The following is a 127522-nucleotide window of genomic DNA, read 5'->3' as shown; positions in this document are numbered from 1 at the left end:
CAGCTGACGCTAGGGGTAAGGCTAAGGGAGGTGTTCCACACTGCCAAGCACCACACACATTGCTGGGTGTGTGGTTCTATGGCACCTGAGAGACAGCGCCTTACAGTCTGCAGCCCACTGTGCTCTCTGTCCATGCAGAGGGAAGTGACTTCACTGTCAGTGAACAGAGGAGACAGAGGAGGAGACCGCCACTGCAGCACCCTTGGAAAGCTGGCCTCGGGTAGACACCAATAAGTATCTGGGGGATCCACAGAAAAAGCATACTTGCGATTAGAAAACTATTTGTTTTGAGATTGAAGACTGTGGGGGGGGGGGGCTTACTCAGGTAACCCAACACTGGGAAGAAGAGGCAGGCGGGTTTCTGCGAGTTCAAGGTCAGACTTGGATACATAGAGAGTTCCATGACAAGTTCCCAGGCTGCATACACAGACCCTGTCTTACATAAAATGAAAACTTAAAAGGCTGTCATGGTGACTCATATCTGTAATCCCAGCTGGAATTTGAGGCCAGCCTGAGCTGCATGAGATTCTCTTTCAAAGAAATTTTAAATAAATTAAGTAATTTAAAAAATACTTTTTTCAGATCATAATTATGTCAGGACATCACACAAAATTTTGTCTCTCGTCTGTGTTTTGGGGGTCAGTTCTGGAGAGAGGTATGCATGTTTCCATGGGAACAGGGCAGTCGGGGTTAAGTCCACTAATAAAATCACAAGTGTTAAATATTAAGACTTCCAGATTAAGAAAGAACTAGTTCCTCTCAGATCCACAACGTTCCTTCTCTCAAAAATCCACAAGGTTCTCACCAGATATCTAGACACAGTGAAGCTTCTGCTCAAACCCAGTTTTTCCCTGAAAACACATACTCATCACAGGGAAATCCCCATCCTTCACAAACAGTACAAATGTAGCAGAGATTGTGAGTTACTGGGACCCAGGTCCCTAAGGATGGCTGCGTTGCTGGGCTAAAGGGCAGCAGTGATCTGTATTAGAAATGATAGCCTTTGTTTATCACTGAGTGTGAAAAGCACCAGAAGCCATTGCCTTTAATCACAAGGAGTAGGGAAGACCAGCTAAACTGTCCTGCAGGCCTTGTTGAGATGGGCTTCCGGGCTTCGTTTCTTTACTGTGATGTGGGAATAACCAAGTGGTAAGGATTCAAGAGAACTATGCTATCGTACATCATTGCTTAAAAACGTATTCCCTTACATCACTCCTGCTCCAGGTCTTATGAATTGAGGTAATAGTCTCCTACATCCCAAGACTGAAAAAATGCCTGAAACTGTGGGTGAAATACACTGAACCCTGCAAAAGCAAACAAAAGACCGGGTTTAACTGATAAAAGATATGTGTGAGATTGACATTGGGACATTAGACTTGTTCCTAAAGGTCACTTGGAAACAAGCTCTATGGTACCATGATAGTAGGTCAGACAAACCAAGGCACTGAATGAGTGTTGGGAAGGTAGTATATACAACATGGATGCTCGACAAGAAGAGATGATCCCCAAACATGCAGAAGATAGTTCACCATAGTGTTCAGAGTGTGGTTTGTAATTGTGGTTTATGACTTCCTTTTTTATTGTTGTTTTGCTTTTCAAGACAAAGTTTTTTCTATGTAGCCCTGGCTGTCCTAGAACTTGCTTTGTAGATCTGGCTGGCCTTGAACTCACAGAGAGCGACTTCTTTATTTCTAAGATTTTTTCACTTACTATTTTTAGACCACAGCTGGCAAGGAGTGACTACAGACTTGGGAAGTAAAACCACACACAAGGAAACACACACTAGTCCCTGCCGCCATACGTACTGCTACCACTGTTATACTTGAAGGTACAAACTGTCACTGTCACAGTCCACATGGAACTGAAAGTGCCTTACCTCATTAACCCAAGGCATTAGGGTGTAGCAGTGATATAACTGGAAGCTGGCTCTGTGACTTCCATGGCTCTTCTCGTTCCCAACGTGCCATTGAGGATGGTAATGCTGCACGTATGAGAAACCTGAGCACAGGGTCAAGGCATGCTGACCAGGCCTTTAATATCAGCCCTTGGAAGGCAGGACAAGATCTCTGAGTGCAAGGCCAGCCTGGTCTACATATGGAATTCCAGCCCAACCAGAGTCACATAGTGAGATCCTGTCTCAAAGCAAGGAAGGGAGAAAGAAGGAAGAGAAGGGGGAGGGAATAAATGAATTCAAGCACTTCTCAAGAACTCCAAGCATATTGCTTTAGTAATTCTTCTGCATTCTTAGGACATTATAAAATTTCTAGTAGCCAGTGTGATGAAGCCCTTGATGACTGCTAGAGGAGGATCATGAATTGGGAGACAGACTGAGCTATACAGCAAGCTAGATGGGGAGGGAGGAGAAGAGTAGGAAAGCTGATAGATAATCTTAACTGCTGATGTGGAAAATGACAGAGTGCTGCTGGTAGGGACCCCGCTTCAGATTGGGGGTGTTGAACAGCTGGCCTCTGCTTTGGGAAGAGTTGACCAGGCATGTGTATGGAGAAGACCATTTCAGCCTGCCTGTTAAGTATTGGCCTGTTTTGTAATTTCAAGTGGCTTCACCATCTGCTGATTTCCTGGAAGGAGGAGCAACCTTCTTCCTATCTCCTGAATAGTGTGCATGTTCTAAGGGTGGAGCTAGGAGACACAATGACAGTTCCCTGGGACATTCCTCACTGTTGCTGATGACGTGACCTTTACTTCAGTGTCTTTGTTTACTTAACTCTTGTGACTGACTTATCCAGCTGATAATGAAGCAAGAAAAATGATACATAACTTTAGCTTATTTTGAAAAGGCTCCACACTGTCCTCACATAATTTTTTTTTTGAGACAGGGTTTCTCTGTGTAGCTTTGGAACCTATCCTGGCACTCGTTCTGTAGACCAGGCTGGCCTCGAACTCACAGAGATCTGCCTGCCTCTGCCTCCAGAGTGCTGGGATTAAAGGCATGTGCCACTAATGCCCGGCCTATTTGTTATAACTATATAGTATCTACTGGGTTAGTTAGGGTTTCTGTTGCTATGATAAAGCACCATTTGACAAATGCAACTTGAAGAGGAAAGAGTTTCACCTTACAGTGTGGAGGTCCATCACTGGGACAACCCAGGGCAGGAACTCACAGCAGGAACCTGGAGGCAGGAACTGAAGAGGTACTGCTTCTTGGCTTGCTCTCTATTGCTTACTTATCCTGCTTTCTAATAGCACCAGAAACATCTCCTCAGGAGGTGGTACTGCCCACACGGAGCTGGGCCCTTGATCAATCAAGACAATACTCCACAGACTTGTCTACCGGCCAAATGGATGCATTTTCTCAATTGAGGTTCCCTCTTTCCAGATATGTTTAGAATTGTATCAAGGTAACAAAAATACAACCAGCACATCTACAAAACAAAAACAGAAAAGCAAATACTGTGGGAGCAGAGAGCAGAACAAACAGGCAAGAAAAAATTAAGTGTAAGATCCATCCAGCAGATCTGGAATCTTAATTCAGAAAGACAAAAGCGAAGGAAAACCAGGAATTACACATCGAAACTGAAGAACACTTATCATTGAAGGGCGTTTGTTTCCAGAACTGAACAGACCTACTGACCACCTAATACAGCAGATGAAAATTAACTTAAGCCAAGATATTTATTATAAAACTTTAAAATAACGAAAACAACAGAAAGATGCTAACAGTTTTGCCAGTTTAAATGCTAAAAGAGCCCCTTGACATAAAGTTTACCTGCCCACTCGGCAAACAGCAAAGGCTAGAGTTCCACTTTTTCAAGGAAAGCACACTAAAACTAAACTCTATACCTATTCGCACTGTGGATACAGTGAAAGAAAAATACAAGGATGCTTTAATACAATATAAAAGCTTAGTCTGGATATTTCATGTACTCTGTCTTAGTTAGGAATGTTTTACCAGAATTAAGGATCAAACCTAGTTAGAAGACATGGCAACAAAGGAACCAAGAATCCTTGGCAGGAGAAGAAATCCTAAGAGCATCCCAGACCACAGTTGTGTCTAGAGAAATGTCAGTCCACCCAGAACACCAGGAAGGAATGAAAGAAATGGTGGAATTAAGGAATAATCTTAAGTTGTAAAATTGGGCAAAGACATGTCCTATTCCAACCAAGCTCACACCCACTTTCTGCCTAGCTCCTTGCCCTGGACAGTCACCCTGTACTACATGTTCAGTGGCTCCCTTGAGTTCTGCTTCTAACCAGGTTTCTGGAAGGAGACCACAGGGCAGAGCTTAGCTAGGTGTTACCTCACACTACACCCTCCTTACAGAATACAGAATATAGTTCCTCTCAAGACCCTGACCTAGGGGGCTCTGCCTTCCCAGGTTGATTTCTCCAAACACCTGCTCTCTTAATTAGCTTAGCCTTCAGTAGCCAAGTTCCATTCAGTGGGTGTCTGGTAAACAAAGAAACTATCTGCTCATGGCTCTGGGGGCCTGGAATCTGAAATTAAGGTGTCAACAAAGTACAAGTGGTGTGAGCCTCCTCCAGCTGCAGACTGCTGTCTTGTCATTGCGTCCTCACACAGTAGAAGGAAGATAAGATGGCTCTCTGAGGTCCTTTTTATAGGGATATTAATCTTGTTCATGAGGCTTTCACCCTTATAACCTCTCAAAGGCCATACTTCTTGTCACCATCCATTGGGATTAGGGTTATCTGTCATTGAGCCCACTGTGCCTACTCACAAAAAGCAAGCAAACAAAACAGGTAAACAGTCATTTTCTTATTTCATTGTCTTTAATCAGCCTCTCTGTGTTCCTCTGTTTCCTTGTAAAACCTATATCCATGCTCATCCATAGCCTTATTGGTTTCAGTGATAGGCAATGGATAAGTTACAGAATTTTACTTTACAGTTTGGTGACTATAGTTAGCATGCTAAGTGATCTTACTACATATGCATAACACAAGGATACCCCACAAGATGGTGAATATGTTAGCTTGACTATGATAACCATTTCACAGTGTATATGTCTGTCAAGATACCCCACACACTGTAAGTAGACTCGATTATTTATTTGTTTGTTTGTTTGTTTGTGTTTGTAGGGCAAGGTCTCATGTAGCCCAGGCTAGCTTCAAATGTAAACAAGGATATCCTCCAACTCCTTCTCCTCCTGTCTTCACTCCCCCTTAACACACACACACACACACACACACACACACACACACACACACACACACACACACAGAGAGAGCCTGCTAGGATTATAAGTGTGTACCATCCATCCTAGCTTACATTCCTTTTTTTTTTTCCCCAATTATACAACTACACAGTCAAGTAGGGGGAAGCCAAACCTGGTGGCACAGGCCTGTAATGCTAGCCACTTAGCTACTTGGAAGGCTAAGGCAGAAGGTGGCAAGTTCAAGGCATACCTGGGCAACACAGTGAGTGAAAGCCAGTCATTGTATCTAAAACAAAACTAATGCAAAATAGGGCTGAGGCTCTAGCTCAGCTGTAGAGAATTTGCCTGGTGTGCAGAAGCCTTAGGGCCAGTTCCAAACATCACAGAGAATGTATCAAAGAGCAGAGATAGCATGCTTTAGACTAAGCAACTTGCCCCAAGTCTCACACCCCGAAGCCAAATGCAGCTGTGCCTCTAGCAAGCTACTTCACAGTTTCTCAGGGTCCAGATCTGGCAGTGAGTGTTGTCCACACTGCCCCTCACTGTACATGCGTGACTCAGTCATCACACATTTCTATAAGCTTGTCCTCTTGGGACCAGTGAAAGATTAGGAAGTCACTGTGGAATCAGGTGAGTAAATCTGCTGCAAGTGTCACTACTAACATGCTAATGTACTGTTTGTTACACATAAAATGACTCGCAGTAAGAGCTGGAGAGCACAGGGGTGGCTGAAACAGCTCAGATTTTAATAAATGTGTGGTTTCAAAGACTCAGATGAGAGAGAGCACACCCTAAAAGTTTTCCCATTCCATTGTAAGCATCATATCTCAGTTAAACTATGAGGGCATGACTTCACTTGCTCTGTTTTCAGATCAAACTGTTGTCCTGCTGAGCACTGAAGCCTGGGATTCCTCTGGATGCTCAGATCCTCCTGTGTAAATTTAACTCTCTGTTTCAGGATCTTAACATCAAGGTCTGGCTTGGGATTTAATTTCACAGGCTGTGCCTGTCAGCTTGTATGTAGCCCACTTTCATCACAGTTCAAACAGAGTAGTGAAAGACTTGAGATAAGTAGGTCACTGGAGAGCAGTGTTATGCATGAGGAAGCCTGGAATTCCTGCATCCGAAGCTCTCTCATGCTGATCTGAGATGCATGCTCACAACTTAGTGACACTGTTGAGACTATCAGCCCCACTGAGAACCACAGCTCCCGAGGGAATCTGCCTGGGATACACAGGTTCCCTAGGGATCCTGATTAGAGAGAATGAACACCAACATGCAGTCCCTGATGCATTAGAGAGCTTCAGGGAGAAGTTCCTGTCCGGACACTCATATCCTGGTGCACAAAGTTCACGCCACCAGAAGTTTCTGGGACTTAGAGACAGGCATTTCAGAAAGAGATAGCATTTAAGATAAGGATGGGGAAAGCCTACCTGTTTCCCCTGCAGCGTGGTTGCAGCCAAGCACTGTGCTGTTTGTTCATTGAGTGTTTTCCTGCCAATCTTGTCTGTAGTTGTTGTAGTTCATTATTTGCTACATCCAATATTTACAAGAGATCTGCCTGTTCTCAGCAGACCCAGGGTGTGACTTACCCTTGACTGAGATGCCTGCTTTTATATGAAACTACTGAGCAGGAACTTATCAACTCAACCCCCCAGCTTTCTTCAGCCCTCTGACAATAACCACAGAATATTCAATGTCTCTGTGATTTCTCTGTGTGCTTCTCCTTCTCACTCCCAATCTCTCTGTTGTTCTGGCTTGCCCTGCCCTCAATTCAACTGAAATAAGGATCCATCCCCAGTTGAGTGATATCTGTGAGTGCAGTCTGCTGATCACCTGGTCCCAATATGCCCAGGCAGTCTGCATTTTTTTTTTCTCTTGTTCCAAGCATGCCAGTTTGAAGACATTACATCATCATAGGAAAAACCACCATCTAACAGGTAAGCATGGCTCAGAGTGCCACTAAGTCCCTTGTACCATTAAAGCAGATCTGGTTTGGGGATTGCTCACAGGGACATACATAGTTACCACAGACTAACACTTAAGGAAGGCCCAGAATTCTTTGAAATGCATTATCCTTCTAAGACCATCTGAATGGTTACCTGCCAGAAAATAACAGCAAATTGTCCATACATTTTGACTCTTAGTAGTGTGTTGTATGTTTGAAGAACCCACACAGCTGCTTCAGTCCTGAACATCTGAGAAAATGGAAGTGTCTGGTTACCAGCCAATGAGCTGCTTCCTCTTTATACTACACAGAAACAACTGGATGACTGAGTCCAGCAAGCATCAGACAGCAAACCGTGGGTGCAGTACAGGGCAGGTGAGGAGCAGCCATGTGCTCCACAGCTGTTCTGAGAGCCATGCAACAGGACCATGGTGACAGGGCACACCCAGCAAAAGCTGTAACTCCTTTGCCCCCTCTAATTGAGAGCCATCTTAATATATAACCACACTTTTTTCCTCTTTCTTTTTTCCTTTTATTGAAAATAGATCTTTTTCTCATATAATATATCCTGACTACCCTACCCCTCCCAGGTCCTCCCACCTATCCTTCCATCAAGATCAACTCCCTTTCTGTCTCTCATTAGAAAAAAGAAAAAAAACAGGTTTGTACAGGGTAATGATAAAATAAAGCAAACCCTGACACATTGGAATTAGCAAAATAAACTAACAAAAGGAAAAAAGCCCAAGAAAAGGCATAAGAAACAGAGAACCACTCATTCACACAGGAATCCCATAAAAACACTAGACTGGAAGCCATATGTATGTATGTATGTATGTATGTATGTATGTATGTATGTATGTATGCATGTATGTATATGTGTGTGTGTGTGTGTGTGTGTGTGTGTGTGTGTGTGTGTGTGTGTCCATTTTATATATTTCTGTTGGCCATTTACTGCTGGGCATGCAGACTATCTTAAGAATAGTTTGTTTCCCCAGTGAGACTCCCTTGGAAGAAACTAAATCTTCATTTGCAAGTGCTTATCAATTGGAGATTGCTTCTGAGTTAGGGATAAGGTCATGTGTCCACTTCTCCTTTACCTTCTAGGACTCCATCTGGTGCAGACCTGTGCAGGCTGCCTCAGTCTCTATGAGTTCACATGTCTGTTGATCATGTTAATTTGGAGGGGTTTGTTTTCTTGTGTCCTCCATTCCTTCTGGCTCTTAGACTCTTTCTGCCTCCTCTTCCTTGAGGGTTTCCCTAAGTACTGAGGAGAGGGATTTGATGGAGACATCCTGTTTAAGGATGTCTTCAAAGTCTCTCACTCTCTGCATATTGTCTGGCTGTGGGTCTCTGTACCTACTCGCATCTGCCACAGGAGGAAGCTTCTCTGATGATGGATGAGCAAAGCACTGATACATGAATATAGCAGAATGTCATTAGAAGTCATCTTATTGTTACATTTTAGGATTTTGTTTATTTTGTTTGGTAGAACAATAATATTTCTTTTACAGAACCTAGAGGTCACTGGGTTATCTAGTCCAAATTTCTTGGTCACCCAAGCAGTGTTGAGTATGGTATCATGGAGTGCACTTTCTGTCAAATCAGATATTGGTTAGTTACTTCCCCAGACTTTGTGCCACCATGGCACTAGCACATGTTACAGGCAGGTCACCACTGTCAATCCAGGGTTTGTGGCTGGGTTGGTGTTCACGTTTCTCATTTGGTAGCATTCAGACTACCTTCCTGTACCAAAGATGCTAGCGCATCAGGGTGAAGGCTCTCTGTAGGCATCAGCTTAACTTCTCCGTGTTCGATGAATTGTATAGGTATTATATTCAGCAACGGGGCCTTGTTGGCAGTTTGTGCAGAGCTGTTGTCTTATCAACAACTTGAGTTATTTGGGGGTTTCCAGGGCACTCTTTTGGCCAAGAACTCAGTCAGCTGTAACCCATTCCCAGAACTGGAAGCTTCATTTGATGACAGTATAACTATACTTTTAAAGGGCTCTGAGCCAGGCTTTTCTAACTGGGCAAGATGGGCAAGAAAGCAGGGGTGGCAATCTTCACAGACTTTATGGAACTCAAGGATTGTAACTTAATTCAGCACCAATAAGACTTGGATTTTGATTTCTAGATGCTGCTGGTCTTTTACAGGAGGTTGTGGAACCTGTAAGAGGTCATTAGGGCAGGCAACTTTCAGTCTTTCTCCATTTCCTCTCTAACAGACCACATATGTAACATGCAGCAGACTCCAGCTCCAAGTCCAGAGCTCCAGCCACTATGAAGAACTCCAGTGAAGTGAGTCCTTCTTCCTATGACTTGCTCCTCATTGGGTATTTGGATGTAATGATGAAAAGAGGAACTAAGAGACACTGTGTGGCTCCTGGACATGCTTCAGTATCTGACTGTTCTAATTTCAGCTTTATTGTGTGATAAAAACATCCTGACCAAAGCAGGGAAAAACTACTTAGGGGAAAGAGGGTTTATTCAACTTATAATTCCAGGTTACAGTCCATCACAGCAGTAACTTGACAAGGGACAGGAACTGGGAGCACCTAGAAACATCCAGTCAAGAAAAAAAATGCACACATGCTTACTTGTGCTCAGTTTTATTTCTTCACTTCTTTTTATAGTTCAGGATCACCTGCCTAAGGATTGGTGCCACCCACAGTGGTTGACTCTTCCCACATGAATTAAGCTAAGACATGCCCACCCAACATAGACAAACTATCACAGACTGTCTTCCCAGTGACACTTAAAACCAACCCTCACACTTATGAAGGTAGAGTTCATCAAGATTCCCAGGACAGAGCAGAGCAATGAGAAAGCAAAGCAGAGCACAACAAGGTCCTAAAAAGGAGCAGAAAAAAAGAGTGATGGACACAGAGGAAGTAAAGAATAGCTCTTCCTCAGGGGACAGTGAGAACTTCACAGAGATGAGCTATGCTATCACTACCACCATCATCGTGATCACATTAACTGGTACTGATGGAATCTTACTATGGTGACCACTATTATAAATATTTCAGGTGCATTTTTATATGACTTTGTCTCATTTATTGACCCAGACAAAGTCATAATTGAGAAAAATAGAAATAAAAAGAAAGGATATCCAAGGTGACAAGAATAAGATGTGACTTGAAAGAGAAGTTGGTACCTTAAACATCAGAGAAATAAATGTAAAAGCCATTCATCAGCCACTGAGAGCAATGGTTTGTCGAGCTATTCTAGCAGATGTCCCAGTGAAGAACCACTGAGACTTTCCTTTGTAGCACCACCATGGTTAGGGTTGAGTCTCAGAGTGGCCTGATGGCTGCATTGGGAACGGCTAGATGGGGCACAGCCAACATGCAGGGTGCTGGGTTTGTAAAGCCCGGCAAGTGGAATGTGAAGAAATTTCATAAGAACTGTGCGTCACATGCGTGTGTGGCAGGACAGAGTCAGCGGGGCCTGCACATGAAGCAGGTTGGAAGAGAAAACAAAAGACTCTGATTCTCAAAGGTCCCATGGGGGATGGTTCTGTGCTTGATCAGAACTGGAAAGCCAGAAAGTGATCAGACTTGAAGAATGAGATCATGAATCTGGTTTTTAAAAACCTCAGTTTGAGAAGGTACCAGGTGGCCTCAGATGGAGGTGCATAGGAAATGTGTGACAGAAATAAACTGAGTGGGGGTTTGACTGTCTGCTTTGATTCTTCTGAGAGAGGAGAAAGGTTGTCTAGTAAACTCAAACTTTGTCTGTTGAGCTAAACAGAGGGCAACATGGCAATAAAATTCCCAGTAATAAATGTTGGTCACACCCACAATCAGCAGTGGTGGCTGGGGGGGGGGTGGTCATGGTGGGAATGTCAGGCAGTAGACACAGGGTGACAGCCAGAAAGGACATTCCTCAGCACTGCTGCTTTGCATTCTTAAAGAGGCTAGTGTTCTATCTGGGTAGGTGTTTGGGCTGTGGAAGCCAGAAACCAGACTCTGACTAGCTTAAAGTGAAATCTGGCCATGCATGAGGAATCTCTTGGGCAGTTCAGGATCAATGAATAAGCTAACAACAGAGTCCAGGGCAGGAAGCAGGGACTGTGAAAGTCCCAGGCCAGCCTAGAATCCTCAGGCCTTCCTGGTAGCCCAGCTATCTGTAGAACTCAGCAAATTGTTTCTCCCAAGAGGGAAGTTGGATTGGCCCATTGGAAGCTGTGTCTTCCTCTAGCAAAGGTCATGGCGGGGGCAGCACCATCCTGCAAAGCATATTCTACTACATTATGGGAACTCGAGGAAGGGGATCATAAGGCTGGTAAGTGGAAGAGAGAAATGGCACAGCTCAACTCTGCTCCCAGCTCTGTGACTGAAAACAGAGGAGGGGCGTGGCTGGAGGGCAGTTATTTACTGGAGTGTCTTATCCACTGCTGTAGACTGGGAAGAGGTCTTGTGGATTAAGAAATGACTTGGGGTTTAGCACTTAAGAGCACCTGCTGTTTTCTCAGAGGTTCTGAGTTGGATTCTGAACACCCATGATGGCTCACAGCCATCTGTAACTGGATGACTGTGACACAAAGAACTGGATTTCCTGTGTATTTATCTATTGTTGTTCTTGTTTTGTTTTTGAAACAATCTCATGTGACCTAGTCTGGCCTCGAACTCACCATGTAGTTGAGGATGACTTTGAACTCCTGTCCAAGTGCTGGGATTACAGGTGTGCACCACCACACAAGATTTATGAGGTACTAGGAATGGACTTCAGGGCTTCCTGCAAGAACTCTACCAACTGAGCCATATCCCCAGACAAAAAAAAAAAAAAAAAAAAAAAAAAAAAAAAAAAAAAAAACTCTTGAAAGAGAAAAGGAAATGTATACAGGTTTACAAGACTTGTTTGTAACAGAAATGAATGGATGACTTTGGCTGAGGAAACCAAGTTTAGGTAAGAAAGCAATGTGAAGGGCTAGACAGATATGGGGGAGGGGGGGGGAGAAATGGCTACAGAGGTGAAGTTATCAATGTCCAAGGCAGCACTGTCTTAGAGAGGGACTGGCCCAGGGGTGCCTGCTGCCTGAATGAGGAACTTTCCCCAGCTAATGACAGCAATGATCTTTCATCTTAGCCTTGAGCATAGCTGCTTCCTGATTCCAGCTGGGCTTCTCCCACAAACACTATGTGTTTTTACAATTGGATTCTGTGTCTCAGTACCCCAGAGTATTTCCTCTAAAGAATAAATGACTGCCACACACACATACATAAACAAGTAAATGTAATTTAAAAATCAAAATTAAAAACTACAAGTAAAAGACACTCCAGTTACTACATCACCCTTACAAACTTGATTAATGTGTGGGCCTCAGGTACATTATCTCTATGTAAGTGGGAAAAAATGAGTTTCCTTGGCCTGTGTGGGTCTATTTGGGTCCCATTGCTGCTCAAGGAAGTGTGTGAGTGATATTAGTGTTTATTGTGGCTTCTTTTCCTGTCGCTGGGATAAAAACATCCTGGCAAAACAACTCAAGGAGAAAGGGTTTAATCTCAGCTCACAGTTCAAAAGGAAAGCTGAGGAAGCCAGTCAAGGGAGCCAGCAGGGACAGAAAGCAGCTGGCCACATAACGTCCACAAGCAAGATGCAGAGAGGGGTAAATGCCAGTGCTTGCTCTTGTCTTTTTACCTTTTGTAAAAGGTAAAAAGGTTTTGTTTTTATCTTTGAGATCATAATATAATATAATAACATTTCTCCCTTCAAACTCTCCATCGCACCCCTCCCAACTCAACTTCAAATCAATGGATCTTTTCCATTAATTGCTATTTTGTGTGTGTGTGTGTGTGTGTGTGTGTGTGTGTGTGTGTGTGTGTGTGTACATATACATGATGCTCAGTCCGCATGTTACTTGCTTGTATGTTTTCAAGGCTGACCATTTGGATTGGATAACCGACTGTTGTTCTCTTGCCTGGGGTAGACCACCTATTCACTCCCAGCTTTCCTCAGTTGTCTGTAGTTCTTGTGTAAGGCTAATTTCTCAGGGCTTTTCCTAGTCCACTTTGGCAAGTACACTGGTCTCCTCTTGGTTCAGCTCACATTCAGAGAGTCATATTGGTGAGACTTTATGGGTGTAGCTACTGATATTACCAGGAGACACATTCTTAACACTCCAGGATTCCCTGCCTGGGACTAGTCCCACCCCAGGTTACAGGGATCTTCCCATGCCGTCACCATCACAGTGGTCTCCACCCCTGAGGTGTCCCCCCACACCATTGCAAAAATGCCTGTCTTTCTACACTGCCCTCTTGGGTCTAAGAACAAATACAGTTCCTATAATGTCTTTCCCTATCACCTATATCAAGGATGTCAGTTGACTTTCAGACATGCAAAAACTGAAAGAAATAGGCTGTAGTGAACGTTGTCTACTATGTGCCACATATGGAGCTGCACATTTCATAGATGGTCTCATGAATCCACAGCTTGTGTACAGCCTGTGCTCTGAATGCTGCCGATTTTCCAGCTCTGCCTGAGTCCCTGTGTTGTAACCCTTGGCTCCACGCCTCTCATCTCATCTGTCCCAGCAGTCAGTCATCCAGGGATCCAGGCTTAGGTCTAGCCCTGACCTACTGGTCCTTCTCAGCCATTGTCGTCCCCATTCATAATGACCAAGGTGGTCAAAGCCCCAAAGTCTTTGCCCCTTCCAGGAAATCAGAACCCTCCCTTTCACACCTGTTTCTGTGCCTCTAGCACGGGCTGTGGGATTGAGTGTCTCCACTCCTACAGGGGGTGAGAGCCCCAGATTTGCGTTGCTAAATTGTATTAAAGAACCCAGTTTCCCTTTTCCACCTCCTCCCTCATCAGAATAGCCAGTGTCTTAGTGTGCTGATGTACCCAAAGAGCAAATCTGCTAAAGTCACCCCAGTCCTGTTCTTCATCCTAAACAATTCTTTAGAAAGATTAAATCCCTTTTGAATCTAGTTGATACCATTAAGATCACAGTGGCAAGTGTCTGTCCAAGGCAAGTGTGCCTTGTGTGATCTTTGAACGCTCTTGTCACATGGAGCAGAATGCCTGGCCAGATGCTGCCGAAGACCATGTCAGGGTCTGTCGTCCTACTGCAGCTGGAGTCTGTGTTGATGTCCATGGTCCATGTTGCCACCAGGAGCCACTTGAAGCCCTGTGGCTTTGTTGGAGTCTGGGGGCCATGCTGCATCTGGGGCCATACAGATATGAGTGGCCTGTCCTACCACCCCGGGCCATGGTGTAATCAGGACCCAAGCTGCTGTCAAGGGCCATGTCTGGGTCTGTGGCCCTATAGCAACCAGTGTCTGTGTTGATGTCTGTGGCTGCTGTTGCCATGAGGGCCATGTGGATTCCTGGGGGCTGGGCCACTACCTAAGGCCATGTTGGTGTCTGAGGGCCATGCTACTGCCAGAGCCATGCAGGTCTGGGTGGCCTGCACTGGCCCCTGGGGCCATGGTAACATCCAAACCCAGATTGCTGCCAAGGACCAAGTTTGGGTCTGTGGTCCTACCACAGTGGGGTCTCTGTTGAAGTCTGTGACTCATGTTGCCACTGAGGGCTGTGTGAATGCAGTGGGTCAGGTCAGCCACCTTAGTCCATGTTGGTGGCCGAAGGCCATGCTGAGCTGGGGCAGTGCACTGCCACCTGGGGCAATGTTGACATTCAGACCCTGCTGCTGCCAAGGACCCTGCTGCTGTCTGGGTCCATGGTCCTACCAAAGTCGGGGTCTCTGGTAAAGCACAAGGCTCATGTTGCCAACAAAGATTACACAGAAACACAACCTGTGGCCTTGTTGGTGTCCAGGGGCTATGCCACCACCAGAGTCATCCTGATTTGAGTGGCCTGGAGCCAAGATGTCATCTGGGCCAAAGCTGCTGTCTAGGACCACATCTGGATCTGTGGTCCAGCTGCAGCTGGAGCCTATATTGATGTCTGTGGCCTATGTCACCTCAGGGGACCATAGGAACCATTTGTGGTGAAATCAGAGTGCCATGATGAGCCAGCCCTGCCCTACTCTGGCCCTAAGATAGCTGGCCCAGCCCCTCACTGGGCATTGCAGCAAGAGAACTGGCCCCAATCCTCATGAGAGAGCTGCCCTTCCCACCAACTCGGGAGATGTGGTCCCACCCCTCACTATGGTTTGGGGAGAACTGACACTATGGCATATGGAGCTGGCTCCACCACTTGCCTGAGGGAGGCAGCCCCAGTGACCTGGACTGATCAGCTCAACTACTACCCAGGCCCACAGCCAGGCCTTAGGTTGGCCCACCCTAACATCTACCCCATCTAGGACCTGCTAGAGCTCATGATGGGACTGGTCCTGTGGAGATCCCACAGGATCTCCAAGACTTTGGGTGACCTCAGTATACCTGAGAGGAGTTCTGGTGCGGATCCAGTGATGATGGGGTACTAGAAACCAGAGGCCTTGAACCAGACCAATGACTCATTGTAATGAACTTTTGCAAGTAAGGTTGATTGGACAAAAGAGTATACTGTGTGACACACCTTCATTCCCAATGACACCAGGACTAATTAGGAAGTGTTGCAAAGGCAGGAAAGATAGAAGAGTGAAGAACTTTTTATTTTGTTTTATGTTTTTGTTTTTCTTTTTGTTTTGTTTGCTTGCTTTTTTTGTTTTAGTTTCAGTTTTCTAAATTTTCTTTTGGGGGTGCTGCAGGAGTTGGGGGGCATATGGAGGGACTGGGAGGTGGGTGGAATTGTGGTACATGATGTGAAATCCCCAAAGGTTCAATAAAGAAATTATGTTAAATTAAAAAAAGAAGCCTGCATTATGGTGCTTCACTATGGTTCAGGAGGGGCCCGGAGCAGCTTAATTCTCCATTCATGGAGGGTTTGGGTCCTAGGGATCCTCAAGGATGTGGTGCAGGAGGCTTGAACACTCAGCACAGCTCCAGGCACACAGCAAATGCTTCATGAATGTTAGCCCCTAGCACCTGCCATTTCTTTAATGGATGTGTTTCTATAAATTCTAGTAACAGATGTCAAAAATTAAAATCCATTTTTAAAATCTAGAGTTTAGTTTTCTCAGGAGACTAACTGCAGCATCTCAAGGCATGTGTTTACAGTCTCGGGATGATATACACTGTAGAATTGCAGGCTCCACACCTTCACAAGATTCTCCATGCCTTAGACTCTGGGGCTCTTTAGAGGGGTGATTAACAATGCTGTGGACTTTTCTGCCACCTTGTGGTAAATTGTATTATTACAAACTAACTGAGCAAAGGAGTGTTTCCTTAACCAGACGTCTACCGCTAATACCAAGAGTCTCCATCTGTGGGGAAGTACTTTTTAAATACAAAAGGCAGCCAAGTCCCATGTCAACTGCCCAGTTACAAACCAACACATACAGAGAACAGTCCTATCAATGCCCCCCAGGAATCCTGATCACTGAATCCTGATCACTGGGTCTAGCACGGTGAGTCTCTGACAGGTAATTTTAGATAGATGCTGGCTACTATACTTACTGACAAGAAGCAACAAGGACAAATGCCCACTCAACAAAAATATAAATCTGCCTTAGCTGAGATTCACATTTCCCTGTGTTTTTAATCATACTTTCTTATCTTATTTTTAGAAAAACTGTGCAATGGCATACATTTTTTTCATTTTTTTTCATTTGAATTGAAACAAGATTATTTTACATGTCAATCACAGGTCCCTCTCTCTTCTCTCCTCCCCACCCCACCCCCAACTAAAACCCCACCTATCACATATTCTTTCTGCTCCTCAGGGAGGATGAGGCCTTCCATAGGGGGGTCATCAGAGTCTATCGTATCCTTTGGATAGGGCGTAGGCCCACCCCCGTGTGTCTTGGCTCAGGGAGTTATGGGGAATGGGCTCCCAAAATCCACACCTATGCTAGGAATAAGTACTGACCTACTACAGGAGGTCCCATGGATTTCCAAGGTCTCCTCACTGACACCCACGTTCCTGGGGTCTGGATCAGTCCCGTGCTGGTTTCCCAGCTATCAGTCTGGGAAGCAAGAGTTCCCCGTTGTTCAGGTCAGCTGTTTCTGTGGGTTTCACCAGCCTGGTCTGGACCCCTTTGCTCATCACTCGTCCTTCTCTGTAACTGGATTCCAGTGATTAGCTGTGGGTGTCTGCTTCTACTTCCACCAGTTGCTGGATGAAACTATAGGATGACATATAAGTCAGTCATCACTCTCATTATCAGGGGAGGGCATTTAAGGTAGCCTCTCCTCTGTTGCTTAGATTGTTAGCTGGTGTCATCTTTGTAGATCTCCAGACCTTTCCCTAGTGCCTGATTTCTCTGTAAACCTAAAATGTCTCCCTCTATTATGGTATCTCCATTCTTGTTATCTTCTATTCTTCCCCTGACTCAACCTTTCTGCTCCCTCATGCCTCTGCATCCCTCCTCTTCTCCCCTTCTTATTCTCCTAGCTCCCTCTCCCCTCCCCCATGCTCCCAATTTGCTCAGGGGATCTTGTCCCTTTCCCCTTCTCTGGGGGACCATGTATGTCTCTCTTAGAGTCCTCCTTGTTTCCTAACTTCTCTGGCTGTGTGGATTTGCACTATGTCTAAAATCCATATATGAGTGAGTACATACCCTGCTTTTCTTTTTGTGACTGGGTTACCTTTCTCAGAATGGTTTCTTTTAGTTCCATCCATTTGCCTTCGAATTTCAAGATTCCATTGTTTATTTCCACTGAGTAGTACTTCTTTGTGTAAATGTACCACATTTTCTCTATCCATTCTTCAGTTGAGGGGCATCTAGGATGTTTCCAGGTTCTGGCAATTACAAATAATGCTGCTATGAAAATTGTTGGACAGATGTCCTTGTTGAATGGATGTGCTTCTTTTTGGGTATATGCCTAAGAGTGGAATTGCTGGATCTTGTGGTAGACTGATTCCCATTTTCCTGAGGAGTCAGCAATGGCATACATTTTAAAGAAGGAGAAATTCTAACCGGGTGTTGTTGGGGCATGTCTTTAATCCCAGCACTTGGGAGGCAGAGGCAGGCAGATGTCAGTGAGTTTGAGGCCAGCCTGGTCTACTGAGCAAGTTCCAGGACAGCCAGGACTGTTACACAGAGAAACCCTGTCTCAAAATAAACAAAAGCAACCAAACAACAACAACAAAAAGAAATAAGTAAGTAAATAAGTGGGAAATTCCTTCTCGTGAAGAAAGTTGCAGCCTGGGCACTGGGGAGGCCAGTGGCAGGCACTCCACACCCCAGTTCTCTGCCTGGTTCCCTGGATGCTGTGCAGGTCATCAGGAGAGCCCTCAGGAGAGACAGTGTATCAGTTACCTTTTCCATTGCTGTGTAAAATATCCTGGAGAAAGCAAGGAGGGGGTTGTTTTGTCTCACAATTCAAGGGAACAGTCCATCATGTTAGGGCAGGAGCTTGAAGTCACATCGCTTCCACAGCTGGAAGAAGAATGCTGGCAATCAGCTCATTTTTCCTTTTCATTCCATCTGGGAGCCTGGCTGGGGAGTGAAACTGCTCACAGCGGCCCAGTCATCCCACCTGAACCTGATCATGATGAGCCCTCATAGCCAGCCAGAGCTAACCCAATTCAGGTAATCCCTCAGGGGTATGCCTTGAGGCTTGGCTCTGCAGTGATTCTAGACCCTGTCAAGTTGACAATCAGTCAATAGTAACAGCCACTGAAGGTAACAGTTCTGTGTTTTCAAAATGTCTGCTCACCTGAGAATGGAAACTAGTAGATCAAAAACATGTCTCTGCAAAAGTCCAGCTTGGGGAAATGGTGAGTTAATTGTTGTTTCTTACAGGTGCATGGGTAACTCACAGGCGGCCACACCACCTGGAGATCACTGGTCAGCATATAGGCAACCACCTTACCAAAACGACTCACCCCAGTGGTTTACAGTGTCTGTGACCTCTCTGAGAAGAAGGGACCAGTGAGGATATCATTAATGTCCCCTGAGCCCTGTGACCCTTCCACCTCCCTCCACAGGGAACCTTAGCAGGCCCAGTCTCATAAGCGTCTCCTGCAAGTGGCCAATGCTGATCTCCACTCTAGACAAGAAAAATGCAGAGCTAGGCCAGTTATACGTGTCTACATATATTAGTTTCCGTTTCTTTGAAATGATTATTTCAATCTGTCACTTGTCACTCTAGGCTACTATTAAAGTCTTCCTCTTTCATTTATTCTATGTGTATGAGTATTTGCCTGAATATATGTATGCATACAACGTGTGTGTGTGGTACCCTCAGAAGTCTAAAGAAGGCTTTGGATCCGCTGGAGCTGGAGATACAGCTGGTTGTGAGCTGACACATGGGTGCTGAGAACTGAACCCGGGTCCTCTGCAAGACCAAGTCCTTTAACAGTTGAGCCTTCAATCTAGCCCCCAAAAAGTCCTTTCCTAATCCCTCATTCTAGAAAATATACCTCCTTAATTTTCACAACAGGAAGCTCCCTTTCTGGAAATCTAAACTTACTTGATGGATCCTCAAATCCACAAAAAGTACTTTGTAAGTTACTACACCCACGTTACTTCCAACACAGTATTCCTGTGCCTCCCTTTGCTTTTATGCTGGAGTGTGCACCCTTGCAGATACATGGAGTTTAGGGGTAGTGTGTGACATGTATACAGATCTGGCATGCACCACAGGACATGCCTTGATTTCAACAGTCCCAACAGATAGGTCTGGCTATTGATATTTATTTTGTAGATGACAAACAGAAAGTTCAGAGAGGTAAGCCACCATTGGGGTCAAGTATCAGAAGTCAGAATGACTGGATTACAGTCCAAGTTTTCTAGGTGCTGGCTCCCTGGGGGGCCCAGCAGTGGACAGGGCTGACCAAAAGACCTGTGAGGAGGGGCTCAGTGAAAGAGCTCCTCATTTTCTCCTGGGAGTGATAACCAGGATGTACCAGAATGCAAAGTCCCTGAAGGGGAGAGGACACTGAAGAGGGAGTATTAGCCTCCGCTTAAGGCTGCTGAGCCTTCCTGTGATCAGTGGGAGGAATGGGCCAGTGGGAGTCCAAGAGAAGTCAGCCAGGGGAGAAATGCAACGTGACACCTTTGTATGTCCGCTTTTCTAACCTGTAGTGTGTGTGCACATCCACCAGGAGACTCTCTGTCCTTGCCTTGTAATGAGGCTGGGAGAGCCTGAGGAAGGGCCCCTGGGTGGTGGGCGGGCCTTGGTTTTCCACAGAGTCATTTCTGTCTTCAGCAGGAAGCCACGATTCCAAGCAGTTATGGGTCACAAGGGTCCTAATCCTGACAGTAGCCAGACTGTCCTCATGGTGGCAGTGCAGCCTTAACTAACAGGCCTGCAAGCAGCTGAAAGTGGCCCTGCTGAAGTAAATCCCAGGCCAGACTGGGCCTGCTGCTGGTGAACTCTGGTGTTTCTGCAGGACTCTTCTCCCTCTTCAGTCAGTTACTCATCTGTTTCTGTGCCATTTTAAAACCCACGTACAGGGGGATGCGAAGACTTATCTTTGCTTTTAATAATCTACATTCTGCCCCAACACCGGGGATCTAAATGCTGAGTGAGAGATGTGTCACTGTGGTTGGTGCTGGCCACAGCAGTGGTGGGGGTGAGGGACATGTCAGACAGGATGAAGTCCTTCACATCACATCTTAAACATGTTTTCAATCTGAAATGCCAGCTCTGGCCCCAGGCTGTGTGGCCCTGTTCTGGGACTCCTCAGATCCCTGTATTTCTCTGTTGTGTTGTTGTGTTGTTATTCCTTTATTGGCTTTTTTTTTTTTTTTTTTTTTTTTTTTTTTTTTTTTTTTTTGGTTTTGGAGTCTATCCTGGCACTCGCTCTGGAGACCAGGCTGACCTCGAACTCACAGAGATCTGCCTGCCTCTGCCTCCCGAGTGCTGGGATTAAAGGTGCGCGCCACCAACACCCGGACCCTTTATTGGCTTTTTTCTTTCCTGTTGCATGTAACAAGCTACTCAAGCAGCAGGTGCTTCTGTCCAGTCCCTCATCACATCCCCAGCATCCATCGTTAAAGTCTGGCTTACCACAGGAGATTGGTGAATGCTGCAGAATGAGGGAGAATGGGGGTTTGCATGACGTCTCCACACAAACACAAAACAGATTATGTCCGCATTTTTCTAAACCAAAGAAAAACCTCTGTTTCCCAAGATTAGTTGTTATCATCTACCCTCAGCTCTAAATCTCCTTTCATTCTTAGGGGCCATGCCACGACAGTAGGCACATCTGGGCGAGTGGTAAGGAGAGGCCCACAGCCCTTCCCCCTTCCCACTGTCTCCTGTACACCGGGCTGGACTCTGGTCTTTTGACTGCCAGACTATAGCAGCACCTGTCACCAGCATCCCATCTCACACCTGCCCACTTACTGCACTGCTCACAAGGAGCACCTCAGTGCTAAGTGAGGCCAAACACACAAGTACCCTGCCCTCCTACAAGTGGGTCCCTCCTGGCTTAGTAGATCTCAGCACCCAAGCACCTCTGTGGTGCTTGTATGGGAAAGGGGGGGGGATATTTCCTAATGAACACTGATTGATTAGCAGCTTCAGAGAAAAAAGCTTCAATTAAGTCTCACAAGCTCTTCCTCTCACTTAATAAATGGATATGTGTCTTTTCAGAGCAAGTTTTCCAAGGTATCTGATTGTTTCTGTCTTCAGGAAACTAAACTGAAAGTCAATATGAATCTGTTATTTAGAAACCCAGAACTTATTTTGAGTCTCAGAAAATGGTCATATACCACATAATGACATTTTAATCCACAGCAACCAATGGATTGTGTTCCCTAGCCATTATAATGGAGCTGTCCTTGGGATTTTCATTCTACTTTCTATAAGCTGTCTGCTGGAGTGCAGTAGGTGCCACCTCAGAGACCAGGGGTGCAGTGAGCACCATCTCAGAGACCAGGGGTGCAATGGACTTTACCTCAGAGATCAGTGGGCAGTGAACTTCACCTCAGAGACCAGGGGTGCAGTGGACTTTACCTCAGAGGCCAGGGGTACAGTAGACTTTATCTCATTTTATTAGGGGTGCAGCGGACTTTACTTTAGAGACCAGAGGTTCAGTGGACTTTACCTTAGAGACCAGGGGTGCAGTGGACTTTACCTCATTTTACCCCAGGGTGCAGTAAGATCCACATCAAGAACCAGGAAGTGGACTCTACCACAGAGACCAGATGTGTCATGTCAGGGGCTCTCTCATATAAGTGCCCTTCATGATGCTACCACAACTAAAATGTAGACAATTTGCATCTTACAGTGGATCTCAAAGGCTGTGCTCACATCCTGTGAGACTTAATGGAGGGCTTGTCTTTGAGGTCTCCTTGGGAATGGGAGGACTATACAAATGTAGAGGATAGTTATCACCAACTGGTGAATTCTGTATTTCTCGGCCAGAGAGATGACATGACAAATAACTTATGAGGGTTATTTCTATTCTCTCATGATAGCCTTTTAGCTAAAAAAGTCATCTTGTAGCTCTCTGTTAGTCTACAAAGTATTGCTGTCTTTAAGAGGCAACCATGCAGCAGTTACCACATCTTTCTCTTTCATCCTTGCCTCAAATTCAATTCTGAGGTTTTAAAGTGTTTGACCTGAAGCCAGTCATTAAGGCAGTAGACAAAGAGGCATCATCGTCTCTTCATTCTCAAATTCCATGATTTATGATGGAATTTAAGTATGATAAGAGCAAATGTCTGCTTCTGCCTCTTTTTAGTCTCTCATTTGGATACCATTTATTTGGCACCTACTCTATACATGTGTCAGTCTCAATATTTCTTATGTTAATAATTGACCACCAGAAAAATGAAAGTACTGTTGTGGTAACACCTGGTATTTGATACTTTCAACACAGACCTCTCCCACTCTCTCCACAGAACACCCCCAACACCCTAAATTCATTTTTCAGAGACCCAATCACAGGCTGTGGAGATGGCTCAGTAGCCACAGCAAGCACTGGGACTGAGCTGCAGATTCCTAGAATCAATGTAAAACTGGGCTTAGCTGTAGTCCCCGTGCTTGGGGAGTAGAGACAGGTAGACTCTAAGAATGTAAAGAGGCTGTGCCAGACAGTGGTGGCACATGCACCTCCGGCACTCAGGAGGCAGAGGCAGGCAGAGCTCTGTGAGTTTGAGGCCAACCTGGTCTATAAAGTGAGTTCCAGGACAGCCAGAACTACACAGAAAATCCCTGTCTCGAAAAAAGAAACAAGAAGAGTGGGGAGGGGGGAGGGGAGAAACTTGTGGTGTCCAGGAATCCACTGGTCAGCCAGCCCAGGTGAATCAGTGAGCTTTGGGCTCAGAGAAAGACCCTGTCTCAAGAAATAAGATGGGGAGCCATAGAAGAAGACATCCCAATGCCAACCCCTGGTACACACATGTGTACACACACACACACACACACACACACACACACACACACACACACACACAGAGAGAGAGAGAGAGAGAGAGAGAGAGAGAGAGAGAGATTGAGCCCCAATCATTCGCTAATTCCCCCTTTCTTTGTTTCTCTGTTTTCTCTCCGTTTCCTTGAATGCCTTAGGGAGAATGTGTCTCCACCTCTGTGTCAAGTTCTCAGCTCCTCCACGGCCTGTTTGCTTGATAGGCTTAGAGGAAAAGGTTCTGGAAATCTGAGATAAAACAGTGAGAAACAGCACTGAGATAAAGGCAATAGAATGAAATCTCAGCGTGAGACGGAATAGAAATGTTGATCTCATGAACAGCCTGCTCTGCTGTAGCAGGAGAAACAGCCAGGTGTGAATGCGTAAGGTGGATGCAAGCATTGAGGCTTCATCACTGCCACTCAGACTCTGAACATGCCAAGGAACAGTTTCATTTTAATAATGAAACTGTTGGCAACACAGGAGGCTTTTGTTCTGTGCCCAGCATGCTTTGCTTCCTGTGTATTAAGACTTATCTCTTTTACCTGCTGCTTCTCCAGAAATCTGCCTGGATTTGGTTCCCTGTTTTTCTATCCTATTCCCCATCCCCATCCTATGAAAGGTGCCATGGAAGGGGTGACAGGGATAGCTACTCAGGGGACAAACCCTCCCAACCCTTGTGTGACCCCCGGAAATTCTAAAATCTACACTACTTTTATTTCATTTTGAATTTTCCTGTAAATGGGACCACAAGCTGTGGATTTTTCATGTGGATACAACATTTCTAGGTTAATGATTGATATGGGAGGGCCCAGCCAACTGCAGGAGGTCCTATTGGGGGAGGTAGTACTGGGATGTATACAAAGGCAGACTGAGCAAACCAGTAAACAGCATTCCCCCATGGCTACCACTTCAGATCCTGGCTTGAGCTTCTGCCCTTGACTTCCCTCAGTGACCAACTATGATCTAGAGTTATAACATGAAACAAACCCTTTCTTTCCCCTAGTCTCATTTGGTCATTGTGTTTTATCACAACAGAAATCCTAACTAAGACAGCCTAGGAGAATCTTCCATATGGGGTACAGTAGCTGGAGCTTGCCTGCCCCCAGGAGCTAACACCACAACAAGCTGATCCATTCTATGGACTCACATGCCTGTTTCCAGTGTGAGGTCATCATGAATACTGCTACTGGAGACATTGTTGTTCATGTCTCTCGGTAACCAAGTGTATAATTTCTGCTGAGGTATGAAAGGCCAACTTTTGACACAAAGAACAGACTTGAGTAGGGGTGATGCACAGGACATCTTGATGGTTGACTCACAGAGAGAGAGTCCCAGGAATCAAGGAGAATATGCTCCAGCTGTGATTCCAAGATTCAGCACTCTGCTTAACTCAGGCTCATAAAAGCCGTCCTTTTGAAGGGAAAGATCTTTTGCAGACAGCGTGTGTGGAAAGAGCATGTGTGTCAGTGAACAGTCATGCTTGGAGGACACTAAACTCGTTATTGTTTGGGTTTCTACCGTGGTGGAAAGCACAGAGATTAGAAAGGTACATGGTGGAATGGGTGCAGCTGGAGAGCAGTGGCCTGAAATCTCAGCCACCTCAGCCCCAAAGCCGGAGAAGTCTGCAGGCAGCCTGATTCACAGGCAAAGGATTGTCGAACGTGCCCAGGAGTGGACTGGATATACTGCGTTTAGAGTGGGATACAGGAGCATAAACCTAATCTAGGATGGAGATGGGGAATGAAGCCTCTGTAAACAGGTGGTGGCACAGTGTTAGGAGGTCTGGCTATTGCCTCTGCCAGCATTCTACCAGGTGCAAACTCAGTCAACAACATGTCCCTAGCCTCAGTACCCATGACTCTACTTGCTGTCACCCTGCTCTTTGCTTCACCTGCTGTGTCCATGTCAGGCTATCCAGCTTCTTTAGCCTCATTGATTGATTAGTAAGTGAATAGGTGGAGGGGCAGGCTGCTGTGTGACCTGCTCTTCCACTCTTCATGGTGTGTGTCTCCCTTTCTGGCTGTTGTCCCCTGTGCTTCTTAAAACAAAATCCAGAATTCCCTAGATCCATATCCCAGTGGCTTGTGGGAAGGCTAGCTACTGTGCGTTAGAGACCTGAAGACTGTGGAGATACCACAATTCATAGAATTTCTGTGAATTCTCAGCAACTTATACCATCCTCTGCAGAGGCCTAGGCCCAGGGGCAACATTCCTGAGATAAAGAAACTAGAGAGATCCATATATGAGTGAGCACATACCCTGCTTGTCTTTTTGTGACTAGGTTACCTCTCTCAGAATGATTTCTCCTAGTTCCATCTATTTGCCTGCAAATTTCAAGATTCCATTTTTTTATTTCCACTGAGTAGTACTCCATTGTGTAAATGTACTACATTTTCTCTATCCATTCTTGAGTTGAGGGACATCTAGGATGCTTCCAGTTTCTGGCTATTATAAATAGTGCTACTATGAACATAGTTGAACAGATGTCCTTGTTGTATGAATGTGCATCCTTTGGGTATATGCCTAAGAGTAGTATTGCTGGATCTTGAGGTAGACTGATTCCCATTTTCCTGAGAAACTGCAATACTGATTTCCAAAGTGGCTGTACAAGTTTGCACTCCCACCAGCAATGGAGGAGTGTTACCCTTTCTCCACATCCTCTCCAGTATAGACTGTCATTGATGTTTTTGATTTTAACCATTCTGACAGGTGTAAGGTGGCATCTTAGAGTGTTTTGATTTGCATTTCCTGATGGCTAAGCATGTTGAACAATTTCTTAAGTGTCTTTTAGTCATTTTAGATTCCTCTATCGGGAATTTTCTATTTAGTTCTGTACCCCACTTTTTAATTGGATTATTTGGTGTTTGGGTGACTAGCTTCTTGAGTTCAGCCTACAATCCACACCTCCAGAGAAGATAGGAAACAAGGAGGACCCTGAGAGAGACATACATGGTCCCCAGGAGAAAGGGAAAGCGACAAGAGCTCCTGAGAAAATTGGGAACTCAGTGGAGAGAGGGTTGGAAAAAGGGAAAGGGAGAATGGGGAGAGAAGAACATGAGAGATCAGGAAGACTGAGTCTCAGGAAGAATAGAGGAGAGCAAGAAAAGAGATACCGTAATAGAGGGAGCCAGTATAGGCTTAAAGAGAAATCTGGCACTAGGGAAATGTCCAGAGATCCACAAGGATGACCCCAACAAAGAATCTAAGCAATAGTGGAGCTGCTACCTTAAATGCCCTTCCCCTATAATGTGATTGATGACTACCTTATATGCCATCCTAGAGCCTTCATTCAGTAGCTGATGGAAGCAGAAGCAGAGATCAACAGCTAAGCACTGAGCAGAACTCCTGGAATCCAGTTGCAGAGAGGGAGGAGGAATGAGCAAAGGGATCAAGACCATGCTGGAGAAACCCACAGAAACATCTGACCTGACCAAGTGGGAGCACATGAACCCTAGTCATAAAACTGGCGAACTAGCATTGGACCAAACCAGGCCTTCTGAATGTGAATGTGAGGAGGCCTGGGCAGTCTATGGGACCTCTGACAGTGGAACCAGTGTTTATCCCTAGTGCACAAATGGACTTTGGGAGCCCATTCCCCATGGAGGGCTACTCTTTCAGCCTAGGTACACGGAGTGGGGGGGAGCCAGTCCCTCCCCCAAATGATATGACAGACTTTAATGATCCCCATGGAAGGCCTCACTCTCCCTGGGGAGTAGGACGGGGAGGGTCGGTGGGAGGTATGGGAGGATGAGAGGGAAAGGGAACTGGGATTGATACGTAAAATAAGATTGTTTCTAAATTAAATTTTAAAAAATATTTTTAAAAAAGAAAGAAACCAGAGAGAATAATTCTTTAAACTTCAGTGTTTACTTCATGTATTTACATCTTTATTTAGACCATTGTACACTTCAGGCAATTCTGCTAAAAGAAATCTGACTTTGAACTCCCTGCTTGCTCCTTGACCACTGATGAATTAGAGACTGGGGTTCAGCTTTATAAATGTTACTATCTGAGAATGAAGAAACCATTCCTTAAGCCTCAATCTGGGCATATCGTTGAGTAAGAAAATACAATCATCATCAAACAGTTCCCTGACCTCTGGCTTGACACTGTGAAAAGGATGCTGGGAAGCAGAGCTCTGAGCAATCAGCTTGCACCTGAACAATCAGCTCGCTCACACCAGGGCTGCCTATTGTTTTCTTCTCAAGATCCTTCATCACTGCATGTTCATCCCTAGTTCTCCCGCACGGTTGCAGGCTGCTCAGTGGGGTGTTCAGCTCAGGTCTCTGCGACAGGGCTTCTGAGTCTGAGGCAGAGTAACTGGGGGGAGAAACTGCTACAACCCCATTGTAGAAGGTCATGAATTCTTAAAGCTGGCAGGAAAGAAAAGCACAAATTCCTTACCTGCCCCCAGGAATGTTCTGAGCCATTATTGTAAGAAGGGGTTTTTGTTATCAAAGCTATATAGTGTCTAATTCGTCAAAAAGGCCACCACCAGAGCAAGCCCTTTGACCTTTGGAAACTCCAGATTTCAGTACTGCCATCCTGCTGCTCTTTATAAATTACCCAGCCACAAGTGTTCTCTTACAGCCCCACAAAACAATAAGGTACCTCCCATAATGCTCCATCCAGCACATGTATGGTTATTTTCATAGCAACATAGTTCCCAGCAGCAAAACACTAAAATATCTGACTGCCCGTTAAGAGGAAAATGCCTGAATATTGACAGTGTGTGATCTCATCATTTCAGCCACAGAATGGAACAGTTGAAAGGAACGAGCTACTTCGAAAAGCAAAAGATAATGGGTAAAAGCAGCTCTGTGCTGCAGAACCAACCGTGGTGGTTTGAATGAGGAATATCCCGTAGAGACTTGTGTATATGAAAGCTTGGTTCCCAGACAGTGATGCAGCTTCGCTAGATGAAGCACATCACTGGGGTGGTCTTCCACTTCCAGTTGGCTCTCTCTGCTTCCTGTTTGTAGTTGAAGATGTGATCTACTAGCTTCCAGCTCTAGCGGCCTGCTGCCATCTCTCACAGACCCCATCCCACTCCCCACCCCCCACTCCCCACCCCCCACTCCTATATGGACTCTCCTAGGGAAATGTAATCCCAAATAAACTCTGTCTCCCTTTGGTCATGGTTCCTTTTATCACAACTACAGACAAGCAGACAGCAAGGGCATCAGCACCTTGCACCAGTAGCCTCTCAAACACTGCACACAACCAGGCAGCCACTGCACACAACTAGGCAGCCACTGCAGATAACTGGGCAACCTCTACAGATAACTGGGCAGCCACTACTGATAACTGGGCAGCCACTATTCATAACCTGGCAGCCACTGCAGATACCTGGGAAGTTGCTGCAGACAACCAAGCAGCCCCTGCAGATAACAGGGATGCCACTGTGGACAACCAGGTAGTCACTGCTAGGAGTTATTCTTGGAATTTCAGCTAAGAAGACAATTCTCTGACTCCTGCTAATGAAATAAGCCTTAAAATACCCTTAATAAATGCCCTGCTTTTAATTTTCTGAATAGATCCTGTTCTTCACAAGTCAATACTAGCTCATACAATAACCACAAGAGAACGTCTCCTCTTTCTTGACTAGAATAACTGAAAAAGAAAAGCAAATGGCATTGGCTAGTCTTTTTCTTTCTTTTTTCTCATGAGCTTTATTTGATCAAGAAAGACTTGGAGGGTGGGGAAGGCTTATTGGGTTAGGGTGCGTACTCTGCAAGTATGAGGCCTGAGTTTGAATCCCCAGCCTTCACGAAAAAGCCAGGCATAGCTGCATGTGCCTATGACCCCTGCACTAGGGGCAGAGAATGGTGCATCCCAAGAGCACCACTCACTAGCCAGCTAGTCCAGCCAAAATGATGACCCTCTGGTTCAGTGAGAGACCCTATCTCAAGGCAATAAGGCAGAGTGATAAAGCAAGACATCTGATATCCTGCTCCGGCTTCTGTGTTCATGTGGACAAGTTGCTACAATTGCATACACACTCATGTGCATGCACCACACACACAACTCACATACACAAGAAAGAAAGAAAGAAAGAAAGAAAGAAAGAAAGAAAGAAAGAAAGAAAGAAAGAAAGAAAGAAAGAAAAGGAAAGATGGAGTGGTCCCATATTTTAGAGCACTGACCCATATAGACTGAAAGTGTGACAGATAAAATGTTTATACTTCAGGGGTCGTCTTATCGGAGCTAGATGACAGGTGTCTTAGCAATCCACATTGTTATGATCCTATATACATCTTTACAGTAAAACCACAGCGTATTTGAGTATTAAAATTCTATAAATGTCGGAAAACATGTGACAGTGGGATAATTAAATAAACTCCAAATTGCTATTAATGTCACATCTACTGAGAAGATCCTAATCCATACTTATGAACCAGAAAGTCTTTTTACAGTCCCACAGTGGCAGAAATGTGTGTGACATAGGTACTTACTTAGACAGGTCACCATCCAGCTAAAAGGATTCAGTGGGGTGTCTGTTCATCTTCAGGGAATGGCTTAGTCTCCAGGCAGGAGTCCTGCTTGATTATGCCTTGTGACTCTTAACTGAGAGCTCCTCCGCTGGAAGCAGCCTTGGTAAATGGCATTTCCTGGGGAGGAGCCTTCTGATTCCCACATGTTGAATACATGTCAAGATGACAACCAAGGGGAGGAGAAATTATAGAAATGTAATCACAGCAAGGCCATTACTTGCTTCGGGGGCCACTTCTTATGACTGCTTTCTACTGTGAGTAAAATAGATTCACATCAAAACTTAGCTGAGCATAGTAGAACATATGGCTAGGTGAGGCAGGAGGACTGTGAGTTCAAAACCAGCCTAGCCTACATGTTAGCTTTGAGTTACACAGACACCTTGAAAAAGTGTTTCTGGAAAGCATTAACTGTGTTAAGAAGACACATAATGAAGTGAACACCACCATCCTGTGGGCTGGTGGCCCAGACCAAATAAAAAGGGTTGGAGCCAGAGGAACCATCATTCATCTCCCCCTGCTTCCTGATCTCCCCAAATGTGAGCAAGCAGCCTCTCACTCTCGCTGCCATGGCTTCCCTGCCATGACAGTGTGTACCCTCCTTACTGTGAGCCAAACTAAACATTTGCCCACTTAAGTTGCTTCTTCTCTGGCCCTTAGTCATGACAATGGGAAAAAGCAGCAAACACAGACACTGGTCAGCCACTGCAATAAACAGATAATTGTTTCCAAGGCATCACTATGACTCTGATGGGGTGATGGAGAATGTCCTTTTGTATACATGTTTTTCTTATTGGTCAATAAATAAAGTACTGGTTGACTGATTGGCCATACAGGAAGTGATGTAGCTGGGCAGAATCAGGATATAAGCAGGGACAAACAGGAAATTAATCTCTTCTCTGCTGAGACACTTGGGAGTCACAATGTAGTGGAGGAAGGAGTAAGAGGTCCAGACCTTTCTCTGGTAAGATAAGCCATAGCCTCATGGCAATACATAGATTGTTAGAAATGGGTTAATAATTAAGACAGAACTAGCCAATAAGAAGCCCTAGTCATCAGCCAACAGTTTCATGATTAATATAGCTTCTGTGTGTTCATTTGGGGGTGAGGCAGCTGCGGGAGCAGACTGGGGCCAAAGAACCCCACATTACAATGGGCATATATATCTTGGCTTCCCTTGGTCCCTTCCTCCATTAGAAAAATATTAGAAATTATGCTTGGTAGCTGTGTAGATAGGTAAAGACATATTCATGGCCCTGACAGTACTGTGGGTCATATGCACATGGGCACAGTGTTGTACCTAGTGGATAATCACTAGGAATCCCTAACATCTTTGGGATTAGGCAGGAGGAACTTTTGCCAATTGTGCTGGAATTCTATCATTCCCTCTAAGAGCACTTCAGTTTTCCTTAAGATTGGCTTTGTGTTCTTTGAGCTTTGTTAGAAAAACACATGACTGGTCTGTCAGCAAGTGCTTCCTGTTCTAAGCTGTCAGTCATTCCCACCCCAAATTGGTATCTTTTACTTCCCTGCCTTCTTCAAGGAAGTCTGTGACTTTGAATTGGTTCATTGTAAGGATATGAGTAGCTTTCAAAATTGAGATTCTCAATTAGAATCCACAGAGCATCCACAGAGGAGGCTGATCAGTAAAGATATGGAGAACTCATCAGAATAAACTTAAGGAGCTGATGTAAACCTTCTGGAGCAAGTGCAATATATGTGGGCAATTTATTCCAGATTTAACCAACTTCAACAAAGTGGCTTGCTTCCATTTCCAACTATCCTTTGGGAAGCCAGCTTCTTTGTACATTCTACTACAATGCCTGAAATAAAATAAGTAAAGCTCACCTAGTGCTTATTCATGGAATGGATAAATGGTAAATCTAAATACAACTGCTTCTCTGAAATTCTGTATATTAATAATTGTAATGTTTACCTATTTGAGAACATATTTTATTTTTGCAGATTTTTTATTTGAATTAGAAACAAGATTGTTTTACATGACAATCCCACTTCCCTTCTCCCTCCCGTCCTCCCCTACTACCCACCCCCCAACTAAAACCCTACTTATCACATATCCTTTCTGCTCCCCCTGGATGGTGAGGCCTTCCATAGGGTGTCATCAGAGTCTATCGTATCCTTTAGGATAGGGCCTAGGCTCACCCCCGTGTGTCTTGGAGAACATGTTTTAAAACTGACTTCAAATTGTATTCAGTAGTCTAACATCTCTTCTTAGTTGATCTTTGACAGACCAAGTAAATCAAAGGATAGAGTTTCTTAATATTTGGGGGATCAGAAATTGTTTTACTAACCAAGATTTTTTTAAAAAAATCTGTGTGTCTTATCCCTACAAATTAAGCAAAGCTAGGTGAGAATGTCACAGTAATCAATCCATCAGTCAGGAAGATCTCAAGTGGAAACTGTAGCTACACCTCAACAAACTCCAGAAATACAATCAAACCCAAGTTAGTAGGAGAGAAAAATAATAAATATTAGAGCAGAAAGAAAACAGACTAAAAATACACAAGATCAATGAAACACAGTGCTGTGCTCTTTGTAAATATGCACAAAACTGACAAAAAAGAAACCCTCCAATTTGCATTCCTCTATATTTTTGTATATGCATACATTTCTGTATTTACTTTCACCTAGGCACTGAGGGTATGGCAGTGTGAGTCACAAGTAGGAGTCTCACCCTTTGGACTTGCCACCTTCCCCACTGAGAGTGACTGACTGGCAGAGTGACGCCTGTCATTATTCATTGGAAACAACACATCTGTTCAGCTCAAACCTCAGAGAGGAGAGATTTATTATACATTAGCGACTACTTCAAACATTGCAGATTAATGAGGCATGAGAGATTACTTCAGACTGCCATGATCTCGGGAGTTTGGTAAACATAACAAGCTTTTCAGTCAATGTTGAAAGGTCAGAAGGGCTGCAACATGCCTTATTTATGGAAGAACTTGGTTCTACCTCAGTTCTCGGCCTGCTCTTTTACTGTGAGAGAAGATTCGAAAGATGGTTCAGGGTTACTGAGCATGACCCTTATTTCAAGGATATCTGAAAACTCTCCAGCCAGCCACCTTCAGGATTAGTTATCTAAAATGAATTTCTGTGTGGTTATCTGAAAGCATGGAGGCTAAAGGTCACCTCTCTATCCCTCAGTGACTGGTCTTAAGCACTTATTGCACACCAGAGTGCCCTAGTCAGTCACTATTGTGAATATCAGATGAATGCACAAAAGGAGACAAGACAGATGAAGAAATAGAAAAACAGCATTCTTGTATCAGATGCCAAAAATTCAGGCAGATAGACTACAGAAGGAAAGGCCAGGACTCTTGGCACATCCATGAAGTCCCACTAGGGAGGCACAGTGTGAGACCTTTGCAGGTGGACTCTCACTTCTGCTGTGGACACCTCAAATCCAAGCACACAGCATTTTGCTCTGTGCTGCTTCTAGAAGAAGCCTCATGAAATTATTCATGGGCCCCCAACTCTGCCTGAAAAACACCTCTTTCTATTTTCTCTCTGGACAAATCCCTCTTCAAGGCTCACTCCCACTACAGTTTTCTCTTCTGGAGCTTTCCCTAACCTCCTTTGGCACCTGAGTAAAGTCAGTCATAGACTCTTCTGTGGTTCTATAGCCAGTGTGTTCCCAGTGCAGTGGACGGCCACTCTGTATCTTCCTTCAATAACCCATTGTTCATATCTATTCTCCCTGCGCCATGGAGCCTGGCAAGGTACAAACACTCAGTAACACCATTTTAATGAATATATGGATAAATTAACTGGAGAAGATATTCATAATGAGAGATGGTGAGACATCTAGTGAAAATGGATTTAAACTTTGAAAGACCTGTTAAGTAACAAACCCAAAGGAAGTGAGGAAGAAGGAAAATTAGCAACAGAGCTTATGTGGATGAAGCAAAAACATTGGAGCTTAAGAGAAAGAAAGAAAGAAAGAAAGAAAGAAAGAAAGAAAGAAAGAAAGAGAAAGAAGGAAGGATCTAGAAATGAAGTCTTCCTTAACCTACCTTTCTGAGAGATTTGCTGTACCCATATATCTGTGTCTCCAACAGTCTTTCTATGCATGTATCATGTTGGCAAACATTGTTATAAGTTGTATTCTCCCTGACCATACGGAAGAGTGTCCCAGCTCCAAGTAAGCCATACATACCTATTCCAAGCTTGGCAATGGTCATATAACAATAAACAAGATAGGCATTAGTTTTGTCTCCTATGGATTCTATGGAATAGTAAACAAAAGAGAAACTACAACTTAGGTTGTCAGTAAATGATTAAAAATGGATGAAAAGCACATCCATGACATTGCCATGGGTGTTTTCAACGGAGGTATGATGGGATGAATGTGATCTGGGGCAATTAATCTGGCAGCAGAATAGATGGAAAGGGGGAGCTGGAGAAATATAATCAGACCACCGAAAGTTCACTCACATACAAAAGCTAAAACCAACAATCAATTTAAAGTAAAATTTCTCAGTCTGTGGTCTGTGAATCCCTTTGGAGAGTGCAGAGATAAACATCAGGAGTTTTTAAACCTCAAATTCATTCCTTATGAGCTTTTAAGTTTGTGGTTTGTTTGTCTCACAGCAAATTTCACAGTCTTCACCCACCTCCCCGTGGAGCATGGAACATCATGTTTCCAATCATTGTGAAAGGTAATTTTATCTGACAGCTTGGCTGGACTAAGAGATGCTCATATTGCTGCTGGCTATTATTTCTAGATATGCCTGCCTGCGATGGTGATGGCTAACAGGTCAGCACTTGAACCAGTGAATCGAATGAAGAAATACCACTGACCAGTATCATCCAAAGGACTAAAGATCTGGTAGCTGGGGGCTGGAGAGATGGCTCAGAGGTTAAGAGCACTGACTGTTCTCCCAGAGGTCCTGAGTTCAATTCCCAGCAACCACATGGTGGCTCACAACCATCTGTTATGAGATCTGGTGCCCTCTTCTGGTATGTAGATATGCATGAAAGCAGAATGTTGTATACAAAATAAATAAATAAAAACTTTTTTAAAAAGATCTGGTAGCTGTGGTATTAAGATCTACCAACAGCAGATAAATTCTAGATGGGCCAACAAATGCTACTTTTTAAGTCAAGTGTGGTGACATACAGTCATGAAGGCTTGGTGACTGGTCTAATGTCACAGACCAGTGAGTGTGGGAGTTTGAAGCTGGTTTTTCCATCTGTGCAACTCCAGAGCCCATATGCCCTTCACCCCCAACCTGTGTGTGGCTGGCTTCATGGCTTCATTCTGCCCCTATTCTCTGTTCCGTGACGGACTAGTGACTGTCAAATCCTTTCTCTCTCTCTCTCTCTCTCTCTCTCTCTCTCTCTCTCTCTCTCTCTCTCTCTCTCTCTCTCTCTCTCTCCAGAGTGTCTTCACTGTGACAGGTCTACTTCAAGAATACAGGAGAGGCAGAAATACCAAAGTCCATAAAAAGCTTAACTTAGAAACATAGGAAGATTAAGAAATGGGCTGTCACCAGGCCTAAGACAAGGTCATTGGTTCCACTATATGTCCCTGAAAAGCATTCAACTTCCAGCAGCAAGTAGATCACGTGGTAAGGAATAGCATCAAAAACAACACGTGAGCATGTTTTTGGTTCTTTCTCACTAAGCAAATCAAATACAACAATGTATTTGTTTAGGGGCATATATTAGTCAGCTTTACTTACTGTGGACGAGAAGCACCGTAGAGGAGAAGGGGCTTACCATGGCTTACATCTGGAGCAGGTACATGCCGTAGCACAGAAGGCCAGAACATGAGGCAACTGGCTACACTGTGATGCAGTCAGAAGCAGAGAGCAGAAAGGAAATGGACCCATCTATCAAACCTCAAAGCCCACCCCTAAAGATCCACTTCCTCTGCCTAGGGTTCTGGTTCTAAAGCTTCCATAACATTCCAGAGCTGCGCCATCAGCTAGAGCCAGACCAAGTATTCAAACACATGAGGGGGAGGGTGCATTTTATGTTCAAACCTCAGCAGAAGAAACAGAATGCAAAATGAACTTCAGCAACACAGATCCAACCCTGTCAGTATCCTGCGCTCCAGCAGCACCTGCAGTGCTCTGTGACTAATGAAAACGACCACAAGTACCTCAGGAGGATTTAGAGCTAACTCCGCCACGAACAGATACCCGTGAAAGCTACCATGAAGCCATATCCAATAATGAGTCTGAGAGACTCCCTGGTTTCCAAACCTTTGGAACCAACCATCTCCCAGAACCAAACTGGATCATTTCTGGGTGAAGTTCTGGATCTAATGGAGAGCATTTCAGAAGTGTCACTTAGAATGACAAATGCCTTTTATTTCACTGAAAGGAAATGTTCATCACTCCAGGTAATGTCTGCTTCCTTTAATTATAAAAAGGACTTTGATGCCTGAAGAGTTTTTCAGTTTCATCTCAGCTGCCAAGAAACTCCCAGAACCATTGGTGTATCTACAGTTTTTAAATAGTTTTATTATCTTTTAAAATATAAACTAGTTCGTATAGCTATAGTATTACATGTTATTCTAGGATATTTTTGGAATACTGGGTTATACCATCTGAAGTTCTTGTAATTTTTTGAGACAGGATCTCACTTTATAACCCTGGCTGACCTAAAACTCTATGTGTAGACCAGGCTGGCCTCAAACTCAGAGATCCACCTGTTTCTGCCTGCTCAGTGCCAGGATTAAAGGTGTGTGCCGCTACACCTGGCTGTTATAATTATTTTTCATCTGCAAAATAGGCAATGCTAAATAGTTCAGTTTATAAGTCAGAATTAAAGGCAGGATGAATTTATGTACATGAGGAATAGTCCCATAGGGCATAGAGCAGTGTTTTAACTGGCAGACCCTCGGGGCTTTGTCTTTCTTCTCCCTGCTACTGCTACTCTCTAAATGCTCAGTGACCGATGACATGGCTGCTTCCCCCAGCCCCTCCAGAGTATGGGCCTCACTGCACCATGCTTATTACTCTATATCGCACCTCTCTGAATTCTATAGACAAACCACCGGTCTCATTTTTCTTTCTCTCCACTGTCCCCGCATGCAGAGGATTTGGTACGTGCTTGCCTGATGGGATGAACCAATGCATCTGCATCTGACTTCTTTGAATCAGAGCATATAATTCATATACAGCCTTTTCTACTTTGCCTCTGGTGACTGGTTTTTCTAAAAATAATTGAATAGAGTTTCCTAATGACTTCTCATATTTCACTTCTTCACCTCTATTAATACTATGACCTTTGAACGACATATACTCTTCTTATGTTCTGTTCAGGTGGCATTTACATTTCATCTGATTTTATTCTGACCTGGCGGTAGCTTTTTAACATTGCATGACGACAGTCCTAAGGTCATTCTTGGGTGCTTTCCAGATTTCTTAAATTAAGTGAAGGTTATTTTCAAAGGATGTCCTTGACTCCCATCTTCTCTGGCTTGAAACTGTTTCTCTTAATGAACCAACCATCTACCTGATTCTGTGGCAGATAGCCTTGAGGTCAGTTTACCCCGGACTCTCCCTTTGTGCCTTATGGCCAATAGCATTTACATTGCTTTAAGATGGTCTGTTTTGGGTCCTAAAAGCAACTTGTGTTTGGCAGGTAACAGTCCCTCTCTCCCTCATGGAGATAGTAAATGGGGTAAAGTTAGCATCTCTTGAAATCAAATCTGTTTACAAACCATGAGATGTCTTTTGAAAGTGGAAGTCTTGGTTTAGGTGGTCTAAAGTAGTACCTGAGGTTCTCTATGCTACCAAGATATTCCTGATGCTGTTGGTCCTGGCCCACAGTTATAGTAGCAAGGATGTAAGCTCTCTGTAGACCTCTGGATTCTTTTGAAGGAGCCATCTGGGTCTGACGAGGGTTCATCACTAGCAAAGGCAAAAATTCTAGTCTGATGGCCCTGCACCAAGTCTCAAGTCCCAAGTACTGGCCCTTGGTTAGTGACATCTTCCAATGGTTCTCTAACCCTTTCATTATTTCAGATGTGCTCTGCCCTAGAGGTCCTCACCCCAGGGTCTTCACTGTGGCTTTCTCACCAGTGGCAAGTCATGGATTCAACAAATTGAATTTCTCACTTAAATTGTCTGATATAAACTACATCAATAATGTGGCAATGGACAATATGGTTTAGTGTGTTAATTTGTGCTTAGAAGAAAAAAGCCCTTAGTTTGTATTCTTCCTCTACCATTCAACAGCTATTGATCTTGTTAAATCGATTAGTGTCAATGGGAGCTGAATAAATGCCCCCAATGATGTATAAATCCTAATGTCTAAACATGGAAATGTCACCTTTTATAGAGCAATGGACTTGATATCAACTTGGATTTTATATGTGATCCACTATAATCTCGAGGATCCTTACAAGAGGCAACACTGGTGAAGAAAGAAACAGATTGGAATGAAGAAGTCACAAGCCAGATCAATCTCTAGAAGCTACATGAACCAAGAATGGGTTCCCACTTTCAGGATCCAGAGGATAATACATGGGAGGAACTGGAGGAAGGAAAGGGAAAAGGGAAATTATATGTATTAGAGAGAGAGAGAGAGAGAGAGAGAGAGAGAGAGAGAGAGAGAGAGAGAGAGAGGAGAGAGAGAGAGAGAGAGAGAGAGAGAGAGAGAGAGAGAGATTTGCTAAAGTGACTACAGGCTGTGGTCTCAGCTGCTCTTCAGTATATGCCAGAATCCTGAAGAAGTAGACTCTAATGCCAGTGAAGGAATTAACTTGTCAGTGAAAGCAAGAGCAAGAGGGCAAAGAATAAAAGCTTTCTTCTTCCATGTCCTTTATATAGTCTGATAGCAGGTGTGACAACAATTAAAGGTGGATCTTCCCACCTTGAAAGATATGTGTTAAAGATGAGCTTTCCTAGTCCAAAGACTTAATTAAGAAAATCCCTCACAGGTGTATCCAGCCACTTATGTTTTAGTTAATCCAGATGTGGTCAAGTTGACAACCAAGTAGAGCTACCATATTATGTAATTACATTTTAATTTTTTAAATTTAAAGTTAAAAAAGAATTGCAAAACAAGATATATGGTATGGCTGCTCTGCTGTAAACCCTTCAAAATTTCCCCAATATCCTTAGCTCTAACTTTTAAGTAGTTAACCTGGCCCTGGAAGTTCCCATCAGATCTCCTCTATTTCTGAACTTATCTGAGTCCTGCTAGCAGCCCTTGGCCACTGTGCCCTAAACACATTGTTTTTAAAATCTTTCCCATTTCTTTCATATTTGAGTCTCTTACTCAGCTCAAGGTTTTTAAGCTTAGGGTTCCTCCGCCTGAGTTGTGTTTTCTGCCTATTGCTCACTTGTCCAAGCAACAATATTACTTCCTGCTGTAAATGTTACCTTCTCAAGGTACCTCCTGTGAGCACAAAGCCTAAGATAGACCCCTGCTTTTTTTCTCACAATGCATCAGCAAGGTTGCCCTCCTAATAATTACTGTAACCTGAATTATATATTTAGTTGCTTGTTCATGCCTATCTCCTCAACCCGAGATGTTGCTTTCATGGAGACAGGACCATCACCACACCTGCCATGTGCATCATCACTGACACCCACAAAGTACCTTTGGTGACTCTCAGAATTTGTTGAATGAATGAATCAATAAACTAATGGACAATGAAAGTCAAGCTTCATGCAATTCTCAGTAAAATGGTGCTGGGCTGGAGGCACCAGAAAGAAGGAACTCTGGGATCCGGAGGAGCTGAGGAAAGCCGGTCCAGGAAGTACTTGTCTGAAACACCAAGGACAGGTGAGATGTACCAAGGTCCTGATGAAGCCTGTGGAGCAAAGCTTCATGCTCAAGTCTAGGCCAGCAGGACAAGTGTGGAGGGACCAGGAAGTTACACGAGGCTCACACATGGACACCAGTGAGAAGCTGGCTTTGTAGTGCATCACTGAGACCAGGAAGCAGCTAATACCTTACTAACTCTATCTCTTGAATGGGTGTGTCCATGAAATGGAACTTCCATGCCAGACTGAGATCACCTGCAGAGGAAACAGCAGAGTGCCCCATGGGCCCCTTCACTCCACTCCTGCTGAGACTAGACACTGCTCCCCTAAGAGGAGATGGTTTGATACTCACAGCATGTCAGAAGCTTTCTTTAAAAGTCATTCACACCCGGCCTTCTCCCAATCGATGATCATCCTCCTATGGAATATCCTCGGTTTGATTGATTCATGGCACCAGCCCTCTGCTGTCTTTGCCACCTACTCTGCATCTGCACGTAAGCTGCCCTCCAGCTCGTAGCCCATGCCACCATGTCAGCTTCTTTTCACACTCACATTCACTCTCTCCAGCCTAACTCCTGCTTTCCTAAGAGAACACCACGATCTTCAAGTACTTATATGGTGTCTGGGATCCTGACTCGTGTGACCCAGTCTCGGTGTGTGTTCCTCTTAACAATGATAAATTCAAGAATCAATGCATAATATAATAGCAGAGATATCTTTGCTGTCATTCATTGGCTCAAGTGAAGCTATGTCCTCAAGTGGCCCAGTAACATACAAAAACCCAGAGGTTCCTCACTGGCTCACTTGTGTGGTATACTATCCTAGTACCTGCTGGACATCACAGGAAAGATAATCTGGGGCTAGTACCACACTGTGTTTTGGCAGAGCTAGGACTGGGAGCCCTTAACATTGTGTAGCTGGAAGAGACTTCTTGAGGAAATAAACATGGTGGAGACCTTGAGACTTCTTGTAAGGGAAATAAAAAGTCCTTATTTCTTCAGCCAATGGGAGTCAGAACTAGCAGTGGCTTTCTGTATATTCCCTACACCAGTTCACAGAGCAAAGAAAATCATGCAGTGACTCCAAGTGAAGGTCACTTGATGCTTCCCTGGGAGTGGAGGTAGAAGCCAATTTCCAAAAATCAAATGGCTCCCTCATACATTGGAAAAGAGGGAAAAGAAGGGGAATTCCAAAAAGGAAAATTCCTCTGTGAGACAACGGACAGCTGCTCTGAACAATAATCCCGAAGCCCTTTCCTTCTGTGGCTCAGAGTAAGGCTGTGGCTGACAGCACCTGAGTTATTTTGAGCTGCTTGATCCCCACACTGTCAAGCTTCACCATGATCGATTATTTCCTTCCCCAGTTTTTAACCTATATTTTTATTAATTTATGAGGCTTCTGAGTGTTTTTTAAAACCTGAAAATGTATTTTCTAGGAAGATAGCAAACCAGAATATGACCTTCTGAACTTCAGTTTTAATTACATAATGTCTTTATGGGAAACTGCAGTTTCCAGCCAACAAGGCTCTCTGGTTTATTGTTTTGTTTTAGTTCCATCTGTGTGGTGAATTATCTATGTAATCTGAGTATTTCTGAGAAGCTCAGATATCTTTAGCGTCTTAAAGAAATATGCCCATATTGTGGGCAATGCTGTGCTGCTTCTAGCTGCCGATGGCAGCAGTGATACAGAGAAAGGAGTGAGGCAGGGGAGCGCATTATCTGTGTCTCGGCTGGAGAGATGATTCAAGACCTCTGAGTGCCTCTTCACCTTCCCCCTCCACACTTCATCCAGCCTTCCATCATCTTGCTGGATTACTGCAGAGCTGCTCGAGTGGCGGCTTTTAAAATCCTCCGTTTTCCTTCAGCTCTGGCTTCACACCATTGCCACATAAATCTCCAAGATGCACTGCTCCGTTGCACATCTGCCTCATTCAAGAGCCTTCGGAGACCCTCCACTGTCAGCCAAAAATCAATGGCACTGGGACCCTGGTGGTCAAGGGCCTTGTCGTGTGACCAAAAGACACTTTTCAGACTTTTTTCTGACTCTGCTCCTGCACACTCCCCAGGACTCAGTCAACCAGATTTCTATATTCCACACACGGCTGCTCTCCCCGCAACCATCCCAGCCTGACCTGCAACCATCTCTTCTCAGAGCCTGGCTTCCTTTCTTGCTACTCCACTCTACATTCAGCCTGTGTTTCTTTCTTTGTCCTTCAGAGCATATCTCCAGGCAAGGAGCTCATTCCACTCACACCTGTTTGGCATTCACTGTAGACTGGGCACCAGAGGGAAAGACTAGAAAAACCAAACCTGCCTCACTGCCAAGATGTGTCATTCCCAGGAGTTTCCCAACTTTTCTGAGCCGTGAGAGTCAACCAGGAAGAAACAGCAACACTCACCTCACCACACACACACACACACACACACACACACACACACACACACACACACACACACACACACCAGGAACTCACCTCAGTGTCTACAAAAGAGAGACCATTCCTGTCACTTGTGAACACTGGTGAAGAAGACTTATGGCAGAGGGACTACTGCCGCAGGAGACTTTGGTATAGTGTGGAAAGTCTGCTTGTCTCCACATACAAAGAGGACAAGTTGAGAAGAGTGGCCAAGAGAGGGGTGATGAGAAGATACATCAAGGCTGGAGGGATTTTGGCTAGACCAGCTCAAGAAGATCCCTGAAGGCTGAAGACAGAAATGAAAAGACCTTGGGCCCAGCATGTGGAAGTTATTCATTTGATATCAATGGGATTTTAACTAACTCAGCAAGATTCTGTTACACCTAGACTAAATGGACTTAGAACAGAGCCAAAGGTCATGACCTACACAAATCAGGGAATTCAAAGTGTCTGATTTAGGATTGGAGAGATAGCTGTTAAGAGCACATGCTGCTCAATTATGAGGACCAGAGTTCAAATCCCGGCACCTATATCAGGCAATATGCCTGTAACCCCAGCTCAAAGGCATTCCACACCTCTGCAGGCACAGTCATTCCCGCAGACATGAACACATAAAGAAAACAAACAGAGGCTGGTTAAGGGCACACATTGCTTTTGAAAAGGACCTGAGTTCAGTGCCCAAGTCACAACTGCCTTTAACTCCAGCTCCAGCAGACTAAATGCAGTTGGATGTGCCTGTAATCCCAGCACTAAGGAGACAGAGACAGGAGGATCCCTGGGGGATTAGCCAGCCTGATCAAACTGACAAGCTCCAGGTTCAGTGAAAGTCCAAAAATAAGGGGAAAGGTGATTGAAGAGACACCTGACATGGCCATCTGGCTTCCTCATGTGCACGCACACATACACACATACACACACATTCACAAACACATACATGCATGTGCACACACACACATAATTACATTCACAAACATATACATGCGTGTGCACACACACACATACACACATTCACAAATACATACATGTGTGTGCACACATACACATACACGCACATTCACAAACACATACATGCATGTGTACACATACACATACACACATTCACAAACACATGCATGCATGTGCACACACTCATGCATATTGTTAGTGTTTACTCTCTTAGCTCTTTGGCCTTTTTGACGGTCTGCCACTCAGCTCCCAAGTAAATCACATACAGAGGCTTAATCTTAGTTTTGAATGTTCAACCTTAGCTTGGCTTGTTGCTAGCCAGCTTTTCTCATCTTTAACCCACATACCTTTTTACTCTGGGCTTTTATCTTTCTTACTTCTGTATATCTTACTCTTGATTCGTGGACCGCTGTGTAGCTGGATGGCTGGCCCCTGACTTCCTCTCTCCTTGTTTTCTCCTTACTCTTTCCCTTCCTCATCTTTTCCTTCTATTTATACTTGCTGCCTGACAGCCTCACCTATCCTTGATCCTGTCTTGCTATTGGCCATTCAGCTCTTTATTAAAACTACCAGGTGTTTTAGACAGGCACAGCTTCACAGAGTTAAACAAATGCAGCATAAACAAAAGTGACACGCCTTAAAATAATATTCTACCACACACACAAACAGAAATGCACACATTCATGTATGTACATGCATGCAGACACAAAACACACACACCCACACACACACACCCAACACACACACACACACACACACACACACACACACACACACACACACATGAAGCACCTCCTGCGGTTAGATGAGTTACTGGTACACTCTTAATTCATAACAACTTTGGTGAGAAAATGATTACAACTTGCTGAAGTGTCACCGGGGGTAAATACACTGGAAACAGGTGGCAGAAATCTGGACAGCTTGGGCCATTTACATTCTATCAGGAGGCCCTGGCTTTCGCTGAGGATAAATAGACAGCTAAAGTTGTCTAAAACCAAGAATCCAGCTGTCCAGACAGTGCTTCTTCAGTGTTTTAGCCACCTATAAGTTACCCAGGCTCCTGTAAGTCACCCATTCTCCTGAACAACCCCACTTAACTCATTAATCCACAAAGATAGTCTTGGGTAGAATTGTTTTTGTTGGTGGTGACCTTTCTGAAGCCAGTAGGTGGCTTCTTCACAAAACAGTATGATAGAGAAATTCAACCTCCATGCCCTACTGAGTTTTCACTTAGAGAGAAATCATTATACTCTCTTCCCCTTCTCTTCCAGATGAATGCATGGGAACAGTACTAGATCACTCCACACTCACTTCAACCCAAGATGGCCAAGCTGAGATATCATTCAGTGTGGTGGGGAGCAGAGATCCCAGTGCGTGAGCCAAGCTACTGAGGCATGTGAAATGTAAGCGGTGAAAGCCGCTAGGGAAATGCATCATCCTGCCATAGGCTGGTGTTAGTCTTCTCTAGAGGAACAGAACTGACAGAATGAGTGTGTGTGTGTGTGTGTGTGTGTGTGTGTGTGTGTGTGTGTAGTGTAGTGTAGTGTAGTGGATATGTATGTATGAGGTTTATTAGAGTAGTTTACAGGCTGTGGTCCAAGTAGCTCAATAATGGCTATCTCCCAATGGAAAGTCCAAGAAACCAGCAGATCCATTCCACAGGGCTGGATGTCTCAGCTGCTCTTCAGTATATGTCAGGATTCCAAAGAGAAGAAGTAGGCTCTAATCCCAGTGAAGTGAGAGCGAGGCCAGCAGGCCAAGATCAAGCTTCTTTCACCCCTTTAGGCTGCTGGGGTAGGAAGCAGATTTAGTGTGGGTTTTCTCACCTCAACAGACCTGGGTTTAAGGTGGCTTTCCCTACCTCTAGTGATATGGATTAAGATGGTTCTTCCTCCATCCAATGAGCCAGTTAACTAAGACTCTCACAGGTGTGCCCAGCAACTTGGGTTTGTAATTAATTCTGATGTAGTCAAGTTGACAACCATGAATAGTCATCACAGATGGTATACCACTGGACTCATGTAACTACAAAGTCGAAAGCTCCACGATTTATTTTGTTATCGCAATTACATAGTCCTTGTTTTAATAAGGACTTGGACTTACTTTCTCTAGTCCAGATTTGATTGATGCCCCAATTAGTTGTTGCCCTGTGTTCAGAAGCATACACAGAGATTCATTTCACAGAATAAAACCTTAGCAGGCCAGAAACTGTCCAGTCCCTTAGATGTGTCAGACTCATAGCTCACAACATAACATTTTAATTATGACTTGCTGCTCCTTGGAGTGATTCCCAAATTAGCTCTAAGAGTTTCTTTTCAATGTCCAACCCTGTGCACCTATGTTCCTGTTCAACAAATACAGCTTAAGCCCCTGCTCTGCACCAGGTCTGATCCACACCATTGCCATGGCAGTGGGGAGCTCTTCAGAACCTGCTTGTATGAATGGGCTTGGGAGTGAGTTTGTAGCTACAATGCACCCCAAATAGTTGCCCCAAATATTAACATCGAAGAAAGAAAGCAGAAATGAGTTACTCTGGTACCTTTGGGGTTCAGCTTGTTTGCTGTTTGTGATCAGAAAGTGTTGAGGTGGAAACTGGCTGATCTGGCTGAGCAAAGGCCCTTTTTGCTGCTGCTGCTGCTGCTTTTGTTGCTGGTTTTTTTTTTTTTTTCCCCAAGGGAACTGATAGCTATGTGGGTCAATAACTGGTGTGCAACCCAAATTGAAACCCTAATTTACTTCACCAAGGTCTCTGGTCAGCTTCAAGGAGGCCAGTTCATGGGATCTCACAGTCAAGCTTATCAAAAAGTATCCATTTGACCTAGAGGAAGACAAAGTATTTGAACAAAATGTCTCCGTCAGTCTCCAAAAGCCATAAAAGCTGCAGTCTGTCTGGGGTGAGAGACTTGAAGGCTCATTTTGTGCTGTTCCCATGGCTTTTGTTCCTTTCTGTGCTAAAGATGGCAGCATGTTGGTGGACAGACACTCTTCCCTTCCACTCCCCTCTCACTAGTCAAAGCATTCCCTTTCTCTCCCAAATCCCATGCCTACCCCTGACATTCCCAAAGAAGTATAAATGGAATGTTTCAGCAAGGTTATATGAGTATTTAGGGAGATGTGTTCCCATCAGCCACACTACAGCAAAGTCAATCTACGGGTCCTGTTATATTAAACTCTGATCTTTTCACACAAGAAAAAAAAAACAACTTGATAAAGGTTAATGCCTCCTTAATATTTATACACTTGACTTATGTTGGAAATGCATTTTAAAATTCTGAATCTTGAATTAATATGACAATGTGCAAAGATGGTGTGACGCCATTTGTAATTCATTAGCACACACTTTACAACACATTAGTACCAAACGAGGAGTTGATTGTCCTTGTACCAGCAAGCTACTGAGCTTCATCTTTGCCTATTATCTAGAACTTGAAGGTTTTGACATGGGTGTCTGGAGATGCTCCCAAACGTTCCAAGAAGCTCAGAAATAAATCAATTTCTCCATGCACCTGCTAGGTCTAATGCATTACCTAGAGAAGCATGCTAACCCAGCAGGCGCGCAGCATATGTTTGTCTCCGACGGAGCAGACTTTGAACACCAGACTGCCATAGTGTGAATGAATTGTGACATGATCTTAGTAATTTGGGGACAGCATCTGTCACACTGCACCTGGCACCATGTCTTCCTCCCACAGTGAGTCAGCAGGTGATTAACTGTCCCTGCCACTCACATCACTTTGAAACAGTGCCTGGATAACCCCGCATGGACTGTCAACAGATGGAAATCTAACCGTGTCGAGGATTTCTTTAGTTCCTTCTCTGCTGATGCTGAGTCCTCTGGAATAGTGTTTATTTTAATCATCTCTTCTCTTGGGAATCCAAACACCAATCTCTCTAAATGATAGATGCACACTGTCCAAAACAGGAAGTTAATGGCCAAATTTATTTGACTCTTACTTTAAATATTTACAACTTTACTCTTTAAAAAGAATGCCCAAATGTACAGAAGATGTTTGGACATCACAGAATATTCAGAGAGCCCCTGAGCACAGAAACTTTTGTAAGGAACACTGCACAGGAGCCTGTGCTGAAAATATTGACAGGGCTGAGTGTATTTTAGAGAAAAAGGAGGCATGTGCTTCTGAGGACCAACAGGCTTATTTGTTTACTTATTTGTTTATTATTGATCTATGACCCAACTATTTCCACTCACTGTATAGTGTAAGCATCTAAGTGTATGTGAGTGTGCTTAACTCCCTCCAGTCCCTTTCTCGGGACTCAGGTAGTCCTGTGTCGGGGCCTGCATAATATTTTGGAAATATGTTCTACCCAGCCAAGAGTTTAAGAGCTCTGAACTTCTGTTGTCTTTTAGATATCAGCTGATTACCACTGGATGCCTGGCCTCGGTGGGGAATGGCTCCTATTCTGTATAAGAAAAGACTTGGGCCAGGGTGACTCTACATCCACCCTGAGGGCTAGTAGGGTGGGGTGCCTGAGGGCTTGAATATGTGCTACTTAGGAGTGTCTCTAGGATTAAAGGAAATATTTCCTATCAGCCTTTTATACATGATAATAGATGTCGTCTGCCATTACCCCCACTTTGGGATGTTTACTTAAGATGATTCTTCAGTAAACTGTGGCCTTCAGTTTTGATTGAGAGCCCTCCTGATATGACCAGATGTATCTGTCTCATCAAATTCCATTTGGTAGTTAGCCTATCTTCGTCCACACTCCTCCACTCAGGGTCAAACCCAGGGCTGTTTGCCTAGTCCGGATGGCAGCCCCAAAGATACCAGTATGGAATAGTCCAGGCTGGCCTCAAACTCCCTATGTAACCAATAATGACCTTGAACTTCTAATCCTCCTGTCTCCCCCTCCCAGTGCTAAGATTACAAGTACTCCCTAACTCATTTGGCTTCATGCAGGCTAGGCAAGCACTGTGCCAATGGAAGCACATCTCTAGCCCTTGCTGTATTCAGGCAATGACAGTCATGACTGCAACTTCATCCCAGCCTTGTAGCTTCTCCCTCCATTACTGTCTTTGGGAAACTTCGAATTTATTCTGTTATATATTTTATCTCCTTTAAAGCAATAAAACATTGGATTTCAGATAAACACACTGCTATCCACAACAAGTGATCTGTTTTCTGGTCTTTGCAGCTAGATGTGGCCCAGTGACCTCTTTTAGAAAAACAGGAAGAGGTAGACAGACTTCTGTGGATCACATGATGCCTTTCTTTGTCTCCTTTCACCAGTCCACTGCCTGAAACTGAAGCTTGATGGCACAGACTGCAGCAGCTGTTAATTCCACCAAACAAAAGTAAAAACCATTACCCAAACTCTTTGGTCAAATTAAGCAAGTTTTATTTTTTGTCAAACCTCTAAAGCAGGGTTTGAGAAAATGGTGTTAGACCCCCGAAAACTCAAGTATCCGGGGTCTCAGGCCAGGTTCGCGGTCACCCCAATCACCAGGCGGATTCGAGAGCTTGCTGCAAACTGCACGAGGCTTTATTGTAATTTAACGAGCTAACCCCATGTTAGCTCGGGTCTTTCACCCACCCGCCATGGCAGACGGCTAGAAAAAGACGGCTCCTAAGGTCTCCCCAAAGATCTTATAGGGCAGCGTAAGGGGAGTGTCTAGGGGTACGCACAGGCTCAGGATTGGTGTGCTTCCAGGCTTGGAGGGCTTGCCCTGTGTTGATTGGTCAACTGGTTGTTATGGCCCATAGGCCCTCCCAGGGTGGTTGCTATGCTCTCTACGTCATTGCTGTGCGCGCTTGTCCGTAAAGCACACCCAGGGTCGTAAAGCATTGCGCCACCAGCTAACTTCCGATTGGTTCCTTGTCACGAGACAGGCATCTGACCTCTACGTGACCAAGGTAGGTTTATGGCAAGCACGTGTTCGGCTGTTATGGCTGCCAAAAGGGAAGCCGGTTCCTTCAATGGCATTGAACACAGGAGAAGATAGGGTTTATATAGCCCTAAAACTGCAAGGCTAGGGAGTTTCCAAGGGTAGGGGGATTTCCACAGGAATTTTGGTTACCTAGGAACTTGGCTGAACATTTCAAAATTATTTGGCAGAACATCTTAAGATATAGGGTGTGGAACATTTTCCAGAAAATGGATCAAGATCCGGTCAAGTTAAATTTTACAGAAAACAGAAATGAATTTGACCTTGTAATAAGATAGCTTCTAATCTTAAGATGGGGTCAGACTGGTCCATACACAGCCATGTCCTGCAAATGCCAATCAAAGTCCACACAGTCAGCTAGGAGACTTGTGCTCTGAAACTGGGACCTTTTCCAGCCTCAAGCTGCTTGTGTTCAGATTATGTTAGACAAGAGAGAAACAACCCTTTCCTCCTGCTGCCACTGTTGCCTGTGCAGGCAAACAAGAGTCAGAGCTGATGAAAGTGCGCTGGCCATTTCTTCTGCCCTTGCTGCCCACGTCATCTGGCCACTTCCTCACATTTCAGATCTCTGTCTGTCCCTCTGTCCAGATAACTACCAGCTGACATCTTAACATCCAAAGCCAGGATTGTCTGGATAACACGTTCCCAAAGTCCTGACTTAGGAAAACTGTAGGACAGGGAAGTTGAGATGACTCTGGAGCTAAAATGACTAGTGACCTGGGTGTAACCCCTAAAACCTACATAGTGGAAGAAATGAAACTCCTCCTGAAACTTGCCCTCAGACTTCCATAGGCTTCCCATGACACACATGTGCCCTTACACACTAACTTATACATACATACATAAATTATACATTAATGCATACATACATAAATGTTACAACATTTTTAAGCTCTGGGATCATGAATGTTTGGACTGCTAACTGTTAGAATAATTTGCCATCCAGCCAGTCCTAAGCATTACAAGCACATGCTACTCTGCTGTTTTCTCCTCTCTGTGTTATAAAACTGTGAAGAGTGTGATAACAAATTTCTATATATGAACACCATCATGTTCTCATGACTCATTTTTTGGAGAATCCATTTCTAAAGCTAGAATTGTGGTTCTTCTGCAGTTTTAATTTATAGCCATAGAGCAGGAGTTGGATAGTTCAGTGGTTAAGAGCACTTGCTGCTCCTGCAGAGGACCTGTGTTCAATTTCCAGCACCCAAACGATGCCTCACAACCATCTGTAACCAGCTCCAGGGATTTGTTCCCCTCTAGCCTCTTCAAAAACCAGACATCCAAGTCTACACATATACGCATACAGACAGATGAGCAGTCATACTGATAAAAGAAAAACAGGGAGTGCTGTGGAGGCTAGCAGAGGGCATTAGGTCCTCTGGAGGGTCTAGAGTGGCTGTAAGCCTCCCAGCACGGAGCTGGGAACTGAACCCTGGCTCTGTGAAAGAGCAGCAAGTGTTCTTTCTTCTTCTCGAGCCATCTCTCCAGCCCCTGTGCTTTCTAAGACTGGATCTTATTAGGTGTCTCAGGCTGGTCTAAAGCTCAAAACTTCCCACTTCTCCTTTCCAGGTGCTGGCATTCCAAGCATAAGCCATCATACCTGCCCATGTTAACTTTAGGTCTTATATTCTTCTTCTCCATTTTCCCCAACCCAGTGAGAGAAAGCAACCTCCACTCTGGGTTTTATTCTTTAACTCCTGGTGAGGAGAAAGACTGAAAATCTTTTTTGTATATTTATGGAATTACAAAGTATTTTCTTTATTTCAGATTAGTTTCTCTTTGTGTGTTCTTATCTCTTATCCTACACAGTTCATGCTACACAAATTAGCAGTTTAAAATGGATGAGTGATTTAATAAGTGATACCCAGATATGCAGAGTTTCTACTGAACCCTGTGCCACTAACTTTAATTGAGGAAAGCATTTAATTAATTTAATTATCTTTTCCCTTCCCACTTTTCACTATTCAATTATCAAGTGAGTAGTCTCTAAGATCTTTATCTTTAAAAACAGTCCAGATTAATCTGCTTCTAAAAGAAGCCATGCACTAGAATAATCATAATACAAATAACAACCAGGACATCATTAATGATGCTAATATTAAATATTGGGGATCTATAACATAGATAGTGCACTGTGTACATAATTGATCCAATGTAATCTTTGCTGCAGCTCTGTAACTACTGTCCCCAGCATGGAAATGAGAAAAAGTACTGTTTGATAAAGCTGAGTGCATTAACTGTCAGACACCTATTAGGGGTACAGTTCAGATCCAGACTCCTGTCCAAATAAATTTAAAGTTCATATTCTCACCACAATACTCAGCTGACTTTCTTAGGAATAAACCGCTTACTTCATTGTTTCATCATACTGAAAAGTGTGGGCTTTCGGTAAATGAATTCTCCAAATTAAAGAACTCAAATATTTTTTCTTTTAAAAAAAATAAAAAATAGCAGCCTCTTACTCCTTTGCTTATGTTTCAAATAACTTTTAGAGAGAAGAAACAAAGTTGGAGTGAGACAAAGATGATATTTCCTTTATACTTTACAGTCTTAATATTGCCATCAGTGGGTTAATGGCCTGTCTCAGTTCATTTTTGATTACTATAACAAAATGCTGGAGACTGGAAACTTTATAAAGAAAGGGGTTTTCTTGACTAATGGTTTGGGAGACTGAGAAATCCAAGCTTGGGCAGCCACCTGATCCTTGGGGGGCTTACGCTATACCACACCATGGCAGATGGTACCACTTGGTAGGAATGTGAGAGAGCAGTCACCAATATGATTGACAAGGTCAATCTTTAAAACAACCTGTTCCAGTCCTGGACTAGTCCCATGAGACAAACATAAATCCCTCCATGAATGATGCACTGGTTTGAAAGAAAGTAGCCCCCAAAGGGAGTGGCACTATTAGGGGGTGTGTGGCCTTGTTGGAGTAGGTGTGATCTTGTTGGAGGAAGTTGTGTCACTGTGGGGGCGGACTTTGAGGTCTCTTTTGCTCAAGCTTCCTTCAGTGTAACTCTCAGTTGACTTCCTGTTGCCTACAAGATGTAGCAATCTCAGCTCCAGCACCATGTCCATCTGCCTGCATGTGGCCAAACTCCCAGCCGTGATGGACTGAACCTCTGAAGCTGTAAGCAAGCCACCCAATTAAGTGTTTTCTTTGTAAGAGTTGCCACAGCCATGCTGTCTCTTCACAGCAATAGAAACCCTAACTAAGATAGATGGTGCCCTGTGATCCACTGACTTCCTGTGGGCCCACCACCTCTCTCTACAGTCACACTGGGAAAAAGATTTCAGCCTTTACAAAATATACAAATTGCAACTTGACCTATCGTTCAAAATCAGAAAGCACAATTGGAACATTTAACTATAAAAGGAGAAAAAATGCAGAAAATCTCCCTGTGATCAGTCTTTGCTGTTGGAGGATTTATGTCAAGCTGTGAAAATTCTCTCAGTGGAGTCAGAAATAAAGCTGAATAATGAATCCTAACACAACACCACATAGACAAGATGGATGGCTTCTTCCAAAAGCAATTTGCAAACTTTCAGAGATTTGGGTTTCAGGAAGTTGAGGTCACCACGGACTGGAGATGACACCTTACATGTTCCATCAGAATGATGTAAAATGACTTTTTTTTAGAGATAACTCCTCTTACTGTCAAAAATTATTTCAGAAGAGAGCCCTAGCATAATGGAACTCAGACATGGGGAGTAGCTGACACCAGGTGTGAGGGCACCTCAAATTAGATTTCATGCACAAGCATTTCCTTTATTTTTTCAGAGCTCTGTCCATGACTTTTCACAAATTCAGTCCAGAAAAAGGGCAAAAGAAAAATTCTATCTTCTGTTTTCCTGCTGTATGTGGAAAATCTGTGGTCTCTCAATGCTGAACTCCGGTACATCCTAGAATAATGTTTTCTTATTTTTGAAACAGCCTATATGTTGCAGCAGCAGCTGTGCTGAGTGATCAGAAAGCCACATACCAGTACAAGCCTAAGCAATGTGAGTGACAGGCTTCATTTCTCTTCAGCCACATGAGAACTGAAGCTGACTCTAGAATGAACAAAACACTGATATCTCTCTAGAGCAGATGCTGTCCTGTGTCCAGGTGTAGCATGTTTATTCAACCATGCTTGTTTTCAGGACTTGTCAAGTGTCTCCATCTCAGTTCCACTGGTGTAGGCTAGCAAAAACTTTGGGACTCAGAGAGAAGATTTCTCAGTAAAATTAAATAGTAATGTATGAAAATAATAATAAGTGTTTGTTATTGCAAAATCATACATTATGCACTCACGTATTGGTTGCTGTTATTTTTATTTCTGAGATTGGATCACTCAAAAAATGTAGCTCAGGCTAGCCTTTAACTTGTTATGTTGCTGAGGATAAATACCCTTAAATTCCTGATTGTTGCAGAATATTTGTTTACACTGTGTGAAGGTGTATTGTTGTGATTGGTATAATAAAGAGCTGAATGGCCAATAGCTAGGCAAAAGAGAATAAGGAGTACTTTCGGGCAGAGAGAACTCAGGAAGAAAGGTGCATTCATCAGTGAGATACAGGAGAAGCAGGACATGCAGTGTGGAGATGAGGTAACGTGCCATATGGCTAAACATAGGTTTAAAAATATGCTCTAATTTAAGTTATAGGAGCTAGTTGGGGAAAAGCCTAAGCTAAAGGCAAATCTTTCATAATTAATAAGTCTCCATGTCATTATTTGTGAGCTGGAGGTCCCAAAGAAAAGTCTGACTACATTTGGCACCAACTAAGACTTGGAAGTCAGATATGGGGGTGAAAACCTGCTAGATCAGAGAAGCCAAGAAGCAACCAGCTGACCTTGCATCATGACTGGAGACCCAGCAAGAGATGCATCACTTCCCTCATCCCATAACTAAAAGGAAGCTCAAACTCTAGTTCCTGCCCCTTTCCTTCTGGTGCGTCTTCTCTATACAAATTGCTGGCTTCCCTAGAGCTAATTCTGGTCAGCTAGTCACTGGCTCTGCCTCCTGATTCAAGGTAAATGTTATTGGCAGTCTGGAGTGCCACAGTGCACCTGATCTTCTGCCTCCACCATGCCAGTGCTGGGGTTCAGATGTGTTCCCCTACACCCAGATGTGTAAATACATCTTAAAGACACAGCGCTTTTGTATAAACTACAGTACTGTATTCTTTAATCTTTCCCTAATATTATCTGCAACAAATAGTCTTCTTATTTAATCTATTTATGTTTGCCTCCCCAGTCCTAAAAACAAGAACCTCAGAGAACTTAAAAGATATTTATATGTAACACAATTTGGAAAAAATAGTTAGGTTAATGTAGAAAGGAGTTCTATTTCTAGTGGCAGACTTAAGTAGATACTCCTCAACACAGAAAATATTCTCTTTTTTTATTAGTTCAAATTAGGCACAAGCTTGCTTCACATGTCAATCTCTTCTTCTCCCTGTCCCTCCCCTCCCCCAACCCCCACCAGCCCACCACCCCATTCCCCCTTGGCTCCCCAAGGAGGGTAGAGCCCTTTATGGGGGCTCCCCAAAGTCTACCATCATCCTGGGCAGGGACTAGGCCATCCCCCCATGTGTCCAGGCCAAGAGAGCATCCCAAAGTCCCTTCTTACACCAGGGAAAAATACTGATCTATTACTAGGAGCCCCATAGAGTGTCAAGGCCTCCTCATTGACAACCACGTTCAGGGGTCTGGATCAGTTCCATGCTGGCCTCCCAGACAGCAGTCTGGGGTCCATGTGCTCCCCTTTGTTCAAGCCAGATGTTTCTGTGGGTTTCACCAGCCTGGTCCTGACCCCTTTGATCTTCATTCCTCCCTCTCTGCAACTGGGTTCCAGAGTTCAGTTCAGTATATAGCTGTGGGTGTCTGCCTCTGCTTCCATCAGCCACTGGATGAGGGCTCTAGGATGGCATAAAAAGTAGTCATCAGTCTCATTATAAAGGGAAGGGCATTTAGGGTAGCCTTTCCATCATTGCCTACATTGTCAGTTGGTAGATCTCTGTAAATCTCCCTAGTGCCAGATCTCTCCTCAAACCTATAATGGCTCCCTCTGTTATGATATCTCTCATCCTGCTCTCCTCTATTCTTCCCCAGACTCAACCTTCTGCTCCTCCATTTCCTCCTCTCCCCTCCTCTTCTCCTCCTCTCATTCTGGCAGCTCTCTCTCTCCTACTCTCATGCTCCCAATTAGCTAAGGAGTTCCTGCCCCTTCCCCTTCTCCAGGGTCCATGCATTTTTCTCTTAGAGTCCTTCTTGTTTCCTAGTTCCTTTGGTGATGAGGATTGTAGGTTGGTAATCCTTTGCTCTCCATCTAAAATTCATATATGAGTGAGTATATACCATGTTTGTCTTTTTGTGACTGGCTTACCTCACTCAGGACGGTTTCTTCTAGTTCCATCCATTTGCCTGTGAATTTCAAGATTCCATTATTTTTTTCCACTGAGTAGTACTCCATTGTGTAAATGTATCACATTTTCTCTATCCATTCTTCAGCTGAGGGGCATCTAGGTTGCTTCCAGGTTCTGGCTATTACAAAAAATGCTTCTATGTCCTTGTTGTATGAATGTACATTATTTGGGTATATGCCCAAGAGAAGAATTGCTGGATCTTGAGGTAGACTGATTCCCATTTTCCTGAGAAACTGCCATACTGATTTCCAAAATGGTTGCACAAGTTTGCACTCCCACCAGCAATGGAGGAGAGTTCCTTTTTCTCCACATCCTCTCCAGCATAAACTGCCATTGGTGTTTTTTATTTTAGCCATTCTGCCAGGAGTAAGATGGTATCTCAGAGTTGTTTTGAGTTGCATGGCTTAGGATTTTGAGCTCTTTTTTAAGTGTCTTTCAGTCATTTTAGAGTGCTCTGTTGAAAATTCTCTATTTAGTTCTGCACCCCACTTTTTAATTTCATTGATTGGTATTTTGGTGGCTAGCTTCTTGAGTTCATTGTATATTTTGGAGATCAGCCCTCTGTCAGATGCGGGGTTGGTGAAGACCTTTTCCCATTCTGTGGGCTGTCGTTTTGTCTTACTGACTGTGTGTCCTTTTGCTTTACAGAAGCTTCTCAGTTTCAGGAGGTCCCATTTATTAGTTGTAGATTTCAATGTCTGTGCTACTGGTGTTATGTTCAGGAAGCAGTCTCCTGTACCAATTCGTTCAAGGGTATCTCCCACTTTCTCTTCTAGAGGGTTCAGTGTGGCTGGATTTATGGTGAGATCTTTGATCCATTTGGACTTAAGTTTTGTGCATGGTGATAGATATGGATCTATCTGCAATCCTCTGCATGTCCTGATCCAGTTGTGCCAGCACCATTTGTTGAAGATGCTTTCTTTTTTCCATTGTGTAGATTTAGCTTCTTTGTCAAAAATCAGGTGTTCATAGGTGTGTGGGTTAATATCAGGGTTTTTAATTCGATTCCATTTGTCTATCTGTATATTTTTGTGCCAATACCAAGCTTTTTTCAGGACTATGGCTCTATAATAGAGCTTGAAGTCAGGGATGGTGATGCCTCCAGAAGTTCCTTTATTGTACAGGGTTGTTTGGGCTATCCTGGGTTTTTTGTTTTTCCATATAAAGTTGAGTATTGTTCTTTCAGGTCTGTGAAGAACTGTGTTGGGATTTTGATGGGGATTGCGTTGAATCTGTAGATTGCTTTTAGCAAGATTGCCATTTTTACTATGTTGATCCTACCTATCCAAGAGCATGGGAGATCTTTCTATTTTCTGGTATCTTCTTTAATTTCTTTCTTTAGAGAGTCAAAATTCTTATGGTACAGGTCTTTGGTTAACTTTTTTTGGTTAACATTACCCCAAGATATTTTATGTTATTTGTGGATATTGAGAAGGGTGATGTTTCTCTGATTTCTTTCTCATTGCATTTATCATCTGTTTATAGTGGGCTACTGGTTTGTTTGGATTTTTTTGAGTTAATCTTGTATCCTGCTACTTTGCTGAAGGTATTTATCAGCTGTAGGAGTTCCCTGGTAGAATTTTTCGGGTCACTTATGTAGACTATCATATCATCTACAAATAGTGAGAGTTTTACTTCTTCCTTTCCAATTTGTATCCCCTAGGTCTCCTTTTGTTGTCTTATTGCTCTAGCTAGAAATTCAAGTACAATATTGAAGAGCTATGGGGAGAATGGACAGCCTTGTCTTGTTCCTGATAATAACTTTGAGTTTCTCTCTATGTAGTTTGATGTTGGCTGTTGGTTTGTGAAAATATTCTTAAAATATTAGTATATCATGAGTAGGAAGGAAAGAAGGGAATGCAAAGATGTCAAACACTAGGTAAAGGAAAAATGCCAACAAGGGGGCAAATCCTAGAAGTAGCTCATATCTGGAGTTTCCACTCTGTGCTGACTGCAGCAGAAGATTTTCCACAAAGCTAAGGTGGCAAAAGACTGTCTCAGCAAAGGACAAGGTGCAAACTGTGAGCTTAGTGTGTGCAATTTTAAAAGCATCTAGGCAGTTGAAAGAACTGAGGGTAGAATGCATGTGGCAAGGCAAAAGAATCGTATTAGTCACATGTGAAACACCCTACTGAAAGAGGTAGAAGTAAAGGAGCCTGATCTAGTTATCTTTGCCTCATCACCAGAAAGGCTATGCCCCTTTCATTTCTGTTGCTATGAAAATACCCTGACAAGAAGCAACTGAGGGGAGAAAGGACTTAATTTGACTCATGATCCCTGGTTACAGTCCATCACTACATCAAAATCAAAGTGGGAGTCTGAGATGTCACATCATATCCACAATCAAGAGCAGACAATAAGTGCATTCCTGCAGCTCTGTTTCTCTATTCTTACATAATTCAGGAGCTCCTGCCTAGGGAATAGCGCCACCTACACTAATCATGTCTTTCCACATCAATTTTCTTAACGTAGGACAATCTCCCACAGACAGGCATACAGACCAACCCAATGTAGACAACTCATCATTGAGACTCTCAGATGATTCTAGGTTTCAAGTTGACAAAGCTAACCAACACAAAAGCTGAAGGTCAGATTAACTGCTGAGCTCTGATTGATAAAATTGTCTCCCCAGGTGCAAGATAATAATTCCATTATTATTGTATTAAATTAACTTGTTTATCTATACTACTACAGTTGCCTGACTAAATACAACAATGGTCAGAGCTTGTTTTTTCACTGGTGGAGTCAGGATTCACAGAACAACAAAGAGAAGCCAGAATTGCCTATGAGTATGTGTATGTAGTTTGACTAGGAATGGCCTCCATAGGCTCATATATTTGAGTACTTGGTCATTAAGGAGTGGCGATACTTGATGGGATTAGGAGGTGTAGTCTTGTTAGAGTATGTATGGCCTTGTTAGAGGAAGTATGTCATTGAGGGTGGGCTTTGAGGTTTCAAATGCTCAAGCCCAGGCCCAGTTTCTCTCTCTCTCTCTCTCTCTCTCTCTCTCTCTCTCTCTCTCTCTCGCTCTCTCGCTCTCTCGCTCTCTCGCTCTCTCGCTCTCTCGCTCTCTTGCTCTCCTGTGTTTGGATCCCGTTATAGAACTCTCAGCTCTGTCTCCTGTACCATATCTGCCTGCCATCATGGTTCCCACTGTCATGATAATGGAATAAATCTCTGTAACTCTAAGCAATACCCCCACTTAAATGCTTTCCTTTATAAGAGTTGCCATGGTCATGGTGTCTCTTCACAACAATAGAATACTGACTAAGACAGTGTATAACAGAATTGGAGATATTTGTGTAAGCACATGTTTAGCTTAGTAAAAGACATGATAAGATGGCTCAGTGGATAGGGGCACTTACCACTCAACCATCAAGATGAGAGTTCAGACCCCAGCACCCATAAAACAAACTGGCAATCCCATACGTGCTTGTAAACTCAGCACCAAGCAGAGTCAAAAGGGTAGCTAGGGTTTGATGGCTTCCAGCCTAGCCAAGAAAACATGAGCTCCATGTTCAGTGAGAGGAAGATGTCAGATAGCTTCTTCTGGCCCCCACACATAGGCATCATGTGCACCCATGTATACACATACACTCTCACGGACACATACACAAATAAATAAGCCTTTTAAAAAAGGCTTCCAACTTTTATTGATTCTTTGCGGATTTGAAATCATGCATTCCGATCCCACTCATCTCTTCATCCTCTCCCATCCTCCCTCTGCTCTTGCAACCTCCCTCACCCAAAACAAAACAAAAATTAAAAGAAAAAACAAAGGCCAAACATAACAAATAAACAAAACAAAACAAAAAAGGGGGATGGGGAGAATCTCATCATGGAAGCTGTAGTGTGGCATGTAGAGTCCATTCATCTTTACTAGCAAGTGTTCGCTGCTGCAAGTCATTGGTCTATCCCAAGGCTTCTGGTTTCTACTACACCACTGATAATGGGGTACCACTGGGGTTCCTCTTGGATGTCATGCTGTTGTTGTCCTGTGTCATGGAGATCCTGCTGTTTTGGATCTGTAGGTTTGTTGCCTTCACATGCTCCAACAGTTCACAGATTTGGTGGATGTTGGGGTGGGCCAATTCATAGCCCTGGTTCTGGGCCTGAGTGGTAGCTGGGTTGGTCATCCTGCCAGTTTTCCCTCATTGTCACTACCCAGGTGAGCTCTCCAGCACTGCCTCAGCTAGCTCACCCAATGCAGCCGGCAGCAAGCAGCAGGGCTAGTTCTCTTGCTCTCAGGTCCTCAGATCTGGCTCACCCACACTCATGCCACCAGGGACATTTCTACTATTTTGCCCAGGTGAGGTTTAGGGCCCTCTCTCCCAATTGCTGTAGGGGTAGGGGCGGCTCTCCCATGCTGCTCTCACGCCCTCCAGGATGGCCTATCCTCATAGGGTGACCTGTAGTGTGCTGCCCAGACAGGGTGCACACCTGAGGTGAGGGGTGGGGCCAAGTGTGTATGTGATAGGTATGGTGGGGGGAGCTCTCCCCTGAAGGGCAGGTCCAGCTGTCCTGTTGCAGTAACCAGAGAGTAACAGGACCAGCTATACAGGGCCAGTGAAGACCAGGGCTGGCTCAGCACAACATGGCTACATGGGCCATGAACATCATCACAGCCCCAGCTGCATTGGGACCATGGACCCAGACATGGCCCTGGGCAGCAGCTCAGGCCTGGATGTCACCATGGCCCATAAATAAATCTTTCATAAAGATATATGGATGATTATTATGGAGGCAAATACAGAATACATATTTCCTTCCTCTATCAGCCAAGAGGGCATAGAAACAATGAGACCCAACTAGCACTCAGTGCCAAGAGATCAGCTTCTAATTACATTCTTAACTAAAGATACCATGTCCCTAGGGAGACAGCTATCTGTAGAACTGGAGATGATACATAATAGACAAGATGCGCCTGAGATGGCTTTCACTACAGGAAGTACTAAAGTTAACTTAAATGAGCAATGAAGTCCCAAACAAAGACAACATTTGCACAGTGATGAAGGAATGTCTGAATGGCACAGGACCCACGTGAATGTGCTCTCAATGGTGAAAGCTGGCAAAATCATGGAACAAAATATGGTAGCTCCAGCTTTCAGGTCAAAGTTCATGGCAAATATTCATAATTCTAAAACTGATAGAAAAAAAAATGGGAGACACGGTTTCTGTGCAAAAGAATTTCAAATAACCTAGACAGAAGCTCTATCATGGATCGAATGGAGCAAGATTCTGTACACCTCAAGTCTGGGCCTCACATGTGACTGTCATCTAGGAGCACAGTGTGGAAAAAGGGGAGGGTAACATTACAGTGGGGAGACATGACAAAAACTATCTAAGTCAGACAGCCCAGGTCCTGGTGACATGTGCCTTTGTACAATGTGATTCACAGGGCAGGTGATTTCCATGACCTGCCCCAGGAGAATCGGGAAAACAAACTCTACAAAGGGGAATTCTATAAGAACCACAGCTTGCTTCAAAATTGTCAAGACAGTCAAGCTCATAAAAACCAAAAAAATTTTCAAAACTGACCGCCAAAAGGCAGTGAAAGGGGTGAGGTGATAATGCATAGTGTGGCGTCCTGTGTGCACTGCAACAGCAAGTGTAATAGGTACAAGCTGAAAAAAATGAGTAAAGAATAGGATTTAATTGGTTTTTAAAAATTAGTTTGGGTTTGTTAATTAGAGTAAATAGATTTTGTCAGTGTAAGGTGTTAGCACTAGGGGCTACTGGATGTGAGAACACGGTAACTCTCTGTTCACAGATTTTTTTTGTAAATGCAAAACTACTTTGAGGAAGTTAATTTCTTTAAAACAACAGTGTTGTGGCATATTAGTTATTTGTTACATTCTTTTATACTCTGAAATATTTGTTTAATGATGCAAAGATATGTTGCTTTCTTTTATGTTGAATTTGTTTAACTCTTTGAAGCTGTGATACTTTGCCTGCCTAAAACACTTGATTTGTCTAATAAAGAGTTAAAAGGCCAATAGCTAGATGGGAGAAAGTATAGTGAGGCTGGCATGCAGAGAGAATAAATAGGAGGAGAGAGAGAAGGAAGATTGAGAAAAGAGGAAGGAGAGGAGAATCCTGGGACCAGCCACACAGACACACTGCCACACAGCCACACAGCCAACCACAAAGTAAGAAGGAAAGAAAGGTATACTGAGAGAAAGGTAAAAGCCCAGAGGTAAAAGGTAAACAAGATAATTTAAGTTATGAAAAGCTGGCTAGAAACAAGCCAAGCTAAGGCCAAGCATTCATAAGTAAGAATAAGTCTCCATGTATTTATTTGAGAGCTGGGTGGCAGGCCCCAAAGAGCAAAGAGTAAAAGAGTTAAAACAAAAACAAAAACAAAAACAAAACAAAAACCCTACATAGCAGTACACACCTGTAATCTCAGTTGGAGGCAAGAGGATATAAAGTTCAAGAGTGCAGCCCTGATCCCTTTTGATCTTGGTTCAGGGTGAACAGTACATACTGGACTTGCTTTTAGAAAGTATCAGGGGTGGGGACATGATCCAGTGACAACCCCAAATGAGGAGGCCAGATGGCTCATGGAGAATGACTGGATTTTGGAGGACTAGATGACAATGTCCTTAAGCCATGCTATCCCAAACTTATCTTTTTTTGATAACTTCCAATCCCTTCCCTACCACCCCACCACCATTCTTAACTCTCAAATGCACATGTTCTGGGTTTGAAAACTCACTGAATGTACTTAGTGCTGCCTGTATATGGGTGTGGGAACATCTACTGGACCATGAGAAGCCTGTCATGTTTTGCATCCCTGAAGAAAAGGAACTCACTCAGCAAGTCATCAATTACTAATAGCTCTCCAGCTGTGGGGTGGGACCTATCCTGACTCACTTTGTCACTTGATACTCCTCCAGGACGAAGTTCTCCTAGTACCTCTCAGCAGCTTCCCTTAGAACCATATGCCCCCACTCATATTCTCTTTTGAACTTGGAGTTTTCTTAATTGCATATCTTTCAAAACATCACCCGAGATCTAGTAACTGGTATGTTTCAAGGCAAACTTAAGTCTATGCAGGCGTTTCTTATTGAGGAGTGGAGATGGGTCTTAACAACCACTCTGAAAAGAAAGTCTTTGTTCCTATTGTTGAATTGAGCATGGTGGGGGTGGGAGCACTCAGTTCTAGTCTACACATTCATAACTTCCTGAAGTCCATTATTGTATATGTACTCTCAGTCTTTGAAAGTTCTTCCCACATCCATTCTTCTGAAAATAGGAAATCAATAATCACTTCTACAAGACCTAGACTCCTACATATACAAACTCTTGAGTGCTTAAAACCTAACCCTAATTTCTGGGAAGATTTTGAAGAGCACTGAATCTGAAGTCAAGATGGCCTCAGTTCACATCTCACTTGCGGTTGAACTAGACGTATCCTCCCATGAATCCTTTAAGTCTGGGTTTGCTCATGTGTGTCAGAACTCTGAACATTGCTGCTGTGTGTGTCTCACTGTACCCCTGAGGCTTTGTCAACAGGGAAGAGCTGAAGAAGGTACAATCTTGGATATCTCCAATCTTCACTAACTTTCCTTCCTGCTCTTTCTGCTCACTTTCATCTGATGGCTCAGCTGGTAAAGGCAACCACTACAAAAGCCTGAGGATATGAATTTGATACCCAGGAACCAAAAGGTAGAAGGAAAGATCAGAGTCCCACCAGTTGTTCTCTACATCTACATCGAGCCATTCGTGTGTTTCTTCCCCGACACCAACAATAAAAATACATAGCAGAGTGTGGTAGCACATGCCTTTAATCAGCACTCTAGAGGCAGAGACAGGCAGATCTGTGAGTTGGAGACCAGCCTGGTCTACAGAGTGAGTTCCAGGACAACCAGGGCTACACAGTGAGAAACCCTGTCTCAAAACAGTAAAATTAAATAAATTATACAATAATGATTATTGCATTTCTTGTTGGGAAAAATCTCAACACAGGAAAGAATGAAGGCTATCACTAACATTCTCAGAAGAGTGAAATTTCAGGGAAAGATGAAACAGCCATTCTTCACTCTGTCCCTGTCAGAACTAGCATCCTGAATTACTTCACACAACTCCTCTAAGAACCAGACAGACCTGGATGGAGGACTGTGGATTGGATTAAAATTAACAGCCATGTTCAAGTAACAAAGTGACATGAAATGACAAAAGGAGAATGCAAATGAGAGATTTCAGCAATCAATCTACTGGACGTGTTGAGAAACAATTATGTTTCTAAAATAAGTTCGCCAACATTCCCCAATTCAAGTGCTGAGAAAGTGTACTTGCTGTCATACCTATGTGTAGGTGTGTGTGTGTGTGTGTGTGTGTGTGTGTGTGTGTGTGTGTGTGTGCTCTATATCATATATGTATTTATCTCCGGGATATGCCGTCATTTCCTCGGTGAAGTCAACAGGGTCCCACTGAGATTCTGTCATCAATTATTGTTGGAATGTGGCTAAAAAGGGAAAGAATTTGGAATCAGTAACCTTGGGCCCAGGTTGGTTCCCCTGGTTAGAAGCTGCTGCCGTGTCCCCAGTACATTCTAATCCACCTAATGGGCAGTTTTGAAAGGATGCATCGCACTGTGTGAAGAGAGAGGGATTCAAATGCTGCGCATACAGCGGCAGTAGGGTGAGCTTCGCAGATTCCCAGCTGCAAGTCACTAAGGTGAATTGAAAGGGTCTTTGCCTGGAGTTCTTTCTTTCGCGCTCCCGGTCTGGCCCAGGGTTAGACAGACACCCCAGTCTCTGCTGCGTTCCTGGTGGCCCTCGGGCTCTGTGGTCCCTGTCCTCCCGCGCTTCTCTCGCGCCTCTGCCTCTTGGTGCCTGGGATGCCGGGTGCCTCTGGGCAGGGAGCCCGGATAGGCGGGTCTCGGGAGGCGTCGGACTGGGGACCTACCGCCCAGCGCTGGGGAGTTCCCGCTGTAAAGAAACCGATGGGTGAGAGTCAGGTCGCGTCTCCATGGCAACCTGGTGGGACCAGTGACCAAAGGCCTAAGACTGGCGCAGGGAGCGCAGGGAGCGCAGGAGCGCAGGGAGCGCAGGTAACCAGTGGGCTCTGTGGACCCGGGACCAGGACCCTCTCTTCGGTGGCAGCAGCTGGCGCAGGGATGGCAGGGACTACATGCTGGGCAAACTCAGGAGATAAGCTTCCATCAGAACCATGGCCTGTGCCTCAGTTCCCCTCTTTTATTTGTCTGTACTTTCTGATCTAGTTTTGCCTTCTATTACCTACGTCTGCCCCACTTCTGCAATTCCTGTGGTGTGGAAATGATGTGATTGGAGATTCTTTCTCCCTCCTTCCTCTTCTTCCTCCTCCCTTTCCCCTCCCCCTCTTTTTTCTTCCTTTTTCCTTCTCTCTCTTCTCTTTTTCCTCTTCCTCCCTCTTCTTTCTCTCCCTCCATCTCCCTTCTCGGGTATTTAATTGGTTGGGACAGTTCTTAGGAGGGTTTAAATTCATTTTAACACTTTGTTCATTTACCTTATAGGTTAGTCCACAGCTGGGACAATTGTGTGTGTGTGTGTGTGTGTGTGTGTGTGTGTGTGTGTGTGTGTGTGTGTAGGTATATAGGTGCAGGTGCTCTCACAGGGCAGAAGAGGGCATCAGATTGCCCTGGGGCTAGAACTATAGGTGGTTTTGAGCCACCTGACCATCTCTGGGGTCCTCTATGCATTCCAACTGCTGGACCATCTCTCCAGCCCTTTTCTTAGATTTTTCTGCCCTAAATTTCCTGCTTCGTTCACTCTTTTAAAAGGTCAAGAAAAGACAATGAAAGAATACATACACTCAAAGGCAAAGCATAGGAACTCCATTAAGGTGGGACTCTTGAGGGCTTCCAGACAGCACTCCTCTAAGCAGGAATTATGAACTGAGCACTCCACAAGGCAACGGACACCGAGCTGCCACTGAGTTAATGATGAATGCATGCTGGTTTCAGGCACTACCACATATTTCAACCAAGGGCTGAGCCAGTATTTCTATCTAGCTGGAAGTACTTCCTTCCAGCTAATGAAGCCTCATCCACTTCTGTGCTTGTAGAAGCAAGAGCCTCCATACTCAGAAAAGCCATACTAAATAATGACTTACCAACAGCAAGAAAATCATCTTATATTAATATTTGTAAGCATTTTACAAATCTAAATAATTTCCTCTCACAGATTAAAACTCAAGAACAAGCCAGATGTAGACCTTTCTTGGCATGGAGAATCAAGCCCATGCTACAGCAGGGTAAGTGGTACAGAAACTTCTATTTACTGAGTTTATCTTTATGCCCAAAACTGCTTGATGGAGCACAAGTTTTGAAATGAATTGTTACAAGAAGAATGTGCTGACTGTTTTTGGTAAGTGGACTGGGGGAAATTTCAAATAACTTCTGAAGAATGTATTTGGTGAGTCTCCCTATGTATGAGGAGAGTCTGGCTCTACCTGAAAGACAGCTCATTCAGTGACCTGTTGGCATCACAGGAACAGACCCAGGCTGGTCTCCTCAGCTCTTACGTGTCCACAGCACAACACTTCCTGGCCAGCTAGCTCCTTTCTTGCTGTAATGATTGTTTCTCTGCTCCTGTTTTTAAGACCACGTCTTCTCAACATTCAAACATAGCCCTGCAATACACATATTTCCACAGAAAGCAAAAATGGGATATTCTAGGTAAGGAATGGAGATTAGAAAACATTCACTGTGGTAGAAAATGGACCAACATCCTTTCACAAATATCGGTCCCACCTCTTATTGGCATCAGCACCATGAAGATTTCCCTAGCCATCTGGCCAGTGGCTGGTCTCAAATTGAAGACAGCAGTGGTACTTCAGAGCCCAGTCTTGATTGTGACTGCTTTTGACTCTGGTCACAACTGTAGGTGTCGCTCTTCCAGTGATCTGCTTAGGCTATCACCCTGACACCAGGTAAAGGAAAACAAAGAAGTGTAAACAGTGATGACCACATTCTTTGCCCTGCCGCCTTACTTATTCTCAACAAGAAACCAGGATGTATTACAGTATAGCTGAAGTCCCTGAAACAAACAAACACACACACACACACACACACACACACACACACACACACACACACAGGTGCAGAGCCTTAAATAACATGAAAGCTCATCTCTATCTCAGACTGTGTGGTTTCATCTCTAGACCCAAAGTGATTGCTTCCACTTCAGTCCTCGTGACTGTTTGCCTTCATCAAGGCAATAGTCTTAATGAACGGGAAGGAAGGAAGGAGGGACGGAGGGGAGGGAGGGCGGGAGGGGAGGCAGGAAGGGAGGAAGGAAGGAAGGAAGGAAGGAAGGAAGGAAGGAAGGAAGGAAGGAAGGAAGGAAGGACTTTCCTTCTAGGAGAATGCCTAGAGATATCAGGCCTCAACTGTGTTCACTAACATTGGCCAGAGCTCAGTCTCAGCTGTAAGAAGGGCTCAGAAATGTGGTCTTCACCTCAGTAGCATAGGTCCACCTACAGTTTAGAAATCTCACGTGTAGCTGGTGCTGAAGTTAGGATCACTGGGCTTATAACCCTTGCATGCCTGTGTGAAGCTGTAAACAGTTGGTAGGAACCACCCTCAGATTTCTAATCTGCATCTTCTTTTGTAGACTAGTGATCTGTGGACAGTGCTAGTGAGCTCACACTCTCAGTTAGCTGTGCAGTGGTGAGAGCAGACCATCATCACACCACATAACACAGAGTGGCTGATCTGGTGATGCTCACTTTGTAGGCATATTCGGTGCCTTTTCTACTTGTGGCATTTTCAATATATAATGGCCCTGACCAGCATAGCCAACACCACTGTAAGTTGAGAGGTATCTAGAAGGGTTAAGAGTGACCATTGCTGTATCCCCAGCAGACTCTGCCCTCTGAACCTCAGAGAGATGGCCAGAAGAAAGTAAGGATTTACCTCCAGGATAGAACACTGGTCAGCAAAGGAGTCAGGGTTTGAATGGAAATACATCTGCCTCCCAACCCTGAATTCTTTCTATACTGGAAATGGATTGTATTGAGATGTGAGGGGCAGCCTGCTTAGAGTCCACATCACAGTCAAATCACAATGAGCATGTGTGGGGTCCCTAGTGTGACTATGACACTAGAGTACAGTAAGACAGACTAAGGCCTCAAGCAGAGGGTAGCAGATGGTCTCAGTCCTGCAAATCTGAAGGCCTGGCTGGTTCTCTGCATCCGTTCTTTGAAAACAAAGTAAGTTGTGCTGAGTGTTTAGCCCTGAAATGCAGAGGTTATTTAAAAACCGATCTGGTCCTTAAAGAACTTAGACTTTATTGGAAAGAGTTATACTTTTTTGGATACAGATAGTTACAGAGCAGAAGTTAATGAGCACACCACAGTTGTCCTGAAGGACTGTCACTCATCCTGGTAGGCACGTGGCCAGACACTGTGTTCCCTGGTCTCCAGAGCACAGAGGCCACCGACTCTCATGCTGCTAAGGAGCCAGTGACTGTGGATCGTTCTCCAGGGACGTGTTAGCAAGTTCAGAAACTTGTTCCTCTCATGTTTCTTGAAACAGCCGGCTTTCAACAAGTATTTGGCACCTACTGTGAGCTTGTGTCTATCTAAAACTATATAAATATGCAAATATGTATCAAACACTGATAAGAAGAGGAAGGTGTGTGTGCAATACAAAAATCCATTTGGTTCTGTGCATTACCAAAACCAAACCAAAACAAAGTCTAATTGTGTTGGTGCCCACCCAGTTTTCTACTCCAAAAGGCAACCACTTTCAATTCTTTAGCAGGAGCTCTCTCCCAAAGGCCTTTGGTGTCAAACTCAGTATCTTCAGATAATGTGCTTTACTTGATTTTTTTAGTTTTGGGCAATGTCTATTGGCTTTTACACTGGACATCTCTGTGTGTGTGTCTCTCTCTCTGTCTCTCTCTGTGTGTCACTCTCTCTCTCTCTCTCTCTCTCTCTCTCTCTCTCTCTCTCTCTCTCTCTCTCTCACACACACACACACACACACACACACACACACACACACACACTTTTCACTCCTTTATCATCCAATAAGCCATGATTTTGGTAGCATCAATAGTCTCCATATGTCTTCATAATAGTCTTCTTATGACTTTATAAGTCACATCCATCTTGAGGTCTGACTGGGATAAATTTTCCTTCCTGCTTGTCGGAGCCTGCTACAACGAGTTAGCTGGGTTACCTAAGTAGGGGTGTGAGGGTTGACAAAAGGCAGATAAAAGTAACAGAGACAGAAACACAGCATAGATTTAGGAGGACTGCCTGGTCCACACCTTTCAGCACACCGGACAGCCTAAATTTAATTTAATTTAGACCCTGTTTATATACAGACTAGAGGCAAAGCAGAACAAGAGCAGCACAGTCAATTAACCAGCTCCCTGCACTGTCCTTGAATCAAGGAGCAGCCAGGTTCACTATCATGTGAGTCCTGCTAGCAGCAAGCAGCTGCATTCCCTATCTCTGTGTGCCTTTCAAGAGGTATCATAAGCTTGTTAGTTAGATAATATGTTCTTTTCCATGGGCTTAATCAGAACTTTCTCATGGCTCTCAGGGAGACTGAAAGAAGCAAGCTTGAACTCTAATGTCTTATGTCAGAATAGACTCCAGATGGAAACTGAGTCACCTGTGGGCTCCCAGACCTGCTCAGTTTTAACTTCCTGGAGTTAGCAATCCTGACACCACAAATTTGTGAAGTCTTCTTTTTTCTCCACGGTTTCCTTCTTTAAAAGGGGGTAGGAGTGGGATTTCATCTATAGAAGAAAGATGTAAAGTTTGTTTTAAAATAAATCTTTTAAAAATTATCTTTTAAAAAAGTCTCTCTCTTTGGACCTACCCATCTTCTCTGTCCTGTGAACTGCTTTCCTTGAGCCCCTGAGCTCACTTCTTAGCCAATCCAGGAGCCACCCACGGTATGGTGCCATCAGCACTTAGTGGGCCTTCCCTCTAGAAAGCCCCTCACAGACATGCACAGAGGCTTGTCTCCCTGGTGAGTCTAGATCCTGTCAAGTTCAAAATCACTATTAACTACCACAAGTTGATACTTGATTCCCACAATTTTTGCCTTTTGTAGGTTTAACTGTACAGGTTAAGAATATGTGTTTTCTTCTTTTTAGTAGGTCTTGAGAAAGAAGCCAGTTTTGTGGGTTCATCTATCTTTACCCAAAGCCTCATTTTCGTCTGTTGAGTCTCTTACATTCTCTTCATTATTTGACCAACTCCTGAGCAATGGGTCTCTTTCACAGACTCAAAGGGGTTCTAAAGATCAGGATGCCACTGCACATGCCAGTGAACTCTTCTCGTCTTCCAGAGAAGCGAGAAAGGCTGAGTCTTAAAGAGCACCTTCCCATCCGAATTCCAAAAAGTCCTCCCTGACACTGCTTCCTCTACGTATGTCTTCTTAACCCTCAAGGGTCCTTCCCCCAGGAGACACAGAATCATAGCGTCCATTGCTTGTTTCCTGTTGGGTTAAGTACAGTTTTATTTATACTTGGTAAAAAGAAATTCTGATTTTTCTGATCTAAGCCCCTACAGCAGGACCACAATGAATAGTAACAGTACATCCTTTCTGTGCATGGAAAATTCATTTTGATTGACTTCAGTGACTTCTTGTGACTTCTGACTGGCCCAGGCCACACACACCTTCCTGTTTCCCCTGGAGAGGAGGCCAGCACTTTCCAACTGACACCCATTCTCTGCCCCCCTCCCTGTGAGCTTCCCTGCCTTGTGCTCCCCTCCCTGTGTGCTCCCCTGCCTTGTGCTCCCCTCCCTGTGTGCTCCCCTCCTTGTCTGCCCCCCTCTCCATCTGCCCCCTCCCTGTCTGTTCACTGAAAGGTTTCTCACAATGTGAAAAGTTATTACAGAGCATGTCTGTGATGTGTCCATTTTAACATACCATCCTGCTTTCAGAGGGAGAAAAAGGTGATATTTTGTTTTCATGTCAATGGTGAGGCTGGGAAATCATAGAGCTTTTCATCTCTGATAGGGGCTCCCTTTCACCACCAGGGCAAAGGCTTTAGAACAGGCCTTCTTCATGCATTCATGTACCCCTTCATTAGAATGAGGATGTTTGCAACACCTCCACATCCATTACGCTTCTGGCAAATGAAAAGGAGGACTAGATAGGACATGTGCCTCCATCACACGCAGGCAATGAAAATAGGCATTGACTACTGCTAACTCAGCAAACACCCAAGACAATGATAAATATGTGTTTAGATGACAACGAAAGTGCCTGAGGAAAAGTATGTCCATGATTCGGTAATTAGTTTTGAGGAAGGAAACCATGAAGCATGAACCTGTAGGATTGCACAGAACAGCACTTCCATAGTCCAGTAGAACGGGCACCACACTGACCACCATGAGATCATGGCAGTTGGTTAGACAGCTTCTGGTCACCTCCAGGTCCCCTTGGTCTACATCTGTGTCTGCATGTGCTGCAGTGTCTGACATAAGCCACCTATGAAAGGTGGAATTACATGCAGCAGCCTGTTAACTCAGAGGAACAAGTACACAATCTATTTCAGAATGAGTTTTCTTAAGAGAGTTTGACAAAGGTAAGGTCTCCCGAGCTTGCTCACCAGCCTTGAAAACTCATTTTCAGATAGATGATCCCATGTCTCTTAAAGGAAGATGCTCTTTCCCTGTCTCCTTCCTCCCATGTTTACATGATGAGGTTCCTCTCTTTCTCTCTCCCAAGCTCCAGACCCATGTTTGATGGAATACCTCACTACCTCCCAGTACAGCGCTGATGTAATTTTTACGAGTGTGGTTTTCTTCACTTTCAGAGCTGCCTTGCTTTAGATAATGTCACAAGGTCATCACAGTTGGGCTGATGCTATTCAGCTGTCTGTTTAAGAACCAGAACATGAAAACAGACATGGTGGCACAGGCCTGTAATCACAGGATTCTGGAGGCTGAGGCAAAATGGTTGCTATCATTCTGAGGCCACCTGAGCTATATCCTGAGTTCTGGGCCAGCCTGAGCAACAGAGGGAGACACAGTCAAACAAATAACACAAAGGACCCTAAACAGAAACTCCTTGAGGCAAGAATCCACCAACTGCATCACCCTGATCACTTCTGGAAACTTCCACATGTCTTTTATGCCCTCTATTTTTATTTCTTATTTATGTATTCACAAATGACATTTTTGCATATTCAGAGGCTGGGTACAATGTGAGGGTTTGAGTCATGTACACACAAGACAGAATGAGCATGGTTGGGTGCTCAGTTTTGTCACCTTAAATTTCTATTGTTTCCTACTGACAAACACAATGATTAGTCTGTCCTACACATTTTGAGGTGTGTGGTGTTTACCACTGACCATATTCACTGTGCTATGCCACAAAACACCAGAACCTAACTCTCATCAACAGTTTCATATCTGTCTCTCACCTCTCTCCCTCCACCCAGTCTGGTAAGGGTCATCATGCTGTTGGCATCTATGAGAGCAGATGTTCCAAGTCTACACGAATAGATGTCAAGTGTCTGACTGTGAGGATGCACTTTACTTCATAAACATCCTCCATCTCCATCCATGCCGTTACAAATGTCAGGACTGCAAATAGATTTTTATGGCTGAATAGTATTCCACTGCATCTTTGTACCATGCACTCTTTGCCATCTGGTGGTCTGGAAGACATTTGGTTTGAGTTTGTGTCCTGGCTCTTCTAAATAGTAATAAATTTGGGTTGTGGGTACCTTTTCAACAAGCAAATTTAGTTCACTTCAGGTGTAAAACCTGCAGTGGGATTGCTGGATCACATTGTAGCTCTATTCTGATTTTTAGAAACTTCCATGATGGCTACATTAATTGACATTCCCACCAACACCGCACAAAGGTTCTCTTGTTGTACCCTATCACTTGTTCTTTTCCTCTTGATAATAATCATTCTCCCTGTGGTGAGACCCTAAGTAGACAAAGCAATCTTGAGCAGAAAGAGTAGGTCAGGAGTCATTGTACCTCGGAACACACTAAAACATGGCATCAGCATAAAGACAGATACACCCTTGCCCAGCCTTGATATGAGGGTTTGTACCTAGTTTTATTGTAACTTGTTAAGCTGTGTTCAGTTGATATCTCTGGGTAGCCTGCTCTTTTTTTTTTTTTTTTTTTTTTTTGGAAGGGAAATGGAGGAGGAGTAGATCTGAGGAAGAGAGGAGTGGAGGGAGGGGAGGCTGTGCTCAGAATGTTATGTATGAGAGAAGAGTAAAGGAAAAAGAAAAGAAAGACACACAGACCAATGAAGCAGAACAAAGCCCACAAATGACCCCATGAATTTACAGCCAATTGAATTTTTACAAGTTGCTAGAAACATGGGGAAAGAATAATCTTCTCAATAAACTGCTGGGAAAGCTGGATATCCATATAGAAGAAAGAATCTACATTTTCACCAGATACAAATAGCAACTCAAAAAGATTAAAGTCTGAAATATAAGACCCCAAACTAGGATACTACTAGGAAAAGGCATAGAAGAAAAATTGGGGGACCTTGATTTTGCAGTGATTTTTTATAGAACCCTGGAAATACAGAAAACAAAAATTAACAGATGAAATTCCACTAAACCAAAGTTTCTTCCTAGCAAATGAAGCAATCAACAGAACACAGATGACAATTGACAGAATACAGGCAGCCAGTAGGACACAGATAATACTCAACAGAACACACAAAGGTGTTTACAAATTATTTATCTTGACAAGAGGTTAATATCCAGAATACACAAGAAACTCAAACAATGTAATAGAAACCCTCAGACAAGATGGCCAAAAAATTGGCTTAGGCCCACACCTTCAGCCTAAACTTACTTCCTCTTCCACCCCTGCTGCTCTAACCACCATGATATCAGCTGTTCTCTTCTCTCTTCTCCAGATGTCATGTCCTAGTGTTTAATCCCAGACTATTCCAGGCCTTTGCCCTCTCCCTTCTGACCTCCATGTCAAAGACCTAATGCTGAAGGGTCTGGCCTGACCCAAGAGCCTTCTCTAGTGAGTTGTTCTCACAGATAAACTCAAAGATAAAGATTGAGTTTACATTCCTGAAGCAAACACAGCCCACCCAGTCTCCAAATCTGATGACTCTAAGAGTTCTTTTTATTCCCTTTTGACTCCTCAATCAACTTCTAAAATCAAGATATAATACCTACTAAGGGGGGAGGAATGTTGGAAGGACCCAAGAGGGAAAGTAAAGAAAAATCCTTAATATAACATAACATCCTATAATATAAAGAACACTCATGCCAAACTACATGAAGGAGAATAAACCACCACTTTTAATTTTTATTTTAAAGTTCACTAAAGCTGCAGTTTTAAAATCACACTAATTTTCTTACCAAATGCACATTTACCTTCTCTCTCTCTCTCTCTCTCTCTCTCTCTCTCTCTCTCTCTCTCTCTCTCCCTCCCTATGTATCAGCAACAAGCAGTAGCCACACCACAGACTGGATTCTATGCTGTCCTGAGACAAACAAACAAAACAGTCTTTTGCTTTTGAATTCTGCCTCACTCAAGTTCTCAGGACATGAACAGAATAAAGCCCTATTCTTTACAGAATATAGACATGCTATCAATAGAAACCTCTAGAGCCTGACCTCCACTGTCAACATCTCTCTTAGCATTCTATTCTTGCAAACCCTCTAGAATGGCCCATTAAACTCTGCTTTTAGCAATCCCAAACTGTGAAACACATACAAAGGCCTATGAACCACATGATCAGGTGGTCACAGCAATGACCTTACTCCTTAGTAACAATTTTCTGTAAAATTAGCTTTTCTACTTTTTGTGACAAAATGTCTATCAGAATCAGCCTGAGGGTATGTCTTAGTTACTGTTCTATTGCTGTGATAAAGCACCCATGACCAAGGCAACTTACAGAATAAAGTGTTTAATTGAGCTTATGGTTCCAGAGGGTTAGAGTCCATGATGGAAGAACAAAGGCATGGTGGCAGGAACAACTGGGAGTTTACATCTTGAGTTACAAGTAAGAGGCAGAGAGAACTAAGGAGGGATGAGGGGAAGTTTTGAAATCCTCAAAGCTCACCCTCATGACACACCTCCTCCAACCATGAGCCTATGGAATCCATTCTCTTTCAAGCCACCAAAGGAAGAACATTTGGTCTTGTGGGTTGAAGGAATTCAGTGAGTCATGATGGGGAGACAGTGTAGCTGGTGTCTTGCATCTCTCTGTAGCTGGAAACAAAAGGATGAATGCTGGTGCCCTGTGGGCTTCCTGGTTCACCTCCCCTCTTTTACTCAACCTGGTCAACTTCCTTGTGCTTAACATAGGTCTTTCCTCCTCAGTTAAACTTCTCTGATGACACCCTCACCAATCCACCTAGAGCTTGCTTTCTAGGTGTTTCTAAGGTCTTGTCAAGTTGGCAATGAAGCCTGAACATCGCACCTGCATTTGCAGATTCGAGGCAAGGCAGACATGTGGAAAATCTTTGTAGGAGAGTAAAGACTTTGGGTTTACTGTGGTTGAGGGCTCTTGGCACAGAGAGGTTAGAGAGAGGATAACTAGATCTGAGGCATCCTATTTATCTTTCTCTAAGTTGTTTCTGAGCTGGGAAGGGGGACAAAAATCAAGGAAACTCAGTCACCATACTATGACATCTGGTGACACCAGCAGACTTGATGGTTTGGCTTTCTGACCTGGCTGGTGCAGAACATGCAGGTCAAAGTCTGCTGTCATGGGGTCTGGCTTCCAGCCACTTGAATATCCAGACTCTGGTACTGACCATTGAGAAGACAGGGTACAACCAGAACTGTACCCCACACATTAATGGCTCAGTACTGTGTGGTTGTACTGTGTTGAAAGTCCTGAATGACCTCAGGATCAAGGACTAGGGAGTGGGAATGAAGTCACCGTGAAACAGAACACTTCTTGCTAATGTGATATCATCTCAGAGAGTGGCAGTTACTTGTTCAGGAGGGACCTCAGACCTATGCTGGGGTATATCTTTGCAGTGTTTTTGCAATATATAGGAATACAAACTGTAGGGATCACTTGATACTTTGTTACTGACCAGTATCCTATCAAAGGCCTACTGAGTCTGTTTAGTGCTGTGTGTAATAGACACTCTCTTAAGAACTACTTGTGGAAGGAATGCACATGTTGGAACAATAGGTGAGTTAGAAGGCCTGTGTGTGTAATTTCTTCTGCCCTGAGAGTCTTGTATCCTAGCTCATCATACCATAATCATAGCCAGGAAACAAGCCACTCATTTATTAATTTAACAGTGTAAGTGGGGTAGATTCCTTTACTCTACACTCTCCGTTGGGCCGGTATATGAATTCCATTAGCTCATCGCATTCCTATATACCAAAGAAATGTCAAGAAAAAGAGTTTCCTTTTTCACTGCAGAGGTGTATTGAGCACCTTCAGTTGACCATGTCCTGGAGCACTTCCCACATGAGGGAGCACTTGCCACATGGTGAAACACTACCTACATGTTAAAGTATACACCATATGCCGGAGCATTTCCTCTGTGCTGGAGTGTTGCTCTGGGTTATGGTGAGGCAGTGATGAGCAAGACTAACAGTTCTTTCTTTCTCAGCCTATATAACAGAAAGAAAATAAAGTTTATTTACACCAAAGAGTATACAAGTAGTTATGAAAAGACAGTGTAAAAATGAAAGGCCAGGGTTTCATGAAGATTCTTCTCAACATCTTCACTCCAGTTAAAAGTTAGTCATGCTCTCTGTGGAAGAATTAACATACTTCCTCTCCTTGGGTTTAAGGTTTAAATGAAAATTGAAAGAGCCTTTGGGCCTTAGTCCAGGAGTACCATGAGAAGGCTTCAAAGTGACACTTTGTACTTAGCCCCTTGCAGATGTCAAGGCTGGTGGAAGTCCCTCTGCATAAACTAGAGAGACAGCATCACTCAGTACAGGGGTGATTCAGGAAACACGGGATTGGGGGTGGAGTGCGTTATTGTGGTCAGTACCACAGATTTTAAATCAGTTCTTGTAGAAGGACCTGTTTTCACTTCATGGTACAAAGACTCCACAGACGGGAAGCTAAGGCCTATGTCTGACACTTCTACAGATAAGCTATGTGACTGTGGACCTGACAGACGTCCCAATGTGTCTCTGTCACACCTCCTAGAGTTATGACAGACATCTCTGTGAGTCTATTTTCACTTGTTGGATCCCTAAGCACTTAGCATTTGTTCAAATTACCATATCCACAATAATTAGCATATTCTAAAAAAATGGTGTTTGTTAGATTTGGTTTGGTTTCAGTTTTGTTTTGGGGGGTTGTGAGTGAGTGTGTGTGTGTGTGTGTGTGTGTGTGTGTATGTGTGTGTGTGTATGTGTGTGTGTGTGTGTGTTTAGCTTTTTTGTTTTGTTTGTTTTGAGTTTTGTTTTGTTTTGTTTTTTGATAAGTGTCTGAAACTCACTATATAGTCTAATTGGCTGCCTGAACAATCCTTTTGACTCTGCTTCTTGAGTCCTGGGATTATAGGAGGGTAACAATATTTTTTGTATAAGTACAACTGTAATGTGCTAGCTAGTCTTATGTCAGTGTAACACAAGCTAGAGTCATCTGAAAGGAGAGAACCTAGATTGAGAAATATCTCCATAAAATCTGACTGTAGGACATTTCCTTAATTAATGATGAATAGGGAGGGCCCATCCCATTGAGGATGGGGCTATCCCTGGGCTGGTGGTCCTGTGTTCTACAAGAAAGCCGACTGAGCAAGCCATGAAAAGCAAGCCGGTAAGCAGTGTCCCTTCGTGGCCACTGCATCAGCTCCTGCCTCCAGGATCCTGCCCTGCTTGAGTTCCTGTCCTGACTTCCTTTAGTGATGGACTACAGTGTGGAAGTATAAGCCAAATAAACCCTTTCCTCCCCAGCTTGCTTTTTTAGTCATGGTGTTTCATCTCAGCTATAGAAATCCTGACTGAGACAGGTAGTATTGTCTCTGGAATTACCTTTTTTTTACTTAAGGGATTAGCCTGAAGCTTTGAGGTTTGTTTCTATTTAAACAATTGAGCCATTTGAGGAAGCAGCAAAGCTACCCAGGATGATGCAGGGATCCTTCCTGCTCCATCTTCCTCTTGTGAAGCTATCTCACTTTTCTACATTCACCAGAGCTTCTCCTTGTGAAGCAGAGCTTCAGGAACTGATGGAACAAATTGACATCATGGTGAGCAACAAGAAGTTGGACTGGGAAAGAAAGATGCGGGCTTTAGAGACACGATTAGACCTTCGTGATCAAGAGTTGGCCAATGCACAGACTTGCTTGGATCAGAAAGGCCAGGAGGTACTGAGTACACATGTCAGCAAAGTGTTCACGCACCAAACTCATTTGTCACTTACAATTCTGTCAGCAAACTTGGTGTTAAATGTATGCTATCAAATAGATGCAGGGATAAATCAGATATTTACTAATGGAGACACTCACTACACCAATGCTGACAATAAATGTAACAGACATTTAAGGTACATGTGAAGTAAGAGTGTTTGGAAACAAAAGTAAAAATGCTTTGGCTCCTACAGAAGCCCTGCCATGGAGACCAAAGCTGTCTTTGTTCAGCAGAGCCCAGGAGTGTTTGCTGCTTCTGATCTGCTGGAAAATGTTTTGTGAACAAGCATGTCAAGAGTTAATTGCCAAAGGAGAGTGCATTTGATGAAAGTGTGTGTGTGTGTGTGTGTGTGTGTGTGTGTGTGTGTGTGTGTGTGTGCTTGTGTTTGTGTGAGTGTTCTCATGAATGCATAGGTGTGTGGGTGTGTGTGCTCATGTGTGTGCAAAGGTATGGGGGTATGGGTGGGTTTGTTCTCCTGTGGGTGTGTGCAGGTATGTGTGTGTGTGTTCTTGTGTGTGCCTGTGTGTGTGTGGGGGGGGGTGCTGGTGTGTACCTGTAGTGCCCACTTAGAATGGCTTCCTTCCACTCCTGTAACTGCTCACTCCTGAGCTGGTGCACATAGGAGATTGTGAAAGACCTTGGGGGTTTCAGAAAAACATCTGCAGACCTACATGTCTGGACTCTTTTGGGAGTCAGGAATCATACGTCATCGCAGAAGTTTTCATCAGCCACTTTCCAGCTCTTTCTGTGGACTTATGGATGGTTTGAGTTTTGGCAAAGCTGAGGGCGTTGGTGTTCTGCAGGTGGGTGTAGCTGTGGTTTCCCTTGGCTCGAAAGGCAGGTCCAATGGTCCTGGTATATGCAAGGACCTACAGTGACACAGATATATAAGTAGGTGTCTCATCCGCATTTAAACAGAGTAATGCAAACCCTTAATAAGTGCTCTTAAACATTTTTATTTCCTCATTAATATGTTAGTTTTTATAAAATGCAACAATTATCCATTGGCCATGAAACTGGTAAGGAATGGAACCTGACCAAAAGAAAATCTTTGAGTTACCTTAGTAGAAGTTCTACATGAACAGCAATGGCACAGCCTGCCAAACAGATCATACAGAGTAAAGTCTAAATCTTAATTTAAAATGCAACAGTGACAAGGATCTCTTGCTAAATATACTTCCATGCTATCCTAATACACAGCCAGTGGACCGGGCTAGAGATGTTTGCTTTCTGTGAATTCAGTTATTAGTAGTTATTTTAAGAACTGCAGGACAAATATTTACTCTTGGCTCAGTGCAGCAGTTTAACTTGGATTGCACTTCTTCTTTGCACATTTTCTGATTTTTTAAGGTAAAATTCAGGAAAAAAGCTAATTTAAAGTTTATTTTTAATGCAGGTGGGGTTACTTCGACAGAAGTTGGACAGTCTAGAAAAATGCAATTTAATGATGACGCAGAACTACGAAGGACAGCTACAAGCCCTGAAAGCTCAAGTAAGAGAACCTGTTAAATGTAACATTACATGTTTTGACCTATGATATGTTAATTTTTTAAAAAAATGCTTTGCATATAAGCAAATGTTCTTGTATCTTAATTGCATGTTCATGTCTGGCTGCCATTGTCTTCTGTGTCCTGATTGTCTCTCCTACAAGGCTGTCAACTCAAATACCATCTGCATGGCCTTCCCTATGACAGGGCACTAGACAAATAACTTTCTGTCTCTCCAGAGGCTATTTTTTATGATTATTATTAGTTATGAGAACAAAAAACGAAATTCTCTTCTATGGTTATTTCTGGGGTTTCCACTGCAGCCTAAAAATATGGATGGTTGATACTATGAAGTAAGTAGCAGAAAGTGAGTGAGTGAGAAATTACGTAGCTGAAAGAACAGAGCTGGCCTTGCTGCTGGTGGCTGTTTATAAATGGCATGCCTCTGCCTATGCTGTGAGAGGGTACCAATTTCTTTGTCACCCATCACTGCAGCTCCCCACGAGGCTTGCCCCAAAGTCTTGTCTCCTAGCAAAAAAAGTCTCATAGGGCAGGAGTCACCTCAACATCCCAGGCCCAGCAGCTGCTTGAGTCCTTAACCTAGAAAAGGAATCAGTAGGGTGTGTGGTGTGATTGTGAACTCTGACCACCAACGTTTCTTGGAAAGCAAAGAGTTCATATGTAATAACCTGGTTAAGGGAGCCTGGAGTATCCGATGCTCCTCCTTAAGTGCTATAAAGGGGATACAGCCATTAAAAATGGAGTAGGAAATATTTGAACCCATTACTTAACTGTTATTACAGAATGTTTCCGACTAGCTGTCTATATTTTGCTTGCAATTCAGGTATGTGCCATGAGAAGGCAGCTTGTACTATGAATCTGCACACAGTTTTCTGAGACCAGAAGCATCTAAAACTTAGGGCAATCAATCTTGTTTTTTTTTTCCCTCATACAAATATAGCAACACAAATCTGAATTCACCTGACAGCCCAGTGTGGGTATGTCTGAAGCTGCTGGACAGGTAGACTGGCTGTGTGTTTCTCTGCCCTCTTCAGCACAGCTGAAAGCCCTGGACATTGTAAGACAGCATGTGTACCTGGTAGAAAGCAGGGAGAAGAGATGGATTGCTTAGGGGTCTTGGGAGCCAACTCGGGACACCAGTGTGCTCTCTGGGATTTGTTTTAGCATTGTCACACAGTTCAGACACAGTAATGGGTACAGAAAGACAAACAGTGGGCAGAGCCCAAGGAAATCCTGTCATCTGTAGCAGGAAAAGACCAAGAACGCAGCAAACCTACCAACACAAAAACTCTCAAAAGTAGCCAAATACCACAGAAAAATAACTACAGCCCTGGTCCACCAACAAACATTGGGTAGAAAACCTAGATTTCTACCCCCTCCCAGATAGAGCCCCACCCTCCTGCCTCCCTGCCTGAGTAGTATCAAGAAGACCAAATGCTAGGGGGAGGACCATTACTAATGTCAGACCTCAATAAGACCTCCCCAGGATTTCTACAACTGCCTTGTGGGTAGATAATGAGACGCTCATCTCCTGTTCCTGAAGATGCTGTCAGAAGAAGCCTTGTAAAGCAACAAGGCAAAGATTCACCTCATCCCACCTCTGCTGAAGTCTGTATGGGAAGCAGTAATAGGCACCCATGCCCTCCAGTCACAGTGCAGTCAGCGTGACACCAGTGAGGATCCTTGGCACTCCCCTTCCTCTCAGGTACAATGAGGAGCACTCGCCCTTGGCTCCTGGACTTCCCCTGCTGCCTAGCAGTGGCCAGGGCCTTCCATTTTTGCTGTTGCAACATAGTCTGAAGACAGTGTTGAGACACAGTGTCACCAAGTTTCCAGGTTCCTACAAAGAATCACTCAATAACGAAAACCAGATCTCAGTGTAAAAGGAGACACAATCAGCAAATGTCAATGACACAATTAGAATAATCTGACAGGCAGTGGTCATAAAGATCATCCAGTGGACATTTGCAAGCATGCTTAAAATTGATAAAAAATTTTAACATTCTAGCTGAGTGGTGATGGCACATACCTTTTAATCCTAGCACTTTGGAGTTCAAAGTCAACCTGGTCTACAGAGCAAGCTCTAGGACACAATGCTGCACAAAGAAACTGTCTCAAAACACACACACACACAAACACACACACACACACACACACACATACATACACACACACATACACACACATACAAACACACACACACACACACACACACACACACACACCATTCAAGCAAAAAAGTTAAAATATCAAAAAAAATTATAAACTTTATAACTGAAAATTAGAAAAAGCAAACTGAAAAATTCAATAGACGTCTTAGAAGTGGAATGGAGAAGACAAGAGGAAAGGACTCGGGTGGAAATTTCCAGACTGCACAGTGAGGGACACTAAAAGGGCACAGGCCTGAGGGACATGGGGCTTCCTCCTGTCATTAAAACTACAGGAGGAAAGGAAAAGGGGGAAAGGTGCCTAGAATGCCCCAAAATTTGACCAAAGGGTGAGTGAATCCCAAACAGGATAAACCCAAAGAATTATATAACAGACAAAAAAAAAAAAACATAAACCACCTCAGAAGCTTGTGAAAGTGACAAGTCTTACAGAAGGGAAAAGCAATCTGGATGGCAGTGACTTCTCGTGGGAGGAACAGAAAGGTCACAAGAGCAGAACAGTCGACTCTGGGATTCTGTCCCAAAGAAAATATCCTTAGGAGTGATGGAAAACCAAGGCACAGTCAGAGGAGGGAAAGTGCCTCTGTTAACAGTAACATCACCCTAACATAATAGCTACCAGAGGTTCTTCACAGGAAAGCTCTGGTGTAAAATCCTGCATCCCTGGCCACAGATTTCGCTTCTGCTCTTGAGTTTTGCTAATTGTTTGATTTAAAAAAAAATTAAAGGCAAATGTAGTTTCCAGGGTATGTATCAAAAATATGTGATATTCTTGTTTATAATCGAGTCAGGATGAAAAGAAAATAAGCATTCCATCTTCGAACTAGGGAAGTAACAGGTACCTGAAGACCACAGCAAGGTGTGTGCATATAATCTGATGTTTGAAGAAGCGGCTGAAAATGATGTAAAGAGACACACTCAAAACTATCTACAACTCATCGCAGCCTTAAAAATACCCCCTGTGAGCCACCGGAAGACCAGAAAGTAAAAACAAGCCACAAGCTAGAGGAAACCAGAAAACAAAACACAAGAAGCCTAGCTTCAATCGAGCATAGCTATAATTATATTAAACAAAAATGGCCTAACCACACAAATTAAAGAGTGCCAGATACACAAAAACAGGACCCAGCTCAATGAGCTGTTCAAGGAATTCCCTTAAAATATGATTACACAGGGAAGCTGAAAGTAAAAAGAAAGACAAAACTACAGCACGTTATGTTTAAGAAACTAAAGCAGATGTGCTGCCAAGATGATTCAGTAGAAGAGATTATCTTTTCAACAAACATACAGAGACAGCTCAAGAACGAGCTGGGAGACGCAGGTGAGATGGACCTGAGTCTGTCAGCCATGGCTTAGCTACCTCTGTAGCTATTACAGCACAAAAAGCATCAGTGGAAACAATGAACAGACACTGAAATCTCCCCAGAAGCTAGGACCCCATGCTGTAGATATACATGAAAGGATGAGCCGCAGTTACATCAACTGATCTGTTGAGATTAAAGTTGTCAACACAAGATGGCAATAAGAAAAAGTAAGGAAAATTTGTGGGCTTTTTTTTTTTTTAACCGTTAGCTTTGCTGTCTACATACACTTGACACAAAACTGAACAAAACATTTATCATTGAGTGAGTCATCGGCTCACTGCACAGTTAATGAAGGCCCAGATTCACATACACAGATGTAGAATCTTGTTGAGCCTCAGTAACTGAGTTTTAATAGCAGGTTCCATCCTCACTAATTGGGACATTTAAGTTTTACTGCACTTTCTAATCATGACTTACCTTTTTGAAGAGCTGTGTGACAAAAAAAAAAAAAAAAAAACACTATGAAGGCCAGCTGTAAGTAACGGGTACTATTTCCTATCATTTGCAGTTTTCTAAGCTAACCAATAGCTTTGAAAAACTGAGATTACACCAGATGAAGCAAAGCCAAGTTCACCGAAAAGAGGTCCCCAGCAAAGAAGAAATACCCTTTGAGCTGAACAGTTTGAACCAGAAGCTGGAGGTGAGCAGGCGTTCCCCGTCCCTGTATTCTGAAGTTTGCTGGGGAAGTGGGCTCGATCTCCAGGCACGGGGCACCCAGGATGGCCTCTTAGTGCACCTCCAGCTTCAGGCACTTAGTGAATTCAAAAATAACTATGATTTATAATACATACATACGTACATACACACACATTGGGAGAGCTAAAATAAATAAATAGATAAAGGAACAAAGACTCCACAACTGTTGAATGAAATTGAAGGGCACCCTAGGGTCAGTTAAATAGAATACCTAATAAATCTTTTAACGTCCATTTAACTATTAGGTACTAAATCTCAGTGAGCCTCAAAACTGTTTTCAGAACAGGGGCTGAAGTCCCAGGTATTTGGGGTTTTGGTTTGTTTTGTTTAAAGGCCTAATTCCACTCCATTTAAGTTGTCCCATGTCACTGAGAACTTCTAAAATCCATCTCTGAAAAGATTCAGTATATTGCCAAGACCTTTATTCTTACCCTCTTAATGGTATAGCGTTGGAAACCACAAAACAGCCATCTTTCTCCATGTGTTCTTGAGAACCCTTGCAGAAAATCCTGAATCTCCCTGAGCCCCTGACATCTGGCTTGCTGGGCTCCAGCACGGCTTGGGGGTCACTTTCTCCTTAACCTTTGTATTACCCTATTCAGTTTCTTTCATTCTCCTCAGGTCCTAAGCCGAGCGACCCATCCCCAGCCAACAGTCTCATTTTCTCCTACTCATGAGATCAGAACGATCCTGCGTCTCCCAGTGACCAAGGTCAGAGACAGTTTAGGGAACTTTGGCCTTTCTCGTCCTTGTCATTCTCCCACTGGGCCTGTCCTTGACCTTCTTTCTGTCTCCTTGTCTTCACACATCACTACCTTGCTCTTTTTTCTTACTCCTGCTCCAAAATTTCTGTAAAAGCAGAGAGAATCACAGTTTGAGATCACATCCATGGAACTAGACAGTGTGGTAGAAGGCCTGGGGCTAACCTCAAAAGCCCCACAGACTCTACACTTGCTCCTTAAGAAAGAGTTCTTCAGATATAAAGCCACTGTGACCCAGTGAATGGCACTCAAGGAAATCCCTATACTTGCTCCCAGCCTCCCCCAGGCTGGCTGGCTTCTCAAGGGGTATTCTAACGCAGGCTCTGGAGAACTTAACCCTTTCTTGACATGGAAGTCAGAACACCCTATAGTAGCACCCATTGTCTATTTGGTTGGCTCTTTGCGGGCTTCGGGAGGAAAGTGCATTCATATACATGTTTCTGACAACACACATCCTCGTGAATATGTTTATACTTATGCACGAGTTTTAAGTAGACACAGTATAACTTGGATACCAACATAGCTGTTTTTCTTACAGTCATCTGGAAATAGCATGGAGGAGATGGCTGTTCTTGTTTTTGAACATGGAACATGTTCTCCTTTAGAACAAGCGCATTCAATGCCATAGTAATATCACTATGACAGTGTGTGTGCAGTGGGAAAATCATGGCTTATAACGCAGACCATCACCTACCCTACTTCTTGATCACTCTGTGACATTTAGACCATGTTAGCCTCAGGAAGTTCCATCTTTGATTAGTAAATTAGGCTGATGTGCCTGGGGGACAGTTCAGTCAGTAAAGTGCTTGTCTCAAGCACAAGGACGCAAGCTCCAGACTAATTCTAGAAGCTGGGCATGGTGATGCACACCTGTAGTCCCAGCACTAAGGAGCCTGAGACAGGTGAATCCCTGGGCACACTGGCCAGCCAGGCCAAGTGAGACACACAGTCAAAAACCAAAGTGGACAGCTTCAAGGAACAGCACCTGAGGCTACACGCTGACACATTTAGGGGTGAAAATGCATGAGTTCAGAAAGTCCCCTTAAAATACTTGAACAAGAGTGGGAAATGAGCCAGGCTGTTAGTGAAAGTTAAAACTGGGTAAAGTGTAAGTTAAAACTGGGTAAAGATCAGGATTAGGGTTACTCTCCACTTTGATGTGAATATGGAAAAAAATTCTAATAAAAAGTTAAGATCATTGTGTAATTTGTAGAGTCACAGACACATCACTCAACACTGTTTCTCAGGGTTCAGAATAAGGGCCCTTTTAAGATAACAACCACCACCAAAAACTAATAACCCAGTTATCACCAGAAATGCTCATTTTAATGACCATGACCCACTCTCAATCTAAAAGGCTCAGAGAAAATTTTGTAGTCTTAAGACTGCCCCCTGGAGGACTGGGAGACTCCCCTGGGCTGACCTTCAAGAAGTCCCACATTCCTGAATTCATCGTGCTTGCTGCCTAACCTTGAAAGATGGATCTCTGATTACTGGAGGAATCTGAACTGTTATCAGTTCCCACTGATATGTCTGTGATACTGTCTAGCCATCCTAGACCTCATCAATGCTTGTTTTTAGTCCTTATGAACTAAGGTTAATGCTACTGCCTCCTCTTAAAGCATTCTGGGGAATATTTAAGGTTATTTGTAGGTGTTAGGTAGGTGATGATAAGTATATTTATTATCTAAAAGATATTTTCTAAACTAGACAAGTGAGTCATACCTTTAATTTCAGTACTTGGGAAGTGAAGGCAGAAGGACCTCGAGTTCAAGGCCAGCTTGGGCTGAACAATGAGATCCTGTGTGAAACATTTAAAAAAGGAAAACATATTTACTGTTTAAGCCAATCTTATTCTATTTTTTGCTATTTTTCCCCAAAGAGTTGTTTTTAATTAGAAATATTTTAATTAATTCCTAAAGTTAGCATATAAAATAATGGGTTTCCTCATGGCATCATCATAAATATGAAAATCAAATTCTTGATATCTACCTTGCATTGATTTTTAAATGTTACCTATTTGGAACCTAATTTTATAAATGTGTAACTATTACTGAGGACTCATTCTTAATTTACATCATTGATTGTCGGAATCAGTCCATAAGTGGACTGTCCCATTACCCTAATAGAGTTTGTCATAAGATCTTTTTATGCACCTAGACAGTGAAGTGTGTGCCTGCATTTCCCAGACATATTCCCTCCACTTAATTTCAGATTGCCTTTAATTACTATAAAGTCTTCCTCACTTACAGACCTCCTTCACTGATTAGGACTTTTATATTAAAAAAAATATTTAAATTTCCCAAATATTCTTCAAAATCATTTCTGTGTAGGAAATATGAAAAGCACTGTTTTTCTCATTCTAAGCACGACAGTTTGCATTCTCAGCATCAACATGTTTTTTGTGCAGCATAGCCTAGCAAGTCCCTGCAGCCATTTTTAAAGGACTCCAGCCAAACACAACTTGTTCCAACTTGACATAATAGGAAAACTATCCCGGTGGCTTTTATGTGACAGTTTTACTGTACTTGGGTACTGTAAATGGCTTAAACAATATATAAACATATAAACTATGTGTATGCTGCTCCTTTACTGTATATTCCTTTAAAAGTGGGACAGGGGGTTAGTCATGGAAGTTCCAAACCGGGGACTGTAAGCAGAGCTTGGCGCATACAGTCCTCCATGCTAGTCTTCTAAAGCCTGGACAGAAAGGCACACTGCAGCAACCAGCCCAGCCAGAAGTGAGATGCAGGGACATCTCTGGCACCTCCGAAGCCATGTCCGTTGCTCTCCATGTTGCATTGTACCATGGTGCTCTACACTGCATTACTTGAGTGGGCACTTGAGCAGCAAAGCACACTATATCCAGCTAGTCCCACATTTTCTTCCCCAACTGATACATGGGAATAAAGTACAAGATAAGATGTGTTCTCTGTTCCCCAACTGAGCTGATTTTAGCTTCACAATGGTTTTCAAAGCCAGGGGCCAATAAAGCCAACATTAGCTCAGGCTACTACAGCAGAATGCAGAGGCTGGGTAGCTTAGACAAAGGGCCAATGGTGAGATTCTGATGAGGGTCTCCTCTTGGTTCAACAGTTACCTGCTGGTTGTACAGCAGAAAATAGGGAGAATGGGAGGAAATACTTATCTTTTGTTGGGGATGGGTGTGTGTGTTCATGAGAATGTGTGCATGTGTGGAAGCCAGAAGTCTGCATCAGATATCTTCCCATCTCTTTCTACTTTGCTTTTCTGAAATAGTATCTCTCACTGAGACCCTGTTTGTCTAGAATGACTGGACCCAGATCCCCCTGCCTGTGCCTTCCCAGCACTGAGATTACAGATGAGCACTGATGCACCATCCAGGATTTTTATACAATAGGTGGGGATTGAACTCAGGCCCTTAGACTTACACAATGAATGCTTTGCAAGCTGAGCTGTCTCCCAGGCCCCTGGCTTCCTTCCTTCCTTCCTTCCTTCCTTCCTTCCTTCCTTCCTTCCTTCCTTCTTTCCTTCCTGCCTGCCTGCCTGCCTGCCTACCTGCCTTCCTTCCTTCCTGTCTTCCTTCCTGTCTTTCTTTCTTCCTTCCTTCCTTTCCTTTCTTTCTCTTTCTTTCTTTCTTTCTTTCTTTCTTTCTTTCTTTCTTTCTTATGTGTAGCCCAGGCTGTCCTCGAATTTGCTCTCTAGACTAAGCTGGCCTCAAACTAAGATATCTGCCTGCCTCTGTTCTGGGATGAAAGATGTGTACCACCATGGCTGGCCTGATCCCTGTATTTCTTAATCTTTTATTACAAGGACACTAATCCAGCTCACACTGGCTCTAGGAACATAACTCAATAACCTCCTGGACGCCCAACTTTCACTTTCATGACAGTGAGCATTATGTTTCAATATATGTAGTTACGAGGCAAAACACTGATCACACAGAACTTGAGAAAGGGCATCTCTTTAATGAATTATTTTAATTATGGGGGTTATGCCTGTGAATGCTGATGCCTGCTAAGGCCAGAGATGGCAGATCCCCTGGAGCTGCATACTCTCTGCAAGAGCAGTTTGGGCTCTTAATCTCTGAGCATCTCTCCAGCTCCCAGCCCCTGCCTCTTGAGTACTGAAAGCAAATGGCCAGTGACTAAGTGTTGCGAATGAGGAAGGGAGAAACATCTGAGAAAGGATAGGAGGGGCCAGCTGATGCTGAAGGTTGTTTGACTCTCCTTTTGCCATATGAGAGATCTGTGCTTTCAATATGTTTATTATTTCTTTGTATGTTAAAAATTCTATAATTTCCTCAAAGAAAACTGGAATATACAGGTTAAGCACTCCTATTCCCAAATGCTCCAGAATCCCAGGCTTTTTGAGCGATGACACAATGCCACAAGTAATATGGGTGGCCACAGCATGGGTATATCAAACATAGCACATAACATCACCTTTTGGCAGAGTACACACGGGGTGTGTGAAACAGTTGAATGTGTGTTTAGACTTGGACAGCATCACCAAGGCATCTCATTAAGAATATGCCAATCCCAAATCTGAAACAAAACTCCCCTGTTCCAAGTGATTCAGATGTAGGACACAGAGCCTGTAATAATCAATTAATGTGTAATTCCATCATTTTCTTGTTTACTTTCCTAATAGGTAAAGAATAGACATTTTTTCTCATAATGAAGATACACAAAGGAAAGAAACTCTGTTCGCTGTACTTTTAGTGTATAATAATTTTGTTTATTTCCCTCTTCCCTCTTCTAAAAGGAGTTTAGAACAAAGTCAAGGGAATGGGACAAACAAGAGATCCTCTATCAGACTCACCTAGTATCTTTGGATGCTCAACAGAAATTACTATCTGAAAAATGTAATCAATTCCAGGTAAAATGAAATTTTATTATTATTACTATTAAATTATATTGTCTAAATTGGAAAATACAATTAGAAGTTAATTGCTGCCATCCTTGTATTCAATAATCTACTTACTCATGGAAGTGTGAACTGAGGGATAGCAGTCATCTTGGGTCTAATGTCAGCACAGTCATGTGCATGAGCACTTTGTGACCATGATTTTAGTCTCTGTGTCTCAAAGTCTGGTGTTGTTATGTCTTTAGACAACATATGCTTCCAGGTAGTTTGGACAATCCCTGTGTAAGCATTACAGCTCAGATGGAAAGGTATCCTGGCAGCCAACACCGAACAACAAACCTCACACAAGAGATTTATTGAGAGGAAAAAAATCAGAAGGGTGGCTACCTCTGCTTGGGAGAGAAATAGCAGTAAACTGAACAGGATACAGGGCTTATATAGAGAGAGTTTCTTGGGAAGAGGGGGGAACTTTTCAGGGTGGAGTTTTCCAGGGTGGAGATTGGTGAGATTTCATGTCCAGAGATTGGGCTTTGTTACTCTGTAGGGTGGGGTCAGGGTCCAGCAGTTAGGACAGTTAGAGTGTTCTGTGGGTGGAACCTGGCAGTTAGAAGTCCTTGGGGGAGAGGTCTGATTGGTTCAATGGGCTTACACCCTGCACTTGGGGGCCAAAGGCAGGAGAGGAGGCTCATGAGTTTGAGGCAAGCCTGCCTCGCATAGTAGGAATCTGACTCACCAAAAACGAACAAAACACAAAACAAAGTTTATGTCTGTATGGTTTGTTTCACATGTCCTTACCCCCCTGTGTGACTGAGCATGTCCTGATGCACTTGTTAGCATTGTTCCCCCACGCTCTGTGCATTTGGTTTGTGTCACTTGCTTTTCCTATCAAAACATAGAGGTTTTGCACATTAGGAATTACTAAAACCAGTTATGTGTTAGCAACTGTTGTTTTTTTGTTGTTTTTTTTTTCCTCAATCTGTTTCTGGTCTTTATTTCTTTACCATAGAGACATTTTCAACTATTATGTAATTGAATCAATATTTTTCTTTTATTATAGCTTCTAGATTGTCTTTGTTGATTAATGAGATCTGTCCTCCTCCAGACCCCTTCCCTGCTCCAAAGTTATGCAAATGCATCTTTTCTTCACATCATCTGAAATTGAAGTTATAAACAAGCATAACACTGTACTGTATAGGCCAAGCTTAATACTAAAAGATATCTTTACTAATTCTCTTACTTCTTTGCCTGTATGGAAGCCTAAATAATCAATTTATGGAGTTATCATATTTCTCAGAAACAGGCACAAAATTACCAAACTCAGCTAAATGGTAAGAAGCAATGCCCAGAGGACATCAGCCCTGAGAACCCTCACATGATGTGTGACTCAGATCCTGGCTGTGAGGCAAGCCAAAGAGATGAGTTCATTATTGAAAAGTTAAAATCGGCTGTGAGTGAAATAGCACTGAGCAGGAACAAGTTACAGGATGAAAACCAGAAGCTTCTGCAAGAACTGAAGATGTGCCAGAGGCAGTGCCAGGTGAGGGTCCATGCTTTCAGCTTCATTTCCAGCTATTGATGAGCTACACAGATGCCAGCTGATACGGACAGTTTTATGACAGATTTCTACTACTGCACTGTCAACTCAGGTCAGAGCTCCCTCCATAAGTAATTCTCACCTGAGTAAATTCAGTAATCTCATGGGTATCTTAGCCTCTGGAGTTTTTTAATAGCACAGTGACAATGTGTATTATCACCCGTGCATCGGAACAGCCGTCAAAAACCTTTGTGCCTAAAAACCATACCCCAGTGGCCACCCACCTTCTTCCCCTCCAGGCTTATATTCAGGGTTAGACTTTGGTGAGAGGCATGGAGCTACTCTTTGATTTAGCACTGGGAGCTCTCCATGCTAGTCCACTTCCCACCATTGTAGCCAAAGCACTCTGGGTAAACCATGAAGATTAAAGGTTCCTTTAGGTTCATGGTTTGGGAATGGCCTGTGGTGGGGCACAACATCATGATAGGAGATCAGGGTAAACTAAAACCTCATGGCCCATGGCAAAGGGGAAGGAGGACAGGCTGGAAGTCCAATGGACCCCATTTCCCAAAGCTTCAACCTCCTGGCTCATACAAACTCTTTGGAGAATAAGGCAATAGCACGCAAGCCTTTGGCCCACCAATGGATCATCACACTTGGTCATAAACCCCTGCAGAACGGTCTTCTGGAACTGAAGGTTGTGGTGACACTGTCGGATTTATAGACTGGTAAGTATGTACCCAGTTTTGTCTTCCTTAAGCCATTTTTTGTTTTCTTTCTACTTTTTGCAATGAGCAGGGAGATTTAGTAACAGCACCCTTCAAAACCAGCTCTTATTATCCCGTAATCATTTCTTACCCATGTGAATTCAGACACTTGAAACTTCCTTACCAGTCTTTCTCTGCTTCTAGTCCTCCTTTCCCACCTCCAGATGTTTCTACCATTGTCTTCATTCAGCTAACCCATCACTCAGCTCCCCTCATTCTCCCCATCCTAAAGCTCACTACCTAAGCAGACCTGATTCTCTGAGATACTCTGCTCTTCAACTCTCAGGAACATTTCCTAGTCTTGGGCCAGCCCCTTCTTCCCCACACTGCAGTGTCACCTAAAGAACTGTCCTGAAACATCTGCATCACATCTGCTCTCCCCCATGCCCTCTTCCTCTGCATTTGGGAGGGGACAGATCACAAGGCTCCCACATTCTCTTCCCCAGTGATATTTCTAAGAGACCTGCATCTCCCCCATCTTAAACTCCAGTTTTGTCTGGAGAAAGGCATTATTCTAACATTAATTTGAATACGGATATAAACAAACAAACCAGATTGAACTGAAAATACTAGACACTGAAGAAGCCAGGCATCCTCCAGATGTAGGACAGGTGTGATGGCATCTTCCCTGGTTCTGTCATAGTTTAAGATTAATCATTGTCTTCCTGGAGGTTGGCCAGGGTCTCCTAGTATTCAGTTTACTAGTTACCCACCTGCCTGTGAGGGCTATTTGCAAAACTGCTGGTTTTCTCTCAGCAGGATTCTCTCCTTCTCTGGGATGGGACACTGGACCTACCTTCTGTTTAAAGTCAATGTGAGCATACATTTCACTGCTGTTTTCACAGGTGAAACCTGTGCCAGATCACACTCAGTGATTAAGCAGATTATCTTTATAGGTCCTTCCAAAACCTTCTGCTCTGGGCTTCAGTTCACACTGCATGGACTGAAGAACTTTGTGTTTTGTCTCTACTTGGGGCCTTTTTGGCTCTGATCCCTGCAAGTCTGTTCCCCAAAGTGCTTGCTGAGTGGGTTGGGACAGACTTAAGGATCCACAGAGCTTTGCTAGCTAGACTGTCTTGCTGGATAGTGAGCTCCATGTTTGGTGAAAGACCCTGTCTCCCTTTCTCAATAAAATAAAACAAAGTGGAGAGCAATAGAATATACCCAGGGTCCATCTCTGTCCTCCTTACATACCCATGTGCACTCACATACCACAGACATGAGCTTGTGCATGTGCACACACATACACACATATAAGTTACAGGTATTAAAAAAGCAAACCTAGTGATTGTGGAACATGCTCAAGAGGAAAAAAATCTGTTGTCCTAATAAAAATATTTTTGAAAATTGAAAAGTAACTTGGTTCAAAAGTTTCACGATTTCTCTTTGGAAAAAGCACCAAGTCCCCTGCTTTTTTCCCTCCTCCCCGTGTTTCATTTCCTGCTGACACTTATGACCTGTCCTTTTCAGTGAATGCTGAGAATTCCTTGTTTAAGCTTTCCAGTTAATTTGAAGGTTTAAAATCAGTGCTCCTTTCAGAGCATTAGACAAGTTCCCAACTAAACAGATGGGCCTTAGATTTGTTTTACAAAATTTGCATTTTATCAATTAAGGATTAGTAGAGGTAAATAATACTGGAACCATAATAGGCATTTGTGAAAAAATTTGTCCTCTCCTTTTAGCCACCTGACAGAATGTTCCACATCTTGCATATAAATGCAAAAAGACAACTATCCCTATTTAAATTGCTGTCATTTAATATGTCGCAGATGCCAGCTGTGTCTGCATCTTCTCCAGGCACATCATTTGTCTTTCTGCAACCCTGAAATGTGTCAGCACACATATCCCACTGCTCATGTTTATTTACTATCCTACACACCCCTCCTGTTTTTAAATGTGCAAGATTCTCCATTCAAGATTAATGACAAAAATCAGTGGTTCTGCCTCTTTCAAACATCTATGCTGGCAAAGTTAACTTCTCATTTGCTTGTTAAGACACTTCTAAGAACTAGAGCAACACTGTCCAAGAAAAATATAATCCAGCTGTCGGTCTAATTTAAACTCTGGAGTGTTTGTTACTGCTTTTTGTTCTGTTTCATTATTTTGATATTTGAGACAGGGTCTCGTGTAGCCCAGGCTGCTTTCAAACTCACTATACAGCCAAGGTGACCTTGAACTTTTCATCCTCCCCTTCCTGAACTGGGAGTTTGGGTGTGTATTAGCACACTCGGGATTTGCAGCACTAAGGACAGAACCCAGGACTTCATGCACACTAGATAAAGCACGGTCCCACCCGAGCTCCATCCCCAACCTGGGTTTAAAATCTTCTTGTAGTCACATTAAAGAACTAGAGGGAAATAAGTAAATTTATTGTAAATAGTATGTTTATTCAAACCAATACATGTGTATATCAAAACACTGTCGTTTAAAACATGAACAAAATGTAAAAGTTATTAATGAGATCTTATAGTTTTCACACTAAGTCATCAAAAATCTGTGTCTATATTACACCGACAACATACCTACATCTCAGTGCTAAATGCCTGCTCTATATTTGGGATTCATAAAATATCAAAATTAAAGGGAGCTTCCAGTGCTGAAATTGTTGCAGACACGCTTGAAACTTTCCCAGCAACAAAATCATTTTCCCAGATAGCTGACACATGCACAAATAATTGATTTGACTTTCATGCAAAACTGTATCAATTTCAAAGCTACCTCCTAGTTTTAAACATCCATTAATTCTCATGTCAACTTGGGCTTATTGAATTCAAAGCAAGAAGATAATTCTAGACTTACCAATATCAACAAATCCTTCCAGTTGTCCTTATACTTTTGCAGCCAGTTTACATCATACTGTCAACCACAATCTAATTGCCTATTTATCTGTCATTATTTCCAACATGTACAATGTACATCTTAATTTACATTCATGCACCTGTGGTGCTGGACCATTACACTTCATGTTTCTCCTGGATACTCATCTGTTTTCTATAAACAGAACAAACCACTCCTGTCACCCTGACACCACAAGTCACCAGCCTAGAGTTGGGGCTTCCCCACTTCAAGTTCTATGGTAGGAATTCCACCAAGCAGAAAGCCCGGGCTGCCCCTTCTTCACCTGTATATCATAACAGGTAGCTTTTGCATTACGGTAAATTGCTTTCCTACTGTATAATTAATTGTTTCACGTCTCTTTAGTTTTTGAAATTTTAACTCTACCTGAAAAATCCCCACTCTTTAAAGCAGATAATACCTAAACCAATCTCATAAGACATCATTTTGAACCTGTTTTTAAACTTATTTCTGAATCACCAGGAATGTGAGTGGCTAAGTATTGTGATCAGCCCCTCCCAAACCCTGGCCCTTGGGAAAGACATGTAATTGAAGGCTTTTGCTTTAAGAAAACTTCCTGAGAACTGCAACCATTTAAGTAGAATCATTGCTCATGATTGCCAAAAAGTAGAGCTAACCCGCAGTGTGTACTGATGAACAGAAACTCAGGATATGGTACATCCATGTAACAGGATATACTTCAGGCAGAAACAAAAACAGATGAACCTTGGAAATTTGCTGAGGGTAAGAAACCAGCTGCAGGAGCCACTTCCTGTGGAATACCCTCTGATTCCTAGGGAACTGCCAGCATGGCTGCAGAAGATCCTCCAACAGGCTGTGGTGTGCCTGAAATGGGCACACAGCACCACCATAGAACTTGAGATGGGAAAGCCCCAAGTCTAGACTGCTGACCTGTGGTCCTAGTGTGTGCTCTGGGGCACAGATGCTAATCTCCCTCAGAGAGTTCACCATCCTGGACAAAGACAAAGAACAAATGACCAAACCACATCAATGCGGTCACCCTGTGTGCCAATCTGAAGCCCTAAAGGCTAAACAAAGTACAAAGTGTGACCTTTAATCAACACTGGTGCTTTCTGGTTAATAAAATACTAAGCAAATGACAGATAATCACATGACCAAGGCCATAAGCCAGCCAGTGTACTTGTGTGAATCCCCACTCCTGATGCCTCCTCCCTTCCACCAACAGACAGCCAGGCTCTGAAGCTCCCCATACCCAAAGGCAGAAACTTACCTCCACCCATCCTCCTTCCCTCTTGATACTGATTTCTCACTGTGCCTTGGCTTCTCCCACCCACCTGCTGAGGATCCCTGTCCATGCAATTGCCCTTTCTCTCCAGTACAGATCCTCTGCTTCACTTCTGAACTTCTCAGGCCTCTTGTGGAGCCACGGTATTCCTAGATGCTTCAGCATTGACTGCCGTGGGGAAAGAGATGAATGAGGTTCCTAAGTCATCGTGTTGCCAGCTTTGCCAGGAAAGCAGGTTTATGGCCTTGGTCATTCGATTATCTGTCATTTGCTTAGTATTTTATTAACCAGAAAGCACCAGTGTTGATTAGAGTTCTCACTTTGTACTTTATTCAGCCTTCAGGGCTTCAGATTGGCACACAGGGTGACCGCATTGATGTGGTTTGGTCATTTGTTGTCTTTATCCAGGAAGGTGAACTCTCTAAAGGCGATTAGTATCTGTGCCCCAGAGCACATACTAGGAGCTCGGCGAGGATTTGTCCAGAGAGTGAAAGGAATTCTGTAAGACAAAGCAAGCAAACGAGGAAAAAATGCTTCATTTAAAATTAAGCACATTGATTTATTGGTGCTAATTTTTAATTATTTGACAGTTTCATACATGTGGTGAATTTTAGTCATTTTCACCCACCATTACCTTCTCTCAGGCCCTTCATCCCTCACTGTATCTCTCCTTCTTCCTAACAAGCCCTCTTGGTACTTTCATGTGTGAGTGTGTGTGAGAGAGTATAGTATGTATGTGAGAGTCATCTCCACAGTGTTCATGCCACTATTGCACCAGCAGGCACGTGTTGCTTGATATGTTGGTGGCATCAGGGTCTCCCACTGAGTAACACCATTGGCACATTTTCTCCTGCAACAGCCTGTGGAGCACATTCTGGACTTGGAAAGCTGTCCTGCAAGGAGCAAACTACCAGCTCAATTTCCCCGTGTCTTGCAACTATTATTTCAGCAGCAGGATCCGGTGGGCACCCAAGAGCAATGGCAATATCCTATGTTGTCTTGGGGACTAGATTTTTTTAATATATTGTGCACCATATTTCTAAAGTGAATGCCAAAAATTCTTTTAATGCAGGCCATGGAAGCAGGATTGTCGGAGGTGAAGAATGAGTTACAGTCACGTGATGATCTCCTGAGGATTATAGAAATGGAAAGATTGCACTTACATAGAGAACTATTGAAAATGGGAGAATGCCAGAATGCTCACGATAACAGGAAAAGGTACAGTTCCCACACTGGAGAGAAAATCCTCAAAGTAGGCTGTGTGTATGTATTTGAGGGCTTCATATTTGAACTAGAATAAAGTTTATTTGAATTACCATGCATTCTTTAGGACATCAGTAGGAATAGTAGTGTAGAGCTGGTATTTAATTGTAGATTTTCAGAGAAGGGAGATTTGTTCTTTATTCTAATTGTCTCTGGTTTAGTTGCCCTCACAATCTGCCGCCCCATACACAAAGTTACTGCTTGTCCTGGAGGGATGGCTCAGTGGTTAAGACTTCCAGAGGATTCTAGGTCAGTTCCCAGAATCTATGACAGGTGGCTCACAAATGCTTAGAACTGCAGTTCCAGGGCACCTGATGCCTTTGTCCTCTGAGGGCACCTGCAGCCATGTGCACAGACACACATACAAACGCATAACTTAAAATAAGAAATCCAGAGTAGACACATACTGCATTTTTCACAGCCACCAGAAAGTAGATCTCCTGAGAATTCAGTGTTTGGGGTTCTGAAGAGAAGAGATCAGAAGGTTTCTTTAACAATTCACTGCTGTGGAACTTTCTTCTCAGAATCAGCAAGCTAATGAAACAAATGATAAGATTTTAAAAATCTGAATGGCTAAATGATCAAGGATATTTGTTGAAAGATAATTGCTACTGCTTTTCAGACAGTAATAATTTCTTCAAAGTTGTAGGACATGGTAACATAGAAAGATGGCTAGTGGTTAGGGCAATGACTACTCTTCCAGAAAACCTGGGTTCAACTCCCCAGACCCATACATGGCATCTCATAACCATCTATAGCTCTACTTCCAGAGGATCCAATGTCTTCTTCAGGCCTCTACTGGCACTACACATACTTAACACGGTGCATAGACACAGGAAGAATGCCCATACACATAAAATAAATATAAATCTTGGGGAAAAAAGCCAACGTCAGGCTAATCATGATGGCACAGATCTTTAATCCTAATACTAGGAAGGGAGAGGCAAGCAGATCTCTGTGAGTTCTAGCCGAGCCTGGTCTACACAGTGAGTTTCATTCTAGCTAGCTCTACAAAGAACAAAACTAATAATGTTCCATCCAAACACAGCCTGCTTTCTTTCAATACATAGTTCCTACATATTTGGCCAATACAAACTCTTTTTTATCCTCGGTCAAACTGTATGATCATTTTGGTCTCCAAACTATGTCTTTTTCATTTGGAGGGACCCCTCAGATGTCTCATTCTGGGATTTGATGAGATGCCATGTACTGAGCATTACAGCTTTCCACCATGTTTGACTCCTCAGCCTACCTTTGTCTTGCCCACTGCCGTCTTCAAATCCTTTCCATACAGTGTCATGGCTGCTGCCTGTCTGGTCTGTTGTCTGGGTTTCTTTAATTTGACTCTGCCTCTTCTATATGGTTTATTAAGGTGAAGCAGCCCAGAGCTCTGGCGCAGTGACTAGTGATTTTCCCATTCATTTCCAGCACCTTCCCTGAAGATACTAATTGTGTCTTCCTTCCTTCTTAACCACTTCCTTCTTAACAGCACAAGCGCCATGAGCTGACATGTTTTGCGTTACTAAACAACAATTCCAAGATCCTTTTCCTAAACGAAAGCCATACTTCCTTTATCTATTTGTGTTAGCATGGTCATGTTTTCTAAGCACTTATCCCTATCAGAATGGCTGAACCTGGCAGCTCACCACAAAGTCTTGGTGGTTGCTTCAGCACTGCAGCCCTTGAGAGTGCTTGTCAAGAATCTAGAAATGAGAAAGTTCTTTTCCCCTTTCCAAATCATAGCAAGTGAGAAATTTAAAGACTCCTTTTAAAATTGATGCTTTAGAAGTCTGTTAGATGAAGTGGAAATACAACACATTAGTCGGTGAGAAACAAACAGGCACTGGAAAGTAACATGTAGTATGTACTCTGATCATACAGAAGCAAATAATACGTAGTGTGTACTCTAGTCATATGAGAAACATGTTCACTAGGATATGGAGAGAGAGCAACATTCACAGAAAGCTGACAGAGGGTCTTCCAGGATCATTACACAACAGTGGCTGTTATGCTCACACACTATGTTGGCCCACATAAACTAGCATATGGGAAGTGTGTGTGTGTGTGTGTGTGTGTGTGTGCGCGTGCGCGCGCGCGCGCGCAAGAGAGAGAGAGAGAGAGAGAGAGAGAGAGAGAGAGAGAGAGAGAGAGGAGAACTGTGATGGTCAGAAAGATCAACCCAGCTTAGACACCTATACCTCAGGGAGATTGATATGTACCTTTGAGAGATCCCTTATTTCTAATCTTTAAATTAATTATTTCTCCATCATTGCTCAGATTTGGAGTTTTCGTTTTATTTTGTGTGCTTTGTGTTTCTAATATTTGGAACGCCCTGGGATATCTCCAGAAAGCCGGTTATACTCCCAGGTAACTCCTATTGAGCCACAGCAGACTACAGTGGTGATCTCACCTAGGTTTCTGGAGCTGCTGTCCCCTTCCACTGCCACCCCATCCTCCACCACCACCCACCCTCCCCGACCCCCACTCTGCTTTGTATTTTAATGACTGGTTCCAGTTTACCTTATAGGGAAGTAGGCCTCACTAGCTATGCTTCTCTGAGCATCAGGTGGGGTTGTCCTGCCAGGAGTTTCCCTGTCCCTCACACCCCTCCCCATGTTAACAAGTGGCTGCTTTTCCATTTTATATGCAAATAGCCAAAAAAGGGCACATTTGAGTTCCCTTCCTGGCCACACTGTCAGATGTCGGCATTTGCGATGCTCCCCCTGAGTTTCTGACGTATTATCTTGCCTTGATGCATCAGCACTTGGTGCACCAGCAGTTTCATGTATTTCCATTTAAGCTCCCATGCAATTTTATTACAAGAAGCAGTCTTTTCTTCTTATTCAAAAATCTTATCTCCAGGGGATGGAGCACTGGCTCAGTACAAGCACTGCTAGCTGCGTTTCCAGGGGTCTTGAGTTCAATTCCCAGCAACTACATGGTAGCTCACAACCATCTATAATCCAATGCCCTCTTCTGGTGTGCAGGCATACATGGAAACAAAGCACGTGTGTGCATAAAATATATAAATAAACTTAAAAAATCTTTTCTACATATGCAACCCCAATATTTTGCCTATTTAATGTATAATTGAAATGACTAGGAACTGCTATCTTTTGTCCCATTAAAACCACTCTCACTAAAAAACAAAAATAGTCTCAGGGTTTGGAATTATTAGAACTTGCAATTTTTGTAGCTATTGGTGTTGACAATATAGTGATCTATCTCCACAGCTTCCAATGGTCTAGACTAACGATATAATTTACAATTTGTCAAATTAAGCTTAAGTGCTGCCTGCTTTATTTTTAATTTTTAGACTTGAAACATCATATTCCCCTTCTACTAAAGAAGCAGAAAGGAAAAGGAAAGAGTTGTTTTCAATGGTCTCAGATCAACCAAATCATGAAAAAGAATTAAACAAGGTATGGAATATGACGAGGTCCATTCTTCCAGCTCTAAAGTCTCTGCATAAAATTGGCTTTAAAATCTTCCTTCTCGATCCCTTCTTTTTCCTGCTGTATTTTCTCTGAAAGAAATAATCTGCCAAGCGGATAATTCTGATATTCTGTGTGAACATAAATCTTGAATTATTCTGCCAGCGGGAGACTGCAGATGAAATGTGGAGGCGTGCCTTCTGAGAGAGCCCAGACTGATGCTCAGCATGTGGGTGACCTTGGGGGACCTGCCTGCAAGCCTCATCTAGGATGGGGTGGTTAGTACTACAGACATAGTGAATGAATGTCTGCCACTCCAGATAGGGCATTGACTCTAGACCAAAGGATTCCACTCAAGGCTCATTTGGTAAACTAATGAGCTTATCAATTACCTACAGAAGGGGGAGGTGCATATTTATAGGATCATGTGGGATTCGGAGGCAGTTACATCACTGAAAAGCAGGAGGGTGATGTATCACAGAAGCTGCAACTCTCTTAGCTGGCAACTCCGCTGCAGTGTCCTGGTCCCAGCAACTGTTAACTACTTTGGGGATCTTACAACTTTAGGGTACCCTGGACCTTCCCTTGCAGGGGTTTGTTAGTTTCCTGAGTCTTGTGAGCTCTGTTTTCAGTGCAGAAGGGAATGTTTCAACTCAGAGGAAACAAAAACACTACTTCCAACCCCCTGAGGTTATGATGGGATGAAATGAGCCAATGTCTGCTGACACTGTTGTGGCATGTGCCAGGAACAAACTGTCCCAAAGATTTAACAAAGCCTACGTCACTCAGTCCTCATGATCATCTTTAAAAATGGGATCTATGTCTTCCTCTTTTTGCATTAGAGGAAACTAAGGCACAGGGAAGTTGACTGGATTTCCCTACATTATACAGATAAGTGGTAGATGAAAGTTTTGAATGTAGGCTGTCTCACCCCACAGACATGTAAAACATGCCTAAATCTGTTCAAAGTTCATGAGCTAATGCAAGTCACATGCTTAGAAAGAGCGTGGCTCAGAACAACAGCTGACAGATGTGGCCTAGTTGTGGTTTGAGTCACACTCACATTTCTGAGGGCCCATAGTGGACCAAGCACTCCTCCAGGGGTTAAAAACCTAAGATGAGGAGGGTCTGGGCATGGTTCATATGGAGCCTGCAGTTCTTCATCCTTTTACAACCAATATATTTTCCTTGTAATTATTCTACCAGTTTCAATAGGAAATCTGCTGTAATGACAGATCCTGACTGGATGCGGTAATTCACACCAATAATCCTAACACTGGTGGAGGTTGAGGCAGACTCTGCGGGACAGAGAGAGGCCAGGGCACACATCTCCAGGCCCCTAGAGGCCCAGGCAGCAGTGCTGTGCAGTGCGATAATGGATGGCTGGGGTAACTAGCTGCAGCTTCCAGAAGTATCTACAAAGAGCATTTCCATTCCTTTGTAAGGACACTAACAAGTGCCGTGCACTATGAGTCTTGTGAGTGGTTTTTCTTTTGTGGGTCCAGAGCTGTTTTTAGTCATTTACTTTGTGATAAAATTCACATTTTAAAAAAGGATGTCACTGGAAGCAGATAAATCAATCCCATTTAGAAACACTCTCTATGGAAGAGCATGTTGTTTTAATATCTAACCACTGTAAACTAATAAAAAAAAATCTCAATCCTCTTTCAGAATAGCATATTCATTTTCTTAACTTTCTGAGTTTCTGAGTTTCACCACAGGGACATAGAGAGTAAAATCCAGCCTGCAAACTGCAGACAATACAGCTGGTTCACCAAGTAAACTGTAAGGACGAAAAATAGAGAGGGGGGATCAAAGAGATTCAGAGGGAGTAACCAAGATGGCCCAGTGGATAGAGGGACTTGGTGCTAAGGGCTTGATGACCTGAGTTCTAGCTCCAAGACTTATGGTAGAAGGAGTGAACCAACACCTATGAGTTCTCTGAACCTCTACGTGTGTGCCGTAGCAGGCATATGAACACACTAACAAATGTAATTTAAAGAGACCCATCACATATTCTGGGTTTAGGTCCCATCACCGAGACTCTTGCTTTGGGGAGCTGGACAACACACCTCAGCTCCTGTTTGCTGAATGGAAAAGTTAAGACCAAGTGATTTCTTTTTGTTTGTTTGTTTGGTTGGTTGGTTTTTTTTCATCTTTTTTTTTTATTTGAATTAGAAACAAGATTGTTTTACATGAAAATCCCAGTTCCCTCTCCCTCCCCTCCTCCCCTACAGCCCCCCCAACTAAAACCCTACCTATCACATATCCTTTCTGCTCCCCCCTGGAGGGTGAGGCCTTCCATAGGGGGTCATCAGAGTCTGCCATATCCTTTGGGATGGGGCCTAGGCCCACTCCCGTGTAAGACCATGTGATTTCTAAGTCTTAGTATTGGAGCAGGACCAGATAAGAAGTGGGTGGAGCCTTGCCCAGGATGCAGCACATTGGCATCTGGACAACCTCTGCATTAGGTCGTCTTTCTCTGGGTGTCAGTCCTAAACCCTGGCCATCCCAGAGTGCAACCCACCATGGATGGGGACACAGGTTCTAGGAAGTGACTGCCTTTCTTGAGGACTGTAACTAGAACGTGAAATTATGGGATTGGAGGGAAAGACTAGATACACACAAAGACAGCCAGGTGGGCATGGTAAGATCCTAATTCAGTTTCATAAACTTAAAGAGCATTGGAGTTTTGGGCCAATTTCACATTTGATTCTGCCTGATATGAAAGAACAGACTGTTAAGACACTATAAAGGGTATTCTGGGGGAAGAGAGAAGGACAGAAAAGGGGAGAGGGCCCCTTAAAGAGGAAATAGAAACAGCCATTTCTCACCTTCTAAGTGTTCAGGTATATTCATAAAAGTCTCTGTGCATTTTCTTGATTTCCCTCTCTGGCCTTATCTCTTGGAGCACAGATGATTTAAACACTCTAAGCTTACTCAGTGAACACAGCTCTCTGGCCCACCCTTGGCTGCCGCCTTTGCCTGGGAGTCCATCTTGTCCAGGATTTCTGGCTTCCATCTACCCTTCAGTATTTTGTCTCCTTTGGAAGGTCCATCCTGATACAAGCTGCCCACCTCCCAGCAGGTTAGGCACCCTCCAGGACATTCCTCAAGCATGTCACTACACTGTACTATAAATATCTGTTTATTTTTATCCCCCTACCCCATATGTGTGTGTTCTGAGAGAAGGATGGTTGTGTGATTTAATCTCTGACCCCCAAGGGTAAGATACAGTGAGTAATCTTTTTGTTGTTGTTTTTGGTTTTTGTTGTTGTTGTTGTTTAAGACAGGGTTTATCTGTGTAACAGTCCTGACTGTCCTTGAACTTACTTTGTACTAGGTTGGCCTCAAACTTACTAATATCAAACTGCCTCTGCCTCCCAAGTGCTGGAATTAAAGGTGTGCACTACCACACCTGGCTAACTGCTTACTTGAAACTTTAAGCAATGGACTTTAGGGGTTGGGAGAGAACTGTGAATTTAGTGAGCTGTTTGTTGGTCAGTACTAGTCAGAAAGGAGGTGCCATGGGTCACAGACATTCTCAGGAGAGAAGGACTGAGGGAGTCCAGCACAAGCCGCAGCTGCCCTGTGAGAAGGGCGGTTCATGTTTCTGGGTCACTCTCCCTGCAGATTAGAAGCCAGATGTATCAGGAGGAAGACCGATGCACTGAACAGGAACGCATGAGGATTGAGATCTCCGACCTCACGCAGGAACTTCACCGGAAGGAGATGACTATAGCAACTGTCATGAAGAAAGCTGCCCTTCTGGAAAGGCAGCTAAAGATAGAATTAGAAATTAAAGAAAAAATGTTAACCAAGCAACAGGTATGCGGGCAAGAAAACACTTTCCAGGGCTTGACTGTTGCTCAATGCTCATCCTAGCCCTCCTCCTGCACTGTCAAGAAAGAGCCTTGGGTGCCCCTGGGTCAATGTTTGACACCTGGTGACAGAGATACCTTGTGGTACCCCCTTAAGGCCCGTGCCATGCCACAAAGTATCATCAAAGGAACACTAGAGACCTACAGGACCACACATGCAAGGGCAACCAGTCCCATGCTGACCCTCCCCTGTAGCTGTCTTCCCACACCTCATACAGCCTGCTTCCTTCTGCAGTTGTTTTCAGTAGGACCTTTCCACTAACACTCTGCCCACATACACACACACACACACACACACACACACACACACACACTTAATGTATTGCCATTAGTGTTTTAAACATAGAGGCTACAGAATAAAAGTTGACCCATATTTACTAAACATCCATTCAGCATACAGTATGTCCTCAGAGACAAGCAGACATTTCGAGTTTCTACAGTTAAGACACTGCAAGGAGCCAGGCATTGGTGTTGCACACCTTTAATCCCAGCACTCTGGAGGCAGAGGCAGGCGGATCTCTGTGAGTTCGGGGCCAGCCTAGTCTACAGAGCGAGTGCCAAGAAACCCTGTCTCGGAAAAAAAGAAAAAAAGACACTGCAAGGGATGCTCATGCCCACCCTCCCTCCTATTTATGTTTTAAAGTTCCCTGCTTTCTTGTGACTAACCAAATTTGTAACCTGCTTTTAACAGCACAGGCTTTATGGCCTTTTCACTCTAAATCTAAGTGATTTTGGAGCACAAAACATGAACCAAGACAATCTCCACAACAACAGTTAAATCGTGTATGTGTATTTACAAAAAGGAAAGATTAGGCCTCCATCCAGTCATAGGCCTTAGACTGTACCACACACAGGAGAACAGCAACAGGGCAGGCACTACCTGGGCAGAAGACTGTGCAGATGGCCAGAGTGAGCAGCTGCACATGAATGACACTCATTTTCGTTTTCATATTGCCATGTTTCCTAGACTTTGTCAATGAGCGTATATTCTATAATTTACAAAAGTAAATCTTTTTAAAGCAAGAGTTTGAAATCGAAATGAACCTTAGATACACAAAAGAGCAGGCCAGGAATGCAGGCACTCATCAGTCATTCAGGGAGACATCAGGGAAAGAAAAAGATACAAAATGAAGTCATAGGCAAGCAAGGAAACGCGGCCAAAACACCAGAAGGAACAAATTAAGCCATATACTGCTTGCTGTAAAAGTTAATCGGGCGTTGAAGAAGCCTAATGAGCGGTCTCTTCAAGAAGGGCTTTAACAATCGTGACTCTTCTGGCTATAGTTCCTATACATGAGAAATGGAATTTCGGACTTGGCAGGAAAAAAGTAAATCATTATTTAGGTGTTTTAAATCTAGCACTGCTGAAACAGGAGGCAAGGCCAGGAGAGGGAACTGGGGCCCCGACTGGCTTTGCACCCACCCACGGGACAGAGCTAATGATCAAGATGACAAGTTCCCTTGTAAGTTTCACGTGTGTCTTTTATCTACGAATCTTTCAGGTCTCGGATATGAAATACAAAGCTGTCCGAACAGAAAACACACACCTGAAAGGAATGATGGGAGACTTAGACCCTGCACGGTACTTGGTAATGCGCTGAATTCACTCCCCCAAACTGAACAGGAGGCGGTTGTCTGGTCAGGGCTGACATGCAGCCTGGTCACTGAGCATGCGCATCAGAGCTGGGCGCTACCTTCCCGCAGTGGCCTTCCCAAGCTGACACACTTGCTTTGGGCTCAGTTCTGATCACTTCCCAGACATACAAAGCATGTAGTTTCGTTTTAATCCTGAAACCCTATACCCTAGACGGCCCGACTTTACTGCCAACCTTATGGTCAGTGAAGCCCTCCCCGCAAACCCGAATCAAAACAATTAGGTCCATCCTTGCTGGGTTCATATTTGGCTCTGACTTGTTTTGTGGTTTGCCCCTTTCAATTGGATGACAAGCAGGAAGTTGGCATGACCAACAGCTCAGGACATCCGGTACAAAGCAAGCTTTTGGTGTTTGTTGACTAAATACATGAATTAGGCCCTGGCTCTACCTGCTCTTCCAAACAAGTTAAATGGCTCCAAGCCTCTCATTCCCGTTGTCTGATGGAGCAGTCGACTGTAGGTTTTTGAAGAACTTTCGTTGTTTGAAATATTAGCATTATTTGTTATCTTTTCATTTATTCACTCAGAAAAAAAAATCCTACCGTTATTTATTTTTTAACTGTTCAAGGAACAGAAAGTGTAAGACAGGAAAATTTGAGCATCATGGTTGCTTAAGCTGGCTGCCCTGTCCCTTTAGCCATAATGTGAGCAAGTGGGTCGAGGCCTCGGCCAGGCCCCTTCTGAAGCCAATGTTGTATTTCTATCATGTTGTGCACCTGTTCTCACACGAGTCCGTATTCCAGCATGAAGACAGTAGAAGGACCTGGAAGCACTCTGAGCATTGCTGTGGACCTTGTGACTGGAGCACAGATGGATAAAAAGGGAAGCTTGCTGGTCTCCCTACCTGCTACATTAAAAACCTGCCCATCATCTCTGCATTTTCATTCCCTAATTTGGGACACACAAAACTTAAAGCAGCTCCCAGCTTGCAAGTGTTTGTCTGATTAGATCCCAGGTCACCATAGCCCTGCTGAGGGCCTTCACTCTGCTCCTGTAGACTTTTGGCTTTGTTCATTATGGTATTTGTTTTTGTTTTTGTTTTTAAGAACTAAAACTCACAAAGATATATAAAGCAACCACTAATTACCCACACCCCTTCCCCTAGTCTCACTTGGGCAGCAGAGGGCTCTGTGCTGGCAAGTAAGTGGTGGCTCCTATAGCTTTTTCCTGACCATTCCCACAGATAAGGTAGGGAGATGGTGTCTCCTACACTATAGATGTGAAACTCAAGTGGTGCCCAGAGCTGACCTCCAGCCGTGTGTGCACAGCAGTACAGGCCAGCAAGTCCTTGGAAAATGTACATAGCTGTCTATGACTTATCTACATTGTGCATGCAGGTGACTCCAGAGCTTGCCTCCCTGCTTTCGTCTCTCCACCTCCTTCTTCCACATCTAGTCCCATGTGCCAGTGTGCAGTGACTACTCATTTGCATCTATCACTTTGCATATCCACACACCCATGTAAACACACATTTGTGCTTACTTGAGGATTTTATCATTAAAATAATAAAGGGTCACAGGGATAGAGGGATGGCTCAGAATTTAAGAGCATTTGCTGCTCTGTCTAGGATCTGATTCAGTTCCCCTCCCCCCCACAGCAGCTCCCAGCTACCTGACAAGCCCAGTTCCAGAGTATCTGATGTCATCTTCTGATCCCTTCAGGGCACACAAACATACACACAGAGATACATATAATTATTTTTTTAAAAAAACTAGGTTCCCATACCTCTGCATGTCACACTTCTGTGTGTTTTATTTTTGTTTGTGCTAATAGGCCTTCCACACCAACTGGCTCAAGCATATTCTGCCCTTGATAGCATTGGTTAATATCCCATGGCGTTGATATATCCAAACTTATTAGACTGTTTTTCCTAAGTAATTTAGTGTATTTGACTCTGTCTTCATATTTTTTCCTGGATAAATAGTTCATAAAACATCCCAACATGTATATCTTGGAGCAGTTCCCCAGAGGAGGAACCACTGGCTCACAGGATATGTGTTTTAATGTTAATATCTTCATCATGGCCTATTTCTGCTTCATCACTATGCTTTCTTGTTGCCACTACTGTTACTACACTTTTTCAATAGTTCCCATAGTTTACTGCATTAGTTGGTAGTTTGTGGTACTATGAATTAGATACACGTTATGTATATTTTCTGTGATGTTAGTTCTTTTTCTTGACAATTTATAGAAGCATTTTCAAAGTCTGTTTTCTGTAACTTTATATTTTTGCCATACAAGAAGTTTTAAACTTTGACTTGCCAAAAATCACTCTCTCAGTGGGTATATGTGGACCTTCCTTCTTTGATAGCAGGGTTTTCCACATCTACATATACAATTTTGTATTTTTCAGAGGTTTTATATTTTCCATATAATTGTTCAATCCATTTAAATTGTTCTTTAAAATGCAATGTGTAATAGCTCAGTTAAAATTTTCATGTAGACTAAGCTCAAGGCACCAGGTTTCTCCTTGTAATTTCCCATGGATTCTATCTGGAATTGAATTCATTTTTGTGTTAACTTTGAAGACAAAGCTTTTATTATAGTAAGATATAGCATAATTCCCCATTTCTTCATAATATATTTCCCAGTAATGCAATTGTCTTTGAATAGTTCCTGTTTCCTTCCTTTAAAATTATTTCCCAAGTTATTTACAATTCTTGTCACTGTTATAAATGGAATATCTTGCTTTTACCACATGAAGCAGCTAATATAGAAGAAGGTCCAGTTAGTTTATTCCCTCTAGAGCAGTGCTTTTCAACCTTCCTAATGCTGAGACCCTTTAATACAGTTCTTATGCTGTGATGACCCCAACCATAATATCATTTCGTTGCTACTTTGTAACTGTAATTTTGCTACTGTCAGGAATCCTAATGTAAATATCTGATATTTCCAGTGGTTTAAGGTGACCCTCAAAGGGGTCATGATCCACAGGTTGAGAACTGCTGTTCTAGAAGGAACTTTCCTAATGTAGTTTAGCTCTCTGACTCTCTCTTCTTTTCCAGTGTTCACACCTGTTCTTGTCATTGTCAGAACGCCCTTGCTAAGACCTCCAAGAAAATCTAAGTCATGGCAGTACTTGCTGGCAAATTTTCTAGTTTCTGACTATAAATGTCACACTTTTGGAGTTTTTCGGGGTGTAAATTTGTTTTCAGTTCATGATCCTGTGCTGTTCTTTCTGCACTATTATGAAATGTAGCTGCCCCTGCTTGCCAGGGCCTTTCCCACAGAGGTGACACTGTGAGTCTTCCCTTTGTATTTGTTGATGTGTCAGACACTATGGTTGACATATTTCCCAGTTCTCATCCAAATTTGGGTTCCTGGAATAAATCTTCCCAGTTCTAAATTAGCTTGATATCACCGTGTGTTTGCTGAGAGCAGCAGAACTCTGGGAGGAGGCTACAAGTCCCAAACAGATGTCCTTGGGCCATGCTCCCTCTAAGTTCTGTGCAGGAGGTTTCTGCTCACCCCACCCTCCTCCCTTCCCTCCCTCCCTCCCTCCCTCCCTCCTCCCTCCCCCCCCTCCCTCCTTCCCTCCCTCTCTGCTGGCCTATGACAGTCTTTGGTGTCCCGGGCAGAAAAGTGCCTCAAACCAGCACTTAGTCTCAATGTGCTGTAGTCCCCATGTCTGACTGGTCCCTTGATGCTCAGAAAGTCAGATTTTCCTTTCCTTGGGGTGTTCACTTCAGGTCCACCACCTCTGTGAAGACCCTATTTTGAAATAGGTCATATTATGAGGGACTAGAGGTTAGGACTTCAGCAGGCTTTTGAAGGGTGCCTCAATTCAACCCATAGTAGTCATAGTCTGTGAGGGTTAGTGCATTCCTGGGTCAGTGGACCGGTACTTTGTTTAAAGTGAGGGCTGTCCATAGCTCTCTGTACTTATTTTTAAGCCCACACAGGTTCCTGACTCTGGGTGTCTAGAAACTGTTAAATAATAAAGTACTGGTCTTAGTGACTGAAAGTTGGAGCAAACAGACCAGCCCAGACATGAAGGCACTCCCTTTGCCTCTTCCTCTTGGCTTATTCAAATATTTTTACTTTTTCTAAGGGCATTTGGATAATCTGTATCTTATTACAAAATATGCTCATTTCAGTTTGTTTCCTTAGTACTGAAGTTAGAGCCAACAACTTTATTCCTCTCCCATATTCCAAGTTTTATTGTTAAGTTTTCTTGGTTGAGACAGGGTTGAACTATTTATCCAAGTTGGTCCTTGAACTCCTGCATCAGCTTCCTGTGTGTCATCGTTACAGATGTGAACTGTTGCGCTCAGTTCTGGTTTTAGTTTCCTTTCTTGCTCTTGGGCTTGGGTAGTTGAATACAGTCTCTTCAACTTGTTTTAATTATGACTCACAAGTTTATTTTACTGACACATTTATTTTTTAAATTTTTTCTACTTTTTATTTAAATTAGAAACAAGCTTGTTTTACATGTCAATCCCAGTTCCCTCTTCCTCCCCTCCTCCTCTGCCCCCACTGACCCCCTATCCTATCCCATCTTCTTTCTCCTCCCCAGGGAGAGCCAGGCCTTCCATGGGGGATCTTCAAAGCCTGTCACATCTTTTGGAGTAGAGCCTAGACCCTCCCCCATGTGTCTAGGCTGAGACAGTATCCCTCTATGTGGAATGGTCTCCCAAAGTCCATTCATATTCTAGGGATAAATACTGATCTACTACCAGAGGCCCCACAGACTGCCGAGGGCTCCTCACTGACACCCAAGTTCAGGGGGGTCTGGATCAGTCCTATGCTGGTTTCTCAGCTATCAGTCTGGGGCCCATGAGATTTTTTAAAATTTTCTAACCTTTATTTTTATTTTGTGTGTATGATTGTTTTGCCTCCATCCATGTCTGTGGACCACATGTGTGCAGTGCCTGTGGAGGCCAGAATAGAGCATCAGATCCCCTGGGACTGGAGTTACAGATGATTGTGAGCCACTGTGTGGTTGCTGGGAACTGAACCCTGAGTCCTCTGGAAGACCAGCCAGAGCTCTCAACTGCTGAGCCATCTCTCCAGGCCTATTTAATTTATTATTAGAGCTTATCAATTTCTTATTTCTTTTTTATTTTACTTTGTTAAACTTTTCAAATGTTATGAAATGAAGGAAACTCTATTCTTATGTATTAAAGTTCTGTAAGTACAAAAAAATCCAATAGATAATTATTTCAGCAATGATTGGAATACATAACTATGAAATTAAATGATTAGAGCTGAAATTTCACCTTAGGTAGAAAGAAACAAGATATATACATCATTATTTTCAAATACTCCTAATATTTGACATATTTGAGTACTATTAAAATAGTAGTTTTTTTTTCTTTTTATTGTTTTTACTTGCATGTATGTTTGTGTATCACATGTATGTAGTGCATGCAGAAGTCAGACGGTGTCTGATCCCTCAGAACTGGGGCTAAGGAGTAAGGATAGTTATTAGTTGTCACGTGCATGCTGGGAACCAAATCTAGGTTCTCTGCTAGAGCAGCAAGTGCTCTTAGCCACTGAGCTATTATTGCTCCAGCTCCAGTATTTCTGTGCTAGACAAGGAAATCACTGATCTTGATTGGTCCTATCTAATTAAATACAGATTTGAGAACGTTTCTGGTTGCCTAATTCTGAAGCTCTTTGCTTCCTTCCATTGAAGAGAAGAAAGTTAATCAGAAATACCCGGGGTGGGGGTGGGGTGAGGAAGCTCTTTGCAGGCCACTGCCTTGTAGGCAGCTTGCTTTAGCTGTAGAGAAATGTTGGCTGGGTCAGCCACAGGGTGGCTAAGTTTCTCCAGGTCTCAGTGAGCTGCTTAGATGACTGCCTCAGAGTCTTCACCCAGAATTCAGACCTCCCTCTGCATTTCCTAAACTCTCATAGTATGCAAGAAAACAGTAAGTAGACTCAGCCTTTGGCACAAAACAAAACAAGTAAACATTTTAATAGCCTATATGTACATATTGCATAAGCATATTTACAAGCTTATGTTCAGTTTTGATATTTATATGATGATATGAATGATTACCGATATTAGCTATTTGAAAATGTGGGAAAGTTGGGAGTGACTTTGAGTGTTATTCTATGTGAGTGGATCTCAAAGCTTGAGAATTGAGGGACTTCAAAAACAAAAGCCTGAGCTCCAATCACTTAGTTTTTAAGGGCTTGAATTCCAAATGTTGCTCAAGCCAAGCATTTTATGCTATGGTATTGCCCTTCTGACCCCAGAGAACTATTGGGCTGTCAGTCAGCCACAATGCAGATTGGGATAGTCAATTCACAGGACTGGACAGAGGCAGACAAGAGAGTGTCACACAGAGCTTTTCCACAAATTACTGTGTCAGAATAGTCTATCCTACAAAGCTTTATGAGAACAGTATGTGTGCTCTCTCTCTTGAGTGTTCGTGTGCGTGCGTGCATGCGCGTACGGGTTCGCGCGCGCGCACACACACCACACACACACACACACACACACACACACACACACACACACACACACACACAAAGCTCTGGAAACTTCCTACAGTGTTTAATTAAAACAGCCTGAGAAATCTCTAAGCCTCTTGCTTAAACCATTTATTTTGTAATTTAAATGTATTTTGTTTTATATTCTGGAGACGGTGCCTTAATAGATCAGGTAGCAATTCACTACTATAAAAGGACATTGCTCCAAATGTGCAATGTTGGCTCAGTCTCAACTGCAAGATCAATGCAGCAAAATAGTCCAGATTCCTATCCCAGTCCACATAAATTCAGCATGTAATTTGTTACGTCATCCAGCAGTGGCCCATGAATATTTTAATCAATATGCGATTGGAATAATTGGAATAATTTATTATTTTTACTGTCTTCTCTACTTTTATAGAAAAATTAACTCAAAATAAGCTAAAGAATTAAAGTGAAATAATGAAATCATAAAAAAATAGAAGAAAGTGAAAGTAAATATTTAATAGCTCTTAAAAAAAGAAAATTGGAGTGTGAGGCAAAAAGGGAGCAAGGGAAAGATGACATAATTAAAACAACAAAACTCAAAGTACCCTTCTAGATAAAACTCGTCATGCACCACAATTAAAACTTTATGAGTATCTTCTAACAACCGCACAAAGCATACTTTCAACCAACTGGAGAAACACTGGATTTCTGCCTCTAGTGTTAAAATATATTTCGATATTGGTAAGCAGAAACCCCTAAGTGGGAAGATGACCAATGAGAATACACGAAGCAACTGAGACTACATAGAGTAAAAATTGCCAAAAGAACACGAATACATGTTCAACCTCAGTGATAAAGGCTGCCGTTTATTTACCATTAATAAATACTACCAATAGTAGTATTAAATTGTGAATGCAATACAGGAAGATCTTTAGCCTATTGTTGGTGGGAATTTATGATAGTCTTTGAATGAGTGTGCGAGTGTGTGTGTGTGTGCACGTGCCCTTAGAGACCAGAAAAGGGCATCAAATCCCTTAGAGTTACAGTTACAAGTGGTTGTGAGATGCCCGTGTGGATGCTGGGAACTGAACACTGGTCCTTTGGATGAGTAGCAAGTGTTCCTAACCTCTGAGCTATCTCTCCAGCTGTAATTATGAGAGTAATGAGGGGGATTAGCACTTCCCACTGAGGTCCTCAGTGACATTCATTCAGTTTATTCTCATGTTCTAAAGGAATACCAGTGAAGGTCTGTGTGTGAGCAAGTCACAGTGCCATTGATGATTTCTGAAACACCCAATTTTCAAGGAAAGGAGTGATTAAATAAATTTTGCAACTCTTTAATGCAGCTATTAAAAGTCTTCTAAAATATATTTTAATTAATTTATTAATATTAATACTTTATATTTAAAATGTTCAGAGGGAACAGAGAGTTCACAAAAAAACTATGTCACATAGCTCAAGTGAAAGGGCCTTCCCAACATATGAGTCCAAACATGTGGAAAACACACGTCATGTGTGAGGTCATTCAGTGGGGGTTTGTTTTACTCCTAGAGTATGGACTTTGCTGACAAGGAGCAGACACGGTACACATCGATTAACAAACTGGAGTATGAGAATGAAAGACTCCGAAATGATCTTGCAAAGCTCAGTGTCGATGGAAAGGCAGCATGGCCTAATCAGAGTAGTTATGATGAAGCAGGAACATACCCCTACCAGAGCCACCTGAAGATGGACACAAGCGGAGACAGGTATGCTGGCTTGGCCATCAAGAACAGACACTTAGAGATGCCTTGGGGAAAATTCACGAGTTTACATTTTATCTGGTAGTGATAACAGTGGAGTCTGGGCACACTGTTTCATAAGAAGAACACATTGGCAATAGCTGTTCAAATATAATGGTGAGAGTTCGTTCCTAGGGAGTTTTGTTTGCTAGTCACTTCAGAATGCTCTTGCAAGAAGACATGCTATACAAATAAACAAGTAATCTTTTTAATGTTGTGAGAATAGAGAAAACTAGAATTTACTCTATTAAGTACGATGGTAAAGCAAAACATGTAAAAGTATCACTTCTGTCTGTCCTCCCATAATACAAATAGTTGGTGTTGTCACTCTTGGCATGGTGACCAACTGCTGGTCACATCCTCACGAGGGCCCTATGGACAATAAGAGAGTAGAGTGCATGGAAGATCAATACCCACCGTCCATTTTATCCTCATGATCTCTGAAATGTCTTAGTTCACATTCCAAGTCAATGTTCACAATGAAACATGCTAATTAATTCAATTTTCACAACAATCTGTGCAGTCAGAAGTGTCTCAGGAGGCAGATCACTGTTTCCCCAACCTTAAAACTGCTCAGCAAAGCCATTCTTTTTCCCTAGAACTCCTCAGAGCCCTGAAGACATTAGTTTACAGTGTGGTTTCTGAGAAGGGCTATAGCATGCTGCCTTCCCAAAACTTCTCTGACATAAGCCTTTCATGGTGATTAAGAAAGTCCAGACCACACTGGGACTCAACCTGTCCTCAGAAGCTTGAGATACTTAGTGTGGATGCATAACAATGTTTTGATATGTATAGGGATTATATGAGGGAGTCTGTAATATGGGCAATATATGGAGTTTCATTAATGTTGCCTTTTTAATATTAATTAATTTTCCAATATTCATGGTGACTAAAATGTGTGTTTTGATGACTAGACTAATAGCTGAACCTGAGGTTTGGAGAAGGGTGATGCCAGGCTCATCTTGGTAGCTAAGCAAAGTCTATGGAACAAACCAAAAAGGGGGGGGGGGGGGGGAGGTCTGTTCAATACTCTCAAATGCTCCAGCAGCACTCTCCCTTCATTACCTCAGTGCCATAGGTACCCACTTTTATCAATGTAATTTTTGTCTTGTGGCTTTATTACCTTTACTCTGTACTGTCCGTGCTACTTCCTCTCCTTCTGACTGGCAACCCCGCCCTTCTTCCCAGCATTCTCTCTGCCCCGAAAATCCTGCCCAGCTATTAGCCATTTAGCTTTTTATTAAACCAATCTGAGTGACATCTCTTCACAGTGTAGAAAAAGATTATTCCACAATAGGTGGCCCTGACATGGTACTACAGTGGGGGTTTTATAGTGAGGGTCAGGGTATGAGTACTGTGCGGCAGGTGCCAGTACTGCGGTGTCGGTGTCATAGTTGGGAGTGCCATGGAATGAGTGTCATAGTGGAGGTGTCATAGTGGGGATGCCATGATGAGGGTGCCCTGGGGGCAGTGTCATAGTGGAGGTGCTGTGGTGGTGGTACCATGGAAGGGGTGCCATGGTGTGCTACCGTGATGGGGGCTTCAGTGTAAGCATTGTGGGAAAATGAAGAGGCCTCTGGCCACAGCCAAAAGCCTGTCCTCTGATGGCTGGCTGAACACATGTTGATCACCCAGTAGAACTGAAAACCTGTTCTTAGAGGTCATTTTCTAATCTACATCAAGAACCTCACCAAGCATGTCACTACTTTCAGTCTCCATAGAGCAAAGCCCCGCACTAAAGATGCTGGGAAGTGTTGTACCACTGCTGGCTGATAGCAGCAGTCACTGAGGGTCCTGGGCTCCCAGCTCCTATCCTCCCCCACGAGAGCAGCTCTGGTAGCATCAGGTGAGGGACTGTGCCACTGCTCCACAGTTTGTTATTTTAAAAATGTTTTTCTTGGCCCTTAATCTTCCTTTGTCAGGCAGTGCAGCATGTATTAAAAGTGCCCAACAAAAACAAGACAGTGGGAGACAGAGGCAGGAAGGAGTAAAAGGCTCGGCAGGAGATTATCTTAATAAGCAGCCTGGACGACTGCTCCTGCTGCAGAGCTGTGCCCTGCCAGCTCCATTTGCTGAAAGTTTCATTAAATTTGTTTTAATGCCTCGTCTGATTTCAGTGTTCTTCAGTGACCTGGTTTTGAAAAGAAACAGCATTTCAAATGGTCTGAATAAATTATTGCTATGTAAAACCCACTATGGGGAAGAGTTGTTGAGATGCAGGGACACTGTGAGCTCAGCAGTGGAGAACTGGAAAGCAGGTAGCTCCCTGCTAATGCCAGCAGTGGAAGAGAAAGCCCTTCCCTCACTGCCCAGCTCAGGAAGTCAAGTTGCAAAATCCATGCACATATGTGGGTGTGCATGTGTGTATGCACACATGTGTGTATATGTGTGTGTAAATGTGTCATGTATTTGTGCATATGAATGTGTGTGTAGTGTATGTATATATGTATATGTATATGAATGTGTGTTTTTGTGTATGCATGGTGTATATGTATCTGTGTATATGTGTGCATGTGTGTATGTACGTGTATATGTATGAATGCATCTGTGTGTATAAGCATATGTGTGTATGTATATATGTGTGTGTATATGTATATATGCATCTGTTTGTATATATACCTTTATGTGTGCATATCTATATATACATATGTGTGTATGTGCATATGTGTGTATGTATATATATGTGTGTGTGTGTGTGTGTGTGTGTGTGTTTATGTGTATATATGTATGTGTGGAGGTCTGTGCATGTAGGGTTTATCCATACATGTCTCAGATGTAAGTTAGCTAGAAAATACCCAACTTAACTTTACATATCAATGGTTTAAACTATTTGGAGAAGGAAAAATAACATTGCTTTATAAAACTGAAGGTCACAGTCTAAGGAAATTCTCCCTTGTAACTGAGGAAGATTCAAGCAGTCTGTGATTTAAACAATCTGCTATTCATTCCTAACTTTTGTTTTTCACTCCTATTTGAAGTGATATTTTAATGTGATCTCACTTGAAATCTGAAGCATTTTCAGGTGATCCAAAACATTTAGTTTCTAGAATAATAACCTATTAATAACCTATCACTTTAAAAATTTTTATGAGATTTAATGGAATTTGGTAAAGATGCTCTGACTTGTTCTTTGAAGTTGCAAGAGAATTTACAAGCTGATTTAGAGTACTAGGATCCAGTACTATTAATGTATATGTATATTAATGTAATGTGCTATTAATGTAAATAATTTTAATGACAAGCCAATTTCGTAATAAATGGAGCTTGTCTTTATATGATAATACACTCTTAGAAGTGAAGTCACCAGGGCTGGAGAGAAGGCTCAGTGGTTAAGAGCACTTTCTGCTCTTCCAGAGAACCTGGGTTCGGTTCCCAGCACCCACATGGGAGGGCTCACAGGCTCCTGTCACTCCAGTTTCGGGTATTTGGCTCCCTCTGACCTCCACCAGCACCTGCATCCAAGCGGTGCACATTAGCCCACACAGGCACTTGGACACACATACACATGAAAATAAACAGGTCTTTTAAAAAGTGAATTCATGATTTAAATCCTTATATCATAAACCAAGAAGACATTAGTAATGGGAAACATGAATCATTAAGATGGCTTCATGTCTAGCTAATAAAGTTAAGTGTCTAATAGGAAAGGGCAACAAAATTAGCAGGTTGGTCATTGCTGCTTGCAAGGACCCTTTTCAAGGGATGAATCTGGAAGCCAAAAATAAGTTATGAGAATTCGGGTACTGTGGTATTATCCAGTAAGGAGCCAAACACAGCAGACTAAAGGTTCCAAGCCAGGAGACAGTGCTGAAGGGGGAGCTTCTGTGAGTGTGAGAAGTGAGGCTGTGGAGGTTAGCGGTAGGTGGTGGGTCCTTGTCTCTGGCTAGGATATCATCCCATAGTCCAGAGGGAGGACCTAGAGAAGCAGCATGGGCCACATGTGAGAGGCCTGCATCCTTCAGACAGGACCTCACACTCCATGAGGAGTTCTGCCTCCTACCCAAGCAGATGAGCCTGCCATACTTAGCAGCCCTGGAGCAGGGCCTATGGGAAAGCTAATTGAACAGTGAGACTTGTGAGTGGATATCAAAAGCCTTCTGCAATAATTTTTAAGCCCTCTTTAAATTGATATGTGCAGCATTTTGTGCAAGGTGGTTTTATGAAGTATTTGAATAGCTGTGTCCTAGAAGGGCTTTCAGCTATAAAGATGATTTAAGCCAAAGCACTTTACTTCATAATATAGTTTTTTCCTTCAATCTCAATATTTTATTGATCTTATAATTTAAAAAATGTTCCTAAATAAATCTTAGTAATTAACACCATAAAGCCATCGTTATGTATTCACAGCAAAATGGATAATTGGGATAATTAGGTAGATAATTTAGAACAAATAATACTTTATATAAAATCTCTGCACAATTGAGATTGCTCTCTCTCTCTCTCTCTCTCTCTCTCTCTCTCTCTCTCTCTCACACACACACACACACACACACACACACACACACACACACACACACTTCTCAGACTACTTCTATAATTGTCTTGTTTTTTCCACCCTGAAATGTAGACACTAGGCTCAGGCCAGAGATGTTACACAGGTACATTATACGATTGTTACTGCTCAGTTTGAACTGTGAAATGTTTCATCTATTGTTCACATCATAAACCATGTTATTTCCATTTAATTTGCTCTTCTGTTTCCATGGTAATTATGGTGTGGGATAATGGAGGAAAAGGTTTATCTCAAGATAAGTAAAACTTGTTTGTTTCTCTGTGCTGATCTGCAGCACCTAGCACCCTGCTTTGTGCCATTTGTATGCACAGACTTGGAGAAATCTGCATAAGAAGCAAGTCTGCATAGACCAGGCTTTGGATGAGAACAGAAAAATACAGTGTGGGTTTTTAAATTGTATCAAAACATTGCTTTGAAAATGGTTAACACCTGTGGGAAATCTGGGTTATTAGTAAAGATAAATAGCTTTCAATTAAAGAGATTTTTATGTTTTCATGGTCTTTAGTGATTTGATTAAATTCATGCCCTACTTTCATGAAAGACATTTATTTAGTTAAACAGGCCAGTTGAGATGGTCTTTGGTTCAATTTTAAGGCATGTTGTTTTGTTCCATATTCACTTATCTGTTCAGTGTTTTCTTACTTACATCTTCCACCCAATAATTTAGCACAAACAATAAATTCTGTAGTGTGCTTTTCATCCTTGTTGTGGGGTTCAACCTCAGAAAAACTTGAACTTCAGTTCAAAGTTACCAGTTCCTAGCAATTTATTCTCATTTTCAAAGTAAACAACTGTTTTCAGGGTTGACCAGTTGGTACTAGATAACCAACTGGCTTTTTTCCATCCACTTTGGCATGTCCATTAGTGTCATCCTTATGAAGTTCACATTTGGGCAGTCATGATGGTGAGACTTCATGGGTTTAGTTTCTGATATTCCTAGGAGGGACTGTCTCACAGCAAACAGGATACTCTGGCTCTTAGAGTCTTTCTGCTCCGTGTTCTGCAGTGTTCTCTGAACCTTAAGTTCTGGAACTGTATTTACTGTAGATTTAGCCACTGGGGCTGGCTGAGCTCCACAGCTTGACATTTTGACTAGTTATGATTTTTCTATAATGGCTTCTCTCTGTTACAAAGAGAAGTTTCCTTCCCGAGGGGTGAGGACTGTATACTTATCTGTGGGTATAAGTACAAATGTTTCAGATGTAGTTGAAACTATGCTGGTTTAGTAGAATTGTGGGTTCTTCTCCAAGATCCATGACTTCACTCACCTTGGGTAGTTGGTTAGGTTTCTAGTTGCAAGCATGGTTATCCTCTTGCTGAGTATACCTTAGTCAAATTAGAGAGCTGTCCGGTTATTTCCAAGGCACTATTGTCCCTTTAGGGTTCTAGTGCCATTCTGCTTGTCAATGTGGTTTATAGTGCCATAGCTGTATGGGACTGCTGATCGCTTCCCTCCTTTGGAAGGAAGAAATGATGTAGTTATTGTGTAATCTCAAAAATAAAAGAAGAAATCCATACAATTAAAATGATTGAAGATGGACTGGTAACTCTATATAATCCCACACTTAGTGAGGATGGAGTATTAGGGAAAGGCAGGGGCATTAAAACAAAAGGACTTCAAGTTCAAGGAGAGCCTGGGGAGACCCTGTCTCAAAACAAAAACAAAAACAAAAACAAAAACAAACATAAATAGACATAGGGTGTAGCTCAGTGGTAGGGAAGTTACCTAGCAATCTTTACAAGAATCTGGGCTCAATTCCTCAGTACCAGAAAGAAAAAAGGAAAGGAAAATGAATAGGTAAATAATTTAACTTTACATTAGTTTCTTCATTTGTAGTTATATACACCTTATTGGGCTTTTTTGAAGATCAAATGTGTATTAAGATGATACCCGATCTTTACTAAGTGTCTAGAATGCAGCATACAGCATGTTCTGTGAGTTTTACATGAATTGACCTCTACCTGTCTTAAAAACCCTTTCTCATAAGAGAGAGAGAAAGTCGGAGAGAACAAACATTTTAAGTGAGTGAGGTGCCTGGGAGGGCTCAAATGGAAAGCAGGCTGCAAGCTAGGGAATCAGAAGGAACTGGTTACATGATTCATTATGAGGGCCTGTGAAGTACAGCAGGGGACTTCAGCATTTCTCCTTAGAACTTCCCCAGGCAGCGTTGTCCAGTGTTTTGAGTTTTCTGCTTCAGTTCTTTAAAGTGCCCAGAAATACAAAAGAATTAGGAAGAATTAGAATTAGGAAGGCTGAGGCTATGGGATAGCAGGCCATCCTAGCAATCACTGTGTTTTCTGCTTCATAACTCTACATTCCAAGTTTTTAAAGTGAAGTTGGGATTATTCAGAAAAAAAAATTTATTTTCAAAGAAATACCCAGACAAATGCATCCATTCAATTGGTTCTCCCTAATTAACCATCCAGGAAATCAAAACCTTCAGCTACAACAAACATGTCCCTCGGTGAATAGTTTGAATGAGAGTGGCCTCACATACTAGAATATCTGGTTTCCAGTTGGTGGAACTGTTTGGGAAGAATTCGGAGGTGCAGCCTTGCTGGAGGAGGTGTGTCACTGGGGCGGAGAGAGCTTTAAGGTTTCAAGAGACTCATGCCATTATCAGTTAGCTCTTTTCTTTGTGGCTGTAGATAAAGACATGAGCTCTCAGCTGTTCTTTCACTTTGCTATCATGGACTCCAACCCTTTGAAACCATAAGCCAAAGTATACACTGTCTTTTATAAGTTACCTTGGTCATGGTGTTTAAACATAGCAATAGGGGAAAAAAACCTAGGATACATAGGAATGACATTGACATTGATTTCTTCTCTTTTAGACTTAGCCAAGACTGTGAGCTGAACACAAGCCCAACACCACCCTTACCACCTTTGCCATTTCAGACCAAAGAAATGACAAGTCCCTTGGTTAGTGACGATGAAGTTTTCCCTCTGGTGAGTTTCTAGAAGCTGATTTTTCCTTTAAAGGTAGATTATTCAGTACTGAGACCAATATAGGAAAGGACAGAATAGCTTAAAATGTCACTTCTTTTTTTGTTTGTTTTATTATTGTTTTTTGACACAGGGTTTCTCTGTATAGCTCTGGCTGGCTCACTATGTAGACCAGACTCACAGAGATCCACCTGCCTCTGCCTCCAGAGTGCTGGGATTAAAGTTATGTGATAGTGATACCATCTCTTGAATAAGACTGCAGGATGCTCTACAGGCCATATGACCACACCTATCTCTAGAAGGAAAAGAGAACCTAATACCCCACCAAGAATCCTGGTGATGCCTTTTAGTTTTTTGTTTGTTTGTTTCATTTTTTAGAGACAGGGTCTCACCCAGACTCAGGCTGACATAGAATTCACCATGCAGCCCAGGCTGGCTTTGAACTTGCAACAGTCCTCCTGCCTCAAGTTCTCAGGTGCTGGGATTACAGGCATGTACCACCAGACCCAGATAGGTGTTAACATATAGTAACATGTATAAACTGTTCATGGCCATGTGATGAATCATCCCAGAAAGCATCAAGGTAAGTGCTAATGCCCTGAGGCAGAAAGGGTCAGCCCAGGAATGCAGACCACTTCCAGGAAGGAGAAAACTCTGCCCTCTCCAAAGTGGCTGCTTGGTGTCCATGAGGAGTGGCACATCTCCTGGGCTCTGCTGGCCCAAGACTCAACAGAAGCAAGCTAAGTAGCTCTCAATAAGAGGGCCACTCTGCTATTGGGTCCATACATAATATCTTCTGGGGTTTCCAGAAGGGCAGAAAATGGGACAGGTAATATTGCCCATCTGCTAGATGCTCTGTGTCATCCTGGGCTCACAGCAGGGAGTAGTCTACAGACTATTCAGGCATCTGCTGCAGGAGGCACAGCCTCACTGTGGTCTTAAACAACTGCTATATGACTTTCCCTTGAGGCTTATGAAATGGACAAGGCATTCTCTCTGCTGGAGATTTTTCTAGAGCAAGATTTACCACTCATCTAACCCCAGTGGCAGGACTTCTGACCTATCCTGAACCCATGATGGAACTCTCCTTTTTTTCTAGGCCTGTCAGGCTTCTGTGCTGCCCAGCAATGGCATCTAGGTGGTTCTACCCAAGAACATAGAACTTCACTGCACATTAACCTGTGCCCTACACGGATATCCTTGCCTGCCCCACACAACCTAAAGGGATGCCAAGCCCCTGAGTCTTGTGTGGGGCTCTGGTTCACCCTCTGGAGTGTGTGTGTCATTTCAAGCCTTGGATTCCTCAGCTTCACTAACTTGATGCTTGTGTTAGTACCCAGGCGTGATCTTGAGTATCCAGTTGGACAAAGTCCATTGGAATTCACTGCAACACATCATTAGCACAGGCTGGGACAACCTGGTGTCAACAGAGTCCATTCCATGTAGCAGACAACTGCTTCTGGCCCTCTTTGAGCTGGATGTTTAGAAAGAGTGTGTTTGACCCATCAACAGCAGACACTGCATGTTCAAGGCTGTTTCTCTAGACTCATGGAGAGGCTAGAGTACAGAAGGTACAGTTTGGGATTTAACACCTGGATATGTCTGCAGGGCTCAGATGTCACCTACTGTGATCTTGAGTTTTTATAGATTGATGAACTAAACTTACAACCTGGTTCACTTCCATAAAACTTCATTCTTCTTAGCAAATAAAAAAGTAAAGAAAAATAAAGGCAGCCAGGTACATCAGTGCACACTAGGAATCCTAGCACTGTGGAGGTTGAGACCCAAGGCATCCTCAACTACACAGTGACTTCCCAACAAGCCTGGGCCACCCGAAACACTGTCTCAAAGAACAATGGAGAGGAAGAAGGCTAGATAAAAGAACTGGAAAATTAGTGTAATTTTTAAATAATTTTATAATGTTTAAATAAAACTAAGGTCCTTTAGTCCAAAATGTTTTTCTTGTATATATATACACTAAACACATCACAAGCTGTGATGTACCCCACACATCCCAGCCATGTACACTGGGCATCACTCACATGTCTTCTTTTACTAAGCCTGCCTAGTGAGGGAGGGCTGTAGTACTAGTCCCATCACACACACACACACACACACACACACACACACACACACACACACTCACTCACACACATACACTCACATACACACATACACTCACTCACACACACATTCACACACACACTCGCATACACTCATACACTCACACACTCATATACTCTCACACACACATACACTCACACGCATACACTCACATAACTCACACACTCACACACATACACTCACACATATACACTCACACATACACTCACACACACTCACATACACTCACACACACTCACATACTCTCACATACACTCACACACACTCACATACTCTCACACACATACACTCACACATACACTCACACACACATACTCTCACACGCTCACACACTCACATACACTCACACACTCACACACACTCACATACTCACACACTCACATACTCTCACACATACACTCACACACACTTACACACACATACACTCACACATACACTCACACACACTCACACACACACAGCCACCTCCAGAAGGATGTCCATCTTTACCCAATCTGCTACATCTTCACTCCAGATCTGGGACCTGCCTATGTTTTGGATTGCTTGCCTTACAAGTCGGCAAAATGTGTCCTGCTTGAGTTACTGGTACTTCCATCCACCCTGGATTTGCAGCTGGTCACTGCAGTTTTCATTTCTACAGCACTTTAATGGTGTGGAGCTGAGATGCCTTAAACCCTTGAGAGTTTCTTGAGCAGGGGCTGCATTACAAGGGGAGGAGGACTCTGCCCAAACTTCAGTAGTATGTCAAAGCCGCAGGGTTGACTGTCAGGGAGGTGCATGCCTCACTTTTCTCCCCTCTCTTCAGTCTCCACCAGATATATCATTCCCAGCTTCCCTGACTGCACAGCACTTCCTGATGGAAGAAGAGAGGCGGGCCAAGGAGCTCGAGAAGCTGCTCAACACACACATCGATGAGCTGCAGAGACACACCGAGTTCACACTCAACAAATACACCAAGCTCAAGCAGAGCAGACACGTATGAGCTTTGCACCTTTTCTGTTTGCTTCCTCTCCAAAAGAAAGAAACAGGGAAGCTCCACTTGCAAAGCAGATCCATGACACTGAGAACTCTGGTTCAGTCTCCACCAGTAAATCACCTGGTAAGGCAGCTAGAAAGCAGCCTTTGTCCATGAAGCTGTTTGTTTCTGCATTTCACGTTCTAATTGTTCTGTCAGAATAGGATAAGCATGACTATCCCCAAATGCTTTCTTTCCCGTCTAAGGAATAGTTTGGGATTAAAATGAATTAGTTCTGATTTTAATCATGTCTGCTAAAGTCCCATTTCCTGTGTAACAGGCAGTGAGAAAGGGAAGCGCTCAACTCCAAACATAAGGAAACTGAGTGCTGCCACTCTGTGCTGGGCACAAAAATTCAAGGACTTCTAAAAGAAAAAGATGTTTAAATAGATACATTGGACTAGGCCTTTGCTGTTTTACAATCACTTACGTAGTGTCTCTGCCTTAACATCAAGAAGGATTTCAGAATGTGTACTGTGCACAGTAAAAGTTGCTGTGCCAGACAGCCATGCTGCCACCAAGACACAGCATGCAGAGCACCACACTGCGTCCGTGTCCTTTATAATCTCCCCTGTTTGTAATACAATAAAGAAATCCAAAATTCAGTTGCTTGACAAGTGTCCAGTTTCTACAGAAGTAACAGCAAGAAAATGAACAATAAAGTTCACATAACAAATACACAAAATAAGACACCCACAGCTAAACACTGAACTGAACTGGAATCCAGTTGCAGAGAAGGAGTGATGAGCAAAGAGGTCAATACCAGGCTGGTGAAACCCACAGAAACAGCCAGCCTGAACAAGTGGGAATTCTTGGTTCCCAGACTGATAGCTGGGAAACCAACATGGGACTGATCCAGACCCCATGAACGTGGGTGTCACCTTGGAAATCTATGGGGCCTCTTGTAGTAGATCAGTACTTATCCCTAGCATAGGAATAGACTTTGGAATACCATTCCACATAGAGGGATACTCCCTGAGCCTAGACACAAGGGGGTGAGCCTAGGCCCTGTCTCAAAGGATATGACAGACTCTGAAGATCCCCCTATGGAAGGCCTCACCTTCCCTGGGTAACAGAAAGGGTATGGGATAGGTAAGGTGTTAGTTGGGAGAGGGGCAGGGGAGGAGGTGAGGCAGAGGGAACTGGATTGACATTTAAAATAATCTTGTTTCTAATTTAAATAAAAATGATAGAAAAAAGAAAAAGGAAAAAACAAATACACAAAATGACAATCTGATATCTTGTTCTTTAAAAATGGAACACACACACATAGTATATAAGAGTACATATATATTATGAAGAACTCAAGGTAGGACCACAGCTCTTGTAGTTTTCTTTCTTTTTAAAGAAATAGTGTCAACACACTGAAAGAGAAACCCTATGCCCTTGGATAACAAGAGTCATTTTCATGTGAACTATACACAACGGTATTGCCATCTGTGTTTCTGTAGCTACTGATATTTCAAAAGCTTTCCATTGTAGTTAAGCTACTATAAAAGTCCCACAGGCTGTGGTGGCTTCAACAGGATTTCTTACTGTTTGTGAGGCTTCCAAGTCCAAGATGTAGACACCAGATGATTAGGGTCTGGTGACAGCCTAGTTCCTGGCTTGGAGACAGCCACTTTATTGCTGTATTCTCATGTGATATGAGAACAACAATTTCTCTCAGGTCTCATAAGGATGATAATCCATTACTTCCACGAGGCTCTACCCTCATTGGCAGATGCCTTCCTAAAGACCCCACTCCTTATGCATCCCATTGAAGGCTGGGAATTCAACATATACATTTGAATGGACATACATTTATTCTATAAAATATCCTCTGAGGGGCTGGGAAGCCAGATCAGTAGGTAACATGCTTGCCTTATACACACAGGATCCGAGTTTGGTCCCTAAAACCCATGTAAAGAAGCCAGGTGTGGTGGCTGTACTTGTAACCCAGTGCTAGAGAGGCGGAGACAGGCAGATCCCCTGGTTCACTGGTCAGCTAGCTTAGTCTAAATGGGGAGCTCCATGCCAATGAGAAACTCTACTTCAAAAAACAAGGTAGAAGATACCAGAGGAATGACATCTGTGGATGACCTCTGTAGTGAGATATCCACCACCACCACCCTCCCTGGCACCTGTGAGTGTTTGGGTGTGGTCAGTGCTACAGGTGCTGGGGGTGGATATCTCACTACAGACTACTAGCCACAACACATGTGTGGGCAAACTCGTACACATGCACACACACTCACACACACACACACACACACACACACACACACACACACACACACACCACAGCCCCATTTAAACTTAAGAATTTGATGTCAACAAAATGAGTATCCTAAGGGCTAGCAAGGTGCCTCAGTGAGAAAGAGAACTTGTTGCTCAATCATGAGGACCTGAGTCCTCCAAGTACCCGTATAAAAAGACAGGGCATGGCCATACATACCCGTAAGCCTCATGCTGTGTGGGGCAGAGACAGGAGGATCATTGGGGCTTGCTGGCTGCTAGCCCAGCTCCAGGTTTAGTGAAAGACCCTGTCTCAAGGGAATAAAGTGGAGAGTGACAGAGCAGAACACCTGATATCACCCTCTGGCCTCTACACACATACAGGTACACACACACACACACATCCACTTGCAAAACAAAACCAAAAGTATCCTGTAGTAAACAGGATATACAGAGGAAAAAGTCTGGATTTTGGACTCCTGGCTCTCATCACAATATCACTTCCTGTCAGCAGGCAGATGAGGAACAAAGACACATGCCAAACATCATGGAACTCCATGTCCTTACTGTGCCCACAAAAGCCCCTGTGAGGAAAACCATAGGGTTTGTGGTACTTTCCTGTTAGTGACTCGTTTCTAGCCTGGGCATAATGAAAATGGAGTCTTGATCTAACATGCTTTAAGCCTTGAGGTTGATCCTGCACTGCACAACAAAAATAAAAAGGGCCAAAACCCTAAGCAAATATAGAAAAAAGGCTTATCGGTGTTATCCTTAGAAGATGGGGAGAAATTTTTATGTAGAAATGGGGCCCATGGCCAAACTACCCTGAACCCATCTGATCTTGTGTACATCCTGCATATCCCTAAAACAAACAGAAATGATTAGAAAGTTGAAACATATCTTCACCGAGTCCTAAGTC

The 127522-nt window shown here is 43.3% G+C and overlaps 1 protein-coding gene and 2 long non-coding RNA genes across 5 annotated transcripts; 1 reads left to right on the top strand and 2 right to left on the bottom strand.

The window, feature by feature from the left end:
• Positions 1-63156: 63156 nt before the first annotated feature.
• Positions 63157-69998, bottom strand: LOC113835157. Its single transcript, XR_004769563.1, has 4 exons — positions 68935-69998; positions 66061-66229; positions 65760-65939; positions 63157-64255 (listed from the first exon to the last, which is right to left on the bottom strand). It is a non-coding gene; the product is annotated as an uncharacterized LOC113835157 (long non-coding RNA).
• Positions 69999-72479: 2481 nt separating this feature from the next.
• Positions 72480-80200, bottom strand: LOC118238670. 2 transcript variants are annotated; one of them, XR_004769562.1, is made up of 4 exons: positions 80087-80200; positions 78290-78487; positions 75752-75863; positions 72480-74495 (listed from the first exon to the last, which is right to left on the bottom strand). It is a non-coding gene; the product is annotated as an uncharacterized LOC118238670 (long non-coding RNA). The 2 variants fall into 2 exon arrangements; XR_004769561.1 differs by having other exon boundaries at positions 72480-75863.
• Deup1 (deuterosome assembly protein 1) lies at positions 77411-124991 on the top strand. Of its 2 annotated transcripts, XM_027410861.2 has the most exons (12): positions 77411-77575; positions 79015-79110; positions 83167-83298; positions 88862-88975; positions 90258-90500; positions 96439-96584; positions 99946-100051; positions 103697-103891; positions 105447-105533; positions 113558-113754; positions 121136-121250; positions 124177-124991. In XM_027410861.2, exons 1-12 carry the CDS (start codon positions 77438-77440, stop codon positions 124351-124353), a joined length of 1746 nt encoding a protein of 581 aa, XP_027266662.2. In that variant the 5' UTR covers positions 77411-77437; the 3' UTR covers positions 124354-124991. The 2 variants fall into 2 exon arrangements, with proteins under 2 accessions (XP_027266662.2, XP_035299364.1); XM_035443473.1 differs by lacking the exons at positions 113558-113754; positions 121136-121250; positions 124177-124991 and adding an exon at positions 106342-108947.
• The last annotated feature ends 2531 nt before the right edge of the window (positions 124992-127522 follow it).

Source organism: Cricetulus griseus, chromosome 4 (genome assembly GCF_003668045.3).
Source record: "Cricetulus griseus strain 17A/GY chromosome 4, alternate assembly CriGri-PICRH-1.0, whole genome shotgun sequence".
Lineage (NCBI taxonomy): Eukaryota > Metazoa > Chordata > Mammalia > Rodentia > Cricetidae > Cricetulus > Cricetulus griseus.
The sequence above is the reverse complement of the archived record's forward strand: the minus strand, read 5'-3'. Positions and strand labels throughout refer to the sequence as shown.

Coding starts and splice junctions, on each gene's coding strand:
- Deup1 (XM_027410861.2), top strand. CDS start 77,438: ATGGAACAAATTGACATCATGGTGAGCAACAAGAAGTTGGACTGGGAA. Junction 79,111..83,166: donor TACAAGCCCTGAAAGCTCAA/GTAAGAGAACCT, acceptor TATCATTTGCAG/TTTTCTAAGCTAACCAATAG. Junction 100,052..103,696: donor ATGAAAAAGAATTAAACAAG/GTATGGAATATG, acceptor CTCTCCCTGCAG/ATTAGAAGCCAGATGTATCA.